Source organism: Onychostruthus taczanowskii, unplaced genomic scaffold (assembly GCF_017590055.1).
Source record: "Onychostruthus taczanowskii isolate IOZ18803 unplaced genomic scaffold, ASM1759005v1 scaffold38, whole genome shotgun sequence".
Lineage (NCBI taxonomy): Eukaryota > Metazoa > Chordata > Aves > Passeriformes > Passeridae > Onychostruthus > Onychostruthus taczanowskii.
In genome coordinates this window covers 7,882,723-8,005,317 of record NW_024501237.1, presented here as the reverse complement: position 1 = coordinate 8,005,317, position 122,595 = coordinate 7,882,723, and the positions used below count along the sequence as shown (strand labels likewise).

The following is a 122,595-nucleotide window of genomic DNA, read 5'->3' as shown; positions in this document are numbered from 1 at the left end:
CGCGCTGCCGGGACCGCGAGCGGGCGCCGGGGCACGCAGGCGGGGGCCCGGCGAGCGGGCGGCCGTAGCCCGCGCCCGAGCGGCGTGTGCCGCCTTTCCCTTCGGTGTCAACTGTTGCATAATGAATGGGAGCGGAGCGCGGAGCTCTGCGCCTCCCCGGCACGGCGCTGAACTTTCTATTTTAAACAACAGAAGAAACATAATACGTCGGGCAGTAACATTTGTCCGAGCGAACGGTGGCTGCCTCCATATAGAGCGCGGGTGATTAATGGATCAAGAATAACATCCCGGGAATCTAGTTTTAAACCGTTCTGCAGACGAAGCTATTGCACCCACAATTGTGTTATTTTCAATCTAGCCCTGTGAGAAATGCACTTCCAATTTTTTTTAATACATCTATATAGAACAGAATTATCTCAGAGAGACACCCATGTTCTCTAACATGCAGCTGATATAACAAAAATTGGGAACTCATGCATTAGTAATGTAATCTGATTTAAACCATCTTCATTTTTGCCACTGCAGATTAGCATAGAATACTATTTCTAAGATACAGTGACAAAGAGCAGTCTTTGTCTTATTTAAGTCCTCAGCAGTATGAAATTTGGGGTTGATTTCATGCCTATTGCCACAGTTCTTAACTATGTTGAGATTGAACATAATAGTGTTCATAGTGAACATAAAAATAACAATTAGTACCTTCCCTACGTTGGGATTAACAAACACATCTTCCCCCCAGAAAAGAAAACTTTTCTGTAGTATCAGTTTGAGAACCACAGTGAATTTACTTGAAGTTTTTCATGATCATTGATTAGTACATTATCACAGAACCAGCACGGGGAAATTAAAGCTCTGCTCAGAAGCAGCGTAAGAACGCGGGGAAACTGCAATCCTGAGTCAATTACAGAGATTTGTGCCTCTCTTAATTTGGAGACAGGGGATGTGTTGTAATTTCTCTAGTAACTACTGAATTGAATAGTTGAAATTCAATGTAAGAATAGAAAGAGGAGGAAAAAAGAAGGGGGGAAGCAATTCCAGGAGGAATAATAATAATAATAACAATAATAATAATAATAGTAGTAGTAGTAGAAACTTTAATCAGGCCAAGGAGGGAGAGGTCTGTGAAGTACGTTTAACTTAGAGCGAGTACTTTTTGGATTCCTCAGCAGTGCCCCCTGCAGCCCGCAGCTCGTGTGCTGCAGCCTGGCTCCACAGAGTGCTGGGTAGCACTCGAGTCCAAATTTATTATTCCCACAGGGTCAGAAATACATGTAAAAGCAGTGGTCTTCTTACAGATTGCTTTTTCGGTGCATTTTACAGAAGTTGTCTTCTTTTCCCACAACTGCAATTAATAGCATTTTTCAATCTCTATGAAGTCACAAAAACACATCTTAACCTCCACTGTATTACTTTGGCTGTTGTCAACATGGTAATTTTTTAAGTGTAAGTTGTATTGCTTAGAATTTAATTTCAGCCTATTAAAAATGTAGGAATTTTTTATCTCCCAGCTAGGTACCTTGGTTCTGCCAGGCTGCACAGCCCAAGGGTGATGATTTGAGTAAAGGAAGTTTTGGAGTAACCAGTGTTTGGTGTTAGAAGTTTTGCAAAAAAATCACCAGTTTTGTGGAAATAAAATTCCAACCAACCAAAGAAAGGAAGAAAGAAACAAAACACAAAACTCCCCCAACAAAACCCCTCCATCTGAATATATTCAAAACCCATTTGATTGTGACTAGAATATATTTTTTTATTGGCTGAGGTTAGAGCAAAGCTGAGGAAATATATATTTATTTCCCAATCATTTTAACAGCACAGTGGTGATTCTTGTATTATTCTACAGAACAACCTTTTATAAGGCACTCCCTCCTATATCTAAAGACAATCAGTAGAATCAGAATTTTTTTTTTCATTAAAAAATGGCAGTTGACCTCTGTTATTTTACAGCTGTCATCCAGCACCTAAGAGCTAACTAAAAATTTTCTTCTGACTGAAGGTTTTTCTTTTAAGGCCAAGTATTGAGTGGCAATTGTAAAATATCATAATAGAGATAAGATATCACAGTTCATTTTTGCATCATTTATTTTAAGGACACTTACATAAACAATTACCAGCTTCTAAAAAGATAAAGTAAAATGAGCTATTTAGTGAACTATTTAAATCCAATTTTTGAGAAGGACAACACTTCTGCTAAGCCTCTGAGTCTGAAAAAATAATACCAGGAAACAAATTCCTTGTAGTATAGCCTGAGCAATACAAGAAATAGATCTCGATTTTGTTCTAGCTAGTGATTATTGTAATTAAAGCAGATGTTCTTCACAGCCTTGACCAAACAACTCTGTTCTGTAGTCAGACACAATCACAGACTCACTCATGATTGTGTGTGCTCTTACTTTTATGACCATGGACTTACAAACACCTCTTCTGTAGAAATTCACTTTGCATGCACAAATGTGTTTATTTGCTCTATAACCTTTTTTTCCCTGTTTGCACATCAGCTTTGGAATACCATCTTCATAACTGGAATTTGAAAAAAATCAAATCTATCAAAATTTTCTAAGATGAACTTGCTGATGGCAGCAGATGAACAATAATGTCTACCGATACCAGCTGACAGGACACTAATTACCAGCTACAGGAGAGGATTGCTTGGTGAGAGATCTATTCAGTGAGTTATGATTTTGAAAAATTATAAAACAGGCCTGATCTGTGAAAAGATACGCAGCATGAAAATACGGCATACGTTCTCAAGATGATTATCATGACAGAGATCTGTCTAATTAGGAAGGAACTATTTTAATGCTAAGATATGAAAGAGCCCAGCTGGGAGAGGAATTTAGAGGAAGACACAGAAACATGACTGTTAAGCTGACAGCAAGTGCAGTCTGAGCATGTTCCAATGACAGCTTCTAAAAAAAAATTCATCTCAGCATTTAATCAATAGTGGTTTCAGAACAAGCACAGCCTTACAGATAATCTAGATAGCCATATTAGTGGGAGGGGCTCCATAAAAATACATAAAATATGCCTTTGCAGAGCAACTACAGTTGGTCAACTGAGCTGGACGGTTATTCAGTCAATGGGCAACATGAAAAATACCACTGTGAGGACAAATGGAAGTCCCATACTATTAGAAACCACACTTTACTTCCTGGCACTGCCAGTCAGGTTGGAAACTCCAGTCATTGTGACAGCAAGTTTCAAACCATCCTGGGCAAGAAATTAACCTTTGAAGTTGCCACCTGGGCAGAAACCTTTCTGAAAGCTCCTACTATAATGAAATGGTTTATGTCTAAATCAGTGGATGACATGGTAAAATAGGCATCTGCTGGAAGGCAAACCTAGAGACAACCACACAATGTGTTCACTGGGTAACTTTGAACTTCTTGGGTCTGCAAGGATCAGCTTTCTTTCATATTGAAAAAGGTTTCATGGGGATTTCTGCTGAAGGTTCTCTTGGACACAGTGCTACCTAACAGCAAATCAAATGTGCTTCCATCACTACCACAAGCTATTGAAGTGCATGTATAATAATTCATCCCTGGCCAAAAAAATAATAATAATAATAATAATGCCATTTGGAGAATAGTTAACGCAAAGCTGTATATTGAGAGTCCACTGAAAACTAAAAACCTCACAACCTCCATGAAAGAATGTATCTGTGAAATCCAATGACAGCATGTCAAAAATTCTCATGACAGTTGGGGTGGGCACAAGCTATGGCTGTTAGAACATCCAGAATTGTAGAGATTCATCAAGGGATGAAGTGAGTCTGGAGCAAAAAAAAAGTTGCTCTAAATAGTTAAGGAAAAAGTCATCAAAGCTTCACAGGAACATAAGGACAAGACAATAAAGGGAGGAAGGGGAAGCAACAAACAAAGCAAGTTCAAATTGCAAAAGGCAGATTCAGAGGAATTGGAGTGATCACTTTGTGTAAATACAAACAAAACCAAAACACCCTCAAAACACATTTTCCAGCTTGTACATGTCAAGTGGTAGAACATGGGGAATCCAAATCAAAATTTTTACAAAATCATTCCAGTTATGACCAACACTGAAATCCCAATTCAGCATTTGTTATAACAGGCAAATGGATTGAGATATACACACACCTAAGTACTCTGCTGAATGAGGGCTGGAAAAATATGGGGAAGGAATGCAAAATGTGGACTTGTTCCCTCCTGTTCTGATTACAGATATGCCATAATAAGAACACAAAGAAGAAAAGTAAATGCCATGAATGATCATTGTTGTCCACACACTATCCTGTCAGATTACTGTTATTACCATACATCTTAGTTTAGGAAGAATTCAGAGAATTAATTCTGATATGCCACAGTTATGGCCTTCTGTTAATTTGAAGGTCTAGTTTTGATGCTAACAGCTGTAGGAGATACCCATGGAGACAGCTAGCAGAGAGCTTGAAGGGGAAAGGAAAGTCATCACTCAGGCATAGGCCCCATCTCAGCCTTTGATCTGTCACACTGATCTCGGGAGAGTAACTGAGGGAGGCAGGGGAGTGGAGAGGATACAATTAGAAGAAAAGACACTAGGAAAAATTTCAGAGAGACGATTCTGGAGAATCCTTGAAGCTTTCACTAGAAATATACATTAAGGAACTTAAATTTCTTTAGTCATTCTTAAACTGAGTAGCCCACTGCTTCTCAGTAATGACTGTCTCATTTCAAATGAATAGCCTGAATTCACGGGGCGACAAGCAAAAATTCCCCTACCATTGAAATCAAATGCCTAGCTTTGGTAATGAGGAAGCAGTCAGGGGATTTTTTTTTTTTTTCCCTCCAAGGCAATTCCTATATAGATATCAGCCATTTATAAGAATTCCATTGTGAACATGATCACTTTGAATTTTTTGAGCCAGAAGACAGACTGAAGCTACTGAAAACTATCATTCATCCTCGTCCATATGGGAAACTGAAAATGGTTCTGCAATCCTTGGCATAACCAGTCAAGTTCAACATTCAAATAGGAACACTTTTACAAATTCTTAAATTACAGGGAGCTAGAAATAAAGGGTAGTTTTCCATAGTGGTAATTTTTTGTAAGCTCCGTCTTCAAGAAAAAGAAATACAATATTTTCTTCCTTGGGCCAATGTGCTGACTGACAACAGCATTGTTTCATTGAAACTGCTAGACTTTACAATGTACAAATAAACCTTTATATCACATACATTTGCAAACCTGTATTGAAAGTACATCACTGAGGCTGTAGCCCTGCACTGAGTTTAAAACCACCAAAATGAAAGCACTTGTGTAATCTTTGCACAATCCACAGCATGATGAAGTTTTCAAATACATCGTGACACACTCTTTCTACAGGATGTTTGTTTCATTCTGTACAAAGAATCAGTGTTCACCAGTGAGGAGCATATTTAATACTTTTTTTTCCCCCTTTTAGATCCGCATATCACTTCATGGGTTTTTATTAACTTAAACCCTGTTCACAGACATTCATCTCCTAAGAATGGCTACCACTCCTGCTCCAGTGTTTCACTTGTGCCAACAAAGCAATTTTCACAATTCATGGCAAATGAGAAGACAGTGCTCTTAGATTGGAGAGTGGAGACTGAGAACAAGGAAATTAAGCTTAAGAGGTTTTGCTAAAATGACCCAGTTGAGCTGATTTTTTTATAAAGGCTTACACAACTCAGAGCACACTATGTTTTATAAGAGCAGCCCACATCAACTTCAGTTGACTCTGTAGGTGCTTAGCATTTCTGCCAGGCAGAACCCTGTTGTCAAATCAGGTACCTGGAGAATGGGGAATGCAATTAATGATCATTTGCATGAAGCAGAGTTTGCTTGAACTGAGTAGCATCATGTAAGAAAACTCAAACATTTAGTCTCAAACACATGCAGTTCCATGAATTACAGGCAAAACCAGAATTAGACCTTCCAGGAAAGAAAATACTACATGCTGGTTTTCAGTAATATTTTAAAATAAATCTTTTTGTTCCACTTTTTCTGTAGACACACCTTTCAAATAGGTTTTGCTGCAGCTAAGTCAAAACTTGCTGTTTAGAAAGTACTGCTCAGGGAAAGTTTACCTGAAGACAGAAGATGCTAAAGAGATGAGACATTAGAATAACAAGAAAAACTGTAAAAGGATACAGAAATAATCCCTGAACACGCTCAGTCATGTTAACCAAACTAAAAAACAAGTAACTATGAGCTGCATTAAAAACCAAGCCTGTGTTCAGGCTATTTCCAGAATTATGGAAGTTACTGGACAACGTTCTTCAGAAGTCTAGGACGCCTCCAATCTTAGCACAGACTTGCAGCTAAGGGTTTGCAGCAAACAACAGCTGATTAGATTCCAGTTAGACAGGGAAAAAGTCCTTCTCATAGTATGAATAGTGAGCCTTACATAGATTACTTATGAGGCCATTTTTTTTAATTAATACTGCTAAGTGATATTTTGATGGAACTGTCTATCATAATGCAAAGGTCTTGTTCCTGAAGACCTTTGGATCAGCTTAGAAATTACCTGAGAGGTGAAGATAGGATTATTCTTCCCCAAATGTACCACTCTACAATTATCTATACTGAATTGCACCTTGCTTTGCCTACAGTTAATCTTTCTGTAGGCTATACAGTCTTTCTCATCCTAACTGCTTGCATAACCTCCTATAGCCAGCAAAGCCTTGTCACCTTGCTGATAACCTCCCTTCTTCAGGACATTTGAGAATATACGGAATAGTATGGAAGTCTGCCTGTGCTCTCCCTCCTGTGCAGAACTGATCATTTTCTTCCATCCAGTGATGGTCTTATGTTCTTAAATGGGAACATAAGATTCCCATTTAAAAGATGGGACTCCTGTGCAGAACTGATCATTTTCTTCTATCCAATGATGGTCTATCTTATGTTCCCATCTTTTAAATCATATTCTCATCCATTTCAGCATCTTCCTTCTTATGCCAGTGACAGTTTTGTGTTGCTTGATTTTCCTAAAACACCTTAATTAAAAAGTCCTGTCAGATGTCTTTTAAAAACCTGAATTGACTGTATCAGTCAGATGATCCTCATTTATGTATCTCTGACCCCTTTAGAAGAACTCTGAGAGCTTTATTAACTCTCACTGATAAGATAATATTTATTCAGGTAAACACTAATTCTCTTTCTTACAATATCTAGTCATTCACGTGGAACAGATGTCAGTTTTAAGTTGCTGGATGCCCTTGAACCTTTCTTAATGATGGACATCACATTTGACACATGATTTTCATGTAGTGAGGAACAGTAAAGAGACATGTTACATGCTGCTTTTAGTAGATATTTCATCCCTGAGTTTTCTTAGAATTCATGGGTAAATCCTTCAGATCCTGGAAATGCATCTGCATTCACCTGCCTTTTGTACCATTACCCCTTCCAAATATTTGAGTTTTAGAGACAGTCCCTGAATACCAAGTTCCCTGAATACCCCAAAAGAACTCTGGGAGGATAATTTCCCTGAATTCTTTGTGTTGGGTTTGTGTGGCCAGGTTTTGTAGAAGGGGAGGGCTACAGGGCCAGTTGCCAGAAGCTTCTCCTATGCCTGATGGAGTCAGTGCCAAGCAGCTTCAAGATGGACCCACCACTGGCCAAGGCTGAGCTCATCAGGGATGGTGGTAATGCCTACAGGCTTCATGTATTTAGGAAAGGGAAACCACAAACCCTGCAAAATTGCAGCCACAGAGGGGAGTGAAAATATATGAGAGAAACAACTCCGCAGACTCCAAGGTCAGTGCAGAAGGACAGGGAGGAGTTTTTGCCCATGGTAGTAATGGGTGAGTGATCTCTCCCTAGCCTTAAATTATAAGCCTTTTGTTATATTTTCTCTTCCCTGGCCAGATGAGGAGGGCTGTGATAGAGCAGCCTTGGTGGGCACCTGGCATCCTGTCAGGGTCATCAAACCCATCTTCCACAGTGAACAAAGGATATAAATTGTTCAGCTTCTTTCCAGTGACTTTGCCCTCCCTGAGAGTTCAGTTTATACTCTTGTCATTTTCATACTCACTGACAATTTCTTCCTTCCTAATGAATTGAAAAAAGAATATTGACCATTTTTTGATTCTCAGTAGTTAGGTCTCAGACTCATAATAGTTATATCTGTCAGTGTTTATGATACTTTGGTTTGGTTTTGGTTTTTGGTGGTTTTGTTGTTGTTGTTGTTGTTGTTGTTGTTGTTGTTTTCATTTGCATTTGTCTTTAGCTTTTGGAAGAACACCTTCTGTATTTTTCTTTGCTGTTTGGCCATGATTGCGTATTTGTACTTCAGGTGTGTTCAGTAAATAGTGTGCATTGTCTCTCTGGTGCCTATTGGGTCTCCTTCTGTAGTTTTCATCTTGCCTTTATGGATTTAATTGTCTTGTGTGGAATTCTTTGTCTGTTCTTGGTTAACTTTCTCATTTTCACATAGTTCCCCATGCTGAAATTAACACAACAGTAGTGGGCATTTTGACCTTTGTTGCTCCCCAAAGAAATGGAATCCAAGGGTGTTAGGTCATTCTTAAAGAGCAATCTTAATGTTCAGCAAGATATAGATGTATATGTGCATATATATGTTTATGTATGTGTGTATGTATTCGTTATATGTAATTGTGCAAATTTATATATATATATATATATATGTATGTGTGTGTATATATATATATATATGTATGTATGTATATTATAGGGCAGTAGTGGCTGGTAAACAAACAACTGCAAAAAGACTTTTGGTTTTCCTGGATGTAACCAGACATAATTGAGGGCTCATTCGTATCTGCTCTGATTCCTGAGTTTGCCTGAAATATACACTGATAATAATTAGCATTTATTAGCATGTGGTTCTTAGACCTTTCTGTGTGTCATCATTCCTCTTTGCAGAGCATTTATGAGCCACAGAATAGAGGAGTGGCAAAAGACATTACCTGTGATTCTTCATTTCATTCTGCTACCTATATTGGTAGCTCCTTTATTTATTAGGATCCCAAACTTTGCAAACTAATGGGGGCATTGCTTTCTAATTGCTATTATAATTACAGTTGATCTTATCTAGTAAGCATGCTCAGATGAGGTGTTTACACCCTTATTTCTAGTCCCTCTTTCACCTGCTTGTAACAAATATTTGTGTTGTGTCAATGTAACATAGAATGATTTTTATGCAACAGATATTTCAAGGTGACTTGCTTTTTAAGCATGTTTAGTATTTGATAGATCATCAAGGCATTCTGTATCACTATGTTCAAGGTGATACAGACACAACACTCACCTTGTTGAGCCTTTGAGCTCATCGATGTTCCCATGACTCACGTGGGACATGTTCTAGAGAAATCCAGCACTACCTACCAGAACCACTAAAGCACTATCTTTGCAGAAGTACATAGTCCATAAACAATACCCAATACCCCATAAAACAGGAAATAAATAATAGCATATTTAACTTTTCCAGGGTATAGCATCAATACCTATATGTATAGATTTGGTTTTTGTTTAATTCTTGTCCTTGAGATGTACAGTCATTAATTTTCCACTTCACCTGTCTGACTTCCATTTCTGCTATTAATCTAAGTTACTCATCCAGTTTTTTAGCAATATTTTGATACCAAGGCAAGTTCTGTGTCACAAGTCATCTCAAGCTGGAATATTCAACAGCTACTCCCTTAACCCCATTTTACCAATTTTGTCCCAAGGGCAGCTATGCACATGGTCAGCTGAGAAAAAAGAAAATGTTTCTTTGGTGGGGTTTCCTTGGTGTTTAATGGCATACTACTTCAATTTCTATGTCAGTGTCACACCATTGGGTGGATGTACAAATTAGGGAGCTTTATGTGCACAAGGACACTTCATGATCCAACAAAACTAACCAAATTCCATATTGTATTTATGAAAGCATCTAACTTTGTGCAGATAGGGAAAACACAAAACAAAACAAAACAAAAAAAAAAACACAAAAAAACCCCCCAAAAAATAAAAAAAAACCCCAAAAAACAAGAAGAGACCTCAAGATTATAGAGTATCATTCCATAAAGTGCAAAGAGACTGAATTGGCAGAGTTAATTATTATTCAGCTGTCGATGTCATTTTGTTAATAAATGAAGGGACCAGTAAAATGCACACTAGCTCTACAGGCCGATATTTTGTACATCATAATTTTATAGCAGTGACACTAACAAGCAAAAAACTGGATACAAGGTTTCTCCATTTTTCTCTCTTATGACTCAGAGAACTGTCACCTCTCCCACATTGCCTGCTACAGTAATTACATTGGAATTTCACCTCCAAGACATAGTAACAGTAGAAGATTGGTACTCTACCAATATTTAAAATTCCCTCAAAGTCCTTGCTAATGTACTGATTCTTTGCTGTGCTGAATCAGCACAGAACTGAAAACCAATCTCTTCTCTTAATCACTGACAGAAAGCAGTGCCTTCACAAGGGCAGAGTCGACGAAAAACAGGATTAGAGTAGATTGAGAATAGCTGTATGAAGTCCTATAGCATTATTTTAAAATCATCTAAAATCAATAACCTTTCACTTCTGGAGCTTGAGGTTCAATTCTGCATTTAGCCATGCATGAAAATGAGTTCAGCAATCCTGGGTCAGGCTCCACAGACTCATTCATGTGATTCCCATGACTGGCAGATTTTACTGGAGAGAAAGAACAAAAATGAATCAGAAAATAAAAATGAGGTTTTGTCAGGTTGAAAAATCACACATCACTAAATCAGAATGTCAGAATCACAAACCAGCAAATTCAGATCTGAATGTTTGTACCATCATTCAACCCTTGAATGGAGAGAATGAAGAGTGGAATAGAAGGTAGGATCTACTGTAAGCACAATGTAGCAGCCACCATGGCATCAATGGAGCACTCATGGAAATGGCTGTGACTGGGAAGTTTGCACACCCATGTACTGCTACTGAACTCTACTCCTGCACCAGAAGAGCTCTCAGGACTGCCACTGAATACAGCAGGCAGTTCTGGATCTCAAACAAGCCCTGCATGTTTGACCATCAGCATTGCCCCACTTGTTGCAATGAATTCCAGGAATCAAAAAGTGATCAAAAAGTAATCAGTCTGTTCCCACGACAGTGAAGAAGAGTGCAAGTCCTTCTTTTTCATGAGGGAGCTCAACCTGACCAATAAAAAATACAAATGAAAACCTAAAAATACACATAAAAAAAAAAGAAAAAATTAGAAAAGGATGAAAATAAGAGTGAGAGAAAAGTGAAGAATGGCAACCCCTCATCTGTCAATCCTGTTCTCAGTTGCTTTGGGTGACTAACAGGAACCTCCCAGACAAAATTAACCCAGGTGATACTCATTGAACTACCTCAGTAAGGCCAGTGGAGAGTCTTTTGACTCTGCACACACAAATACTTTGTGATTAGTTTTTCTCCTTATGTATAATTCTTATTTTCTTTGACAAATACTAAACTTTGTATAGCTAGAATTCTTTGAAAGCAACCACACAACAATGCACTGTCATTTCAAGGTTTAAATGGGACTGACAAAAGGTGGTATCTTTCATCTGGTGACACAATTCAAGACACATGCCTGATGCAGATGGTTTTCATATGCACCTTCAAGAAGGAACTGCATCCTTACATTTGTTTAAATAAAATCTGCCTTAAAAAGGATATGGATTCTAACGTGGAGCCCGTGGTGGAAATACTGTAAAACTCACCTATACTTTTCCGTCACTGCTTCGTCTAAAAATTAAGAGCCAAAGTGAAAAAAAATAGAGAAACACAAGAGATTGATTAGCATAATAGAAATATAAGCTGCAACTATTTCTGTATTATTTAACTGGTTTACTTTACTAAAAAAAGATACTCAGAAAGTGATGTCCAAAGCACCCATCACCTTTGCAGCTCTTCAGATCATATTTAACACTCCTCAGTCATCCTGTTATGTGGGGAATCCTCCAAATAAAACTCTAGAAAATCTAGATCAAGGAAACTGCTGCTGTTTTCATCCAAATACTTGGATAGAACTGAAAAAAATCCAAATGTGAAAACCTGTCAGTTTCACAGCATAATTCTACCTGTTGTTTACCAAATTTACAGTACAACCACCTTCCTCCTTGCACAATCTCTTATAATTTTTCAGTTGTAGAAAAATTTTACTTATTGTTTTCCGTTCTCTTGGGTGTGTCCAAGACATTAGAGACAGGCTGGTGTTAGTGTATTTTTTCCCCCATGGATTCTTGGACAATGTGGTTTTCTCTTGGGAAGAGACAGTGTCACTACCACCAGGAAGGAAATGCCCTATCACACTCTTAGGTTGTAAAATAAGGACAGTCTTTCGGTTCACCTCTCACTTTCTCAATATCACTTCAGGAAATATAATTTTACAAAAAAAAAGAAAAATTAAACAAAAAGTTTAATTTTTTAATTAAAAACCTATTTTAACCTTAGCAAACCTATTTTAACCATCCTTTGACTAAATACACAAGGCACATTAGAACCTAACCTACAACAGGTTTTACATTACAAACATTATTTAAAAATGGGTGGCTGAAAGGTGTTGCAGAATTTATAAGAAGAAAACAGATTGTCTTGGAGGCTAATGCCAAATAACTCATTGCCTGAGTTATCACTCTTCAGTCAAAATGTACATGAAGAACCTATGTATGTAATTTAGACAGCAACCACCATGGAATTAGGCTGGCCTCTCATGTCAGTGATGAAACAGCCAAATTCTCTGACAGTGGTGAGTTATTCCTTTTATCAATGGCAGAACTGCCTAAAGAATCATCCAGGCTACAGGTGTGGAAAACATGAGGCCTTTCCAAATTTAAGTGATAAAAATACCAAGTGTTTTATTACTTTAATCTTTATCATTTATGTTTGAAAAAAAAAGAACAACTCCACAATGTCATCTATAGTTAGGCAACAATGGGATTAATTTAAGCTCAGTATTTAATTCTTGTAAGGAAGCTTTCTTCCAGACCACAATCTTTGCCATTCCCACCTTTGTCTGCCCTCAGTCTCTCTCATAACTAAAGACATATCTTTCAGCCCTGACAAAGCCAGTATAAATACAGGGTGTTTTATTACAACTTGCAATTCAGTCACTTTGGAGGTGATTTTCTTTCTCTAGTAATGAATTAGTGGAGGAAGCTGGTAATTTTTTTATTGCACTTTAACATTGCTAGAGAGGTAACATACTGTAAGTGAGAGAATAGGTGGTTAGAAATATTTCTCTACCTGACCTGATTGCCTTTAAAAATCCTAAGGAAAGTGAACGTATATTCATTATCTTGTGTAATTTTAAATATTTGTGTTAAAAACCTAGCATGATCTCAAGAAAAGCAAGTTTTGTGGGCCTGATTTCAATTTGAGCAGAGCTTCAGTTATTAATGTAGCACACATAAACCCTCTTTTAAAAGTTCATAATATTACACTGAAGACAGAATTGCTAAAGAACTTTGTTCATTTTTCTCCCTATTAAATCAGTGTTACAGACTTCCAGCAGATGTCTTTAACAGACTTTGTTAATAAAAGAAGTATTGTATAAAATAAGTTCTGACCATTTCATCAGTATTACCTTCTCCCACCATTAAGAGCAGAACTTCTCCTGTATCTCCAAATTATTTCATTAATGCCTAATGCAAAGAAACAGTAACTCACCTCGAAACCCTATAAACCTCTGTCAGCATCCATACTGTTGCCGTATTTAAAAAACTGTGACTGCTTCAGTTTACTTCCTATTTGTATAGATTTAAAAGCTGCTCTTAAGAATGTGTTCTACTAGAAATTTTAGTCCATGAGCATCTTAATTTTAAGCTGGGAAGAAAATCCATCTGCTTTTTAAACTCTTGGGTGCTAAAGAGGTTTTATAGTGTCAGGTGTTTTTCTGAACAATGTATCAGCTAATAAATGTACCTTTGAATGTTTAACTGTCTGGGAAATGTTATTAAATATAACAAGTTTTTCAAGGCAAAAGTCCCACCAAAGGTGATGTCTCTTGGTCAAACAGTCTATAATACTACATGCCTGAGATAAGTATCTAAGTCCTGCCATAAAATAAGCTGTGTTGCTCTGATGTGAAGGTGCAGTTCTCGGTCTCCAACAATTAGGCTATTTATTCACCTAAGTAAACACAGGTTTATGAGCTACAGATCCTTATTTCCCTCCCATCTGTGCAGGTAATCCGATGATATATAAAGGGCAAGAGTTTTCCCAGGTCTTGACCAAATCTTGTCTTTATGCTGGTATCAGCTTTTTCCTTCTACAGCCTGATTTCCACAGAAACCTAATGCCTAATAAGATGGGAACGGCAACCAGTTCTTGGTTTGGGTAAGCAGGAGCCAGAATGTAGGAAAACCTTCAGAAACATCTGGAAACACAATGGGCTTTGGAGTTGGGACTCTCTGGAGTAATGCTACTGAAAGCTGTGAGGTTAGTCTTTTAACATATGTAAAAAATATGTTTATTTAGACTGGGTAAATTAAAGTAGACTTTGGTCCATTAGAGGTACATAATACCCTTTCTTACAGACTTGTGTTTAATGAGAGAAAGAAAGAAGCAATGGCATAAGTTTGGTTAAACCAACCTCCCCATCACAGAGCTCTAAATGCTCAATTCACCACTACACGTTTCTCAATAAGAAACCTTTAAGGCTTTCAAACAGGAAAGTTCACCTGAGAAGTCTGTCCAAAGCACCCCAGTTTTAATATCCTCTACTATATTCTGGTAGTAAATCAGCCATAAAACCTTGAGTTATCCCCCAGACTCAAGCTTAGCTGTACTTGCCTAAAAATATGTGGGAACCACACTCAGCACAGACATTGCTTGAAAGAACTGCTGATGTGATTAGGCAATCCATAATTAATCAACACTTAGTGATGTAAGATAACTTACCTGGACGGCCTCAAGAAGTTTTTCACATCTGAGAAAGAGTAAAAGACAAAATCTCAGATATGCAAGTGACAGTTCTGCTGTACCCCTAAATATAATCTCACACAGCAGGTAGCCTTGCCCACCTTTTCTCTATGCACTTTGGCTGCTTCATCTGTTAAAAACATAAATCACAGTTGCCTGGAGAGCCCAAAATTTAGAAGGATGCCACCACAGACCGGGGAGTTGGTGAATGACTCTAACATCTGAGAACAGCTCCAAGTAAGGTGATGCTTTTCTATCCTGAGTGGGATAATATTTTCCCCCTCTAGGTACACACATTTCATAGCAATATATTCTTTTGCTATTTAGGATTCACTGGCCATTTCCATTACAAATGCTCTGACCCTTATAACCAGAGCTTTTGCTACAATGTCTACTGCCAGACAAAATTTGCCTTATTCTGGGTTTCATTACAAAACCAGCACTATGAGCCACCTTCACTGAAACATTTGCAATTCTTTTGGCAAACTTGAGGTGATGAAAAAACAACAGACAGCTTAAGGTTTCGTGTCAGCAAAAAAAAAAAATCACAAATACAAATTGATTTGGCTGTTTAAAAATCAAAATATGATGAATCCTCTGTATTTAAAGAAGAAACAGCATTGAGTGGAGGGTTGAATCCAATGATAGAAAGCAAAGCAAATGATTGTGTGAACCCCAGTGAGAACCAAAATAGCAGTATTTTGCACTGCTCTATTTATAACTCCATAATTTTAAATGGTAAGACCAAAAATAGCAATATGCTATTGCAATATCATTGCAATATGTTAGCTCAATGTAATTTTTCTTTCCTAGAGAGATAAATTACCCTAATTTTTTTTTTTTTTTTTTTTGGTAGAGAGTAGCAAAATAAATAAATATTTTTCCAGAGAGCTTCAGAGGGGTTTTTTTTGTTTCTGAAGTTTTAATCTTTTGTGGCAAAAATTCCTGGCGTCTGAATGTGGTCTTTCCTTCATCTGATTTCATTTAGGATCTACACCTATCAAGGGACTTTCAGAAATACGTAATGATTTAACAAGGCAGCTAGTTTAAGTGGGGGATAATTAGGCTTTCCCCTTAATTCTGTGTCACCGTTTTTTACTCTCTCCATCTCCATTTTACCCTTAAAAGCAGCGGATCTGCATCCAAGCCTTGTGCACTCGCCGCAGCCAACTTCCTCTGAAGCTGCAGTGTGTAATTACACCCAGCTGCTAAGGGCTGCTGAGAGCAGGGCAAGAAGCAGCTCCCTGCTCAGAACTAAGCGCAGCTTTGGGAGCCGCCAGGATTTGCTGCACGGACACCCACAAAGACCTTCCTACTCTATGGGAGAAGTTAGAGCGCAACATTCCAAGTAGCATTCCGAGATACTACAAGGACTGGGTATTTAGCCTCCCTCTCCCTTTTCTCCTTCCCCTAAATCTATCTGTTTAAAGGGAAGAAAGCCTCCTTGCCTAGATCCGGCTGCTGCTCCCTCCCTGGCTGCCCGTCGGGAGCAGCATCCCACAGCGCTGTGCAGGGGGTTGTGCACCCCACAGGGGCACAAACTGGAGATTAGGGCCCCGTTTGAATGGCAGGTGCTGGCTCCTGTGAACTTCACCGGGACTACAGGATTTTTATTTTCTAAACAGCAAAAGCCCAGCTGCCAGTCATCAAAGTTCATGATACACCTAAATGGTGTCCTGAGGTGTGTGAGCCTCGGGGACAAAAGCAAAGTGTTGAAATAGCAGGGGAGGTTGTGTAGACACAGATACACACCTGGACTGGCTACTTTTTTGTTCTGCCTTTTCAATACAATTTCTGATAACCTCTGAAACTTAAATCCATATTAGTGTTCCTGAAGATGAATGCAAATTTCCATTTGTCCACCTTCAAGGATGAACCTCAAAATTCTAATCTTGACGTGTAGGAAGGAGCAAGCTCATCTGACTTCTGCATTTTAGCAATTTGTGATTCCCAGTGACTTAGCTATAGGATTTTCTAAAGGAAATTTCTTAGGCTTCCAACTATAAACAGACTTAAATGAAAAAATGTTTAGGGTCTCATACACCTTATGATGTTAGTTACAAAGCAGTAACAATAGATTGTGTGAACTCAGAGGATGCTGTCATGTAATTACTACTGCTAGTGCCAGATATGTCCTTTCCCAACTGAATCACAGAACAGCTGAGGTTAGGAGTTACTTCTAGAGATTGTCTGCTCCAAGTCCCCTGCTCCAAGCCACCAGCTCAGAAGTGTGACAACTTTTGTGATAGTTTTTTGTGATAATTTTTGACTATCACCAAAGATGGAGACTCCACAACCTTTCTGGGCAACCTGTGCCACTGCTTGGTAATTAGAGACAATCTTTTATTTCTATCTGTATATCTTTGAAAAATAATAACTATAATGACAGCATTTTTACAATTTTCCTTCAGAAAAAAACAACTGCAATTTCAGGCATGTTAACAATGAAAAAGTCAGTCTTATAAAAGTTACTCTCAACAAAACGAACTTAAGGCGGAAGTGCAATAAATAGTGCAAAAATCCTTATTAGCCTATAGACCAAAGCAGAAGTGGTATAAGACTGTAAAGACACAGCTAGTCATGGATAGCTGTTCTGATTAAAGGACAAAGCATTAGGAAAGAGCAAGCATGTTAGAGACATCAATACTAAAAAGTGACTGGAATTACTTAGAATGCTTCAAGGTAATAAAGCTTCAGCAGAAGGAATGTACTTAAGAAAGGAGAAATTTAGGTCAAATTTCAGGAAAAGATCCTAATGGTAAAGTACAGAAAGTTGTGGAGTATTTGCCTGAAGAAAGAGGCATGGCATATCCCTGGGGACTTTTAAAACGACCCTGGAAAAAGCACTGAAGTGGTTGGTACACAATAATCCTACACCAGGAAGGAAAGGCTGGATTATATAACTGGGCTTTTCCATCTCTACTTTCTGGATTCAGTGGTAGTTCCACTGGCCAGTTCCAGTTTCAAATACAAAAACCCAACATCAACTGTAAGCACCTCGTTAAAAGCAAATGTTATAGAAGAACTTATCCTTTCACGCCAGCACAGAATGCAGTGCTCTTCAGAAATCAAAACAGATCCCACGTTTTAACTTAGTTTTATTCAACTATGCCTACATTATGAAGAAAATATTAAAACTGTGAACACTCGTGTTTGTACTTACAGCAGGGTTCAGATGTATTCAACCTGGGTACTCACACTGACATTTCCAAATTTTGAATGGAAATTATACAGATACTGTTTAATTGAGGAGGATTCTGTAGGTAGCTACAATGTTGCTCAGCATGAGGAAGAGGGATATATCTGAAATTCTGTGAACTTTCAAAAGCAGGCTTGCACCTTTCTTACTTTCTGCCTTCTTTTTTTTTTTTTTTTTTTAAGCTGCTGCTGGAGGAATAAAGGGGGGAAAAAAGGCAGTATATTTTACACAGAGTTGCCTAAAAATCTTACTCTTTTCACTTAAAATAACCACTATGTGCTCTTGGTCTCAGGTCTGGAAAGAGATGCAGCTACCTGCATCCCAAAATCCACAAAGGCCCATGCTGTTCTGGAAAAGCCCTTGTTCTATCCCAGCTGATAACAGGTGATTAGCAAGGATTGGGGCAGCAGTCCTGCTAAACTTCATGGAATAGATGAATGATATCCACAGTACTAAAAGCGAGTAAGCATTGTAGGTCTGGATGATAAAAAATATGCACAGAGTTCCTTGGCACTACTATTTCATTTTGTATGAGAAGTGTGCTTTCAAAGAGATTTGTCCTGATGGTTTCATCCTGGCTTGCTCAATCCATGGAGCTGTTTGAAGCTCGATTAATTTCAAATGAAGCTAAACTGGAAGATGTGTCCCAGCCATTACTGGACATTCAGTGCACTGCTCCAGACCAGAGCCAGCACAAAGTGAGGTATCCTGAAAAGCACATAGCATGGTCATGCAGCACCAGCAAGATTCACTGCAGAGATCCACTCCCACTGCATCCCACTGCTGCCTAACACAGATACAGCCCTACTGCCTCTGACAACCCTCTTCCCCAAACTGATGGCATGACTAACAACACTGTCAGGAAATTAATGGAGAACCTGAAGCAACACCGCGGACAAGTCTGGCTCATCAGCGACTCCTTAATTTGGATCTCCTTCCTGAATCCAGCCTTTTTGATTATTTGAGAGCTTGCACTAAGTGAAGTGCAAATCCTGCGGGACGGGCGTGCCCTTCGCACACCACCCAAAGCACGGAGCAGGAGCACTGAGGTTCCAGCCTTTCCACCCTCCGATCACCAGCAGGCCTTTTCCAGATCCGCTCCACCGCGGCACCATCGCTCGCTCCGCTTCCGCGCTGCCGCTGCAAAAGGCGCTGGCTGCGCCCGGAGGGAGCGCACGGCGGGGCGGGACGAGCCCTGGAAAGGCAGTCCTTGGCTGGCCCTGGCCGGCCGGGCAGCGGGCAGGCCGTGTGCCGACAGCGGGCAGGCCCGCCCGGCGCTGCGCAGCCCGGCATGCCCTTTAACCAGCCCCGGGCTCCACGGAAACGAGCCCTGAAGAGCACAGGCCGGGAGCCGCAGCTAAGCTACGGAGTGGATCTTCTGGAGCGGAGCGCGCTCCTCCGGCGCCACAAGCCGCGCGCAGTCCCCGAGGGGCGGTCCCCGAGAAGGAGGAGCCGCCACCGCCCCAGCCGCTCTCCGAGCGCCGCGCCCGGCGGGCCCCGCTGCAGGGGCGCCACCTGGGGGCCAGTGGCGGCACCGCGCCCGGCCCGGGGCAGCCGCTGAGGGGAGGCTTCCCAAAGGGAATGCCTGGCACCAACGGGCAGGTCCAGCGTGAGCGGCTGTAGCAACGTCCCTGAAACGGATGCAGGAAAGGATTCAGGAATTCAGCAACGTAATACACCACATATTAATGAGAGCATTAGCTTGCATTTGAGTACAACGTCATGTAGAATGTTTTGATGAGAACAAGTGAAAACTATGAAGATAAATGGAAAATAAAGTAAAATACAACACCTGTTTATCACCTGCCAGATAATTATTTTCTCATTTTTTGCAGTCACCCCAGCCCAGGAAAATAGCAGTCAAACACACAGTGCTGCTAAAGGCGATCCTGTCACTGACAGCACTCAAGACACAGAAGGAGACCAAAATGCCTTGGCTTCTAGGGCCTTGTGAACGTAACAAGGGACAGGGCTGCTCTTTGCACAGGTATCTACACCACGGAGAATGTTCTGCTATGAGAACAAGTGAATTTAGTCCAACTAGATCAAATATTTCACCACCCTTGGATGGTGACAAACTTCCCAGAATGATCAACACGGTGTAGGCAAGAAAAACCTCACATTTGAAGAATGTATAGAAGTAGATATTTCATGGTGATGGCTGCAGTAATGATGGCTTGGGTGGGCTCTGTGCTTTATGTTCCTTTTAGCTCTATCTATCCAGTCTAGAAAGGATGAAGACAGCTGGATTCTAAAACTCCAAATGTCTTGTGACAACTGCAAGGTGGGCACACAGAGGCCAGGCTGGGACCAGAGCGGTAAGAGAGCCTTTCCACAGGAAATCAGGTCTCCAACTCAGGACAAGCAATGTGAATCAGGAAAGTCACTCTTGGGGGGGAAAGGCAAACCCATTGCAGCAGGAAATTGCTCTGTGAGACAAGTGAAGTAATCCTTCTGCTGTATTCATCACTAATAAGGCATCAGGCTTGAGTGCAGCACCTTGGTTTGGGCACGTGTCAAGAATGTTATTAACTGGAAAGAACAGCAGGGAGCAAAGAGGGTTAGAAAATACAGCCTATAATGAAAGATAAAATAACTGCAACTGTTTTTTCTCCAGATGGGAAGAATGAGGAGGAGTTGGGCCACCGTTTTCAAAGCAAAGGAGTAATTTGCTCTGCCTGTCCATTGTGAACAAGGATTAATAGATTTAAATTGAAGCAAACTTTTCTAGTGATAAGCACAGGGAGACATTGAAACATATTGCCTGGAGAGGTTGTGATGTATTTGTCACTAGAGAGCAAATGAAATAAACATATTTTGAGACTGATATTTAAAAAAAAATCAGAAGTCTTACTGGAGATTACAAAAACAATATATTTTAATTATATTATTTTATGAAAGGAAAAGACCTTTTTGACTTGAAGCACAATAAGAATTTTAAAAAGGGGAACAATATTTCCATTTTTAAACTAGCTCACAGAATGAATTGAAAAACCATGAGTATTTCTGTATCTCAGCCTCCTGTCAATGAAATGGAGGTAGCAATACACAATTTATGATACTGTGAGTCTGTAATACATTATTGGAACTTTGTGGATGCTGGGAAAGGACATGATATACAAATGCAAAATGTCTCCAGACACCCTCAGTTTTTTCATGCTTTCACTGCTTTAAATGCTGAAGTTTACTTTCCTTTCTTCTCTAAGAGTTCACAGTACACTGGGATCTCTCCTAGTAATTGAGGTACACCCCTTTCCAAACAGGAATAAACCAGAGCTCTTGTAGTTTAATAGAACACAGTGTTTGAGAAATACCTCTAGATTAAAAACCCACAAACCCTAACCATTAAATTTCATACTACTACAAGTTTATTTTATTGTGTAAATTGCATCAGAAGAAATTTCTAATTCAGGAACAGTGATCCTTTCCTCTCACTTAGTCAAGTTAGATCATCCACTCAACAAAATCTACTTCCTGAAACAAGTAGTGAAGATGTACAGCCAACACTGACAGTGACTTTTAAAAGGCATATCAAACCAAAGCAGAGCTGAAGCACCTCATTACTACTTCCCCTCCAAAATGCAACAATGGGACTAGATTCACTAGAACTTTAAAATATTCTTTGTTGTTAATAAAGTTTATATTTAAAGAAAAACAATTCAGGTGAATATGGCATACTGTATAATCTAAACAGATAACTGCAGATCCACTAAAAACATTGATCCCAAGCTAAAAGCATTTTTTAGCAGCCTTGTTCAGAAAATTCTTTCTAATCATCTTATCACAAATGCTTTCTTTTTGCTAATTTCTGCCATGATGTCCCAAATAAACCCTGTCTCTTCTTGCCACACTAGTATTCTGCTCTCCTTTCAGCTTGGCAGCCATTTCTCCAAGAAACCACTACAGACTTCCAGAACCCAATTTCAGAACCAGCGCTGTGGCTATGACAGTGTAGTGGCAGTGTTCAGGATGGAAACTCTGCATGAGGAAAGCAATAGTGACAGTGCTGGAGATGGAAATACAGCTGTGGCACACATCAATGCAAGGCCTGTCAATAAACATTGGGAATTTCTTCTTGATCCTCAGAAGAAACTTAATTGTCACTCCTGTTGTTTGCTCCATAGAACAGCATTTTCATGTCCAGGTCTGACACTCATTTTTCCTGAGCATCTGTATAAATTTATCACATACTTAAGTGACTGAGATTATTTATATACACCATGTTCCTCATGTGTGCACCTATATTTAAATATTTAAGAACACAATCCTGGAAAAGTAATTGGAAAAGTAATTTCCTTTTTGCATACCAGCTGCTGAGATGATTAAGTCACTACTTATACAGTACTTTTTAAATTCTCCAGCTCTCCAGAGATCTCTTACATTTGGCATTATTTGTAGAAGTGCAAAATACCTAATTCTCTTCTAAATTTACTTAAAAGTTGCAATCAACTTATCTTAAAAAATATATTCTTCTTACAAAGAAAACATCAAAACTTCTGCTATGTTCCACTGCTACTTTTTTTTTTTTTTTTTCTGCGCTGCTTTTAAACTGATTACTTGTCCTTTATTACAACTCTAGATCCTTAGGAACATGGCTTAGTGGTGAACTTGGCAGTGCTAGGTTAATGGTTGGACTTGATGATCTTAGAGGTATTTTCCAACCAAAATGATTCTATGGAGACAAGTATAACAAAGTACATTTAAAAGCATATTTAAAATATTTTAATAACTATAGTTCAACATAGGAGTTGTTTTACTTTGCTTTATATCAATATATTTAAAGATGCAGGGAAAATTTTGGCAAAGATGTGACCAGCAATTAATGCTTGTAGCACACAGGATGTCAAGGAAAGTCAGACAAGTTTACCCTCACTTGTGCTTATCAAAAGCCTTCTCTGCAAGATGTATCATGTGGTATTGCTATTAAAAAAAATCACAATGATAAGCAGAAATTGAGAGAGATTATCAAATATATCATTAGTGGAGCTGCTCAGTAGTTAGTACTATACATTATTTTTAATCTTTGCTTTCTGCAACTCTCTAAGATTTTAAGTGGAAGCAGTGTCACTGCCATCTGTACTTGGGGAAATGTTTCAACCTTCTTCAAGACCTTTCAGTGGGAAAATTTGTGAGAGTCAAGAGTCAGTTCTCAGTCAGGTAATACAGTTTATTGAATCAGCTACAGAAGGGTCAAGAGTAAGGCACGAACCCTGCAGTTCTGAAAAAAAGACCTCATTTGGGGATAGAGTCAATCTAAAAACTGAAATAGGGAAGGAAGCAGACGAATTCTCCTGACAAGTAGTGTAGGGATGTGAATCAAGGAGGGAAGCTAAAGATGAAGAAGGAGCTGATTCATTGAGGTACCACAGTAAGTGAAGTTGACCTGCAAACCAGGGGGCAGTTGAGTTTAGGTATGATGAGATACCTGAATATCTAGGAGAGCTAATCTGATGTACGAGGACCAAGAAGTGACAGAAGAAAAGGGAAGAACCAAAATTTTGCAAAATGTCTAAATAAAGGAGATGGAATTAAAAACAGGGCAAAGTCCTCTTTTTCAAAAAACCCTTACACCATGTCCCTGTAACCCTCACACCATTGTTCTGTAACCTGTAGTTTCCAGGTTACAGACTTCTGTTTTGTTACACAGGCTTGTTTCCATTTAACATCAGCCTTGCTAGACACTGAGACAGATCATTAGGGAAAAGAAAACCCAAACAGAATAGAATGATATTCAAATTGTGCATCACAAAGCAAAATACAAAAAGGATAAAACTAATAGGTTAAATATAAGGTGTTAATTACGACAACCCACAATTTTAAATACTTGACTTTGCAGTCACAATAATGTTATCACAAATTAGTTGTGTGTGCACAGAGTACAGACAGAAACATAAATTATTCTCATAAATGAGTCTATAGAAACACTATGAGCAATATATGATTTTAAAATATTTAAACAGTAAATTAAGTAGTCTCAGATATTTATATTTTATTATGGAAAAAATGCTTTTATTTTGGAGAATGGAATGTTGGATTTATTAATGCTAACTATTTAATAAATACTCACTATTCTCAAAGCTGAAAATTATTCCAAAGCAATGGATTGTTTTATTTGTCAGCTACACATATTAGAGCAAGAAGAGCCTAATTGAAATAGGTTCTTAATCTGCATTAAATTGAAAAGCTGTCAATCAAGTAAACATCATGCAAAAGACAGGGCTATTGATATCAGAGTATGAAACAGAGGTTCAAATCCTGTTGTCCCAAACTTGTTCACAAGAGAAGGTATTTGGTCCAATTAGTGAAAGATGAAGATGACTAGAAGCACAAGAATGTAATGACACAAGCACACTTAAAAGCATTTTAAGTGCGACTGTGGGTTTTCAGTCAAGATACACAAATATCAACATTGATTCAACTGAATCCCTCCTCTAAAAACATTCTCTATGCTTATGATGCTACAAACATTCAGATCTGTCGGGGTCCGCTGTTATTTCGAAATCCAACCACCAAACCCTTTTGGCAGCATTCCAGGGTTTCCGAGCCCCCCAGGGGCTCCCCTGGTGTCTCTGCACATCCACAGTGATGTGCTGAGATCCCACACAGATCCAGTGAAGTTAAACAGAACTGATGGAAACTGCAGGACACCCAATGAACTGACAGAAGCCATCGTTCCAATAGACCAATATGTCGTAATTCAGGACTAACACCGTCTACTTGCTATAACTTCATTGACGGTACAAGAGACACTATTTATAGCACAATATGAATAGTTTCTATTAAAATTTGAGTACAGTTTTTTGATGGAATGTGCTTGAACAGCTACAGAAGAGCTACTGGACAGTCCATCCAGCCTGAACTGTTTGTAGGTCAGGAACTTCCTTGAGCTAAAGGTAGAGATTAAATAGGTCTCAGTCTTTTGTGCTTTGAAAATGCATCCACTAGCCTTGCTGTCAGACTTTTTGAAGAATACAGCATGATAATGCAAAATAAATTGTGCATAGTTTCATGCCAAGTTTCAGGATTAGCTGTGATGCAGAACAGATGAATTTTTGAAGCAGGATTAGATAAATTATTTAATTAAGCAGTTCAGATTCTTTAGGAAAGACACTGGGGTTAAAACAGAGTGACTAATTCTGCAATAGCAGAAATATACATGCACAGTGTCAAGTCAGTACTAGAATTAGCAGAAAAGGTGAAAAAGCAGGGTTTTTTCTCTCCCAGAAAAACCCATCCAGATTTAGGAAATTATGATTAATTTTAGCAAATGACAAAAATGGCAATCACTTTGGACAAAAAGCAGATGAAAAAAGTTGCAAAATCCACTCTTTCCCTTCTGAGAAGCTAAAGGCATCCAATGTAAATAAAACTGTCATAATGCCTGCCACTCACCCCATAGCATATTAGATATTTTAGATGAGACAAGAAAGTTTTTAGGATGCACAGTTCTGTAATGTCTGTGCAAAACCAGATGAGAACTATAGTTCATTTTCAGTATATCAAGGCAGTATGATTTGGCACTTGTGATGGCTACCTTGTATTTCAGAGCACTTTTACTTAAGAGATGCTCTGTTGGGAGCCTTGCAAGTGGGGGTTATCACTGCATTCAGAATCTGCCCAACACACATGTAAATGCACTTCCAATTTAAGCTTAGCCAGCAGACTATCTGTTTCATGCACAAGTACTGTGGACTAAGTTTGGAGGAAGAAATTGAACATAGAATAGGGAATGGATTAAAGAAAGGGAAAAGGGCCTAATTTTGGAAGACAGTTAAAGATTAGGTTAGGTAGCTCATAAGAGAACACTGGAAGGAAGTAAATGTGTGATAAATAAGAACTAGAAAGTCATTTTCTTGAAGAACACCGGTTGTTTTGTATAGGAAATGTATTACAAAAACTGCAAGACAAATTCTATTTTAACTTACAGCAACATATAATCATGCATATGTGCAGCTTCCCTTGAAACCTATCTGCAGGTGGTTTTCTCCAGAGAAATTAGCTCACAAAATTTCTGCTGCTTTTAGCTGCTGAAAATTTGGAGCACAGAATATTATTCTCTTAATGATGAAATAATTCTATAGGAATCCCATTGTTACTGAATCTACATTTCAGTTTGTGTTTTAGCTCAAGTTAAAGACACTACTTTATTCTAAGTTAAAGAACAGCACTGCTCCAGACATTTCAAGCCCTACTACTGTGTGGTTTGGTCCCTGAGGCAGATGCCACTGGATACAAAGAGTGGATGCTTTTGAGCTGGGAGACATGTACTAGTTTTATTATTCAATTAACAGAGCTCCATGAATACACTTGGCTCTCTATAAATACCAATGTGCTGTCACAGCTCAGAGCTCCAAACTGTTGACATTAAAAAGAGGGGATATAATTTATTTCATTCTCATAACCAGGAATGCAAGTAATTTAGAGAATAGACCATATGAGGAAGTTCAGCATCTGCCTATAGTTTCGTATTTTCCAAACAGGAATCACTTTTAATTATAGAGTTATTTCTAGTAAATCTCCAAAGTTATGCTCCTGGTGTGCCCAGAAGGACTGCCTCCTCAGAAAGGAAGTGTGGCCACAGCAGCTCTGGGGGCAGGAAGGACAGAGAAGGAGATACTAACAGTGAGATATTTCAGACCAAAGAAAAGTACCTTTTGTGGAAAGAGCCATATTAAGCAGCTGTAACCCATTATGTAAGACAAGGAAAATGAAGGGGAAAAAGATGGATACCTCAAACAAGATGAAGCTTAGTTTGGCTAAATGAATTTATGGGTATGTAGTGAAGCAGAACAGTAACAAAAGCAACAGGATGCACTAGGTTGTTAAGGTATTTCTGCAAAAATACTTTTGTGATTTAATTTGATAAATAAGAAATGAGAAGGAAGGGAATGAATTACACATGAAGGAAATTTAAAATGCCTGAAATATGGGAGCAGGTAGTGTGCTTGTTAATAAAATAGAAAAAAAAAAAATCAGTAAAACAAATTTCTCTAATTCACAACCTGAATGTTTTCTTCCTTAAAAATATTCATAGTCTTGAAGAACTAGAAAAAAACTACAAATAAGAGAAAAGTTAAATAATCACCAATCAGAGTAGTTTTCATATTCACTGCATTGCTTTACTCACTCAAGAGTAATCAAATAGTAAAACAGAATTTTTTTTTAGCTCCAAAAACTCTGTAAAGATGATGTAAGGAGAATTGATGAGTATATTTTTGAAGAAAAATGTCTCATCTGGTTTTGAATTTCTGTGTTGATCAAGGAGTTAAATGACTGGAAAATGGACAGTGCACAAGAAATTCTTCATTATAAAATAAATTGTTTACATGGATTTCACTTATTTGTGAAGAGTGAAATGTCTGGGGAGACCTCCTTTTTACCCAAGAATTTTACAGACCATCTCTAATATAAACTGATGTGTAGACAAGAAAGAATTTAGAAGGAAGAGCCAGACTTTATTGACTTTATTGACTGAAGGCCTGGGATAAATCCTGACAATATTCACTCTCCAAACTTACACAAGGCTGCAGTTGTGAAGTGATGGCATTAGTAAAACAAATTCAAAATACTGCAAATCCAGAAAAATAAACCAATGGAAGCTGCATAATTAAATCCACTGTTGCTCCTTCACCCTTGACCAAAACACCACAGTATGTTGACTCCTTCAAAGGGCCACTGCAAAACCAACACTGAGTATTTCTTTGGCAAGATAAGATTTCTCTTCTAAAAAATATATATATAAAATTGTGGTTCTCTGGATGTACTAGGGACAAAGAGCTGTCATTCAAAAATCCCAGTCTGCCTTTTAATCAATCCTGTGCTTTAACAAGCTGTCTCTTTAGCCTCTCAAATAATCTATACTTAGAAACACCTTAGACTTTACATCAGGCAGCAGCAACAGCAGGGGAATCTCTCATCTCCTGAGCTGGCTTTTCCACAGTTCTTCTCCATGAAGACTGTGCTACTGCAGGCAATAGCTTTTAGTGTTTCACTTTTCTTACTGCTAAAAGGACCTAATTCCATTAAGCCCAAAGAAAACCTGGTTTTGCATGCCAAATGATTTCATCATTAACTGATACATTTCCAATCTGGGTTCCAAATGTCAGTTCTAAGTCCAGCAAGAATCAGGCAACTCAACAACTGACTTAAAGAATAATTGTGTTATCATTTTTATCTCAGCATTTTCATAACAAAAACCCAAAATTATTTCCCTCTTGTCCATGTTACTCTACAGCTTTTTTCCCCTTCTCTCCCAAATTTCTTCTAGCAAATCAGGAAAGGGTATTTCTAGTTTGGAACAGCAGGAATAGAACATGAACATTTTGTTCTAATCCATTACTAGAAACTAAAATTGCTAGTCATACATTATTCTAGTATCATGGAAGCTTTAACTGCAGTAGAGGCTAATTCTGGTCTCCATGTTCCTTCTTCCAGAGGACAGAGATATTTCTACTTCTGACAAGCAAGGAGGAAAAATGACAACTGTGCTTTCTTTGCAGTAGTCGCATTTTTTACTGAACAGTTACTTCCCTGCTCCCCAGCATGGAAAGACAACAAACCACCTGCAACACTGTCTACAGACACCAGCAGCATAATTTTGTTGATGCCTGGACTTAAAAGCAGCAGCAACACCAAAATATTAATTTTTCTATTATCAAGAAGAACATCTGAATCCAAAGTCCTCATAAGAGTAATGCACTTCATCTCCTGCCTATAACCTTTCTTTCTTACAGATACCAACGGGAAAGTTGTGTATGTTTAATCACTGCTGTAAATTTCAGATAGTGCAACTCATTTCTACATGGAGAGTTTAGATCTCTCCTGTAGCAAGCCAGCAACATCATTTGTGTTCTGCGTCAGACAGTAAGTTCTAATAGCGATGCCCAGCATCAGAGGGACTTTGAGAGCTGAAAAGTTGCACAAACTGAGTTGAAAAGTGCACAAACTCCCTTTTCAGTGCTGAAAAATGTTAAATCATGCAATTGACTCCTGAAATGTTGTCCTTTTTTCGCCCAGCCTATGCAGGGATTGTGAAATATGGTTATGCATACCGATAAACCTTCTGTCATGGGAATGGAGCCCTTTAAAAATATGCAGGCCAGTGAGTTTTGCACGGAGTTAGATAGTTCTGCAGAGTTTCCAGCCTCCCTACTCCCTCTTCCTCCAAGAAAATTCTTGTCTCATTGGTTATGCTGGAAGTGGTTTCTCTCTTTACAGAACAACTTCCATTTTTTTGCTTTAATTAGGATTGGTAGCCTTCAGGTAATTCTTAACAATGTGTGAGAATATTGATTCCTTTTCAGAGTTGTGGTAAGCACCAAGACATCTTCTAGGTCTTACAAGTCTCTGTGAAGCTCTGAAGCATGTCCCAAACAAAAAAACCCCAAACCCATTCATATCACCACAGGACATATCCTGCAATGAAAGAATCTATTTCCTCATCTTTTAAAATTATTTGATTTTCAAATTGTCCACTGAGATCTAATGCTGGTAATTTTCCCCAACTATGTGCAAGATCCAAGAAATGGCCAACAGTGCAGTTAGATTATTCTGACAGATTTCCCCACGGATCTGGGAAGCTTCTGCCCTCTTTGAAATTGCTTGATAAGCTAGTCCATAATCCACACATGCATTTTGTACAGGACCAATTTAATAGAACTTGACAGTCAAAATCCTAATAAAAAATTCTCAGATCACTCTGCTCCACCCAATTTGAACATAAAGCACAGTGCTGAAATATTGTAAACAGAATCTGGACTATGGTCTGGTGAGCATTTTTGTGTCAGCTGGTTCTGGCTCTGCTGGCTCACATTTGGTGAAGTCAAACATTATGATTATTTTGTGCAGAGAAGGAATATTCAGCAATTGAATGTGGTCATGTTGTCCTTCAAACTCAGAAGAACTTCAGCAGGTACAATCTCTTCAGGAATTTTCTCTTAAAATAACTCTTTCTCTGGCTATGAGATTAGTGTGATTTCTGAGCTTTGAGCTCAAGTTCTACCTGTCTTGTCAGGTGGAAGCACCACACCATAACAATCAAAACATCAACCCAGTGTATTTAACAATTCTCCTTCTCCCCATATAGTCTCCATTCTCCAGTTATCAACAGTTTTTTTTCTGCTTCACTTAATTCCAAACATTTTCATACAGAAACACATGCTGTACTCCTCAGTCCTTTCAGAGATTGCTCTCAATTGTGTTTTATTTCTTGTGCTTTTATATAGTTTTATTTAATTTCAGTATAAAGATTTTGAGAATCCTTCTGGTTTTAGAAAGGGTATGAGAAACTTTTTTTTTCAAGTTTTAAGAACTACACTATTCAATAAATTTAGCTCTTCATATTCCAAAATGACAAGAGTAAGTGAAGTTACATCATGTGAATTATGAAGGCATAATGTCTTTAGTTCTGCCCCAATCAGTAGTGTAACTGTTTAAAGCTTGTAATAATCATGTTCAAGCATATTCAGATTATAATTACTTTTCTTCTGATAATGATACCCCGTCTGATTGGATGATTACCTGTTTGACTTTGATAAGTCTCAAGGTCAAAGAAGATAATTACAGACATCTGTTTTCTAAGAAAAATAAACTCTTGAAAAATACTGCTTAAAGTGACATTTGCAAATAAGCATTTTAGAACCATTCTGTTAATGTGAAAGTCATAGGCAAGCAAATAAAACAACAAAAGCAAACTTTGAAGCTACCAAGTGATCACACTTCATTTGTAAATGTGCATATTTTCTTTTGTTACTTATATAAGCATAAATAACTTCACTCTGATCAGAACATTTTAAAGTAAATGTTAAACATAAAAATAAATGAAACTCAAGTAATGCATATTCCGTACATTTTAAAACATTCCTGTAGGCAACATCTATTTGAAAAAGAAAACTGTTTGTTTAACCACTAAGTGGGCAGCAGATTATGTACCCTACCTGTCGCTATTTCCAAGGAAAGAGAGGGAATTGTATTTTGCAAAACTAAGCCAAAGTATTTCAGTTCCTAGCATTCAGTGATCAGAATGGACTCCTATTTTTAGCTGTCATGCTCCCCAGTGTCCTGATCCACAGTTAGAACCAAGGAATACTGGCAGCATTAATTACCGGCAAACAAACAAACCTGGAGCAAAAGGCACACATATTTGTTTCTGGAGGAGGAAGAGGCAGGGGAAGAGCTACAAGACTTAATTTTCTATAAAACAAATGTAGTTCACTTGGATGCTTTGCCTTTGCCTTGTACAATCTATAGCAGTTTTCTCTTCAGGCAAGTGAACACAAAAATGCTGTCAAATCAAGATACTCTGCTCAAATTAAGGATAACTTCTCTAACCCCCGTCTTAACCCATTTCTCCTTTTTCTTCTGCATCAACAAAATTCTGTAGTTTCAATAGCTCTTTTTCCCAGCAGAAACTCAAATAGAGACATTAAAAGAAACCTCTGCACTCCTATCTCATCTACAAGAATGTAAATTTAAATTTGTATTTTTTTAAAGGTCAACAATTATACTTGAGAAGTTTCTGGATGCTCCCCAGTGATGCAGATCTAATTTATGTAGTTCAACAAAAAAAACAGAAGTCACCACAACCTACTAAAGCAATCTTCTGACAAAACAAACATTCTCCTCCTGTTCTTTGTAATACCAAGCCATAATAGCATCAGCTTCAATATAATTACTTGAAATATTCTGTTAGATCTGTACACACAACCATCTATTTATGCTGATCTGTAACCTTTCCAGTTTTTTGCAACATCACCTTGCAGTAAATTCCTAAATTCTTATGCCTAGAATATGACTAGTGAAAAGAAATCAAGATACAGTAACTTATCTTAGGATTCAGGATGCAGTCATGTAGATGCAGTCATTAGATTCAGGATGCTAGCTCATGTACCTGGAAAAGCAGCTAGATGGATTTATATTTTGTGCACTGAAATATTAAATCAAAAGATATGGGGCCTGAAAACTTAGAATCTATTCCCCAAAAGAATAACCACACAGCTCAATTTAAAGTACCAAAAAAGGTCCTGATCTAAAGTTATGCAAATGGAAAATATGGAGAGGTAGATGGGTTTTTCTACATTCCTTGAAAATCTAAAAATCCTGACAGTCACAGAGTAGTGGCAAATCCTTTTGAGGTAAAGTCTTATTTACAGGATTGTGCTATAGCCCTAATTATTATAGTAGACACCTCTCTTTTGAACAAAGTCTGCTTTCAATTGCCAAGGAAATAAGATGCTGAAGACAATTGCATTCAAACTTTGCTAGTCACAAATTTAAATCTTCACTAGAAAACGGAAAGTTTTTTTAAACAAGTGCAAGTAAGTATTTGCCAAGTACTGGAACAGGAAGAGCAACCGAACACCAAATGAGAGCAGAGATGACTAATGTGATAAATTAACCCCAACTAAAATTAGTATTGTTCAAATATGAAATAACAAAGAGTTCTCCAGAGTAGGGCAAACAGTCTAAACAGATGAGCCAGAGAGATCATAGAAGAGATATTCCCAAATGAGAAAAAGGAAGAAGAGCGGCAGACCTTGCCCAAACTTATCCTAGACATTTTTATCAGTGATACAGTTTGAACTTCTGTCTTCTGATTTTCTAGTGTCTCAGTCTCTAAGAAGCATTCCTCTTTCTCTGCTTCCACAGTGGCACAGATGAAAAGAAAATGCCCCCCTGAATGCAGGGCCACTTACAAACTTAGGAACCATTTCAACAAACAAGCACACTGATGTTTTAGTTTCTTATATGTAGTAGTTCTTAAGGACTTGAACAAGCACTTTGCAGTACATGTAAAACATGTCATCTTTCCAGCCACAACACCCAAAAAAGCGGGGTACAACAAATGCAGAGATCCAGGTTGTGTGTAACTGGGCTGTAAGTATTTTAACTGGTAATAAACCAACACAAAAAATAACAAAATAACAAAATATAGTTAGGAAAGTTTTGAATTTTAAGTAAAAAAATAACAAACTTGTGGCAATGAACAACAAATGTTAAATGCTTGTTTCTGATGTAGCTGCATGTTGCCATAATTTCACAAAATGGAAGCTGTAATTCAAGTACACCTAATTGTAATTGTGATTCCTAATGATATTTTTATTGAAATAGGAGACCCAGGTATAAAATGACCCCAAGATAACGTAAGAGTTAAATGTTATTCAAGTCTCTCAAGTGGCGTTGAACCTACAGGTGAAGGTGCCAATCAAAAAGCAAGGATTATATTAGCCAACCAAACATTATTTCACCTCATGAATATTAGATTTTTTTTTCTTCCATAAGCAACCTAAGCAAAGATTTCTGGGATCCTCAAAGATAATTCAGGAGAACACATTCTTCTGCTGCAACACAATTGACAGGAAAAGAATTTTCATTTGTCTAATTATTGCAGAAGATCTTGTTTGCCTCCTTGGATTATGAAATCTTAAGTTAGTGTTAGCAGAAAAGAGGTATCATGTCATCTACAACTTTGCATGACAAATTACATGATTTTTGAGCTCTCTTTGTCTTCCTTCCTCTTCTTACATTACCTATTGCTCTTCAGGAACAGAAGGAGCTACACAATTATTCAGAAATGTAAATCTTGCTTCCCCTTGTAATATATGTGTTGCAGTTTTGGGGCTTTTTTCCTTAAGTAGCAAAGTCACTCTACCTAATGGGTTCCCAGGTCTCAGCACTCTTCTCCTGTATTTCTAAAATCTCACAATACGCAACTGCAGCTTTTGTGAATTCAGGAGTTCTTTTCATCACCTAACCAAGAAAAAAGGAGTAGCTATCAAAACGTTTGCTTGTTTGGAGCAATCTTTCCCTCACATTCTCAACAAGATTTCACAGGGAAATATTCCAAGGAAGTTCTCTGAGCTACGAGCTGTCTTTCACATGAACTCATAATTATTACATAGAAAAGATTGTTTGGGGACCATACAAGAAAGATGCCTGGTAACAGAATATAGTAATGACTCACTAGGACTCAATGCTTTATATCTGTGAAGTGTAATACTGAGACAGAATTATGTATCTTTTTAACAACATAAATCAATTGACATTAAAGCTTTATTCCATAGATTGCATGTCAGAAGAAGAAAAGACTCGATTACCATCCTTAGTTATTCCAGAGAGCAGCAAATTCTGTGATCACTTCTTTGCCAGATTCTGTCTGCTGTCTTAACAAACAAATAAACTGGTTTGCTTGTACATGAACTGGGAGAAAATTATGTACTTGTTACCTCAGCCAATAGCATTTTCAGTTAACACTGAAAAGAACCCAAATGTTGTTATGAAGTAAAGAAGGAGAATCAAATCAAACTTCATTAGGAAAGTGATTACTGTCAGCAAAACACAGGGCTGGTGAAAACCCATAAATCAGGGCTTGGTTAATAATTTAAGCCCAGCCAGTTGCTCTGCTGGAGCTTGAGGCAGAGGTGTATCTATCAAGTCCTGCAGGCTTGATGGTTCAGTTTAGCTCATGAGAATCACCACCTCTAAGGGTGGATGCACAACACTCCTTCAATGTTATAGCATCAAGGCTGCTGATTTGAGAAACAATGAAATAATGAAGAAAAAGACCAACTTTCACCTTGTGATCAGATATATGCCATCAGCCTCTGGCTGCGGTATGGTGACATATGAAAGCAGTGCTAAAAACCTTCCTACAGTTTACTCTTTACCATCTGTCTTTTCACCTTTCCTCCCACTTCCTCTGAAATAAACAGTTTGACAACTGTTTTAATAAACACCTGCTTGAGGCAGATGACCTGTACTTTCCATTAGAAGTATCTTGTATGTTCTTACTGGATAACAAATCTAAGCCATGACTTTTTTTACCCATCCACATAGCTGAAACTCTGATTCTCATCTTGATTACCACAACATCCTTATCCTTGGCCTTGGCAGATGCAGTCTTGTCTGTCTTATTTCATTCAAAGTACCACTGCAAAGATAATATCTCTTGGCTCTTGTTTTTTCTTCTTTCTTTTTTTTTGACTGGGCCATCTCTGTCTCCTTATAGTTTTTAAACAGTAGCTGCTTCTCTCCTACAAACTCAACTCATTTTTATTGCTTAGACTTCTCAGTTCTCTTCTTCCCTCACCTTCTTGTGCCTTACTGAGATGCTCCATGCTGATCACACTGCCATGCAAGCTTGGATGCTTAATTGTTATATTCCCAAACTAGCAGTTCCCTAAAGATAGTTGCAACATATCAACAATACTGCCTGATTACCTTTCTCCACAGTTTTTCTTTGATGCTCTAAAGAAAACTTTGACAACAGTCAGATTGTGGGTGTGCTGAAAATACTGCCTGGCATAAAGCCAACATTATCCCACTGGCTCTTCATGTTTCCACCTCTTTGTAATTTTTCTTAATTGCAACCTCTTTGGAACAGTGATCCTTTTGTTCTGCAGTTGTACAGCATCAAACACAGTGAACTCTCCATCTACGGCTAAGTATCAGGTACACAGCATAAATATAAACACTAATGAAATTAAAGAGGTTCATAGTTTCTTTGAGAAAATACTGCAGGGCAGAGCCTGAGGAGCCAGTAAAGCTCAAGTCATATTTTTTATGGAGGACTACACTTAGGTAAATTTTCCTGGCACATTCTTTCATTTCTATAGGGAATTGTTATATTTCTAGGTGGCATTTCTGTCAAAATGCTGTTTAAAAATATATTTTTTTAGAAATACTTCAGAGCTAAAAAAATTAAGAAAAAGCATTTTTGCAGGAGTGTTGGCACAGCTGTAAGCAAGATTTACACAAATTACTGCACTCTACATTAAATCCTGAGCTAAGTTTTGCTGTGAAGGCAACTATGGGACAGGGAAACTCAGCATTACAAATATTGCTGTGCTTATTGAGCCACTAAAAGACCTTGAATTCCTAATATTTATTTATATATCCAAAGAACACACTTTTAAAATCTGTATGCATAGATGTCCTGGTTTAGGGCAAATTTGTGAAAAAGCCTCTGAAGGGGTTTCTTATAGAAAGCAGATTCAAGTAGCCCCTCCCCCAACTGGTTCAGGAAAAATATTTCCTTGGAGAATGGTGGGGAAAAAAAAACCTGTTTATTTAACAGGCAAAGCTTTCACCAGCACAGAAAATGAACAATATTAAACAATAAAACCTCTTGCTGCTCTGAAGAGATGACAAACTCAGAAAGTCCCCTTGGTGGGCTGTAGCTCAGCTCACTCAGTCTCTGATCAGTCCCTCTGGGCTGGAAACGCCGTGGCCCAGGCCCGGCCCGGTGGCCACGGGTGGAGCTGCCAGCGCTCTTCTGGGTGTTCAGTCCAGAGCAGGTTTAAACAGGTCCAAGAAAATGAAAACCCACAGTCTAGGGCACTTCTCCATCTCAGCTAGCTAAAAACTAAATAAAAAGCAAAGGAAAGCTCTGTCCCACCATCTGTTTGTCCATCCACAGACAGTCCAGGAGCAGGAATGTAGAGGAGTGAATGCAGTTTCTCATAACAAACTATGCTCTTCTTCTCTCCCTTCCTTCACTCTCAGAACCAGTCTTAAAAATGCAAAACTTATTTCTGGGCTAAAGAGATGAATGGGGATACAAGCATCATATAGTCACACCAGGACAACAGATAACAACTGCATCACTTAAGTGAGCCTCATCACACAAAATTGACTTAATTTAGGGATATGTGTGGATATTAGATTCACAGCATAAAAGTGCTAAAATTAGGGGTGAACAACAACAAAAAGCAGAACTAGAAATGCTGAGGTTTGATTTCCTTGCCGTATGTGTGTAAGAATTTGCTGCTGAGTTTTGTTACTTTGTCACTTCAAGAATAAAGCAAACATTCCCACCAAAACAGGAGCCTTTATAGATTTGTTTAGTTCCACTTTCTAGTCTGCTCAGAAATACATTCTGTAAAAAAACCCAAACAAACTAAAAAGAACTAAAAACTTACAAGAACTGCATATAAATGTTAGGTATATTTAGCAGAATGAAATGCAAATTAACTATCCTTGGACTTCCCAAGTTAGTCTGCAGTAAGTGATGACAGATGCATTCCTATTATACTACAAGCACTTAGTCTAGCTATGTTAGTCTAGCTCACCTTGGTGAACTGCTTTGTGAGCATATGAGAATACTCATTATGTCATCCATAATTTAAAATCAATGATACTATATCAAGGCAATGATTTAGTAAAATGCATTTCTGCATTAGTTACTGGTAGTTGGAAGCTGACCTTGCACTCTGCTGACCCAAGTAACAACTGTCACAACAACTTCAATTTAAAAAAAAAAAGTCTCTCAGTCAGACTTTTTCAAACAAATGGAAACACTTCCTTTCAAAAAAAAAAAAAAAAGAAGAAAGCATTGCCCTCCTTTAGATCAGATATCAATGCTCTCCTGTTCAGAATACAGCAAGAAAATCCCTCTTTGACTCTGGAGGAGTCAAGTCTGGTATTGCATCCTTTAACTGATTCCCATGGATCCATCTTTGGAATTCAACCAAAAGAATCAGGATTTAAAATCTTAACTGAAAAATACCACCCTGAAACTCCACACATCTTATGCCATGCTTGCTATGGACCTGGAGAGGGAATATTTATTAAATTTAACATTATATGCAGCAGTCCTTCAAATTAGCTTCAATCTAAATGAAAGGGGCCCACTTCCAGACACTTATTTAGGGATGTTACAAAATGGCTTGGAAATATCTTCCCTACTTTCATTAGAGAAGATAATTTGCATACAAAGCAATGGATTTTAGAAAACTCTCAGCTAATCAAACAAAATAGCTGTACAGATGTGAGGTCCATACACATGCAGAGGATACAATACACAGAGCATGAATAATTAGCATTAATGAATGTCAAACTCATCACTGAAGCCTGCCAGTTGATTCACAACACTGCTGGAGTGTGGAACTACTACTCCACTGGGAACTAATTCAAGGAAAGGGACTGAGGTCTATTGGGAAAGTCAAAGATGAAAGGGACCTTCTATGGAAAAGATTATCAAGAAAAAGATGACTCCTTTTCCCTTTGTATGGCAAATATATCTTCTTACATTTTGGAATGACTAATGAGAAAAGTACTGTAAAGAGTCATATCCTGAGAGAATGCTTAGGTGGGTTTGTTTGTTTGCTTCTTAACCACAATTTCCCTCAGAGTTTGTTAAAGGAAAAACCATGTGTGTATCTTAGGATCTGGCTCTTCATACACTAGATGAGGAGAACTAATAAGTCTTTTTTTTTTTTTTATTTTTGCAGAGAATCCATGGAACTTAGGAAAGCTCTTCACCCATTAATTTCTTGTATGTGCAGACATTTCACTTTCTGCCTGAAACTGTTCCAATAGAACACCCCTACAGTTACTGCATTTCATTCCCAAAAGACAAATCTCATGATAATTATAAAGCAATTTTAACTTTGCCCTATAAAGGTATAATTTCACGTTAAGTTGTTCAGTGTAGTCTTCTTAAAAATAAGGCCAGATTTCCCACCCATCCCTCTCCCCAGGTACTAGACCTTGCCTTATATATATGATCAAAGCTTAGGAAGCTGTGAACCACAGCACAGAGGTGAGTGAAGAGCTTTCAGTTCCTCCCTATATTTACAGAAATTCCAACTGAGGCACAGACACAGGAAAGCTTCTTGCTGCTCCTTCACCTGCTCCATTTTTTGGCCCATGCCAGGTAATTCCATTGTTAGACTTGCAACTTCTGAGAGCAAATTTTCTGTTTGCGGGCTTTTGATGAGTGTTTTTTTGGCAGCAAACATTCACATAGAATGTGCACTGTTGTGTTGCACAGGTCTTGCAGCTGGTTCTCACTATGTGAGGCATCATTACAACTCTTAAAATTTTATCCTGGACTGTGTCCAAATAATGGTGTATTTTCTCCTGTATCTTGAACAGACACACTTTCATAACATCTTAGCTTTGATGCCCTATACAAAAACAAAATATGTTTGGGCCCAAAGAGGTGTTAGAAGTATTAATGTCCATGGCTAAAGAGCACAATGATTAAAACAATCCAAATATTTATTCTTTCAGGTTGAAAAACTTGCAGAGTAGCATTTTTGAATCTTGAAGTTTGGCATTTCAATCACAGCTTCATTCTCTCCTTTTTCAATAGTTTACTTGGTTGGAAATTGAGCTTCATTTTGTTCTTACTGTTTTCTCTTTCCCCTTATCTTAGGTTACAATACAAGATTTAACCAAAAGTATGTATTTTATCCCCATCTACATAACTGTTAAAAACAGGTGGGACAGTGTTCTTTATCTCTTCCATGACTCATCCCTGATAACTCCAGATATCTTCTGTTAATGGGCCATTGAGCGTCACTGCATGACTGATAAATTTACATCATCCCATTGTGAGATGCTCCGCCCAGGGGGAGGAGCCAAGCATTCATATCTGAAGATACTCAGCGATTTAGAATACCACAAGCAGCCTTATGGATTCCCAGAGGACAAGAGCTACAAAACCACCACTGGACATTCAGAAGACCAGACCTTTCTACAGGATCACTGCTTCAACAGAACCTTATCTCTCACTCCAGGAGGACTGCAGCCACCACTTAATCAGAGTGCTACCAACACCCTGACCAACAGGGTGTCAGGTTGTACTCTGACTGTCAGGTTAAGCCAGTGTTTCTGTATTATTGCCTTTATCCTAATTTTCCTATTAAGTTATAATTGTGACTTGGGGTTTCCCACTGGTTTGCTTTCAAACTAGTACATCCATCTACTTTCAGCTTTTCCAAACCAAAACTGAAAACCTTTTCTTCAAGATGACGTAATTCCCACCCAGGGAATTTGGTAAGCAAAGCTACTCAAACACGAGTACAAGAGATAACACCTTGTAACCACTTCCACAGTCTCAAAAAAAGAAAAAAACGTAAACTTCTAAAAAAAACACCCTTGCCTTGCTAAAACGTTTTTAGAGTGAAACATGGGAACAAAATGAGTACTCCACCATTTAAATGCTGTGACTCATGGACTTAGATTTAAAGTACTAGAATTTCTCCTTCATACATTCAGATACTTCACATTTGTGTTCAGTTTCTGTCACAGTTCACAAGTATCCTTTTAACTTTCATTCCTTATCACAAGACATGCATTTTAAAAATAAAACCCATGAAGATTCTCACATAATTTCAGTTTGTTTTTTTTTTTTTTTTAAGGAAACAACATTTTAAGATTCATGATTAAACTAAGATCTACACACAATTCTACTAAAGTCACTGGGAAATAGCCCATTTTGTAGGGGAAAGAATATGTCCAAAGACCATTTCCTTCTCCAGAAATTGCTTTTATCATATCTGAAAACATCTTTCACTCTCAACTGAGATTTCCCTACTATTGTATTGTTATATGCACTATTGATCATCAAGTCCATTAAATGCATTAGTCACATTAAATAATTCATCTCTCCAGACCAGCTTTGGCCACAGATGCCATCAGCAATAACCCTCCAGGAGACTTGTACTAAAGGAAAGCCAGCATAGCTGCAGCTCAAATAGACAACATCCAAAAATAAGCAAGAAACAAATGACTGAGCAAATGTGTTAGATGATTTCATTCCACTGCAGATTCCTCTAGAAACCAGATGTCTGACAACAGGAAACTTGAGATCTTTAAAGAGGCCATCTGCATGCAAGTGACAATAGTATTTATTAAAGTATGGGGCTTTGAAAAAATAGATATACGTGCATGGACTTTGTCATTCTTTGACACACACCTTATTCTGCAGAGTGCTCCAAGTGAGAAGCAGCAGCCTGCTTACGTGCTTTGGTCACTTTGGTCAGAGAAAATGACAAATGCCATATTTGTTTCAGCTAATAAGTCATCAAGGTCTTGGAATTCTGCCTGGTATTCTGGACCCAGTCCTCTTCACCAGTTGCACATTACAGAGCTATGAACAAGCCAAAGTCCTCCCTTGGTACACACACAAAGTACCCAAGACCAGCATATGCAGCTCCCACACGACCTCTCCTTCAAAGTCTGCAACAGCAGGCAGCCTGCTAAGAGAATCCAATTAAATTCATCAAGCCCCATGTAGGAAGGATTCAGGCCATGAAGAGATGGCATCTGAGTTCGCAAAAAGGTTTGAAATGGTAAAATGCTTTGTGTATCTGCCCTATTTTTCCCCCTGGTAAGTGGTAAGGTTCTGAGAAAAGATGCAGAAGAGCTGGTAGGCTGACACCTTGTTGGACCTAGTACCAAAGTCTGCCTTGCTGCTGCAGCACAAGGCACTTACTCTTCTCCTGAAACCAGCTCTGAGGCCAGCACTGAAATCAGTGCTTAAATTACATTGCTTAAGTACTCAGACTAGAGATCTCAGCAAATAAACTGTTGTGCAGAAAGTTTCTATGGCTGCATTGAGATCCATCCATTTCTGCAATCATCTTACAAAGTAAAATCTATTAGTATTATATGCATTTAATTGTTGGTTAATCAACAAGCTTTCTTTGGATTAAGCCTTCCCCATCCATTTGACAATGACAATTTTAATGGCTACACATTTTAAATCTGAAATGTTTTCCATTTATCTGCACTATGGAACAGAAGCAGCAAACAGGTCAGCTGGTTACACACCTTGAGGGGGCTAGGGATGCCCAAGAAGAAGGAAGAGCTCCTCTGTTCTGGTCACACTCACTTCAGAAGGATGCTAGTGGTCAGATACATTGTCAAAAGCAAAAGGAACACACACCGTGGGACAGGGTCAAATGCTCTGTACATCTCTGTATTCCAAAGACATGGAGGAAATAATTAGGATGACTATAGAGTAATGAAAGAAAAAAATCATTTTTTACACTGGCACCCTCTGGTGAGCTAACCAACAATTTCCTAAGTGTCTTTAGTGAACATGGTGAAATATTATCAGAGGTGCAGAAATTACTTGAGGCCTGTTCCTAAATTACTGCCACCTCTGGAATCATAGATCAATGAACTGAAGCAGAAAGGGCTTTCATTCAAAGAGAAGAGCAGATTGATCATTCCAAAGTCCTGGGAAGAGTCCTGTTCTGCTGCACACTGCACATATGCCGAAGCACCTAGTTAAGAATGATGATGTATCAGATGAAAGAAAAAGGAATGGGAAATGGAAAAGCACACACTAGTGAAATATAGATAGGCTCATCCATTGCCCAATCACTGTCTGGTTTACACAGGAATCATAACAGAATTAAACTTTAAGGAGTATGCAAAGCAGTCTGAAGCAGTAGATTTTAATTTTTTTTTTTTTTTAAATTTAGAAGACAGATGTTCTTCAAGTCTAGAAAGACACAGGACAGGAAATCTGAGAGGTTAGAATGTACAAGGGTGAACGAAAGTGGGTCTATTTTAAGACATACCTACCAGATGTTATGAACAAGTCACCCATTTTGAGACAGCAGATCTAAATTTAAAAAAATTACTCATGCAGAAAAAAACAATATGTACACATTCATAAAAATCAAATGTAGTAAATCTGAGGATATGAGTACAAGTAGGCAGTTGTGGATGGTTCCTAGGCGGTAATTTTAGATGCAGCTTCAGAAGCAGCATTTGCAAATAATGATGGGCATCTGCATAGCATGAGCAGCTTGAAATCTTCCAAATCAAAATTTGGAAGACAATTTCCACCACAACATGGCTTGTAAGTACGTTAAAAGGTAAGGGGGTAAGTAAGTAAGGAAGCAGAGGAAGAAAATAAACACCTAAGACACTTACTAACAAGTACAAACTAGCTCAGTTTACAGATTAAATCTGTGAATAACACATTTAATACAATGGTGGTAATTCTGTTATCACCTTAGGAAACTGTTCTGCAAGTAGGTTATTGTCCCACAGTGTCGGCCAAGCATTGAACATCCAGGGAATTCATTGGTATGATTAATGCTTTATTAGCATGCACTGAACACATGCCACAGCTCATTCTGTCAAAGTTCATTAAAAGAGAAATGGACTGGCAGCTGCCATTTCCTAACAAGGCATGTAGTTTTAAACTGATGTGGTTTATATAAAGTGGGAAACTGATATGTTGGATGCATTTTAGAATGTTTTGTGTAAGAAAAATAATTCCAAATACTGCTCTTTTCACAGAGCTTGCTGTCTTGGAAAAAAAGTAAAAAGAAAAAAAGTGACTGAGAATTTGAGAGTCCAGACTCATCTTTTGAAACCGTGGCCACCCAGAACCACCTTTCCCTGTGTCGGGGCAGAGACACATAACAGCGGACCCCGACAGTTTTTAAATGTGCTGAATAAAAGCAGAAGAATGTACTTCCTAAGAATCTAAAACATAGTTTCCTTACTTCAGAGTTTTTAGTGGCTTACTTACTACACTCTATTGCTTACATCACACTCATCCACATTTGCAAAACTTGTGTTAGACTCTTGATCAAACCACTGTATAACAAAAGCAGAACACGTTAGGACTGCACAGAGCAACCTGATGGAAGATCAGCCACTACAACTGCATTGCAACAAGGATCTTACCTACCAACAGTGCTCTGAGTCTGTCCCAATGTTCTCTGAAAGCAACAATAATGTTCTCTTACTTGTTTTTCTGACTTTAAAAATCCCCAAACTTTTATATTATTCATACACAGAAAGTACCAGAGCAACAGCAGGCACATCTAGAGGATTACACCCTTGGGACAAGGAGTCAGTGAGGTTTTGCCAAGTGGTGCAGACAGCAAAAATGTCTCTCAACTGGCTAAACTCTTCCCTTTTTGAAAGAGTCACTGAAAATTGTTTCCAAAAAGCATCACATCTGTGGACTCACAGAGCTAAGAAATTAGCACTGTAATAGGAAACAAATTAAGCATCCAAAAAGCATCACATCTGTGGACTCACAGAGCTAAGAAATTAGCACTGTAATAGGAAACAAATTAAAAAACACGTGAAGAGAGCTGTTGAATGTTTTGATGTTGTAGCTCAGTTTGAAAATGCAAGGCTGAACCCTAAATAAAGGAGTGGTATTGAAGTCTGCCTCAGCCATGCTGCTATAAGCGCTGTTACAGTGTTGGTATATACAGGAGCCATAGCACATGCTGCGGTTTCGCTAAAATACTCCACAAACCCATACTTAACTCAGAGCCAGCTTCCTCTTCAGGTCACTGTAAAAACACTTTTATTAGAAAACAGTTACACAGTGCTTACAGTAATGAAAATGCAAACGTACTACCAGGGAGGTTTATCTATGGTGTTTTAAATCTAAGGATCTACACCCTTTTGCATTTGTGTCCTTGACACAGATCAATCTCAAAATCTTGGGCTTCATTTCAGTACCAAGCCTGAAGACATTCTTGGGCGTTTATCTATTGCTTTCATGGCAATCATCACAGTCCAGACAGTGATCTGCTGATGTGCTTGTTATCAACACTCATCAAAACCAGGCCAACACATGGCTACATGAACTGATGTTACTGCTATGAAGTCAAACAAAAGCCTCAGGAGCAGCTGTAGAAGATGCTGTCCCCATACTTCTCCAACCCTCAACCTCCTCTGCCAGTTCCTGACACCTACTTTAAAAGGCAGCCAGACAGCTGCTCAGCATTCTACAACCTCTGCTCAACTTGGTAATGAAGTCCTCAGAAAGATGAACTGATAGTTTATAACCAAATTAACTTTTACATTAATGTCCATTACTCCAGTGAAAATAATTCACTTGTGGAAATAACTAAACTTCTTTTGCTCTGACAGTTAATTCCATTACATAGCTTTCTTTTAAGCTTTTTTTCTACCTCTGTCTGCTGCTGTTCCTTTGTGTTCCTCCTATTAAATGACACATGGTGACAGCAAGAAATGGGTACTTGTACTTTAACATGGCATCTCCTGTCCAAAGTTGTTTTTTCACCAGTAAAATATCAGGACATCTTGAGATAAAAGGGAAAGGGTTTTTTTTTAACATTGAAATGGACTGCCCAGGAAAGTGATGGAGTCACCATTCCTGAAGGTGTTCAAGAAACAACTGGATGTGGTACTCAATGCCATGGTCTGGTTGACACGGTGGTCATCAGTCAAAGGTTGGACTTGATGATCTCAGAGGTCTTTTCCAGCCTAATTAATTTTGTGATTCTGTGTCTTCCGTCCTTTGTCCTCCAAAGTTATATGCATTTCCTTTGTACATAGAAGCTGTCTCGCAAGTCCAAGATTACATCCAAAAGTGTGAAAGGCAAACTGTAAATTCAGAGAATTATCATTCGATAGTTGGTCATTGTTTCACAAAACTTGGGATTTGATTTTTAGGGAGACTTTAGAAAGGCTCTGACTTACAATTAAGAAAAAAAGGATTTGTCAACACCCTTAATTAACAGTCTTTTTCTGAATACAAAATTAAAAAAAAAAGGACAGATTCTGATACAACACCCTGAAAACAGTGATTCCACTATTCACTATTCTGTTTTCAATCAAGGCCATTTTATATTTTCTAATTAATTGCAAGAAAAAATAATGTGTGCCAGGAGTACAAACAAAATAAACTCTTAAGATATTCTTAAAGTAAGTAGTTTGAGGTGAATTTTTAATTTGTATGTTCAAACTATATCCAGCATTAAGAAGCAAAACAAGATGACTAAAGTGGGGTTTTCTTTGAACTTGATTTCTCTTCCTTACTCCTGTCTTCTACCACAGAACATCTGACACTCACATACCTTCACTTTTTCACATTACCTAATGGTTTTGATGCAGCTGTTTCATGTAAATATAATCACACACATTCCTAAGTATTTGAAGATTGTTTTTTAAAATTGCTGCTCTCAAGTCTGTCCATTGCATTTTCATGGACTGTAAGCAACATTTCTTGAACACTAAGTTACTTTTGCTCTTTTCTCTATCAAAAATCCCTCCAAGAAAATCCCCTGTATAGCCCTAGAGAAAATAAAGGACAATGATAACAAAAAGCCAGCCAGGATGCATACAATTCTGTTATAGAAAGAACTTATAATAGCAATGTTTTTTCAGTATTTGTTTGACAAAGCAGTGAGAAGTCAGAAACTTTCCAGCTGAATGATTTCCGCAAAAGAGCTCAAGGTTCACAAGAGACGGCACACAGAGCAAGACGTGTGCAGCTGCCAATAACACCTGTGCTGGGCTCATTAAAGATTTAACCAGAGAAGTCACGTGTGCACTTAAAAATGGCTGACAACTGCCATGCTTAACACACATCTCAAAAACTTTGGGAAAAGGCAGAAAAATGGAGTTACCTTTGGACGAGGAGGATGGCACATTCACCAACATTTCTTTGGCAGATGATTCAGGTAAGAGACTGCAGTACCCTACTGATACAATGCAAATCCACAGGCTGAATAACAGCACTGTTAGAGCAGACAAGATTGTCCTGATTACTAGGTACAAGGTATTTTCAGCAAATACCCTCAAGCAAACTTTTTTAGTTGAGTGGTTTGAATAAGCCTTGTGATGAGAAAAGGATTGAGGGTTTGGGGGTATGAAGGCTACGAGGCTACCAGTTTTCATATATTATCACTTGGCAATATACACTCATCATCTGAGCACATAGAGCCTTTTACTGGTTAGAGAGAGACACTGTTACAGAAATATTTACTCAGCAGTTACTACGATCAAATAAAATACAGATAATGCTGTATACAGAATAATAAACCTCTGACATACTCCAGCGAAAACTCACAAGAAGTGATGCAATTTAATTGGTAATGGAAATAAGGTGATATTTTAAATCCCCACTGTTAAGCATTTAATTGTTTTAAAAGAAACTACAAAAGCAAGGACTGCCTACCCTCCACCCTCCTCCTCTCCACTTATGGAATAAAAATTACTTGGAAGGGGAAGTAGGAGAGTCCTACATAGTGGAAAAATGAAGTGAGTTAATATGAATTAATAATAAATTATTTAGAAACGTCTGGCCAGAGTATCAACTTGATTATTTCAGCATTGCTGCCAAAGAGCTGTGCTAATTCACACTGCTAGGGATCTGGAGGGCTTATTTTTTTGAAAAATACAAGCTACATTTCCTTCCCCCCTTTTTTTTTTTTTTTAAGAATCTTATTGTGCGTGCTGTATTTACCTCCTATATTAAAAAAAAAAAACAAACCAAATTCTACTAAGTTAATCTTATTTTTAGAACATAATTTTCTATTAGCAATTCCATATTAGTGTGCCGGGGCTGAGCTGGATGTTTGAACGCACTTTGTTTGTACATCATATAGGGCTACTGACACCAAGATATGTTTGGTGCAAACTATTCTCATGAAGACAATTTGTCAGAGCTTGGTCCAAGCTGTAGAACAATGAAGGGTTCTCTTGACAATGAATCTCACTCTTTTCCTGTAGCAGGGTGTAGAGAAAAGGTATTGTATAGGACACAGTTTTGTGACCTGCTGCACAGCTGGTAACATATGGGGGGGCCACATTCAGTGGCACGTTCATCTTGTCTTTGCACAGCATCCAGAAGAAGCTGAGTTAGGGATGACTCCATAATACTGGATGGTTTTCAACCTGCTCTGTCTCTCAGGGGGGTGTTTTTCCCATATGACTATCTTAGTCTTTCATGAGATGCCAAGTCTCTTTCTTCAGAAAGCAAACACCCACCAGCCTCTTCTCCTGCTCTAACCTCAGCACCCTGCAGTTTGGAAAATGGTAATACCCATGAGAAAACAGAGCAAGGTTAAAAACCCTCTTATCCAAGCACCAACTGCCAGTGGGTTTCCAAGTCAATCTTGGTATTTGGGGCTTGATAGTCAAAGCTAAGCCCTGACAGATGTCACTGCTATAAAAGAGATCTCCTCAGCAACGCAGCAAATAGGACTGTACTGCACCTCAGAAACTGAGCACTTCAAATCTGCTGGATTCTTGACTGAAGCAGAACACCCAGGGTCAGAGAAAGCTCATGTTCAAAACACAGAAGCTTCTTTATTAAAGATTGGCTACCAGAATTACAGTGTTTCCCTGGTGTGAAGAGATGGAGAGTGCCAGTCCAAAAGTAGAAGTAAAATCAGAATAACTGAAAATAAGTGACATTTTCAGGCAAGCTTATAGCTTGAAGGCACAGAGGGTAAATATAATATGCTTCATGGAGAACATGTTAACCCTGATCCATTTCTTCTGACAACACTTGGAAGTTAGAAAGTATAAGAAAATTCCTAACCTATAACAGGAAGAGACTAGGCTATACTTTGTAGGAAATGGTCTTCTTTAACTCTCCCAGCAGAAAACTAATTATAGTAACTCTGGGGCATTGAATCTAACAAAGACAGTGAGCCTTATGGCTCTAAAAGTAAGACTGGAGAATAACATCAATTCCAGTAGAGCAGGGAACCTAAAAGTCTACACAGTGAGAGAGAGAAAAAGATTCCTCAGGACAGACAAGAGCAAGTTTGTGCAAGGAGTAAGGAAACTAGACTTGCAATATGTAGATCCTAAGTGGACTTTGTCTGAGAACAATGACGTTTTACATGCAAGTGTTCCTTAATTATTGTCTTGGTTTGAAAAGACAGGTGTTTGCTAAGGAAGGCAGGAGCCTCCCTTGAAATGGAAAATGTCAGGTTCTGTGGCAGCATTCCTAGTTTTTGGGGCCATGTCAGGTTCTGGGGCAGCACCCCTGTTCTCTGGGGTAGGTGTCAGTGTGGTTATCCAAGTCAATCTTCCCTTGCCTCTGAATGCTAAATAGGACAGGCATATCAGCAACACCAGCCACTGTATGATATAATCAGTATTCAGAGAAGGTTTGAACCCTTTGAAAACTGGGGGGGCAGACCCAAAGAGCTGGGTGAAGGGTTGTGAGAAATTTTCCCCTGGTGTCATTTCCTCACAGTAGGTACCATTATTAAAATAACCCCAAACACATACAGTTAGTGTGTGATAGCTCTGAATCCATGTGCTCACCTTGCAGAGGAAGATAAAAATCCATTAATTCCTCCCCTTTTTAACCCATAAAGCAAACTGGATAACAGCCACAGTAGCCCTTAGAAAAAGGTTTGCAAATGGGAGAAATTTAGTCACAATCACATGCCACCCAAACCAGGCTAAGCTGGACGACATGGTGACACCTAATGAGGTTTCTAGATCTAGCACACAAAAAAATTAGGTTACTCAAGAGCAGTTATTCCTTTTTTCACCCTTTTCTTTCTATGCCCTTGGGCGCCAAAATCTGTCTTGGTTTGAAAAGACAGGTGTCTGCTAAGGAAGGCAGGAGCCTCCCTTGAAATGGAAAATGTAAACCCCCTCCTTCTCAATTGTTATAATTTTGAAATTAAGGGGCTCTCAGGCAAATATATGGGAATAGGAATAACAGTTCTTTACTAGGAAAATTAAAATACAAATGCAATAGTACGAGAAAGCCACTGACAGAGCCAGAACATAACCTGACACCCTGTGGGTCAGGGTGTTGTAGCAGTCCCGTTAAATGGTGGCTGCAGCCCTCCTGCAGTGACAGATGTGGTTCTGTTGAAGCAGTGATCCTGTAGAAGGGTGTAGTTTTCCCCTGAAGATCCAGTGGTGGTATAGATGGGCCTGGTCTTCCTCTGGGAATCCAGTGGGAAAAGGCTGCTGTGGTGTTCCAAAGCTCCAGTTGTCTCCAGGTAGGAATGTTTGGCTCCTCCCCGCTTTGGGTGGAGCATCTCACAATGGGATGATATAATTTTATCAGTCATGCAGTAACACTCAATGGCTCATTAACAGAATATATTCCACAGAGGGAGGATGGGTTTTAGAAGAAATAAAGCAAACTGCCCCACCTGCTTTTAACAGATGGCAATAGAATACACACCTCCCGCCACATCTTGCATTTGCAACCTAAGACAAAATTTAAATACTAAAATATTAAAAAGACAAAATTAAAATACTAAAATATTGGAAAGGTTCACAAAGATGCACTGGTGTTAGTGAACTTAAGCACCTCTGTTATTGCTAAGGTTTTCCCCCCATTTTTTAAAACATACCGGGAAGATACTAAACAGGCTAAAGTAGAACAACATGCTATATATGTACAATCTGAACAATAACCAAAATACAGCCTTCATATCAAAGTTTCCATGGTACAGTAAAATGCCATTGTGTCAAAGCAACAAGGGTTACTGAGCCTCCTTAACCAAGCACAAGCTATGAATATTTAATAGCTATTGCTCTTTCAAAACAGCAGTGTCTATTTGTTGCGCATGCAGGTATTAAAAATAAAACATGTAAATTAACACAAACACAAAATGGTAGAAAGATAGAAACTTTCTGGATAGTATTTTAATAGCAATATTAACAGCACATGAAATCAAGCAAAACATGTGAAAATATTTTCACCTGCAGTGAAGTATCTTTCCATTTAGAAACTCAAAGCATTAGATAAAGTTCCCTCAAAAAATGACCAACCCAAACAAAAGCACAGAGCAAATCAAACCAAAAGTAAAACAAAACAGTGAAATGTTGTCTAACATCTGCAAAAATTTCTTTACTTGTACAATGTTGAATAAGCAGATCAAGGCCCCCTTTACTCATTGAAGAGTACCTAGAAATTATCTTAATCTTTTTTCAAATATGCTTTACAGAAAGCCAACATTAGTGACTACGTTTCTCTTCCAACCCTCCTTTTAAAAGCAGATACAAGCCCTTAACTTAAAGAAAGACAAAACAGTTTTTCATCTAATTAAGTTACCAGTAAAGTTTTATGGAACCTTGCTAAATATCCTTCCACAAAACCTGGTGGCAAACCATAGGTGATGATTACAAGGAGGATCAAACAGTTAAGAGGATAATGTTATATAATAGATGTTGGTATTCACAGCCCAAAGCTGCAAAGTGTTCAATTTCTCAGTCTATTTAAAAATGAATTTTTGTGGAGTCAGTAGAAATGAGTACTTTTGCTCTCATGCTCAGTCTTGCAAAGGACAGGATGCAGCTCTATGCTGGCTATATAGCTGTATGTAGCTATATGAAGGCAGGCCTCTTCAGGGATAAAAAGAAATTATTACTTCCTGAGGCTTGCTTTTTGTAGACTTTCTAAAGGGACAGCATTTTTTCATTCCAACTGTATGCTCACAGGTTACATCATCTGATGAGGTCCCATTCTCACTTAGACCTAAGGCAAAACCAAGACATACACAATAAGAAGGGACACAGATGAGTTAGAACAATGTAATGTTTGCTCATTTTGTATAAATTGATTTAGTTGGAAAAAGCAAAATCCAAGAAGTACTCAAATTCTGCATTTAACAGAAGAGCCCCACTGTAAATTTACTCAAGAATATGCACTAGGCTAGAAAAGCTTTTTGAGGTTACTCTGGAAGAGCAACAAGAATTGCAGAGAATTTGGTGTAAAGCAACATTACATAAAAAAAACCCCAAATCCTCCTCAGAGTCTGTTATTTCTGCAAAGAAACAAAAGAATGAAGATTTGATGTAAAAGGTCTTGAGAGTTAGCAATGCAAGGAAAAACACTTAAGCCGCTTGTGCTCCTTTTTGTCTTTTTCTTTGTGGCAATAATTAGTCAAAGGTGCAAACAGTACAGTTCAAATAGCAAAGTCATCTCAGCAATGGTACAATGCCTTCCTCTGTTAGTGAAGAAAAGGATACATTTCTATTGTAGTGGTGAACAGTGAAGCCTCTGTCATCAGTCGGCTTATGCAGGTCCTCTGCTGCCTGGTCGCCAGAAGGGAAGTCAGAGGCTTGTTGGTTTGCACTGTGTGCCATGGGGAAAACATGATGTAAACCAGAGTTTTAGAAATAAAGTGTCTGAAAATGTTTGTCATTAGCAGCAATGACTGAGTCTGAGTGCAGAGCAATAAAATCCTCTCCTCTCAGTTTGTAACTTTACATGAATTCAGGTAAACTATTAATGATACATTTTATCCTAGAGAGGTTGTTTTATTTCAAGGAAAAATTGCTCTTTCAGTGAAACTGATAAATTGATTCCTTTTGCCAGTGACATCAGCTACTTTTAAAAACTCTAACTAGAACTTAGGATACAAGTAAGTATAGATAGCCACATTTGTAAACTGAAACTTGTTGCTATACATTTAATATAATAACAATATCATGAATGCCTCCTCTGAATTAAGCAAATGCCTTAGAAAATAGTCTGTAGCACTGCCTGAGGTTGTTGTGACCCAAGTGCAGGACCTGTTAGATCAACACTCCCACCCAGTTTGGTGTCATAATATGCATAGGTGCCTTTCCTGGGATGCATTCTGTGTTATAAAAGGAATTTGATTGTTGGGGATACTTCATAAGTCCCTAAAGCTTTACATTTAAAGTGCACAAAAATTTTAATTTATAATATTACACAATGCAAGACAGGTGAGGTGAGGAATTTAAAAAGGCAGCAGGTAAACCATGTGATACGTTAAGTTTCTGGTTTCTTGGTTGATTTCTCATACAAGAATACTTTGGGCTGTGGACCTTTGTTCTGTGATATATTTGGTTTGGGCATTTTTGCATTTGTGTTTTGGGATTTTTGAGCGTGTGCATGTTTTTTGGTGCATGTTTAAAAGTAGTGATGCACAGGATATTTAGAATTCGTGAGTTGCCTTCTTTGCACTGGAAAACAGAGGAAGGGTTAGGAATGCAAGCCTTTTTAAGTGAACACAGGATGATCTGGCTTTCTCTCTTTGGAATTTGCACCCAGCAATCCAAACCTTTTGGTCCCTGGACCGTTCAAAGCTAACCTCATAACACACAGCACTCTGCAGACTAGAAATGTCATCTGCTCTCTGCTGATAACCCCTCTGCAATGCCAACAGTGGAAGCTCAGAACAACAGCTTTCTCTATAGGAAAACCAAAAAAACCTCTCACAGAGGCTGATTTCTGAAAAGGTGTTCATCCTGGTTTTCATGCTCCGAGTTCAGAATCAAAAGAAAGTACTACAGTGGGAAACCACAACCAGGCAAAGTAGGATGAACCCCAACGGTACACATACCAAAAAGGAAACAGGAGGTAAACCAGCAGCTCTTGAAATTACTACTACTGTTTTAGCTACAACAGCACAGGAGCCAATATGTCTGGTTTCCATTTTGTTCTGTAATTTAACATCAAGGATTTCCCTCTTTTGCTCATTTTGGAACAGTTTTGGAAATAATGTCCAACTGTAATACACCAAGAAAAGTGGAATTTGTGCAGCAAAGGGGTGCATTTCCTCAAGATCAGCCCACTATAATTTTTCCCCCTCTTACAGTATAAAAACACAGCATGTCCTTCACCAGGTAAGCAAGGTCTCCATGCATTTGTACACACCTGGAGAATCTAGCCATAATTTTTTCCCCTGTTAATGCAAGTGCTGGAGATTGTCTCATTAGAAAGAATTAGGAGAACCTGCTGATTGCCAGGTTTGCCAGTGCAGCAAGCAAGATTGAAACAGTGCAAGGATCTGGCATTTAATAAACAGCAATCAAGGAAACTTTCCAACAAGCTCCTAAAGCCCAGCTACCACCTGAGACGACTGCTTGCAAGAAATAAGGAGGATTGCTGTGTTGAAAATTCCCTTTGTAGAGATGTTTAAATAAACTAGCTAATGGAACTGGAAACAGGTTCCTTTTCCAGTACAGATGGATAGCAAGACTCTAATTGCAGTACATTTTCAGACCTTGAATAGCATTCCGTCTAATCTGAATTTACCTGATTGTAAGGTTAAAAAAAGTCTTTGACACAATAATAGCGTGGAGGCAGCCAGAAGATGATGTTAGAAATATACACTTTCTGAAGTGTATTTAAAAATACAGTAGAGGGCTCACTTCCCAAATGCCTTTATCTTCCTGAGTGTCTGCACAGCACTGAATTATTTATTTACAACTAGATATATTACTGTAATTTACAGATACAATGTGAATGTATTTCACTGCAACATGCGGTTCAAACTACATAGTACTAAGAGTATTGCAGTGCAGTCACTTCAGTGAAGCCACCAAAATTAGCTCAGGTCACGAATGTTTTCCATTCCTTTGCTGTGGCTCATAGACTGTGCTATGACATTAAAGTGAGAACCCTGTGCAGCGTGTTCTGCAAGGGTTATTCCCTCCAGGGAGCCAGGGAAAGAACAATGACACAGGAGCGTTGTTTTGGAGCTACGGAGCCATTAGATGAGAGCAGCTCCGTGAAGTTAATGAGGTTTTTATGCGATGTGATCTCAGCGCTGTGAGACCCAGAGGCACGGAGGTAAACCCAAGTTTCTTACTCTGGACACTGGAAGCAGCTGGGCCAGGTGTACACGGCACTGAACTGCGGCAGGGAAAACTCGCCGGACGCCGTCTGGGAGGCTCCTTTCTCCCAGAGCCCACATAAAAGCACCTGGGCGTTAACAGCAGCCACACACACGCTGTTTTCTCGGACCTTCCTCAGGCTTTGCCAACCTACCTAAATCTGAACGGGTTCCACACCAGGGAACAAATACCTTTTCTTAATCTCTTCTGAACGCTACGCAGAGCGACCAACCATTGAGCACCGCTGCCTTGAACACTGGCGGCACATGAGCACAGAACGAACTGATCAGAAACATTATCTTACTTTCCACTCAGCGGGCTGTCACGGGAGGGGGGCGGGCACGGCCGCAGAAGTCCATGAGGGGCACAGCCGAGACGCACGCTCCCGCACCGCCCCGTGCCGGGGGAAGGGGCGATGGCGCTCCCGCCTCTCGGGTGCCCGCCCCGCGGCGCGCGGCGCAGGCGCGTTGGCAGCATAGAGCGGGCCGGGCCGGGCCGGGCCGGGGCAGAGCCCGCGGGAGGCGGCGGCAGCGGGGCAGGTGCGGGGCGGCCGCGGCAGGCGGGAGGGAGGGGGCGCGGGCCGACCCAGGCTGGGAGTGCATGGTAGGATGTGCGGGCAGGGCAGGGCCGGGCCGGGCGGCTGCCGGTCGGGTCCTGCGGGGACGCCCCTCTGCAGTGCCGCCAACCCCCGGCCGGCGCTTCTCGGCCCGCGGGTGCTGCTGGTACCGCATCTGCCCCGTTCCGCAGTTCGAGGCGGGGATGGGAACGGGCGGGGTGCGGGGATGCGAGGCCCCGAGGCGAACACCTCCGTCTGCCAGGCCCGTGCACTGGCCTGGGGCGGCGGGGGGACAATGCAGAACCATTCCGCTTCGGCCTTCAGGAATATCTAGTTCTAAAATAACCCATTCCAGAATGATCCCAGCTGAGAAGGCGGGGATTACATCATTGAAACGGTGGTATTTAATGCTTTGCAGTAATCTAGATCAGTTATTTTTGTAAACAAAGGCATAGTTACTCAACGAACCATGGGCATGTACAGCATTAGGCCTAGGAAAAATAATTAAAGAATGGTGAAGAATGTTGCTCCACCAGCAACTGACCCTTCAGAATTACAAAAATACATCTAAAATTCAAATATAATGGAAGTTCCAATAATTGCTGCCTCCATTTTTTTTTCCTTTAAGCAGAGTATCGCTCAAGAAAACTCTCTTCGAAAGTGGAAAGAGCCCCTACCACAATGATGAACGCTGATATGGATGGTATAAATTCTTAATGTTCTTGTTCTTCATTTTTATTCTATTTAGTATAATTTTTAATTGTTAACAGAGGTTGCACTAAAACTCTTGTGCTTTATTGCAGCTGTTGAGGCTGAGAATCAGGTGGAATTAGAAGAGAAAACACGGCTTATTAATCAAGTTTTGGAACTGCAGCACACACTTGAAGGTTAGCAGCTTGACATATCAGATTTTTTTACAAGTACACAGTAATAAGCAGAAGAGAACCTGACTGCTCTGCCCTTAGTCACAGTGTCCAGAAGTATGTCACTTAATGCAGCTGAAGGTACAAAACCAAGGTCTTGGAAATAGTTTTTTTCTTCCTCTTTATGCAACATTACGTTTGCTCAACCTTGGTAGTACACAGCAAGTAGAATGGGTGATACAGCTAATATGTCTGTGCTTATCAGAAGACACATATCTGAGGCTGCTCATCACTGAACTCTTGTTTCCAAGTAATTTAGTTTGCAATAGCTTAATTCAAAAATTCAAGAAAGCAATAAACTTAGAGACTAGCAAGTCAGTTTAACAAGTTGGTCAAAGTACTGTACTACAAAATAATAGAGGAAAAATGGCCTTTAGGTAAAACATTAGTAGGAGAATATTTTATAATACCCTATGATAATGTTTTCTGGATTAAAGGTGTGACTAGTCTGATGTAGGCCCATAGAACATATTTATTATTGTATGTAATAGTGTATAATATTTTTCTTATAATATCACCTTCACAGATCTCTCAGCACGAGTAGATGCTGTTAAGGAAGAAAACTTGAAACTGAAATCAGAAAACCAAGTTCTTGGACAGTATATAGAAAATCTGATGTCAGCATCTAGTGTTTTCCAAACAACTGACACAAAAAGCAAAAGGAAGTAAGGGTTGACTCACAGATTATGTCATTGTATTGCTGCTGGTTTTTTTTTGTTTTGTTTTAACTGGCATAGGCTACATAAGCTAAAATACTTTAGTTTGTGGCTTACTGGATTCTCAAAGATTATAGACTTTGATAATAAACAGAATTAAGAGCATTATCATGAACACAAGACAGAAGATTGTGTATTAAGATTGAGCAATGTGCAAATGTAGAGTAGATAATTACAAAATTTTTGTATGTTTTAAAAATTACCATATCTTGTTAAAAAGAAGATTAGTTTGTTACGTTAAACAAAGGTCTGTTGGTATTCTGAGGTCTTAGGGTAGATTTCTTGACTATGTTGTGTTACAATATTGTGTTGAAACCCCATTTGATAAAAATATTCAGAGTTTATTGCATCACTTTTTTGCACCTGAGATGTGTTTACTGCATAGTGCTGTTCACAGTTCTGAAAAACAAAACAAAAACCTATAAACTAGTTAAGCATTTCTGTGAAGTAGGAACAGTATGACATTACTTGCAGGGCTTACTTACAGAAAAACACCTCAGATGGTTTTGGGAAGGGGGAAGGTAAGAGGAGCAACAGGGGTAAGCAACTTATCAGGGAAATACCAAACTGGTGAAGTATCAGATGCAATATGTACACTTGAAACCATTGCTACTTTCCCATTTCCCTGAAGAATGCCCAGGCACATCATCACAACGTATGATCTTCCTGAAGTTCTTCTGTTGTGTGATGAAAAGTAAAGTAAAAACCTGAGTGATAAACTTTGCAAGAAGAGATCAGCAATGCTCCTCATGCTTGTGAACAGTGAGGAACAGAGAACAAGTCTTTTCCTTCCCACCTTTCACTTTCCTCCTGCAGTGCCAAACTTGTCTTTGCTTCTGGCCTCAGAGCAGGTGTTTTCCTGCCTCACAGCCTACAATTGCAAAGTGCTTCTTGAGGCATTGCATAGAAACATCTAAAGCAGACGGATGCAGTGGAACAAAGGTGGATTTTGCCTCTCAAAACTGTGCTGCTCTGAGCAATGCCTGGTGTCAAGGTGCTGGTTTTTCCTGTCTTGGATGTTAGGTTTTGTAGGGGAGCTCAGCCCAGATGGGTCTAAAGCACTCCCCACAGAAGCAGCATGTCCAGCATAATCAGTATTAAGGGAGAGCAGAAGCTGAAATACAAACAAGTGTGTAAATTTTAGCAGTACTTAGTTGCATCTGTTTCATCTTGCCCTACAGCAGCACTGCAGACTTACTTATGGATGTTGGCTAGGACTGAGTTGTTGCTTCAGTAATGAAGCCATTTCACTTGACCTTTTAAAAGGAAACCACTAGTTCAAGGATCTCTCTGAAGCATGGTGTGAACGAGTCAGTGTAATAGAACAATAAATCCCTCTCAAATCCCAAGTTTCTTAGCTAGGTGCTGCTGTGTCTCAAGTGTAAGTTGGCATTGTGAGGTTTCCCCCTCCCAAAGGTTGCCCATTTCTCCCCATTTAAAATGGTTGTACAATGCTCACCGGAGTCCAAAGACTCTAAACAAAGTCAGAAGACTGAAAACAAAGCACTAATTGTACAGTCTTGAGGGCTGCTTACAAGTCTGGGTCCAGAAACCCAATGATGAAAAATGGATGATACCATTTGTGTCACGGGGTCCTTGTCAACACCTAGAATTAATTCTCATCTTCTATGGACTACTTTCTCACATTGCTGGAACTCTAAATTAGCAGGTAGAGTAGATCACATGGCTAGTCCAGAGCTTGAGCATTAAAGGAAGGAAAATCACAGGAAGCACTTGACTTCTGAAGATTGCATTGCATTACAGCCATTGTAGCTTCAAAACCATGTCACTGCCACCTCCATCTGTGCTGTAGATCACCTGGTAACACAGCATGCGCTTGTTAGACTTCAGCAATTCCTAATATAAAGTAATTCTAAAATCATGGTTTTGTATTGTACATTGGATAGTGGTATTTTATCCATCAGTGTGTATACAGCAGTTATTTAATCTCCATGCCATTTTACATCCCACTACTGTGGCCTTCATTTAACTTATGAACATTTTGAAGATGTTGTATTTCTGACTTTACACCAAATAAAAACTTCACTTGTCTCAATTAGTTTGGTTTAACATTTGTAAACCCTAAACCTTCTCATTACTATCTGTAGTCAAAAGGTGAAAAAGCAGTAGGGTTAGTAATCATCTTAATGGTTTTGACATAGCTGAACTGTCTGAAAAACTAGATGGAATTGAGATTAAACCTGAGTTAATGAATCTAGCTTTAACAAAGCTTCTGTTAGAAGCTCACTTGCTATTTTCAGCCATCAGTCTTAAATTTCTGTCTACTTTTCTGTTCTTGCTAAAGTAAAAGGATTGGTAGACTGCATCTACTGTTGTAAAAGAGCTAAAACTTGCAGTTCTCCATGTGAGAGACCACTAAGCCAAGTTAGAAATGTTGCTTTTTCCTATACTTTAGTGAGCTGTAACATTAGACAGAAACCAGAATTATTACTTCATCATGCCTTCATGAATGTAAATTCCAAATGAAGTGTAGCTTAAACTGTAACTAAGTAAAAGGGCCTCAGTACTACTTGGCCTTCCCTGCATATAAAGTGTTTAGTCTGGGATCTGGTATCCTCAGTAAGAGCTCTTTGACCAAGCTACAACATAGTCAGAGGGAGTGCAGGCTGTAGAGGTCTTGTTACTTACAGAGTTCCAAAGATGACTGACAGTTTTAATAGCAAGACATGCTGGAACTGAAAATCATTATTTTGTTAATTTTAAAGATCTTTCAGGCAACCATGATAGCAAGATGAAGCATGTTTCCTGAAATACCTGTTCAGATAAAAATGGACAGTGCACAGAAAGTGTGGGTGAAATCTCACTGTTGCATTGTATCAATGAACAGAGTTGCCCTTTTGCCTGGCTCTCTACCTCTAGTGCCTTAAATCCTCAACATCTCTGGTATTTCTCCTCTAATTACCAGCATAAATCTAGATCCAAGTAAGTTGATGTACAGAAGGATGTGTGCTATCTCTAGATTCTAGGTGATCAAAGCTGATGGGGCATCAATCAATGCTTTAGGGGAAACTAAATTCAAAACCCTAAGGGAAGATGAGCATTCCCCATGGGGTGACCAATCCCTGGAGTAACTAAATCACATCAAAGAAACAATAGTAACTAGAGTAAGTATCACACGTCAGAGAAGCAAAACCCTCCAAAACCCCTAAGCAAATGAATAAACCTGACCCCCAGGACATGCAAATGCTCTAACAATTCCAAAGGACTTCTATCAGACTCAGACATAATTCATTTCAAAGGTGAGCTGAAATAATATAATTCATTTAAAAGATGAGCTCCAACAGCTCACAGTAACTATTGTCAGCAGGACACTAAACTGGTAAAAGCTTCTATCTATTGCTGAGGAGTAATCTGGAGTCTTCTTACCTTTTGCATGGAGGCCCTAAATAAAGAGATGGGAACTTGCAAGTAATTTTTAAAAAGACACAAAAGTCCCAAATTAAACAAAAAACAAGAGACATTTCCATGTAAGTCACGCCAAATAGAAGTCAAATATAATTAACTTTTGAACACTTCAAAACAAGCACTTGAGGACATTGGCTTCTTCATTAGGGTTAAGCATTCATTTCTTAGAGACTTCCATGGAATCTGCTGTGAAAATGCTTCTTTTTAAAGCAGACAAGTTTTATGACAGGCACAAGAAAATCTGTTAGATTCTTTATGAATTAATTTATGAATTAATGAATTAATGTATTTCTACTTAGTTTGTAATGTATAACTAGTTTCACTAGCATTTACACATTCTACTACTACTACAGGCAGCTGCCAAAAGGTTTCTGGTGAGTGAAATTTTATTGTTTAATATACAGCTGAACTTCAATGAAACAATGTTTCTTTACAATAAGCAGTTTATTTAAACTATGAGTATACCCAAATTACTCACATCGTAAAAATCTTAATCCATCAAAAATTCTTATCTATATTAATAAATTTCATATTAAGCAAGAATTAATACATATTTTTAGGTGACAATATACACTTAGCAAGTATTCTATAAATAGGTTATACCACTCTGGTTTGGAACATAAGAACTATAAAAGTTTGAAAAAATCATCTGTATATGACCTGCAGATTTGATATCTGCCTTCAAGAGTAAAACAAATCACAATTACCACTTGTATTCTATTTTAAAATATATCTTGAAAATAAATTACTGCAACCAATGCCTAAAGTGAACAGATCGCCTCCCATGTAACAAGATCAACTAAAATAAATAATTTACAATAAAAATTGTTGCTAGCACGAAATCATCATACAAAAACAATTATTGCATTTAGCTCTGCACAGAAAATAATACCTTTTCTCACAGCAATGTGAACTGCTATAGATGCTACATCTGTACTACCATCTTCTTTAAGCTGAAAACTGTAAACAGCTTATTTTGTGCTAGAGCTACAAAAGTATTATAATGCATTTATTTAAAAATATTTAGAGTAAGTTTATCTCCAACTAAATACTAATTTCTAAGAAACTGCAAATCTTAAGAATCTTCACATAAAAATCAGTCAGCTTGTAATTTCCTTTTTATTTTGAATTTTAAATACCAGCTAACTCTTCACAGATAGCATTTCTCCTTAGAAAAAGGGAATTGAGGAAGTTTGGGATTGTTAAAGAGGCCAGAGAATTAAAATAGGAGGTTAAACAGCAATGAGCCCCTCCTTTTCCTATCAAAGCTCAGGAATTTGCCAGGCCCGCTAAAATGGCACACCAAAAGTTACCATCACTGTCTCTAGACCTGCAAACACCAGCTGGAAATAACTCAGTCCTTTCGTACTCTTCTTTTGCGCACTGATTTCAGTGGACGATCTCCCATTCCTTCATCAGCTTCTTTCTCCTGGAGAAAAAATAAATTCAGCATTAACATTTTAAACTTATTTTGATTATTGAAACTGGCATGCTACGTTATTCCTCTTCCTGAATTCCCCAGTCATTTTATCACTAAATGCATCACTTAAGTGATGAGACATTTTTTCCACACTACTAATTGTCCTAGGGTGACGTTATGATGTTTGTATCCCCAATCGTGTGTTCTGTTTATGCTGGATATTATGTTCTGTGCCTTCAAGACTGGCTCTGAAGAGCAAATGTTTTGTTTTGGTTTTTGTTATCAGCCTGCTCCCCCACAGCTGGCAGGACACAGAGACATGGCAGTACATAGTGCGGCTCTTGCTTTTTCCTTTGCTCTTGCTTCTGCTTTGCTCTTGCTGTTTGCTTCTGCTCATTAGTTAGTTTAGCTAAACAGTCCAAATTTTTCCCTGGACTGTTTTTCCTTTCCCTTTCTGGAACCACTGGAACCACTGAAACCTGCTTTGGACTGGGAAACACCACGAGTTTGTGGTTTGTGGCCCGGAGCAGCTATCCCCAGCGCCGGAGGGAGCAACAACAGAGCGACCACTCCCAGGAAAGACTTTCTGAATTTGTCATCCTTTTCAGAGAGGTGAAGGAGTGTTGTCATCCGGTATTGTTCATTTTGTGTGCTGGGGGTGTTTTGCCTGTTAAATAAACAGGTTCTTTCCACTTCTCTCTGAGGAATCCTTCCCGAACCAGCATGGGTGGGTTTGCTTTCTGAGGGGGGCCCTTTTGGAGGTTTTCTCCCATATTTGCCCTAATCCATGGCAATGATTAATAAAGTGGGTAGAAGACTTTTCATTTCTATATTCAGAAAGAAGAGAGCTGTACGTTTAAACTGACATCAGAAATTTGTTTTTGCCCATGTCTTTGCTGGTTTAAAAGCAGTGATTTTTAAATTAATTTACCAATTTCCTTAAAGAGCACTTTTGCTAATTTTATTTTCGCTTCTGAAGTAAAATGCATTTGAAACATTTTAACTGTTGCCTTTGGAGAGCTACAAATAGAGCAAACTGTCCTTAAATCAGGTGTGGTGTTCCCAGTTTAAAAGCAAAGGGCTTACGCTGGCACAGGAAAAGCCTTTCCGATGTGAAATCCATTCTCGTATCATGCATTGCTTCCTCACTTTGCTGCATCACCTAATGGCAGGCACCTCCTTTAGAAGGAACAGCTGACAGAGTGTGGCCTAGCCTGAGTGAGGACATGGGGTACATGATGTGTTCCAGACAACTCACAACAGAACCACCTACACGTTGAAAACACTCAGAGAAAAGCAAGCCATGGCCTCACTGTGACACTGTGTGATGCCACAGACACATTGAGAGCTTGCTATTACTTTCATAAGGAGTCATGTGAATCTTAGTAGGTTCTGTATTGCTAGGTAAATGTACAAGGAAAAGAAAACTTCTTACAGGAATGAGAGAAAGTACAGATTAAGGGGTAATTAACAAAGACTTTTAGTGCTGAAACAACACAACCTCATGCAAGGTACAGTTTCCTAGAAGAGTTTTACATGAAAAGGGTTAACATTACATTAAACAACTCCCTTAACCTGGAAAGTGACTCATTTAGGGAGTGACAAGCACAAGATGATCAATGGGTGGATCTAAAGTGTTTCAGACACTTAGCAGTGTCTAAATGAAGAAATAATGAGTAGCTGACAAACAAGAAAAGCACGAATTCCATTATACAATGATATTTTATGAAAATAATTTAGCAGAATATCTGGCTGACTGGACTAATCTGCACAAGAAAAACGAAACTGCAGATGCTGTGTTCAAAAACAGTATTGTCATTTTGCTTAACACCTTATTTTGGAATAAAAAACCCCAAAACGTAACTGAAAAACTTAAGGCTTTTCTAGGTCTTGAGAAAAGGCTACTCAGTTGGAAGCATGTTCTATCAGTTGAAAAGCACAATGAAAACTGACCAATCTGCTGCAGCATCCAAATTTTCAAGACCTGCAATTCATTTAATAATCTATTAAAAACTATACTCCTGTAAAAATATGTCATGTTTAGAGAGCTGCCCAACCACTTCTATACTATACCTGTATTTATGCAGAGCATTTGACGTGTCTAACTGAAAGGAAAGCATATTTCTACCTCACAAATTGTTTTATGGCTCCACAGAAGAAAAACACTTGTAGGTAACTGAGCTTAGTCAGAAGTATGTCAGACAACGGCAAGGAGAAAGTAGGGAAAAATGCAAACTTACCTCATCTTCTGAATCAGATTTATTTGACCTATCACCTTCTTGACTTCCATCTGGAACTTCATTTTCTTCTTCACCTGGAACTTCATTTTCTTCTTCATCATCATAAATATCTTCACCACCTTCACCTTCAACTTCTGCAGAAGAAGTTAATTTTCCTTTGTAAACAGAACTATATTACAAATACACCATATCCAGACACACCAGTAAATGAAAATAAGCCAATTTCAGTCCTAGAATGAACTGCTTTTTCAGAATAACCCATAAAAACATCTCTATGATAACAGAGTAGAATTCTCATGAATTAGTAGAAAGTGGTAACTGCCAGACTTAATAGCCAATTTTAACACCTCCAACTTTGCCTCTTTTCATAACAGTCTGTCTTCAGACTTGTTACTGACTTAAAGGACTTGATTTACTTTACTTTAAAACTATCTATTGTATTGGACAGTTTTGAGAGCAGAGTCCAAAATAGGACAACTGAAAAAATTCTGAGTTAGACGGGGAAGTAAAATATTGCAGATATCAGTCATCCATCATGGGAGACACCTACCTCCTAAGGGCACATCCCCTTTTCAGCAGGGAATTCTTCTGACATACTGTTTTGTTTGATGGAGAAGCAGCTTTTTATTTCCACCCTTCTTGTGCATTTTTGCAACGCAGAAACTAGTCAAAAAAGCACTGTACTCCCTTAGTTCACTCAAAGCTTGTCCAGCTTGCACTACTACTGCAATACCAGTACCCTTTATAATACTTTCTATCAAGAGTAAACAAATCTTAAATCTCACAGAAAGGATATTCATCAGCATTTTGCAATTTAACAGTCTGCCAGTGGCTTTTTTAAAAACAGCAGTGAAGTAGTGCTCAATTCTGTCCTTGTCAGGTCACACCTACTTCTCATAAGCACTGCTTAGGTGTGAAAAAAATTGGAAAAAACCAAAAACAAATAACAAAAATCTGTACTCACATCAAATTCTTACTGTTGCATTTGAGTTAAACTGAAACAAAAGTATCCATACAAATTAAGAATGTAGTCACATATCAGACCAGACTTTCCTGATTCTTGGTGATGAAAATCTAGAAATACCTAATTTGTTAAAATATTCAAATTGAGGAAGTCAAATCTTTGTACTTAAAAGTTCCAAGAACTCTGGCTGCAATATAGCTATAAATTGAGCCAAACAGAGCTTCACTAGTTGTTATGAACTAAGAAGTTTGTTTTGCCATGCCAGTATACCTGGTTCATGTCCACTATGTCTCTATTTCTATTATCAAAAGGAGAAATATGACCAAATAATGAAGATTAGGTTTAGAAAAGACGCAGACAAAGATCTCAGTCCTAAAAACAAGCCCTTAATAGAAGTACTTGGCAGAAATTCACTAAGCCTTTGGTCATATTCTAATAAAGAGATTGGAAATTATAAATTATGCAAATCCAGCTCCTCCCATAAGTATGAATTTCAATAGAGGGGAAAAAGCCCCAAAGAAAAAATACTGCAGATATCATAAGCTGTAGAACACAGAACTGGAAAACTATACTATTTAAAATTATTATTTTAAGTTGAACCATTTAGTAATTTAAGCATTATTTCATATAAATAAATGTAGAACTTGACAAATAAGGTTCAGACTGTGCCCCTGAAACTCCATTTTGTGGCAACATTCTTTTACTTCCTGCAATATCTTTCTACAGGTCAAGCAGACAAATAGACAATGCCACAAAAATTAACATAGAACAAAATAAAACAGTAAATCCCATGGACAATGCCCTTCAAGAAATACTCTGCCAGCAACTCATTGTCACTGGTATTAAAGAAATCACCAGGTGTTTCTAAAATTTGCTGTTGTGCCACACTTCCTTTTTCTTTATTTTTAAATGGTCCCATGATACAATGTGGATTTCAAGTCACTCAGTATTCCACAGCTCAAAACCCCATTGCCTTCAACTCCAGAAAAAACAGAGGAGGTAATGATTACGAAGGAACCGTAAAAATCATAAGGAGACAACGATACTAGTAGAAAATATTTATGACTATGGATACCATAGAGAGAAATCTCAGAGGAAACTTGCATCTGCACCTGATGGAAGCTGGCATCCACCAGCTGGAAGTTCTACCATCAACAAGGAAGAAGAGGGAAGGAAACAGATAGGAGACATGACTTGCAAGTCCTGGCCCATTGCTTCCCTTTCCCAGTACCTGAAAGAGGAGCCTCCCTTCCCATCTTCTTTGTATTATCCTTTTTAAGTTCTTTTTTTGTCTCCAACATTTCTCTTCTCTCTGTAGCAAAAAGAATCAGGAAAAGGAGGCAGAAGACAAATTCTCTAATGCTTTCCAACATAGAGGCAAAAGAGCAATAAATTAACTGAATATTGGAACTGAGGAATGTCAGCCTTGCAACAGCAGCATATTAGGTACAACTACGATTTGCATCAAGACTGGGTCGAATAAAACAGAGTCTGTAATTCAGGAGCAAAGAACAGGTCGAGTGGAGTAAGATCAAAAGGAAAATGTAGGACGACACAACACTGAAATCATGTACCTACAATTTAAACTAAAGTAAAGAATGTATATAGCATAACCAGAATAATTAAATACCTTGGTAAGGCTCTCCAATAGCAAGGCAAATGGACTAAGTTTGGTGTGGCAAGCACTGTGCAAAATATGTACTCAATTCTGTCAGTAATGGCATGGGAACTGCTGATGATGAGTGAGCTTTTAAGTAGTGCAGACAGAAGCCATCTACACTCATGGAACATGGTGCAAAGTCAGACAAAACCCACCATGTTTCAGTCAGTAATACAAAGTGATGTCAGTACCAAGACAAAAACCCCAAAACATGAATGTCTGCTATGTCTGTAATTAGCCACACCAGTCCCCTGTTACTTGTTTTTGTTCTCACAAGGAAGAGTGAAATAAGAGGCAGAATCTTGCAGAGTTCTGAAGCTAAAAATTTTCTCATCAAAGTCACAATAATGCATTGGAAGTCAGGTGCTTTGGTTTTTATTCATTATGTAGACACAAGGAAATGCTAACAGCACCTCAAAGCTATAGCTGAGTAGTAGCCAGTAATCTTTGATACAGTAACATGGGATGATTTTATCCTTGGATTCTGGATATGGAGTCCAAATTAATTTCTCCCCTGGGCAGTAGGACATACCTCTGCAGGCATGCAATATGTTGCTAAAAAGCAACATAAAGGAAGCTGCAGACGTTAGTAGTTCAAGCCTACTGTATTTTCAAGTTTCAACAAGAGTAACTCAAATCAGTGACCAACAGAGTAGTATAATCCTCCCAGAGAGGTGTAAGCAGATTTATGTTAGAGACTTAAAGCTATTCCAGACACATTTTAAAGAATAAAGTGACTTTAACTGCTTCAGGTACTTATATGTGAATAATTAAAATGCGTTTAATATATGGAATATTTAGAAGGGACAACATATGTATCACTGTCTACAAACATTAAAAAATAGTGTTGGAAGCATGTTCATTTCTTGAAAGTGAAGAAATGCTGAGTAGAGCCTTACTTTCTGCTTATATTTCTCAGACCTATTAGCCACGGGATGCCACTCACTGGAAGTTACCAAAGACAAAAAAAGGCTCAGAGCAAGGCACATTTCACATAGTCTAAGAAAACAGGTTGTAATTACTGGCAATGTAATCCATGAACTAGTTATATTCATGTCTTTAACCAACACACTCTTACTCATCTTACCATCTTCATCAGTATCTTCATTTTCTTTTTCCTCTTCCAGTTCATCATCCTCAAACTCCTCTATCTCTTCTTTTAGTTCTCCCTTTGTAATTTGCTTAGATACATCAGGCTTTTTGAAGTCAATATATTCATCTGATTTCTACAACAAATTAAAAATCTATTTATATTTCAACTCCAATTAAGAATTAAACAGGCACTGTAAGCTAAGTAATACCAATGGCATATTAAAAGGGCACATTGTTGCACTGATGCTCGAGAGTTTCCAAAAAAAGTATTAAGAATAAAACCAAATAAAAATATAGTAAATTTCACTAACCTTTCCTGGCCAGCAGAACAACACACTTAGACCAACAGGGAGAGCTAAAGTTAAGATGTAAAGAACCCAGAGCCATGGGTGTTCTTCTGCAGCAGTCACCAACTGACTAAACATACCAGGCTGTATTTAAAAAAAAAAATAAATTAAAAGAATTGCATTTATATCCCTCTCTACACTTAAATAAGTTTATGAAGCATACTGTATACATTTATATTGTCCAAACCCCTTCTTTACCGTTGCTTTTTAATGACTAAAGCAATATTGCATTTCAATACCAGTAAAGTAACAACTCTACAAACTGCAAATAAGTGGCAGGTGTTGAGTAAGGAGGAACAGATGTAGAACTCCAAACACACCAGACCAGCCACAACTCAACTTTGTAAAGTAGTATTTGGAGTCTTGGCAACCTCACACTTTACACCCTTCCCAGCTACCATTTTTCCTGCACACTGTACTATCTCAGCTGAAAGCTTCGAAAGCATCAAGAGGCTGAGGAGCAATGCTGGCTCCACCTGTATTACCACCTTCTCTCCTTCGACAGCCAATTATTCACGGAGTAAATTGTCCTCCCAGTACAGCTCTGACTTACAGAGTAGAGACACTTAGGCAAGTGCCTGGTGCATCTCTGTAAGAGGGACATCAGGAACTAAAGGAAGTTTGAGAGGCACAGTGGAACAAGGGGACTCAAAGCAATTTTTGTGTCATTGGGCGTACAGGTATGGATACAGGTTCAGAAATAAACCCAGACGTATTGGAAAAGGGCAAGGTTGTGTGAAGAGATAGTCTTCCTGCTTGCATGGACAGATATGCTGCTGCTACTTGCTGACTCTGTGACAACAGCTGCTGTAAGGAATTGGCCACATTTGCCACCAAGCCATCGTGTCTCCCCCAGAAGAGTAGCCTGCTGTTGCCATTTAATCAAAGGGAACAGAAACAGGAGTGAAGGTGGAGCCCATGATCCCCTATGGCAAGGCAGATCCATCCCACAGCACAGGGAAGGAGGGAGGAAGGCTGTCAAAGTGCAGTACACAAACAAAATGTGGATGCACACCTAAACAGCCAAAGGCCTAAAATTATTAAACAGAAACAAACACTAGACTATTCATTCCTCATGGGAGGGAAGCATCAAAAGAATATATATCATGGATATAACCATAAGGGAAAATAGGGGGCGAGGGGCAGGAGGGGAAGTCTTTGAATATAATTCAGCCTTCATGCTTTCACTTGCTGTCAGGTACTGAATATCCAATATTACTGTGAACAGCAGAAGGCTTCACAGGAAGTCAATTTCTTACTAAGCTTTGAAGTAAAATGCAGTACCCTTTTAATGTCAAGAAAATATTCAGCTGGGAAAGGTGAAAAGCCGAACTACAAGACAGAAAACCTATCAGAGTTACTCAGCAAAATTATTAATTGCAGACAAATTAATACTCTGCCAGGTTGGATAGAAAATTCTTCCAACAGCACAGCTTATTTACTACTTTCTACTATCAAGAACATAGTACAGTTTATACCTCATTAGCACTTGCTACTAATTTCTTCAAGCCCCAGCTATCTGCTGCCCAGCGATCTGCTACTTCTTTTTCTGAACATATGATGAAGTTATCAAAGTAGATATCAGATGTCATAGACCACAGTTCTAAACCAATAGCACTGACAGCAGTCATCTTGAATGGGTGAAGATCTTCAAAATAGTCTGGGTTTGGTATTTTCCGAGGGCTCCAGATTCCCTGTTAATGGAAACAAATGTAATCACATTACCTATAGCTCACCAAAAGAACTATTTCTGAAAGAGATCTCAAAATAATAAGAACTTTTATTTTAGAAGACAAGCTGTAAGAGTGTAACCTATCTAAAACAGAACTGGAAATAGCCTGTAGGATTTTGGCAGATGAGTCTCAATTTTATGGTTTAGGGCAGACCTCCTAAGTAATTATTTTCCTTTTTACTGTAGAGGTTACAGTGATAACTGACTCTTACCAAAAGTGTTAGAGAAAATTTTAGGGAAGGAAAATTTAGCCTTATGATACCTGCGCAAATTAGAGCCCAATTTTGTTTACAAACCAGCTTAGGATCTTACCCTCCAAGACATCAGACTGAAGCACTCCCATAAATAATACAAAGTAACTCTCTTTAATATCCAGCTGATTACCTCTTATATTTGGAGGGGAATTAAATTCCCCAAAATTGATGCTTCCTGTAAAATTGAACTAGTCAGGCATTCTCCTTACTGAAAGGCTTCTTTTGTTAATATTAAAAAAAGACTAATTCAAAAGACTCATATTTAAAATCCTAATGTAATTCAGAATACAATCCTGAAGACCATACTAAATAAATGGTACCAATGAAAATTGTACAAAAGGCAACTTTAAACAAGTAAGCTGTTTTAATACCAGAAGCATTATTGTTTCCCAGTATACTTCAAGGGAAAAAAAGGTAAATTAAAAGCAAAAAGATCTTCAATTAGGGAGGGTATTCAGACTCATTCTAAAATATAAGTATACTGCAAAAAAGCCTAAGTAAATATCCTAATTTGACTTGCTTGCTCTGTATCTTTTAGCCATGACCAACAATTTGGCTATTACCTGATAATTAGGATTATCTATCATAGGTGCTCTCCATTTTCCTTTATACTTTGGATTATTCTTCATGGGACGCACCCACTCTCCACAACCTGGTGCAGCCTCACATTTTGCATTACGGATCTGAGGGGCTTCCCACTCCCCATCCATTTCTTCATCCCTAGGGAGAAAAAAAAAATACAAACAACTGCTTCAAGATCAGCAAAATGTCAAACACTGGCAGTCTGAAGTTAGGGTGTATTGTTGTAACAACCTCAGAACCCTGACCAGCTCACAGAACTTTACCAACAGTATAAACACTTCTTTGAAGGAGTGCTACACCTTTTTACTTAAAGGTCACATGTTCGTAACTACCACAGTATGACTGACTTCAATTACATTCCTGCCTCTGCAGACAGCTTGAAAGACTTCTACCCAGGATGCTTAGAGATCCCTTTTAGACTTACATTATGATTTCAAGTTATCAACTTAAACTGTAGCAAATTATTTCAAAGGGGACCTTCATATTCTGTTTTTACTTATGTATCTTCAGAAAACAAAAGGCAAGGACAAGTTCACGTTTTTATAAAAGCAGTTCCCCACACCAACAAATATTTGGCCATACCTTACACATTCCAACTTACTACCTCAAAAGACAATGAGATATGGACTGACTTCCCCAACTAGTAATCTGCCACACGGAACAGTCTTATCTGCAAAACACATTACCAATCTGCACTTACCAGTCCTTTGGCTTTTTTGCATTAGGGTCTGGAACATACTGTGGTTCACCATCAAGCCACCCCTCAGGCTTAACAGCATCAGGATCTTCTATTTTGGCAGGTTCGTCTTCATCCCTTTAATTACAGACTTATATTAGAAAATACAGTAGCCTGACTTTGGACCAATGTTTGGACCAATGTTCATTTCAGACGACTACAACTGGCATGAAAGAGATGATTTTCAAAACCACAACAGAATAAGACTCACTGATCATGAGCATGACACATATAATTATCTGCTTATAAATAACTGGATTATATTTACATTGTTTTATAGTGCTATTTAGTCCACAAATTGCTGGTATCAAATGGCAGGTGTCAGTCAGGTGTTCCCACTGAGGTTTCCATACTCTTCCTGAGTTGCCATAAGAACAGTAGTTGACACAGAAGTAGAAATTCATTGTGCATTAGGACTATATGGTAGAAAAAACTTATTCATGCGTAGCAACCTTAGTTACTACTTGCAACCATGCAAGGCACAAAATCAGCAAGTAACAATTTTATTTGTCTCCTTATGCCCACCTCAGATATATTGTCAAACTTCAGTGCTTTTAGTGAAACGTATTTCAATTGTCATTAGTAAACCCCAAAATAAAACCAGTCAAATCTTTCAAGTAAAGAACATGTATGTAAAACACATGGTAAAAATGAAAATGTTCTCCTTACCAGTCATCTGGTTTGACAGCATTTGGATCAGGTATTTTTGGTCTCTCATCCCAATCATCAGGCTTCTTATCAGTAGGATCCTCTATTTCTTTGGAAGGATTTACTGGAGGAATCATATTCTCAAGAAGACTTCCTTTACTAACAACTGTTTGGTCGATTAATATTTCAAACGTGTCATCTGGTTTCAGCACTAAATTGAAGAAATTTATATTGAAGAACTAAGGGAGCCATTCAATTTTACAGATATATTTAACCAAAACTATAGAATAAGCACAGACTTAATCAAATAACAGCAAACAGGATCCTCACTAGCAGAGGAGACAAACTCCTCACTCAGGCACTGGATCTGGACACAAAACATTGCTCTTGAGGGAATGTATGACCAGCATCAGATCCCCAAAGATTAAACTTGAAGAAAATTCAATTGCTGAAACACATCCCAAGAAATCTTTCAAAAACCTACCAACACGGCCAAAATTCTTTATGTTTTTACTTCAAAATGTTTTTCATGTAATTCAATGTTTTTACTTCAAAAGCACAGACAGTGCAAAAAGAATCTCTATCCCAAAAGGCATCTCTGCTACTAAATTACAATCTCACACTTGAAAGCACGGGAACACAAGAACTGTACCAGTAACATAGCAGAAGGATCAAAGCAGCATTTTCTATCAGGTTCTAACCTCTAACAGCCACACTGCAAATGCTTAAACATTTGAAGAGAATTTCCTGGATCTTAGCAAGTGTGAGTAACTGAGAAGCCAAGGTCACAGAACTGAACCGTGTTAGACTCAGTATCCAGATGCATCCAGATCTATTTCTAATTAGCACTTATAAATGTGCTCACTGGTTAAATAGCAGGTTCAACTGTCCATTTAACATAATGAAGATTACTAAGTAAAAGTAATTACTATTACACTTTTATGCCAGTTTTCTAAAAACAGGTTAAAAAAACCACAGTAACAGTCTTGTAATAGTTTGATAATATCTAATGATGGCTTTCCAGCCTGAAATTTTCAACAGCATTAAAATATCCATAAATGCAAAAATGAAACCCCCATTTCACCTTTAGATAAAACACAACTAATTTTTAAACTCCTGTTACCAGTCACATAAATACATTGGAATCACATAGCTCTATGGAGTCTGTTTGAATAACTGTAACAGAATAAATGCAATTCAAGTTTAAGTACCTTGATTAATAATTTCTAACAAACAATCCAAATACAGAAATGCATGCATTCCTTTATGATGAGATTCCTAAAATTATTAGGAATTAGGACTTATTATCTAAAAGTGTAAGTTTGCTGTGGCATACTACAGCAATCTATTTTAGAAAGCACTAAATTTTCCCATGGCACAGCACTTGAACATGCCTTCTGTTATCACTATTCAGTGAAGTTCATAAGTACAGTCAATTTGGCTGGATTTGCAGCATGCCACAGATTAGCCCATTCTCTGACTGCTATTCTTTCTCAGAAGTTAGAAAAAGGGGATAAAAATTAACTTTTATTTCTCTGTACAGTTCACTGGTACAAGAAGAGTTGTCATATGAATTAAAATCAGCCCATACTCATTCACTTCAGAGTCTGTGCTGACCTGCTTCAGATGCAGGTGTTGGTGAGAACTCTTAACATGTGGAAAAGAGTGGTGTGTGGCATGTGACAGATTTAACTGAATTTGTATGAACCCTGACACCTTCCCAGAATATTGGGCAGTTGTACATTTTAACATCTTTCCCAGTAAAAATAGTTTCATTATAATACTTACTGAAGGCATTTTTTATAAGGGCTAGTCAGGGCTGATAAGTTTTTTCTGTAACTGAATATTAAGCTGTAGCATCTGAAAGCTACTTTATGTCCTGCAGTTAAGCCCTGTCATTAAGCCATTTAACTCAAATCGTTAAGCAACCACCACTCAGAATTAACAAGCCATTACAAACAAAGACTCAATTACAAAGCTTCTGCAGAAAAAAACCACATTTTTCATCTCTCCTTTCCAATATAAGACCTGGAATTCCATTTTTAAGAATTTAACAATACCAAGAGTATACAGATGTGTCTTCTTGTCCAAATAGAATTTTTTTAGGTCTACATCAGGACGTTCAGCATGTTTTTCATCATATTCTCCAGTTTTAGGATTCTTATGTCTGAAGATAAAGTGTAGTTTGTAATCTTCTCCACATTTATCTGGTCCAAACATAATAGTGTAAGGTGTTTTGTCAAAAAAGTATTCCTGTAGAAGCAAGAAAGCTGAGCATGTGTTATACTGGACATTTTATTATGTCACTTTTGGTATTCCTTTTTCTTGGCATAAAGCATAGTTACCTATTTCTAAAAGGTAAATGAAAAGTGGTAGGGTAAATTATTAAAGGAATTCAACAGTCCTCTGGAGTAGCTGGGTGCTCTCTGTTTTCAGGGAATGGACTTACTCTCAGTCTCTTTGAGAAAGATGAATACCTTTATATATTTAGACTTTATCCTTATGTTAAGTAAGAATGCCTGTTACAAACCAAAGCACCCAAGTATTTCTCTCCCTCTAAAAACATTACACTAAAAGGTGGAAGGGAACTGGTTACTGCTCTTCATAACAATTTTATTTTCCAATAAAGATAAACCCCAGGATATTAATATCCAGTATTTTATAAGTATCTTTTTCTCTCCGCCTTAAGTAACAGCAACAAACAACCCTGAAAATATCAGATAGAGTTATTCTCCTTCAGAGTATGCTGCATTACACAGTTATGTCAGTATCTTTTAACTATTTAATGTTTTCTGTATTTGGAATACACAGTAATATGCATGTGCTGATCAGTAAAATTGTTTAACAAGTTATGAGTTAAGATGCTATGCTTTCTATTAAAACAGAAAGTCATACTAAATGTACACAAAAGTCATCTATCCTGGATATAAACACCACCCATGGAGAACCAAGCTGTTCCTCAAATGAACAACTGATAGCAAATATTAAGCAAAAGGACATACCAGATTCAAGTCATTGCTACTGGAGAGAAGTTTAATATATGCACCACCACAGTCAATGCCTTTTTGAAAATTCACTTCGTATCTGGACAAAGAGAAAGTGACAAAAACGTTCTATCAGAAAAGTATCAGAAAAATATGAATAAACTGGTAATCTGCACTTCTAATTATGAATATATTAAGACTGCATATTAGTACCTACTGTCAAAACACTTCTATGTAAGCAAAATGTTTTAACTTACTAATAAACATCAAGTAAAAAATCTGAAGGATTACTTACTGAACAATCAAAGGTTTATCATCAAAAACAAATGCTTTTGCTAGCATTGCTGATATTGCATGATACTTTGCCACTGATTTTAACACTAATCCTCTGTCTCCAGGCATTGCGTTTTCCTTCAGCTCTTCTACTTCCCATCTTCCTAAAACACACACACACAGTCTTTGAAAAAATGCAGTCTGAATAAAGAAATCACAGCCTTGTTGAAAGCAAAGAGTTGGCAACAAATAAAGCCTAGCTGCCAAAGTAAGGCAGAAAGTTGGCATCTGATGTCAATGATGTTATTTCTTGTTCTCAAATTTAAAAAAATCTATCAGTAAACTTTATTACTGTAGACCTGTAGCTTTAGGTTGTGGTATCCTACAATGGCTAGAGGAACAAAATATTTCTCCAGATTTTACATTTACTTCTACCATCAGTTACATAAAAAACATTAGTCACAAAGCACTGTGTAAAGCTAAAGACCTGCATAATTACTTTTTTTCTGCTTACATAAAATTAAAATCTCTTGATTCAAATCTAATCACAGGGTAGATCAAGTTCCCTCCTCCTCCCCAAAGTCTTTCCAAGAATTATCAGATTTGGTACAAAACAAGCCTAGAGCTTTGAAAACAGAAGATTCTATATTTATACATTCTCCAAGTTTGGGATAAATACAAACGTGCCCAATATCCAAAGAACAAGATCTCTTCTAAAAGGGCAGTTACATTTTCTCAGAGACTAACAGGACAAGATTCACTGGGGTTTATTTTTCCAGGAAAGAACAACACAAAACACCCTACTTTTACAATCCGCTGTAATTCTGAAGAATGCCTGTGTCAATGTAAAAAAGAAGAAAACAGCAGGAATTCCTCAGCATGTAATTTAGAGAAGATTCCTAAATTGTGATGTGCAAATGAAACAGTGATTTACTTTTATTCATCTGAAGTGTGTATTAGTAGAAGTTGTTAAGGAAGGGCAGATATGCAAGTCAATAACAAATTCCTACTTTCTTCTAGCCTCATAGACAGGAAGGAGGAGAATTCTATCCTCTTCAATAGGAAGAAACTAAGGCCAAACAATAATGCAAGGCAAAACAATAAGACTGGAAAAAAGAATCAGAAAGTAGTTCAAAAATGTATCTTTACCACAGACTTTATTAAATGTTGAATTTTCTGACCTCAAGTAAATAAGACTGTTATGACATTAAAGACAATTTTTTATTTAATATGAAGCCAAGCAATCAGAGAGACCTCATTTCTCATAAGCATCTCACCTGTGCAGGTATCTCCTCAGCAACTTCTTAATTTTACCAATTATTTTTGGTAACCACTAAATTTAGAATCATCAGTTCTACTCTGTTCTGCAAGTTATGCTTGCTTACCACTTTCTATTAATATAATAGATTTCAACTGACATAAGAACAGTAGCAAATACTTCTCTGTTGCAGTAGAAACTTGTTCTCTTCTCCCCACTCCTCTTGAGTGAAATAAAACTCAGGTTGCAAAATTATTGGTGCAGATCACACATCTGCCAAAATTTTAAGCAGCCAATTCTTGGCTAGGAAATCACAAGTGCAAACTGCAATGATTAGACCATCAGTACAAGTTTCATTATTACTTTCCAAATTTGTTTTTGGCTACTCTAAGACTAAACTGTACAAGAACCACTGAAGAGCCCTACATTCAAGCACAAGCAATCTGAAAAAGTATTAAAAAAATGCAGTTTTAACTTTCTTGTTTCAGAGGATATACCAAGAGACCAAGCCATGAATCGGCAGAAGGTCAGATGGAGCAAAATGGAACACAATGCTTTAGAAAACTGTTTAACAACTGAAATTGAAGTAGTAAATCTCTCTCTGAAATCACAGGATTTCAGAGAAGACAGTTCTAAAGAAACAATACTCATAAACAAACAGTATTAAATATTCAGTTTCCAAAGGGTATTCTGGTATCATCCATGGCAATACATTGTTGGAATGACAAAAAAAGTAATCTTCACACTAAATAACCCAATGAGCAACATTTCACATTTTAGTTTCAGGATAACAGTCATTATACAAACTAATATTTTTGACCTATGCCATCTAGATATTCAAAGACAAGTTCTGTGTTATTTCTCAAGGAAATGGTAGTTATTTCTCAAAAAGCAACAGAACATCACAAACTAAACAGTGGAGGTAAACATTAAAGCTACTTACCATCATATTTAGCAATGTTATCATCCATGTCGTCTTTCAGAGTTACAGACAACACCCACCTAAAAAAAAAATTGTACTGGTCATTGATTTATCTAGGCAAACCTGTATTATTTAACAAACAAAGGAAAAAAAAAGCTTTTGCTTCTAGGCTGTGAACCTGTAATACTCGATTTATCTAGGCAAACCTGTATTATTTAACAAACAAAGGAAAAAAAGATTTTGCTTCTAGGCTGTGAACCTGTAACACTGATTTTGAGTCAGCATCATGGAATTGCATGTAGCTCTAAGAACATGCAAAGAAAAATTAAAGGAGAGTAATCTAATACAGCATTTCCTAAAAATGTAAATGAATAGACAATTAAAAGTCTAAAGTAATTAAATTTCTGAATTATTTAATTCTGAATAAACTTCAGTTTTATATACAAATTCAGTTTGGCACTTAATTTTATGCATTTAATATAAAAAATGCACAGAAAATAGCAAGTTTCAAGTATAATACCTTCAATAGAGGAAATAATACCTTTCAATAAAAAAGAAAAAGAAATCAGCCAAAAGAGTCTTAACTTTATCTGACAGTAAGAGTACATATGCATAGCAAAGGACAAAAGGGAATGTAAGTGACAAATGCAAGATTCCAACTGTACTGCACACAGGAGATCCAACAGGGCAAACACACTCCTGATCTCCTCGATTCTATGAGGAACGCAAACTTGGCTATCTCATTAAGGGTATCACAAGATATGCACAGTCTCCACACAAAGTGTTCCTCTGGAAAGGAAAAACAAGGGCAGTCCACCCTCATCTGGACATACAGCAGCTCTATCTGGAGCCATGCACAGGAATGTCTTAAACCAACAGCGCTGCTGAACTCTTTATTGTGTCAACCACAAGAATACGTTCTAATGATTTATTCTGGAAAGAACTGTTTTCATTCAGTCTGAACTATCCTCTGCATGGAGTGATTCAGGGATGAATACCTTCTCTTTTCTGCTTGAACTGCAGTCACATTTGTTCACTGTTAACAGAGATGCTGGAAAAGTTTCACAGTATAAATAGCAACCTAGATCCTCGGCCTACCAGGAGAGAGACCAGTGAGGACACAAAACATCTCTACAAGTCATGTGAAAAATTTTCAAGGCCCATTCTCAAAAAAGCTACTCTATTCTTACCTATCAATTTATACCTACTCTTTTCCACACTTCAGGGAAGAAAGTAAGCAGCATGCTGCCTCTCTCATAAAACTTTCTTCCATACTCCTTAGCCTTATGTAAATTATGCAAAGATGGACCAAAAAATACCAAGCATTGTAGCTAAAACTCTGAACATTAGATTTAATACGAAGACAAACTAATCTTCGAACAGTTCTCAAAAAAGCTAGAAGCTTGGATGAATTACCTCATTCAAGTACCCCAGTTAAATCTTTGCATGTGTTAATCAAGGTTTTCAGTGGTTTGTTTGTTTTTTTTAACAACCATTATCATCTCTTCTATCTAATATTTTTTTCTGTCATCACAGGTGTTGCTTTTGCACTTAACATTTAGAAGTGACACACACCTAAGATCACATGAAAAGAAAGAGTTTGCTACTGAAATGTAATGGCACTTCACCTCTCAGCTAGTGAAACCCAACTGGCTAAATCTTTGTATTGTTTTTCTTAATGTCCACAAATCCAGAGTTTATTAAAAGCTTCCTTAAAACACATGCAGAAAAGTAATATATCTGAAATGTCAAGTGTCCAACTTAACATTATGATGTATTTGGAGCAAGCATTAATAGTCTTCCAAATTCTAATCCCCATAAAAATTATTTTTATAAAGATAGTAGCAGAAAAATGAATACAAAATAAGTCCTGCCACTGTAAGTTAAACTGCTGAAAGTAAAAATTTATTTTTAAGATGTAAGCTTACCCTGATAATCCTTCATCAAAGGTTTCTGTAAAATACACTTCCCCAGTTGGCTTTGGAGTCTGGTACACAACCTAAGAAATATGTACAGATAACATATCATAATAAACATAAATTACAATTGAAATACACTCTCCTATTTCCAGAAGTAATCCACCCAGGCAGACCAACAGATATTGTTCATTAGAAATACCTAGCAGCATAAAACCACTTCTCCTCCACCCACATTTCAACAGTTTGTGTGCATCCCTCCAACAGTGAGCAGTTTCATATCTCTGAATTTTAAAAGTTGCTTCCTCTATTCAAAGCTCATAACTAAAGCTTTGTTACATCTTCTGTGAAACAAAACCCCAAAAATTTTTATGAACCTGCACCAAATCTGCTTCCTCCCTGTTTCTTTCTTTATATGTTTTCCATTCTTCTGTTTTCCCATCTATTGCCTGCATCTATTTTGAAGAATAGCATACAGATTTTCTGGTAATAAAGACAGTGTCAAGAGGCAGCTGTGACTGATGAAATCAAGAAGCTGGTCGAAAGTCAAAGCCTCAGTGAGACCAAGGTGCTTTCTATTTACTTCTTTAGAAGCGGCATGTTAGGATTTGCAACAAAAGGTTTTGTATCTAGATTGAAGAAAAACCTTTTTCATGACTATTGACCAGAGGCAGGAGATTTTACATTTGGGCATAAGAGATTCATTCATTAAGTTTGCCCTGTATGTCACATATAGCAAGCAAAAAACTCAGACTGCCATACTTGAGACCCACTCAGCTGTCAAATGCAGATTAACTTGCTCTAGTTATAACTATGTGTCTTGTATTTAACCAGCTTGAACTAAAGACTTCTGTAATCTTACCTCTAGAGAAGATTTATCTCTGTCAACATCAGCTTCTTGGGACTTCTTGTCAAAATTCTCCAGTTCAACATCTGCATCCAGATTTTCTTCGTTTTCCATTCCTGAAGTCACTGAGCTAATTATCAGGACACCCAACCACAGCCAGTCCCACTGGAAGTGCATCTTAGTTATCTAAGAAGAATTGAAAGTTTAGAATTTAAATATAATTTCAACGATATTAACAATATTATTTCAATTTTACCCCAGACTTTATCTAAAAGAGGAAAAAATCCTATTAAAATAATGAGAAATAACTATCAAAAAGTGTTGTCACTATAATATTACCTTAATTTGCTTTTTTAAATTTTTTTTTTTTTTCTCAGACTCTCTTTTCCCTCCTGTTTTCCCTATGGAAGTGCCTGTAGCATGTTGTTCCTTTACCTTGCCAAATCTAGCAAGAATCTGACTGCAATATGTATGCTTTTTAAGAACTAAGCAAGACTGCTTTTATTTTCTCATTCGTAAACAATCTGAACAAGTAATTAAATTGAATCAGTCTTTACAATGCAGCAATAAGTAACATCCCTTTCATTAGGAAAAATTACATTATAGATTTAGAATGTATTATTATCCACTGCCAGAACTGCATTTGTATTTGCCCCTACTACCAATGACTACGTTTAGATAAGTGCAGAGTGTATACTGCCTCCAGCTCTAAGTGCCAAAAGAAAGTGTAAAATAGTTTCAGAAGAGATTTTCTGATTAAAATTATTATCCAGTAATTTTCAAGCTTAAGTTAGATAGAGCAAGAGTTTAAATGCACATACCTTTCTTATTTTAGGGAAACCTGAAAATCTTTAATCTGTGTAAGTATGAATATGTCAATAGCAGAAAATTGCCCCAGCCCTCAATCTAATCTGCTGTGAAATGATTATTGCCCAGTATTTTTTGCTTCACATCTGGAAGACATACAAATCCAATTTTATGTTAGAGCATCCAGTGGTTTGAGGAAGCGCAGTATCGAAAATGCCTATGCAAGCTTCCTCAAAGGTCTTGCAAAAAATGTGGTTTTTTAAATTATTTTGTCTGAATTTGTAAACAGAATGAAGACAGATTCTAGACACCTCTGCACAGGTATTTATAACTTGTTTCTTACTAATTTATATTCACAGTAAGCTTAAGTAAATGCTGGTATTTATTTTTCTATTTTAAGACATTTTCAAGCCTTGCATTACTTGTAGCCAGTACCAGTTAAAAGCTCTGGTCCTGAGATACCTTTTGCACCTGAGAGAGAGTAGCCATGCTCTCAGTTACATCATCACTCCTTAGAGATTAAATTGTTTACCACTACAACTCTAAATATCCCAGCAATTATAGATACTATCTTATATTGAAAGCATGAGTCTCTTTCTTTCTTCCTTCCTGGCTTTATCAAATTTGGTAAGCAATTCAAACATTGTAACTGCACCAATTATTTCTGTAATTATTTCATCATTCATTTTTTAACACCTGCAAGTTTTATCAAGCAACAAAAATATAGATGAAACTGTATCAGGGCTTTATTTCTTTTAAGATCTGTTAATTTAATATAAACTGCACTGATTATATTTAGAGCCAAAATATAAATAAAACACAGGATTATCATAAAGAAGTGTTTCACACACTATTATTTTGTCAATACTAGGAAATAATCAAAAACCTCTTTTTTTGGGACTAATACCTATTTTCCACAAAACTACATTAATCATATTACAAATCTTTTTTTCTCCCCCACTCCTATCCACAATTCCTGCCATTCTTTGCGGGACCTTACAACCTTGCTCTAAGATGGTGAGTCTGGTTCCTTCTTTTCTTCAGGTAATACATTTCAGTAGTTATCTACAAATTTTACTAGTGTTTTGTATTAAGACTTTTTTTTTAATTTAAAACTAGAAATACTGTTAATTCTTTGACCTCCTTAGCAGTTCTAGAACTTAAAATAATCTTGCCCTGAAGATTTAAAGTGACTGAGTTTATCACAGGTGATTATTTAATCTTACGGTGTATGTTTGAACACCTTTGTCTGAGCACTGTCAGTTTTACCAATCCCATTTTCTTGTTCCTTAACCATCACATTAGGACAAGTTCTCAAAGAATTCCACATCAATACCTTTGGGACTCCTTAGCTCCTAGCTGAAGTGTCAAATATTAACCAAGTATCAGACTTGCATTTTTAGCATATAGCTTGCCTACCTTACCTTTGCTAGTTTGTCATGCACATGGTCTCTGCTTCCCGTAAAGCAGAATGAGAGGTACAACTTTCTCCTCCAGTACATTTCAGGTGTTTGTGTATGATCCAAAATGCTTTTCACTTACATAGCCAAAATTTTACTGTAATTAGCCCCATTCACTTTTCACTTCTGTTCCATATACAGACTAACACAGGCATCCAAGACACACTAGTACTCACCTTTCCAAACAGCTCCCTTACAAAATTTCTGATGCTTTCACTTTGTTCCCACTGAATCTTACCACTACTCCCTCAGGACTGCCCTAGTTGTGAACAGCAGGTGAGGAGAGACCTCCTGGCGTCCCTTCCCACCTGAATGATTTGATTTGGGTTGCATGGTGCAAATGCGTCCACCTCTGTACCGTGGTCTTTTGTGTACTGTGTACATGCCGTTAAGTTAGCAGCATCATTATTCCATCTGCTGCAGAACTAAGTAAGAGGCCAGGATCTTTTAGATTACTAACTTTTTTCTGGACTTTGAAAACGGTTATGCCTTTTCCATGTAACTCTCAGAGTTCTGGATTCTCAAGCAGAAAGGGAATGAGACAGGCATTCTCATTCTGAAATCCAAAGCTTCTGCATCCAGTATCAACACATGGGCTTTTCATAGGGCCAAATATCAATTACATCCAGGGCCATGAAAAGTGGAGGATTTTTTCACACACCCCTTCTTCCAACCATAACCATGAGCTGCTTTATTCCTCCCCCTTTCTGCTACATTGGCATCAACCTGACATAAGACAACATTCAGCTGTAACTGCTTCATGAAATGCATGCAGGAATTCCTACACAACTTGGATTTTTTCCTTCATTGGGTGTGAAAACTGTACCTCCCTTCCTTTACCTGAGATGTTAAGCACCCTGCGCTGGAATGGATGCCGAATGTGAAGTTCAGCAGGTACTCCAGCCGCAATGCTGCACTCCCGCAGGTGCCTCCAGATATTTTGCTGCTACAGCGAGCTCGACTAAAACCTTCAACAGGACCTTATTTCCCGATTTTAAAAGCCAGACCTCTGGGTCAAACGGCCGTCCGGTGTTCTGTCAGCACCCAACACAAACCTGCTTTTTGGGATACCTCGAGGGGAGAAGGAAGGCCGCCACGCCGCTCTTCTCCTGCCCGCCTCGGGTGCTGAGCGCCCGAGCCCTCCCCTGCGGCACCTTCACGCAGCTCCCCACGGCACCCTCGAGACCCGCCGCAAGACAAGGGCGAGCCGGGGGCGACACCGCCCACCGGGGACTGAGGAGAGCGAGGCGGAGCAGGGCAGCCACCACCCCCTCCCCTCCGCTCGCCTCGCCACACGGGATCCACACGCACCTCCCGGCGGTGCGGCGGGGCTGCGCGGCTACCGCTTCTCCCGGCCTGGTTACCAAGCACCGCGACGCCACTCCTCCCACGGCGGGCGTTTGCCGGCGGCGGTCCCGACGCTGCCCGGCCCGCGGCGGGCGGTTACCGGTGGTTACGGCGGCGGTCCCGGCGCTGCCCGGCCCGCGGCGGGCGGTTACCGGTGGTTACGGCGGCGGTGCCGACGCTGCCCGGCCCGCGGCGGGCGGTTACCGGTGGTTACGGCGGCGGTCCCGACGCTGCCCGGCCCGCGGCGGGCGGTTACCGGTGGCGGGAGCCGGAGCCGGAGCCGGGCCCGGCCGCTCGTCCCGGCGCATCCCCGGCCGCGCACGCGCACGGCACCCCCGCCGCTCCTGGGGATGCGGGAGCTCGTGCCGCACCTCGTGCCGAGCCGCGCCGCGCCGGCCAATCACAGCGGTGCGCGCGCGCCCCGTCGCAGCCGAGCGGAGCCGCCGCGGAGCGCGTGGGGGCGCGGGAGATGGGCAGCCAGCTGCGCCAATCGGAGGTGGCCGAGCTTAGGCGAGAACCAATGCGCGGTGATTGCGGCTGCCGGCCTCAGCCAATCGCCCGCCGCCCCTGTCCGGCCCCGCCCCTCGCCATTCGGCGCCGTTGAGGGAGGCCGTGCTGGTATGGCCGCGGTCTGCGGGACGGGACGGTGCCCATCGGCCATCGCCCTGCCCCACACGCCTGCAGCCAGGGAGCCGCCAGGATAAAGAATTTTCCAACCTGTAACCTCGAATTAACGAAACCCTTAGTTACAGGTGGACACTCACCCTTACGCTTCAACATACGTGCCGCGATGCCGAGCGAAATAAAAACATTTTAAATTAGTTACTAAAGCCAAGTTCATATCTGCCTCTTGTACTGAAGACAAGTGTTGGCATGTGCCTTGCAAAAGTCCCTAAAAAGATTTAAGACGAGAATGGAGACACATCATTCAGAGAATTTCATAACTGTGCTTCAGTGAAAATCAAAATGGTTTGAATAAAACATTATTAATATTGAACTGTTGAAAGTCGTATGTTTCTTAATTCTAATTAGTTGTTTTCATTAACTGTAAGCAATGCCTGCTTTTAGCCAGCACTAGTTTTCTTCACAGGCTCTTACTGTGATCCTTAAATCAGTGAAACCTTAAGTTTGCTACAACTAACCTGACAAGCTTCAATACAGAGAGCCAAAGGGAACGAAACATTGGACAACTGGGATCTTAAGTTTGTGGCCCTTCAAGGATATTGAAGTAACCAGAAATTTTCATGCCTGAAAATTTGGGAACTTATCATCTGAGAAAAAGATGATAAAAGGACTAAAAAAATATGGAACAAATTAGCATGAAGAGCATGAAACCAATAGAGGACAGAATACTAATTAATGAAGAGAATTATGTAACTTGGAACCAATGAGCATTAATTCCTTTCTTTGCTAAAAATATATAAATAAGTAAGGAAGTTTTGTATCTGTCCCAGCAGGGAAGCTAGAACTGTCAGCTGCACACATCTCTTGGCCAAGAATAAAGTAATGCCTTACTCCCTAACAATAAAAAGGTGAGTGTTGAGTGAGTCTTATTTTTCCCGATGTTTTCAGAGGATTTTGGTAACAGAACTAGCTTGAAAATTGTGGTTTCTTACCACGCAGACATTTAACATGATTTAGTAAAATGAGCCTGAGGTAGACCTCATTTTTGAGACTTATGTTTTAAACCACATGAAATTACTGAAGTAAAATTCCCCACTCAGTGAGCCTGGTGATCTGGTTTGTAATGCGAAAACTCTTTTTGGAGTTATTTTTTTCACTTATGGTTTACCGCCTTTGGTTTTGTAAGTGACAATCACAATGCCTAGACTTCAAAATCAGTTACTAATAAAGTTAGAGGAGGTTCCTTGTTCCCTGGACCTGAAATGATGCCTTCCTGTGGGAAGGCTTCTATTCAGCCTTTGATATGGGCTCTCAGCCATGGCGTGTGAAGGTTCAGTGCACAGATTACTACATGGAAGACCACAGGTAAGACCTTGCTTGCAAGGCGGAAAGGAAGCTGCAGGTGCTCCGTAACCACTCCTTGTGAACAAACCCCCTCATTCACTCGCTGGTGATGGCTGTTGCCAATAGCACACAGTTGTTGCTGAAGTGTTCTTCCACTGCACTCCCTTGTCATAAACTTCCTGGGGCTGGAATACTTGCTTTTCCTCTATTGCTTCTTCAGTGAAAATCCAGAATTCCTCTTAGGAGGTTCCTTTGATTTTATAGTGGAGCTGTGGTTCTGTAGACTGTGCAAGAAACCTCTGCTCTCGTGAAAGCACGGGGAAGAATTAATGGTTCTTGTGAAGCATTAATTATTTGCAACATCAGATAAAACCTCATTTACAGAGTGATTTACAGTTATGTAAAATATGTCAAAACAGAAACAAGGAATGAAGCACCAAGCTGGAATCACAGAATGGAAAATTTCATTTAATTCTTTTTTTTTTAAGTCCAGTCATTTCCTAATACAATTTCAAGTACTCTGATGAGCTTAAAAGTACGCTTCAACAACTAGAGAGAAATCTCATTTCACTGTGAAAATGAGACGTTTTTGTTTAAAAAATCTATTATTTTAGTATATTCTACGTTTTCACTGATTTAAATAATTGCTATGGAATTTCTTCCTTAGTGACACTGCTTTGTAACAAGTGAATGTAAGGCACCCTGGGCGCAGACACTACTCCCAACAGTGAATCTGTTACAGAGAAAGCAATGGCAAAATAAGGTTTTATGTTTTCACTGTAAGTGCTGAGGAACAAAGGTGTCCCCCAGTATACCTCTAAGCATGTTGGATTACTGCACTAATTCTTAACTGGCATTAAATTCCTAACCTAATGAAGGCTGCAATATTTGTTCCAATATATGTATGTACATACTTGTACGTGCACATATATGTATAGCACCACAGTATATAAACTTTTATGTACATAAAAGTCTAAATAAATAAAGTAAAAAAAAAAACAAAAAAAACTTCTAAGCAATATTATCAAAATATTAATAGAGGTTGTCATTGAAAAAAACACTCTTCTGAATTGTTTTGATGTAAAAAATTAATTCCATCTCATTCTAAAGGAAAAACACTGTGGCGTTAGGAATACAACTCTACATTAATGTAACCCATTCAATACAAATCCACAGTTTATTTCCTACTGTCAGGATACAATGCCTGTGCAGGGGAATGAGGGTGCAGTCGTGCTTCATGTGCTAAGGAAGTGATTCCGGAATTCTGACCATTAACAGGTAGATGTCCAAGGTAGATTGTCATTTCCCAAAAACTTTTCAAATGAGACTACTGTGGTTTACTCTTTATTTTCAAATTTATGTTGAATTTGAACTTCTGACAAGGAATGAAATATCAGTGCACGCTGATTGTCTAATTCCAGGATCCAAAATTTTATTTAAATAGATTTTCTTTTTACAAAAATATAGTAACACATAATACTCTTCTTTCCTGTAATTAATTCAATGCACAATTCACTGAGAAGTTTTACAATCCTCCAAAAAAAAAACCTATTTAAGTTTCCAGTTACTCAAATGATAATTTTTAGGCAATTTTCATTTTAAAAAATATTTAACATAACTTATGCTACATTAAGGCTGAAACACATTTATATTAAGTTTGAGATCAATTTTCATAACATTAAGTTGTTCCTTTGAACTACTTTAAATACTTGCAATGAATATTGACAACTTTTCCTTCAGTTCTAATTTCCCTGCAAAATTGACCAGAGTTTTTAATGGAGTTGAACGCCGTGTCCTTAATATTTTTCAAAAATGTCTGTTATTTTTAATTCTGGTGAAACTTCTTCTTTATGCTTTAGTCCCTGAGGCAGGCTGTAATGCCTTATCAATTGTTTGTAATAATATCTATTTAATCTTGCCAGACTAAGGTGAGATTTTTATATATGACATATTATGCAAGAACATTTTCTAGAAATTACTAACATTCTTTTCATATACCTTGTCATATAAAGATCTAAGATGTATCTCAACTCTTTCCTAATACATAGTATTAATAACTAAATGGGTATGGAATTGATCTTTTGACCCAGTATTTTTGTTTTGTTTTGTTTTTTGATTTGTTTTGTTTTAGTCACCCTTGTTTTCAAGAAATACAAAACAAGTGACACATCAAAAAGGTATATTTTTCAGTTTTCAGATGTCTTGATAAATACCTGGAAAAAAACAAAATGTATTATTTTCTAAAATCTGCAGGAGCTTTGCCTACGACATTAATTTTTTCCCTTCTTCCAGCTATGGCTAGGGTTTTGTTGAGGTGAACTCTCTGTGTTTGGAGACACAAGACTTGACTCCATTTCAGAAGGCTGATTTATTATGCTATATATTATACTAATATACTACATTAAAACTATACTAAAAGAACAGAGAGAAAAGAAAGATCAGAAGGCTACAAAGAATGGGAATAGAATAGACTGCATAACAGAAATCCTGTGACTGCTCACAGCCTTGGCACAGGTGGCTGTGATTTGTCATCAATTGAACACAATCCACATGCACCAATGGAAGATGCACCTGTTGCATTCCACAGCAGCAGATAGTTATTGTTTACATTTCTCTCCTGAGGCTCCCAGCTCCTCAGGAGGGAACAAATCCTAGGAAAGGATTTTTAATAAAATATCATAGCTACAGGTTTAAGGCCGTAGTAATGCTCTTCAGTGACTTCTGCTGAGAATTTCTATTTTGACTTACTGACATTTAAACACTTGGGAAAAACTTGGAAGAACTAAAAAATCAGAGGCTCATCTGAAAATGTTGATATAATGTAATTAATATCGAAGATGGTGACTGAAAAGAGCTTTGTTTGTCAAAACCCAAGTCCTAGCAACTACAGTTACAGCACTGCAAAAGTAGAGAATCATCCCATTTGAGCATTTCCAGCACTTTCAATGAAGTATGTTTAATTTCTCTCCTGAAAATAATTAACATAATTCTTCACTTGTGTTTTTTCACTCAAAATTCTATTCAAAATTAAATAAGACAAATGATTACCAACAGTATACAATTGGAAGAAGCAAAATTTGTTTAATAATGAATAATAAATATGCTTCTATTGACATGCTTACCTCACTCAGTATTGCCCAGACCGGAGAATCAGAGCTGACTGATAAACGAATAGCCTTTATTCTTCCTATTGCCTGATTGATGCTGCCTTCTGCAGTGCCATTTTCAAAAGCCCCTTAAGAAATCCACAAGACCCATGTGAACATTTATTAGAATGAAAGAACTTCCAAGCAAACTTTGTGAAAAAGCTCTTAATTACAAACTATAAATTAAATCCAAGAATACGTTAGGGAAAAAAAATGTTTTGGAAAAGACTTGTGGGTTGAAATAAGGACAAGGAGAGATCAGTCAGTCACAAACTACTGTCATGGGCAAGCCAGACTTGACTTGGGAAAAAAAAAATTATTCATATCAGAGTAGGGTAATGAGAAATAAAACCAAATCTTAAGAACACCTTCCCCCAGCCCTTTTTTCTTCTTGGGCTAAACTTTACTCTTGATTTTCTCTACCTCCTTACCCCCAGGTATGCAGGGGGACAGGGAATGGGAATCATGGTCAGTTCATCGCATGTTTCTCTGTTGCTCCTTCCTCCTTAGGGGAATCAGAATGGCATCCTCCCCTCCTTCATCACTGACGTTGGTGTCTGCAGAGTTTTTTCTCTTATGTGTTCTCCCTCCTCTCTCCAGCTGCAATTGTTGATACACAGAGCTTTTCTGCCCCCTTTTTAAAATGTGTTATCCCACAATGGATAACACCTCCCATCACTGATGGATTCAGCCTTGGGCAGTTTTAGGTTTGTCCTGGAGCTGGCTGCCGCTGGCTCCACTGGACAAAAGGGAAGCTTCTGGCAGCTTTTCACTGAAGCTACCCCTGTAGATTCCCCCCAGCCCCCCGGCCCAGCTACCAAAACCTTGCCATGCAAACCCTTTAGGGACTGTAATTGGTTCTCCTTCTAATTAGATGTCTTGGCTTTTGCCATTGGTGATAGAAAAGTCAAAATAGGAGAGTCATTGGTCAAACACCATACACTACAATATGCAGTAATGCAATGGGTTTCTTTTCCTTACTAGTTCACCTTGGAAAGTTGAATTTATCAAAGAGTTAATAAAATCATTAAGAGCAGAAACATTTGATATGTAGGAACAAAATTACTGGTTTTTAAGTAACCATAAATAATTTACCTATTTTTAAATATCCATCTTTGGTTGCTGGGTAGTTAAATTTACTTCCATTATCAACCAATTCTTTTCTTAGCGTTTCCTATAAAAAATAAAACAATAACATTTCAAGAAGTATTTTCTAGGGTATGACATTTTATGCTGAATATAATTCTGATAATGAAATATGGTTCTAAATGAGAGACTTACATCAGCTGGCAATACTTCCACAGTAGTGTTAAACAGTTTATCACCAGGGTGCTCCATGTTTCCACTTCTGAACAAGTACCTGATGATAAAGGTGTATTATTTCCAGGTATTTTATACTTCAGAAGAGTTCTAGGGAAGTAATTCTTTCCAGTTTTGAAGGAACATTTCAGATACCTTTTCTTTATGTATTTTGGGCTATAGAAAACAGAACTGGGCCTTGAAACTATAAACCAAACCATAACATAGTATTTTTATTTTAAACAGAACAAATACTTAAACCACCTTTCTCTGGGACCACAAAGGCAAGTGTTCCCCCTTTTTAGTGCTCAAGTTCCACATAAATTAACTACTAATGTTTAAATGGCTAAGGAAGATCTGCCCTCTGCTCTGTTCCTTTATTTGTAAGACTGAAGTGGAATGGGCTTCTGGAAGGTGAGTGGCAGCAAAAATTTCTGTTTCTACTAGGCCATATACTACTTGCCAGGAGAATTCCCCTTTTTTATCAATACTGGTCAACTCAGGTGCTTCTAAAGAATTTCCTTTAGAGCCAATAAGCAAGAACATTGACCAAACAACAATCCAAGCAAAAACATCTAAGAATAAAAATCCCTGTTTAGTTGTAAATTTCTGCCATTAAGAGTTCTTAGGGTTTTAGATTCAAAAAGAACTAGGAGAATTTAAATCATCAAACTCTCTCCTGTGATATCAAATATTCAAAGCTTAAACCCACCAAATATTATAGGACTTACCATATATTTTCACAGACTAGCAACGTAATGGGGCTGGGACTGATGCCTTAAGTTTTAACCTTCATATTTTCCAGATTTTGTACTGCATTAGTATACTTCATAGAAAGTGTTAGCAAGTTCTCCTCACAGTTTAGTTAGACAAAACAATCCTTTTCCAGCCTGAGAACCAAGTTGCAGTTTCAGGCCCAAAAAGTATAAACAACAGTGAATTGAGGCGAGCAATCTGGGAGGATGGGACTTCAGAACCTGAAGCTGTAATGGAACAATTAACCCCAATATGAAAATGGACCAAAACTTATAAAAATGTGAAAACTCATGATCCATCGTCCATCTTGGGTGTAGTTTTGGCCAGGCTCTTGTACTGCCCAAGGCATGTCCTTTGAAGGCCTTTTAATAAATACCTACTTTATTCCTTTAACCCTGTCTAGCCTCTGTTCCAGGTAGCCTCTCAAGATGTCAGGACCAGCCATTAGACAATACCATATGTAAGTGAGCTTCATCCAAGGCAGCTTCACAATAACAGGAACATGCAAAACTACAATGTACCCAGGTTTCATAAAGCATGACCCAGTTAATTAACACAGGACACCAGTGTTAATTGTAACAACTGTCATTCACTGCAGCTCACTAGGTGGAGATACAGACTTGACATCGTGCAAGCATCCTTTTTGTTGGCAACTACACAAATAAAGCTTTCACTGACACCAATGATGAAAGTCATCAGTTAAAAACAAATTCCTTTGAAAATTATCATATAAAATATTTACCTGAAGAAATAAAAGAAAAAAAAAAAAGAAGCTGTCTAACTACTGATGAAGACGTGTATTTCAGGAGGGGAGCTCAAGAGCAGATAAACAGCAAATAATGCATTTTTTTAGTAACAAGGTTTATGCAAACAGTTGAGCACCAATAACTTCAAATGGACTCAAGCATTTCCAAACTGGGTATACGTAGGCTTCCATGTTCCATATCATGTAATACTTACTTTTCAACTTCTAGTGGATTTAAAAATGTGAACCTGATGAAGTCACCTGCCACTGGAGTTAAAGCCCAAAAACAGTCTTGTCCTTTATAAACTTTTTCCAAGGTATATTGCTGGTATATTCTTAGGCTCGTGTCCACTTTTGCAGGTGGATTATTATGTGCTTTATGTAGCAGATTTTTTCCGAAATCTTTATCCTGTTGATATAAAGAAATGTAATTTCACTCATACAATGGAAAAAAGTGCATTGATATCTGTAATTAGTATAGGAAGCTATTCCAGAAAATAATCACCTCAGTGTCAAAAAATACACCAACTATTTTTAATACATATAGAATATTAATTTCAGTGTAATCACTGGGACTCAATGTCACAATTTGTATACAGAGCTGTACTGATTGTTTCTTAGCTGCCAAGATTTAAAAATAAAAATCTTCACAGGAGGCCGTTTCATAATTGTCTAGGATGCCTTCTGCCAGAACATGTGATTGCTGGGCTCTGCTAAAGGCAATGTGAATCTCTGGTCTGATCCAATTGAGAAATCTTGTCACTAGTCTAGATGGCACCATCAGGAGATTCCTCAAGTCTGGTTCATCATTGCTCATGTGCTTATTAGATGTGTGGTTTGCCCTCCAAACTCTCCCTAAAAATCTGTGGCCATCAAGTTCGGCACACCTTTGTCCTGCTTTCTTAATTGTCCCTCATATTGGGAATGTGAACTGCTCAGACAAAACAAATTGTCATGGCTTTGTTAGCATGGAGCAGAGCATCTGAAACCTTGTGTTGTGAAGGGGGTTCCTACATGCCATGAAATGCCGTTCAGATGAGAGATTCAGAGGTGTTTGTGCAGGAGCAGTACTCCACCTGTAGCTTAGATGCCAGATCAAAATTCTCTGTCAAATCTGTAGAACAACATAATTAGATATTGATATGCCATATAATGCCAAAGATGTGGTCCTTGAAATTCATTTGAGAAATAAGTCAGAACACAAGCATATAATGAAAAAATATTGCATTAATTTCTTATTCTTACTTTCAAATTCTGTATCTTCCCAGCCAGTGATGAAAAAATTCCCATATGCTGAAAGAGAGATGGTTTAGCACGGATACGTAACTTTGACTTTTCCTTTTCACAGTGTGTCTAGAAAGAAAGTAAAAGGGAGTGAAAGATTATTTAACCAAGGAGAGACAAACTGTGTTCCATAGGGCAATTTCATTATGTAGGTCAGGGTATGGGTTCAGATTTTCTATCCATATTTAAATGAGTAATCCTTAAATTAACAGTCACCTTCTGTCACATACACTGTTTCTAGACCAAATCTCATAATTCCACTCATGCTGTTACTTAGATTTGAAGGCTCAATCACCAGTAATTCAGGGATTTCTGCACAGTATGTGATTAATCATTCTCAGGGTGACAAAAATGGACTCAAATCTGAAACTGACTGATTTCTTAGCTGTTTCTGGCAAACTTTATTTCAACTCTTAGTCTTCCCATATCATTCTAATTAAACTATTTTGACCAAAACTGACCTTCTTAAGATGGATTCTGGTTACATTTCAATATTCATAATTTTGCCTCTTTCTGTTGTGTTTGGGAGGCTTTAATGTATAATAAGTTATGGATCTTTTATCACATAATTAGATATTAAATACTTGATACTGTTAAATACTGTTTCAACCACTATTTTCTGGTTTACTACACCTGGGACATGACATATATCAAGGAATTTAATAACTATAATTGGTACTAATTTTGTATTTTCTTGGTCTTTGAATGATAGCAAACTACTTCTTTAAATGTAATTTTTTTTCTTTGTATATATAGAGCATTGTAGTTTGATACAATCACACAATCATGCCACTGTAATTAATATGACAGTAAAGCATAGTGGGAAGGAACAAAGCAAAGAGCTAATATGAGACTCTCTGGGTTGTACTCTTGGTGCTGCCACAGAATTATTATATGATTTTGGAAGATCATTTAACTTTTCTGTATTCCAGGTCTCAGACCTTAAAATTTGAGAGGATAATGTGCTTACCTCTTCCATCAAGTGCTTTCAGTTCTATAAAAGAAAAATGTTACATTAAATATATCAATGCCTTCTAAAGCCAAAAGTGATTAAGTCTTCACTCAACTGGCTTAAAACCATCAAAACTCATGAGGGATTTATGATTTCCACAGGAATACTAATTAAAAGTTCAAAATGCCCTGGAAAGCGATTAAAAAACTAAGGTTTTTTTTTGGTTTTTTTTGTTTGTTTTTTTGGGGTTTTTTTGTCCACAGCAGATGTTCAGCAAAACAATGTAAAACCACAATACATTGTGTGTAAATTGTTTTACTGGCAACTGTTGCTCTGAAAGGCATACTAGACTTGAATAAAGAAGAAATATTTTTAAGAAAATAAATTTGTGATCTTTCTACTGACAGGGTTTGAAATTCATCCCCTGCAACAACGCAGGCTCTAGAAGTCTTGTTTTATTCAATGGCAGCATACCAAAAGAGCTGCTTCTGGCAGCAGCTGAGAATAATCAATGGCATGAGGCTGGTGTGGTCATTTCTGCAGAAGCTGAGATAAGGCTGCTTGTTGAGTCAGGGCTCCCACCCTTTCAGCCTGCAGTTCCCACTGACTGTGATAGGCACAGGCCACTGAACAAAAACACAGAATGGTTGGGTTCAAAGCAACCTGTAAGGATCATCTTGTTCTGACTCCCCATGGACAGGCTTCCACTAAACCAGGTTGCTCAGAGCCCCATCCAGCCTGGTCAGAAACACTGGATGTGGCATCAATACCTTTCCTGGGCAACCCGTTCCAGTGACTCACCACCCTGACCATAAAAAATGTTTTTCTTATATCCAATCTAAATATACTTTTTTCAGTTTAGGATTCTTGCCCCTTGCCTTGTCATAACACACTCTTTCCTATAAGGTCCCTTTAGATACTGGAAGGTGCTGTATGGTCTCCCCTGAAACTTTCTCGTCTTCAAGCTGAAGAGCTCTGACTCTTTCAGCCTGTCTCCAGCCCTCTGATCATTTCTGTGGCCTCTCTGCCTGCTCTAACAGGTCCATAGCTTTTTTTTTTTTTTTTTTTTTTTTTTTTTGTACTGGGGCCCCCAGCAGTGAATGATGGTTCACAGGACGCAAGCATGAAAAAGTTTCTAACCATGCAGAGATCTGATGGCTCTGATCATCACAAACTGTCTCGGTGAGCAAATGTAGCTGAACCTTGATATGTTAATAGTCAGTCCAGGCTGAAAATTTTAACAAGGTTGAGAAGTGGACCCATGGGAATATCACAAGGTCTAACAAGACCAAATGCAAGGTGCTACACTGAGTCAGAGCAACCTCCAGTATCAGTCCAGGCTGGGGATGAACAGATTGAGGGCAGCCCTGCCCAGGACTTGGGGGTGCTGGTGGAGGAGAGGCTGGCGACCCAGCAACCTGCACTTAGTCCAGAGAGCCAAACATGTCCTGGGCTCATGCAGAGCACTGTGGGCAGTAGGGGAGGGAGGGGATTTTGTCCCTCTGCTCTGCTCTGGTGAGAGCCCGCCTGTAGTGCTGCATCCAGCTTGGGGTTTCCATCACAGGAAGGACATGGACCTGTCTTGTTGAATCCAGAGGAGTCCATCAAGGTGATCAGATGGCTGGAGCACCCCTCCTATGAGGAAAGGCTGAGATAATTGAGATTGTTCAGCTTGGAGAAAGGAAGCCTTTAGGAACTGCAGCCTTTCAGTACCTGAAGGGATCCTGAAAGGAACACAGAGAGAGGCTTTTCACAAGAGCCTGGGGTGACAGGACAGGGAGGAATGGATTCCAGCTAAAAGAGAGTAGGTTGGGATTAGCTGTTAGGAGAAAGTTCTTTCCTGTGAGGATGGTGAGGCACAGAAACAGGTTGTCCAGGGAAGCTGTGGATACCCCACCCCTGGAGATGTTCAAGGCCAGGTTGGATGGGGCTCTGAGCAATCTAGTGGTATATGTCCCTGCCCATAGCAGGGGGTTGGAATGGAATGATCTTCAAGGTCTTTTCCAACCCAAACAATTCTGTGATTCTACATAAACACATGCCAAACATCCTTCACCACAGGATGTCACATAGAAAACACAAACAAGTGCTCTGCTGACCCTCCTGTGTAGCACAGTGTGTGATTACTTTGTGACACTCTTGGTTGGAAAGGAGAAAGAGTGAGGAGCTCTCAGCTCACCTTCTCTGATGCCTATAGGAAAAGTTCAGTGCTGTAACCTATCAAACAGAGAAGGTACCACAGCTGGGATCCCCAGCCTTCTGCCAGTCTCCATTTTCTGCATTCTCATAAATAGTCTCAGCAGGTCATGCCACTGGTCATTCCCACCCAAGAGCCATGTGAGACTGATTTGTCTCAGTAGGTTTTCTCTACTCACAGCAATTGAAATTGCAAATGCAGAAGTGAAACTCAGTAGAAAGTTGGGGGCACCACTCTGCTTTTGCTTGATCAGAGCAGACTTCCACAAGCTACCTGCCTGCCTTTTGGGAACACAGCTTCATTTTAGGTAGGAATCAGGTCTTAGAAGATGGAACAGCCGTAAATAAAGTATTTAATCTATTGGATGGAAGTTGGCACATGTTAGATCTTGAATAGGTGATGTCAACATAATAGCATTCTGGTTTTTAATCTGTTTTCACAGGCAGGCAAGAACTGAAATTAGTTTCTTGAGGCACACTCTTAACTCCTATGAACTGGCCTAACCCACAGGGCAGGACTTAAAAAGCTTGCTTCTATCTGTACAGAGTGGTTCTCCAGTGCACTACTAAGTCTGAAACCAGGAACCTTCTGCTATCCCCAGAAGTCACTTATGGTACAGGGTAAAACTTGAAGCTTGCTTGTTCCATTCCCCTTAATCTCCTGCTCTGCACAACTCCTGTCTGTTTCTTCTTGGTCCTTTATCAACACAAAAGTAAAACATGCAAATCCTGGAGCAGAAATTGGCTGCACCAGTTAAAACTCCTGAATCCTAAAACTCAAGAAGAAGCAGAAACTCTGGTCAGTCCAAAGTAAGTCCAGTTTGAGAGATTTATATTCCACTTTTTGAAAATGAATTTTGTCACTGAGAGTGTTTGAATGTTATTTATCTTCGTAAACTCACAGTTATACTTACTGCATCATTTTCTGGATTGCACACTTTAACCCAGAGCAGGTGGTCTATAAGCCAGTCTATAGGCTTATCCTTATAGAACATGAGGAAAAAATCCACTATGAGTGGTAAGTCTTCTGATTTAAACAATTTTCCTGAAAGCAAGACAAGAAGTTATATTTTTATTGCTATGCAGGAATCACCAGCTTTATGTTCAAATGTAATTTATTTAAATAAACATTTAAGTATCACACCAGCCTTGCACACATTAATGGAATTATGATGTTTAATGAAAAACTTCACATAGAGTCTGGCTTTGAAGAGTTGCTCATCATCCACCCCTATGATATGGGATGCATATTCTCCTCCACAAAGAAAAGGAAGTTTTGGGGTTTTTTTATAGATTGTTCAAATTCTGTTCTTGAAAAGAGAACTACACATTACAGGGGCACATAGTTCCCTGAGAGTGAAAAATTCGTCCTTATGGGAACTCAATTATAGATTCTGTGCTGAAGAGACTCTGTATTAACCAGACAGTTTTAAAGAGCAAAGAACAAAAAGCAAACTACTTTCAGTGAGCTATTTCCTGAAGAACCAAGGAAGTTTTGATATGCAAGTTCTTCCATGCTTTGTGATGTGATTCTGACTGAGACCTTTTTGATCTACATAGCTCCAATGCAGTGGATCTTGCTGAGGTCTTAATACTTACCAATAAATCCAAGTTGTGAGAACTCGAGAACCATCCAATCTTGGGACTGTTGAGCAGCAAAGCTTTTTATACTTTCAATAAAATCAGGTTTGGCTATAATATCATCTTCCAGCTGGGGTGGGGTGGGGGGGAATGCAACAGAAAAAGAGAAGGCAAGCAGTGATTTTATTGTTCACAGAGTGGGTGGTGACATTGCCACAAGCAAGTGAAAACTATGTTGTGTTTATGCTGTACCACATGTAATGAAGCTGTGCCAAACAATCCGCAAGTGGATTGGTATTTAGTTTCTACATATATCTCTGGTTTTGTACCACTCATTAAGTAATTACCTACAGGAGTGACCATAACACCATGGGTGCTTCTCTCTTTTTTGATGAAGGAGGACTCCCTGCCTTAGAGATCTCACTTAGAAGAAAACATTAAGCAAAAAGACAAGAGGTTAAGGAAGACAACAATAAGCAGTTTGTTCTTAGGTTGTATAAGCATTGCTAAGCTAGAGGAGCAAACTGTCTGAGAGGAAAGGTGTCTAAAAGCTCCAGTAGCCTGGGCAGACTTTGTCATTCAAACAAGGTGACTGAGAAGGAATGTGGATGATTACTGAGATGCCTGTAGAAACCAGGCTGTCCCAGGGGATACTGGAAATGATGGGGTGTTCTCTGTGAATCACACTGAAGGACAGGGATACATAGAGTTTTCAAGATGTTGTAAAGTCCAGCACAGAGTACAGCAGTAGAGTCACCTAAAGGGTACTTGGAAGAGGAGACTGACACCCGTCAAGGAAATGAGAAAGGTATTGGCTTCATTTTTTGCCTGGCTTTCTGACAAGAACTGGGCATCTGAAAAGCCAGAAGCTGTTTGTGCTACTAAAACTGAGGATTATGAATCCAGACAAGGAGGTTGGAGGCAATAACACAAAGGAAATAAATGTATTCCAGAAATAATTTAGGAGCGAGTAATTAATGGTTTGAATTCAGTATGGGTGTGAAAATACAGGAAGAGGAGGCTAAGACTTCAGGAAAATATTGCTGGGGTGTAGTGTAATCACATAGTAATTTATTCTAACTGCTGTACTTCACTGGCCCTGCTGCATGTCTGATTGTGCTGGAACTGGCTTCAGAAAGCTAAACAGCTAGAAAATTAATCCTTTGATGAAAAAAACCCAGCCAAACAAAACATGATTTCCTGCTGGTTTTGGGTCTTCAACTGATGCAGCAGGGTCATCATCAAGAGCTTGAAAGATCAGGCCCAGATATTTTAGCTGAATTTCTGCACTGCTACAAGTGTAGGGCTGGCTGACAAGAAATGTGTTGGCAATAGTGAACCCAGGAATAAGTAGAATTAAGTTAGAAAAATGAGATTAAGAGATCTGTTTTGACCCTGTCAGCTTTTGCTGATGGTAAGATAAAAAATGCACAGATAGAGACAAACTGATCAAGATTAATGTTTCTTAACAGATTCTGAGATCTGGGGATTGAGCTGAGTTGATAGTTAAGCAGAAGAGAACAACAAAAAACCCAAACCAAAACATCAATTTACAAGAAATCTGGCATAAAATTAAATGAGCTCAAAGCATTAGCCTGGAGCAAGATGTAAAGGGACAAGAGCAAAGAATCAAAGAAGGTTTTAGAGAATCCTTAAAGAGAAATTGAGGGGCACCAAAAAAGGATGAAAAGCAGACTGGACTATCTCAAAAACCTAGGGAGGCCACCATATTGAGAAACACCATATGCAAAACCAGTGAAGATTGAAAACACAGAGGTTGTGATGCAAAGTGACTGTGAATGTGGTTATGAACAGAAAGTAATTTTGAAGTCTGAGATGGTCTTTCCTGAAGCTGACTGGGATTATTAGAGGATGTAGTTTGACATCCCATGTAGCACAAGCCATTGAAGTTATTTATTTAACCCTGTAATTTGTGTTCAGTTTAAGCACATCTTGGAGAAACTCTCTCATTGCTTAGAGATTCCAGTATCCGTTTTTTTCAGTATGTTATACAACATTTTATTATCCTGAATATTTAGTACTTTGTACCCAAATTCTAATTTGATTTTTTTTTCCTGCCTTCAGCTTACAGCCACTTGTTTTCTCATATGCTCTTATCTACCAAAGGAGGTTGTGCAGCTGCACACAGCTAGATCAGGAAATTTAAGATATTAACTGCCTAGTCCACTTGACCCACTGCCATGGGAAGGCCAGCAAAACACATAATCACAGCTAACTTCCCTTCTCTCATCAGTGCTTTTGAATGAAAAAATACACATCCACTACAGCAAGACTATGAAAATTTCCTACATGATAGGTACCAAATGGGTTTCCTTTCATTTTTCTTCTGCAGGTTGTCTGTATAAGAGAAGTAAAAATGAAGTAGTAACAAAAAGTGGAAGAATATAATGAAAGTTCAGGCATCAGACAGGAAGGTTCTTCCTTCCTGAATTTTATTAGAGTATTTTTACATTTTGTCTCACTAACAATGAATTGTGAAAACTGTGGAGCTCCTTTTAGGAGCTCTACCAAATAGCAGGCACAACCTAGAGTCTAGTGAGAAGAAGAAAAAAATAAGTCCATATAAAGAGTACTAGTGATCTCACTGAGATATTGCTCAGGCTTTAAATCCATTAGAGACATGCTGCTGACAATATATATTACTAGTGTATATATATATATATATATATATAATATATAAATACAAAAAGCTTTCCCAGCCTCCATACAAGGTAATAAAAAATCGTAGCAGTAGTTCAGGAAACAACTACAAGTTAAGTTAGAACTTGATAAGAGATTTTATCTGAAGAACCTAAGATTTATTTAATGGTTTATTTTTTTTCATCTCTGTGCTAATAGAAAACACTTAAAAACTGCTGTATCTGTGTTTCTTTCAGATGTGAAATGTTTGATTCCTGCAGTGAACTAAGTTCACATGGACAAGAAATAACTAATGCATGTCCTCACCATTAGGCTGGGATTGGATTGCCTGCTTTTATGGCTATGTTATGATCCCATTACTGTAAGTGCTTCAAGGGTCTCTGGTGAATGCCAGGAGGTTTAGTGAAAGTGGAAACAAGGACCCCAAAGTTCTCTCGGGGTGGCGGGGTGGGGAAAAGATTTAAGTAGATAAGTTGATCAGTGGGTAATCAGTGGCTAAGGTTCATCCCCAGTGTATGCCTGTTAGCTTCAATGGACTTCACAAAAAGACTTACTTAAATCCTGGTTCAGCAGGATCCTAGAACAAGTGTTTATTCAGCAAAGATCTTGTCTGACTCATGACATCAACTGTTCTGTAGACGTCAAGACTAATTATGTGTGCGTATCTTCTTTCAAGGTTTGGGAGTTAGCGTCAGCCACTCAATCAATACTATTCATGACTAAACTAAATAAAAATCTAACCTAGCTCAAGTTTTGCTTAAGCTTACTGAAGTAAATATTGTACCAGTCTAAGGAAAAGTAGTTTTAAGTTGTTTGCTTTCCTTTAATACAAGACTTCTAAATAGAGGGAGGACATAACGAAGTTTATGGCAGCAAGTGTTCATTCTTTACACCTGCACTCTACAGAGTAGCTTTTGGGCAGACCAGCATCTGTGCTACAGGAACAGCTGCAGGCTGGTCATACAAATGAAGAATGGGATATAGTAGGAACGCTATGAGGAAGGGTATGAGGAAAGTATAGTTTCTTTTTAAGAAAATTCCAAAAGCAAACATAACTCCCACCAGACCACCACCATCCAGGCTTTGTTCTTAATAACACAGTTCAGTTGTTTTATAATGTCTCAGATAAGAAAACACATGTTCTCAAATTCCTTTAGAAATACAAATCCATAAGTCATTGTGGTACAAATATGAATCCTTGGAGAACTTGGTAATAGGAAGGGACATCAAGCATCTGGCAGCATCCTAACGTTTCACTTCACTGGGTTTCATACACCTTGATGCTCTAGTGCACTCAGTAAACTTGTAAATGTTCTTAAAAATATACAAAAGCCACAGGATAATACTTTATTTTCCATTAAATTGTTCAAAACATGGCATTTTTGTTTGTCCATCTGCATCCTGAGCACCTATGCCACATTTGAGAACAGAGCATGGGGACTCTTAAGTAGCCCAGCTCAAATGTGGTTTTGTTGAATCCTGAAAAAAACTGTAGGAGATGCCAGGTCCTGCAGTCTTCTGCTTCCAGGAAAACTGTGATGTCCTTATGGAATACCAACTCTGAGGCAAAATGCTCTTCTGAGCTTTTTTTAAAAACTGTTGACATTATTGAGCTACGTGAAATTGTATAGACCTGTTCCATGACTGAACAGCTCTCATAAATTTTGGAATCTCTGGTGGTGATTAAGATCTTTATGGAGTGCAAATTAGCACAAAGCTAGAATGATGGTTAAAGCTAAGCTTAAATGCATGGATCTTCTTAAACGCTAACACAAAATCTGGAGAATTAAGGATCTGTGCCATCTTGTAGTTGACCTTAACACAAGTATCACTCTACTCGTATTTCCCTGTCTGAAATATTTCACTTAATTGTCCTCTGGGCTATTACCTGAACCTATCACTATTTTTCCTGGCTGCAGTAAGTAAAAAGATACTAAACTCTGTCTTTCTTAACCTAATCAAATGAGTGTTTCATGCTCCAGTTACCCTGGTCTTCAACCTCACAAATGACAGGAAGGTAGAGATGGTTTTAATCAAATAGTACCTTGCTGCAAGATGTAGATAAATACAGAAACATCTGGATGCTTGTAAGGAGCATAGGCAAAATACACCGAAAATAACATAAGATTGCTGATTTTATTGAGGCCTTTGAAATAAAAATTGCCAAAACTAATCATCAGTACAGATGTATTGCTGCTACTTAATGATAATATGGACATACCTGTAAATAAAATGTTCCCTTAGGTTGAGCATATAGCATTAAAAAGCTATAATCCAAATTCTGTTTAGTTCTCCACCTAAACATAAGCAGCAAATTCTGATAAGCTTTTTGAGCGGGTTGCAAGAGTTATTTCTATAATAAGAGAACTTTTAATGCTCTGCATTTTTTGTCTCTACAATAAAATTGTAAGGTTGTATATTCTGTATATTCCATTGTTAAGTGCAAAAGGATTCATCTACAATCAATACAAACATTTGTAAATAATTTTAGTTTCCTGTAAAAGTTAACATTAAATACACAAAAATAAACATTAAATAAACAAAAAAAAATTATCTCTGTCAATGGAGCTTGAAACAAAATGTCTAACAAGTTATTAATGTCAAATGACTTAAAAGATTCTACTCATTATTTTATGAAGAGTAGAAGTAAAGACACATGGATTATTTAAAGATTAAAAAGTAAATGGTTTTACATATGAATAGCACAAGAGCAGGTTGATAACTGTAATTTTTGGGTTTAAATATAAACACAAATTATGTACAGTGTCTCATTTTACCAGAGGACGATGATGATGTTTGATAATCAACACTGAAAGACTACAGACTAATTTATCAATATTTAATTATCTTAAACATATAAATGATCCAAATCTAATAATATCTAAAACTAAATTATAAGTATGTAAACTTGTTTATGGTCTATGGTATGAACACATAGGTTTATCTATAAAGCCAATATACATACACACATATAGGTAAATATACTAGCTGATTTCATCCAGCCTGAACTCCTAGTACTGCAACTCTCTTGCTGCATTGTTGCAGTGGCTTCTGATAAATTAGTTATTGTTGATGAAGAAAATTACTTTCCTCCAATAAATATTTTTTTTAAGGTTATAATCTCTGTCTTACTGAATTTGGGGCATGGGAGTGAATGAAATCACCATTAAGCGTGTAGTAACTGTGATAAAAACACAATGATCACCAAAAGTTAGGTCATTAATTAAACCCACAGTAGTTGTCAGTGGTTAGCTAAAGGACCACATTGGCTGTGTGCTCACAGAGACTCTCCCTCATCAGTTACATTAAAAATTTTTCTATTTTTTCCTTTATGACAGATCATATAACCTATTACTTGTTGGCATTATCCATCTGGTTTAACACCTGTTGGATGCCTAGAGTCAAGACCTAAAGGAGAAGCCTTGGCTCTCCACCCTGAAGCTGATGTGCAGCATAGCATTTCTCAAGATCCCCTTTAAATTTTTTTTTTGCAAGTACAAATGAGGTCCTTTAGCTCTGAAACACAAAGATATTATCAGTTCAAACAATGCTGACTTTTTCTGAATTTTCCATTTTACACTCTTAGCAAAGGATCTTAGGTTTTATACAGCATTCTTACCTTACTCGGTCCTCAGAATCTCCAAGTGTTTTCTTCAGGTTGGAAAGATCTGGGTAATAGGAAGCAGGAGGAGAAATAACCTCTAGTACTCCAGACTGGACTTCTCTAGGGAAGCTGGGAAGAGAATTCTAGTGAGACCTTGTTCCTCAGAAAGACTTTTGAGGGCAACCAAAGAGAGCAGCTCCCCAAAGTTAGGTCTGCTCCTCCAGAAGTGGAATTCACCACTCCAGCGAAGAAACTGACTGCAAACTTGGAACCAAGAAGGGGCCTTTAACAACCATCAGAACAGACAGGTCAGGAACTCTTCCAAGTCTCAGAAAACACTGGAGAGAAGTGTGTCTCAGAAATCCTGCCCCTCCTGCAGCTGTAGATGTTTACTAACAATCCAGAGATAGTTGCCAAAATGCAGCAGTAATTAACAACCAAACACACTACCTAGAACAACACACAACTGTTGTTCTTGCATGAGAGGTCCAGTTTCCTTACCATTGCTCCAACTCTAATTCTACTTTCTAAGCAAAATTATACTGTCCCACAGCAGGAATTTAAAATGGGGAGTCTGGGTCTAGTCTCTGCTCCAATAATTAAATTTTCCATTTAAAAAGAGATTGAAAAAATGTGTAACATATTTTGGGAGCCAAACTTGGAAGCCAAATCTCCCTTTCCTCCAAAACCCACAAAACAACCAATCAAAAAATCTAAACAAAAAAACCACCAACCCAACAAAAACAAACAATCAGGCCTCAGGTCCATAAATTGCATAATTTTAAAACCCAAACACAAAACAGAGTAGTGGTAGAGTAGTGGTTCCAAAACTGAGTTTCCCATTTCCTATGATTAGTAAACAAAAGATAACACTAAAAATTAAACACATCAGAATACCAGCATTATGGGAAAAAAATATCAATCTGACTGTGTAGCCCTGAAAAAGCAAATACTCTGCAGTAATTTTTTTCAAAAACCATAAAGCAGTAATTAAAATTCACCAAGTGTTTAAATTGCTGTAGGTATTTTACCCTGGCAGTGCCTCTTCCCCTTGTCCCCTTGTCCTCCCAGCTGAGCTAAATCCTCTGAAGGCAGGAAATGATGAATATTACTTAGCTAACAGCCTCAGTATGAGTCTTCTGGGGGAAACCCACACACAAAACACAATGTGGGAAACCCTTGAGTGAAGGAGGATATGCAGAAACCCTCAAATGTGGAAGAAAAGGCCAATTCCTCCAGGGACCTTGTTCAAGGAAGATAAGATCAAGCAGAACTGCAGTGGGAACCAAGCTTCCATTTGACATCTCTAGGGTTACTTTGGCAAGGAAAAGACTACCTATCTCATGTTTCCCATCATGTAGTAGCATTTAAGATTATAAATGTAATCCCATCGCTGTCCCAAATCTATTGCCTTCCTGAAAAATAGTAAAAAAAATGGAAACAAAGACACCTGGGAAGACATGGCTGTGTTATGGCACATGGGGACATAGTTTAGTGGTGGCAGTGCTGGGCTAATGTTTGAACTCTATTGATCTTACAGGGCTTTTCCAACCTAAGGAATTCTGTGGTTCTATGACAGATGTCAGATTATACTACAGGGTTGTGTAGTCAGTGGGGACCTCATATATGCAACCTCAGGTGCATAAATTGCATCATTAATTTCGTCGGAAAAAGACTTAGGCTCAAGTAAATATTTATCAGAGATTTAAGGTGAGACCTTGACTGGTTAGTTAAAGCATATTTATCAAATAAGAAATGAAAAATTAATTGATATACATACTTCTGTTCTCAATTTCAGAGTGTGTTATGGCACATATAGAGAGTGCACCTTTGCCTCAGTTCCATTTCAGCGTTGAAATGTTCTAGTTCTTTCCATAAAAGCTTCAAATATGTTCACACTGGTGGTTGAGTGTAGGACTTACCTGGTTTTAACACTTTCTGCAACACTCTTAACATACTCTTCATCCACCTAAAGAAAAGAAGGGAGGGTTTCATTAAAAGTCTCTCATTTTTGTATTAAACAACACTTTGTAGGGATTATGTATACGCAAACAATTTGTTTTCCTTCCAAACAAATGTGGTATGTTACAGCAGCATTTCTAGTAAGGAACAGTATGGGCTTTTCAAGCCAACTAAACTTTCAATATTGTTCACTTTTGCTTCCAAGTATCTCCAGCTGCCATTTCTGGCACTTTGTTTTTCACTGCTTTTGCAGAAGACCAAGCTATTTTCTGGCTAAAATTCTGTTTTGCTATGCCAGTAAAGCACAGCCATATAACTATCAGTAATAAAAGCTGGTTTGGGTTAATAATTCAAAAATCACAAAAGAGGCCTAAGGCTGATGAGAAAAATCACCTAAGCAAAATATTCTAAAGCCAGCAATACTTAATTTTTTTTTTTTAATTTCTTCCTAATGTAACAAACTTACAGCTCTAAGTTTGGAAATTTTGAAGACCTTCATTACTGCTGTTTCATAAAAGTAACAATGTTATTATGCCAAACATATCTGTTAACTACATTTAGAGTGCAAAGTTTTATTTCTAAAACAACACAATAACTGTCTTAGAAGTTCAGATTTTTTCTTTAAATAAACAAATTGTTCAATATATGGTAAGTAAAATAAAACTGAAATACAGAACTGTGGTAAGAAAAAAAATACCCAGAACTTAAAACTCACTCTCAGTCAATAAGTTACTCAACCTTAACCCATGATGTAAACATTCACCTTGATCTTTTAAAACTTTGTGGGAAAAAGGAAGGCGTGGATTCATGACCAGTGAACACACCTGTCCTTCTCCCATAATAAAATTTCTTATCACCTCTCATCAGATCAGCATGGATATCTGCTCCAATTTATTGCATGGCTGAAAAAATGGAAGCTGTGAGAACATGACTTTTGAGTTGGGAGAAAAGGGAGAGTAGGTCTTACAATGGCAGTTTAATCCTAAATTGGCTGATATGGACTATTACTAAAACCACAGCTCCTGTTTGTTCAAAGCGTCACATAAGGACTCTCCACAGCAGGAAACTATTCAAAAGTCAACCCTTAAAAACTCACAGAATCCTCTGAAGCCCTGTAATAAGAAGTTTACCTCAATGGCAGCCAGGCAAAGATCTTCACTGCCAGGGCTCTTCACTGTGAAATACGAACTGCAAAGTAAGTTCAGCTCCTAAAAACTATGCTGAAGAGGAAGTACAGCCAATAAAATTGGTCCTCTGTACTCATCATTGTGATCCAAACAGAAAACTGGAAGTCATGGCCAAAATTAAAGTGAACTGTTTGACACTTTTACACCAGCAAAAGTGATGACTAAATAATAAAAAATAGCAAACTGTAACTGTTAATGAATACCTGCATTAATTTAATGCTGCCTATGGAAGAACATAGAAGAATAAATATGAATTCTGAATAATTGCACAGTCATTTTACCTGCTAGAAGCTATTACTAGCTAATTCCTTTCTGCAGCTTTTTTTTTTCTTTCTTTATTTTTTTTTTTTTTCTGATGTAATCAATGTATTTTTGAGTGAGGAAAAAAAAACATTTATCTTTAATATCTTACCTTGAGCACTGTTTACTTTCCCAAACAGGCTCAAGGCTCTGAACAGTTTTCTTTGGCATGGGAAATGCCAAAACACATGCGGAAGGCTCCAATATGTGAAGATACTTTGCAAGATACATGCTATCAAACCAGAAGATATATAATTTGAATATTTGTTACACTAAGTTTACTTTCTTCAGGTTCTAAGGCACTTTTCTGTGGAGGACTTACATTTCATTCTGGAAGCAGAAAACCTTACTTTCAAAGACGAATAATGAGTTCATATGGTTTTGATGGAAAATCTGATCCCTCAGATCAAGGACTGTGTTGGTAAATGTAATAAGAATTTTTACCCTTAGATCATCTGCATAGCAGGGTTTTTTTTCCACATATGAACACTGAGGCTCTTTTTCCACATATGAACACTAACTGCTCACCATCTCCTCCAGTCCTGAAGAAATCCCTCCCAAAGGCCAAGCTAGTATTTTGCTAGTACTATTGCAAATAGTGCAAATAGTATTTACAAATAGTATAGTGCAAATAGTATTTGCACTGTATTGCAACAGTATTTTGCACTATTACATTGAGACATAAATCTTCATGTTTTCTTATCAGCATCCTGCATCTTTCCATGCACACTTACCTCTGCTATAAAGATTATTATTATGCAGTCCTTCTTTTGTTCTTCAGATAGTTGGTACAGTAGGGAACGCAACGTATCAATCAGGTAATTTTGTTTTTCCCTTTTCACTGTAGGAATACCCATCACTAGGGAGACTGCAAAGAGAGAATGCCTCAAGCCATGTAACTTAAAGGGAAATTGAAATCACATTTTAATTTTGATTTGATGTGACCATGAAACTTGGAGACAGTTAGTATTTCCTTAGCACTGTGACAGCATTTGCACTACTGCCTGGGAGGGGAGATACCTCCAGCTATGTTTAGTTTAGAGACACCTAAAGTGTCTGTGTTACAAACACTTGAGAACTTGGAGATACCCCTGCCTCTGGCAAACACGTAGGTGTTTGCTACTGAGATTCAAAAGTGAATATTGCACTGCTCTAGTGAGCAGGTTCTCATAGGAAGTGAATGCTGTGTATTTCAGAAAGGAATCCAATTCAAAAATCCTTCTGAGCAGTTTAATTGATATGTATCAATGGTTTTCATAGCATCAATAAGAAAAAAAGAACTAAGATGTTATTGTTATTAAAAAGAAAGGAACTGAAAGTGTCTCTGGCAAGGACTCCACTAGTAGCAAACCTATGCTGTGTCACATCATCAGATCATAAGCAGGATGTCTCTTTTTCCATTAGTATGGGCATTACTTAAATCAGCAGCCAAACAGCTCAGTACACCTGTGCAATCTTAGTCCTTGCAGATGGTTTCTATTCACCAAAATCCCAGAAGGCTACTGAGGAAACAACAGTTTGAAATAAAACAGTAGGTGCAGTTAGTGACTTCCTTCTGACTTTAACTTCCATGCCAGTGTCAGCTCAAAAACCAAAGTGCCAATGTTCCTTTCCCAGCAATATCCCATTAAACCATTGGGGTTTGTTTCATTTTATACACTGAAGGTCAGCCTGTACTTATTAAACTGCAGTCTTGCTATTGTGATTTTTCTGTACAAATAAAAGCAGGTTAAACATAGAGTATTTTTTTATTAGTGACACTGATCTATGGGCACTCCAGTGAGAATTCCAACACTAGATCACATTACTACAACTACACCTACTAATAAGTAGTCTGTAGAAAGTTATCCATTGTCATGAGCATGGCCCAGGATTTGGGGTTTTTTTTAAGTTAAATCAAAAACACTGCCAATGTTTCTTCATATAAAATCACCCTAGAGAAAAGTAAAAATTTCAACAAAATACAAAACTCAGCAAAATGGTTGACTAGTTTCTTCTTTGTTTATTATTTCTGCATGTTCCTTTTACCTGTCACATGACAGTTAGGACAATGCATTTAAAATTTGTATTATAGTTCACTGGAATTCATTATGATTTCTACAGGTGCCAGCTGATTTGTCATGTGGATGAAAAAGCTACATTGAAGATATATTAATATTCTTTAAATTATCACATCACCTTTCCCTTTGCTTCTCACATTGGCAGACTGAATGCATTGCAAATTTGCCTTGGCTTCCTCATCCATACTAATTTTGTGGGGAAAAAATGTCAGCTACTGCATCTTAGCTATATGAACATATGCTTTAAAAAAACAAACTTGTTTTTCAATTAAGATTATTTTATTGCTGTTTCAAGGGGTTTTCAGAGTACTTTGAGATAAAGACTTGAAATAGGGGTGGGCATTTTAAAAGCACTTTTGCTATTGCTATTAAAATTCATTCAGCTTGGCAACATTAGAAAGTTAAGGGAGAAAATCTATTCCAAACTTTTGAGTATGCTTCATTGCTAGAAATCAATAAAAAATACAAACATATAGCAAAGAGAAGCCAAACTTGATTTCCTACCTCCAGTTCTCTGTTGCCCAAAAATAACATTTGGGAAAATTGCATCTTCATATTTTCGAAGGTGAGGGAGATAGTAGTAGATATTTGTAAGATGCATGGGGAGTTTTCTGGGGAGGTTTAACTCTTTCCACTTTAAATCACCTTAAAGACACAACAAACACACAGATCCACATAAATTAAAAAGCAAGAAGAGAAGCCTATTTCTTCACCTGTTTTGCTCAACTGAACACTGGCAGATTACCACACACAAGGTTATTCAATCAGAACTATCCATCAGAAATCATTAAAACATTCCTCAGAAATGTTTTATAATGCTGCTTCTCAGATTATGATTAATGTCATAATATATATGACATTATATTAAATTGAGAATTTCCCAGTACAACTCCTTCCTACTCAGATGGTGGTGCAGAGCTCCAAGCTTGAACATAGTGGGACACCATCCGTATTTCCCCATGCCTGCACACTTGCAATACTGAGTCATCTTAAAACACAGTAAGTAGTTATTTTAAAGGCAGCAGTAAAAAACTGTTTGGTTGGTTGTTTTTTTTTTTTTTTTTAACATGGTTGGCAAACAATTTGTAAATGAAAAGAAACACATTCTGATTTATAACTTTCTTAACTACTTAATAAACATAAATGCTTTCCCCAAAAACTAACATATGGTGCTTTTTACAGATCAAGCAAAATTTCTCAGTTTATCAAATGTCCTGTGGTAAAAAGAATGACCACATACAGGCCTTTAAAAACTATTCAAGAAACAAAAGGCTACAGCAGTTAAGAGAAAAGTAGGGATTTTATTTTTCTTTACTACTTTAAAATAAACATGAAACCAACAAAATGTTTATTGACTGGGATGGAAAGTTGCTTTTCCCAATAAATTAATCTAAAATAACTCCCAAAATTTACCACCCTTCAAAGTTACATACGTGTATCACAAAAACCATCATCAGCTTTATTCACTCAGCTTAGATTAAGAAAAGCACAGGCTTACTGAATGGGCAATATTTTAAGTTTTTCAACTCCCAAAAGGTACTCCCACTGAAAATTAGTTCTAAAAAGAGATTTCCTACCTTACACAAAATACTTTAAAAAACCCTGAAGCAACCACATTTATATCTGCCCAGACATTTGTGTATGAGAGAGAGAGACTCACAAGTCCTTCCACACTGTTAAGCCATTAGATATACTGGAATTTTGCTGCATAGAAACCATCTTCACAACTTTTCAAAGACTCTCCTTCTTAATTTGGAAGTAGTACCTATCAAATATTGGGCAAGGGAGTTTAGTTCCATTGACTACAATAAACCTTTCAATTTTGGTTATATAATAAAACATGGCTGGAATGGGAAGCAGAAGGGTAAGTAAAAATAAAAGGAAAATTATTCAGCAATTTTAAGAAATTTCTGCCTTAAATCCTGTGAACTGACAGATTTAATACTTTCTGAAATTTAGCTGGCTCTAATAAGAACCAAAAGCAGAGGCAAGGGGAACTTGCACTCCCCTTTACTGCAATTTTGTGCATTAGGCAGTAACTGTTTGCCCACAGTATGTGGGGTTACTGGGGGCTGACAGCTCCTAAGGCCACCACCCTGCCAATGCTCAGCCCTTTGTTTATAAAGTTCTGAACAGTCCCAATGAATTATTATCAGATAAACAGACAAAAAACTGGCAGGGGAGAACAGGAGAAGAAACAACTCTGACTATACAGAGAAAAAATGCACCTTGTTCTTTCCTCCCCTGTAACAGTCCTCGTTAATTCCCCATTTTAGTCTGATTATCAGCCTGTTGTACTGAATGAAAATAAGGATTGTTAAATGGTAGTTTTCAGTCACATCCAGACTCTTTTCTGAAGTTGGGGGATACTGTGAAATGCCTCTAGCACAGAGATGCCTCTTCTAGTTTCCCTTCTCTCTCCAGGAAAGAAGCTCTGCCAGTCTCAACAGAGAGGAAGACAGATCCTGCATAACTATAAAATTTATTTTAGGTTACAAATTCGAACTGTCAATCTATTGCATGTAACTAGAGCGTACAGACAGACAGAGATGTACAACAGTCTGTAAGGCAAGGTAACTAAAAAGTTCTATTAAACAATGGGAAGAAGCCAGAGCACTAAAATTTATATGTTGGTGTCCTAAGAAAAAAAAAAAAAAAACAAAACAATAAAACAACAAAACAAAAACTAGAGAAAACTCTTACACACCTGTGTGATTTTTTGTCATGTTCATTCTTGTTGCAACTATATGTTTAATTTCATCTAGGGCACTGCTCAGTTCGTGTGATCTTTTTTTATTTTCCTTGTCAGCATACAACAGTCTTTGCTGAAGTTCCAGCAAGTGGAGTTGGTACATATCTAAGTCATTTCCTGCAATAAGAACATAATTTATTTTCTAAAAGGTGATTTGTGATGGAATGAATCTCAAGAATAGTAGATAGTCCAGAAGATCACATCACCAAAGTGCATAAACAATAATAAAGTTCATTCTGGATAAGAAGTAGTCTGGAAGAGTATTAAGAAGGTAGAGTTTAGGGAGCACACCTGGGTAAAGGTAAATTGAAGACAAAACCAAGAATACAAAATCCATAATAAGGAAAAAGTCAGTGAAAGACTGTGAGTTGCAGGGGAAGTTGCTCCTTTCTTCACCAAATAACAAATCGCGATGACCCTTTTCACACTGAAAAGTACAATTATGTAATGGCTTGTCTTGTGTTTCAAACACTATTAAGAATAAAACAGAGGTTGTAAAAATATTCAGTTTTCATCTATGAGTTACAGTCTTCATCTATGAGTTTACAAAGCATTCAGTCTTCACCTATGAGTATGTTAAGAACTATTACTGAAGACAGTTAATATAAAGCAATACTTCAATAACATCACCCCGTTGCAAAAGAGAGTAAAAAATGTAAAAGTGGACTTCTGCCTCATTTTAAAATGTTTTATAATGCTGCTTCTTTTATTGCTTTTGTTGTGGTTTAGTTGGTTTGGTTTGGTTTTTTCCTAGTTAAATGCTGTTATTTAGATAACATATTATCCCATTCTATTTGTAGGCTGTGCTACATTTTATCTGTGGCAGCTCTCATTTTCTAGGACCCACCGTTGTCTCTCTGGAAAAGTAAATTCCCAGGGATTCTCACCTGTAAAATACACTACGAGCAAAATACAGAGGTAATGCAAATTTGTGAGGATTTGCAGAGGTGTTTCAAACTGGAATTAGTTGGTATTTTGGATAAACAGGGGGTTTTATCTGCATTAAACACAAGTCCTTAATTTAATCAATAAATGTGTGATTGAAAGACTGAAGTTTAAAACATCTAGGAACAAAGTTGTTAGAAAAAAAGAAGTAAACATGTGATGTGTATTCTAATTATTTACCTCATTAAAATTTTAAAGTATGTTTAATAAAATCTCATTAAATGAATGCTTCCGAAAATTTCTGACACTCTTAAAAATGTTTTGACTTACAAGAAAGGCATTTGTATACATGAGTATTTTACACTATGGAGCTATGAAAATAAATTTAGCATTGCTGAAGGAAGGGGAAATCTGGATTATTTCAGCTGCAAGACAGCATGCAACAAGACACTTCTACTTGATTGAAGTAGGCTTCCCTAAGAAAATCAGAGAATAAATTAAAAAAAATATGGTAGGTCAAAACAGATGAAGAGTCTATCTTTAAACAATATAAAATAGATAAAATAGATTTTAAAAGATTTCAAATTTAAAAATCTGTCACAAGGCATCAAGCCACAGAGCTAGAATCCCAAACAGGCTAAATTTTTTAGCATACCTAAGGAAGATCCCTTTCATCAGATACCATGTATGAATATACTTTTTTGTTTATGCTTTTCTTTTGTAGCTGTGTTTCCAATGGCACAATCCAATCTTTAGGGTTTTTTTCCTTTAGAATGTATATGAATAAAATGAAAACAACAGGTTTAAGCTGATTTAGATGACTAACAGATAATCATGGCACCATTTTCATAGCAAGAAAGTGATTCCAGATAGAACATCAAGAGACGTAAACATGGTGGAAATTTATCTTGCATTTCCTAGACAAATCTAGAACTATAAGCTAAATATACAATAATGGACATGAGTTTTTCTTTAAATTCCAATTTATGGAAGGAATTAGTAAAGAAATTGCAGACAAATTATAACATCATAGTCCCTCTCTTCATAGTTCTCTCAGCTGTGCATTGTCACTGTGACTCAAAATGACCAGTGTCACCTCTGGGCTGACATTTTGGCAAGCACCAAGTAATGGCAGTTGTATTTGCTTATTTACAGATGAGCCTACCAAAGTGTCACAGGTGCCTCTTGGAAATAAAATATCAACACTCAACTATCATTGAGTGCAGCCAAAGAAGCTGGTATTTGTAATCAGCCTTATCTATTTCTTCAGAAATAGAAGAGGGAAACTACATTTTTAAGTCTTTCAGAATTGAACCCTCTCTTGAGTCAGCAGAACATGATTCTTAGTAATCACTTATCTCATTTGTTTTTGATGGCTCAGGAAGCAAGGGTTTGACACAAGGAACATAATATTCACTCACCCTCGGTAAAGAATTAATTTATTATAAAAATATATAGTTTGAAATAGAACATGAAATGTTCTAAACTTTACTAGAGCACAGGTAAATAAGCAACATTGACTATTACTAAAACTTTTGTTAAAAATGTGTATTTAGAAAGCATTATTAAGCTAAACACCCAAAATATTTCAACAGTCATTGAGTTTAAAAGGACTTGTGTGAATGAGCCGTGTGTGTGTGTGGAAAATGTTCTTTCAGCATCTAATGATCCACAGAGAACTAAAACAGCTGCTTGCAATAGATTGCTTAGAAAGACACAGGGCATTTCAGCCTGAGAAGACTGAGGAGAGACCTCATTGTGGTTGACAGCTTCCTTGTGAGGGGGAGTGGAGGAGCAGTGGAGGGGCAGGCACTGATCTCTTCTCTGTGGTGACTGGTGACAGGACCCAAGGAAATTGCATGAAGTTGTGTCAGGGGAGGTTTAGGTTGGGTATCAGGAAAAGGTTCTTCACCCAAAGGGTGGTTGGGCACTGGAACAGGCTTCCCAGTCCAGTGGTCCCATCACCAAGCCTGACAGAGTTCAAGAAAATTTTGAACAACTCTCTCAGGAACATGGTGTGACTATGTGCAAGGCCAGGAGTTGGACTCAATTATCCTTGTGTGTCCCTTCCATCTAAGCATATTCTGGGATTCTATGTAAAGACTTCTCCCTTTGGTGAGTGGAGAATTAGTCTCTCTGATGGGCTTAGAGTGGTTCACTGAATTTCCCTTCTAAGAAAAGTCAATGGGACTACCCTAGCCACAAGCCATGGGAGCAAAAAAAGACCCAGCCACCTCCCAGACACAGTGATGGCACTCAAAAGCTTTTGCAGTGAATTTTCAGCTCTACTGTAGCTTTCCTCTGACTTTTAACTACACATTGGCATACATACCTATGGATACTGTAATTCTAAGGCAGCAACATATAAAATGGTTTTAAATGCTCTCTTCTGTTATCTCCTAATGGATACATTTTATATATATAAAACTTTCTGCACTGCATATTGAAACTGTTTAGAAACAATACCAATCTCTAAAGCAAATACTCATTCTCAAAGCCAACTGATTATTTCCCTTAGCTCCATACATACATACTTCCTGTACGATCATAAATGCTTCAGTCTCATTAACGACTTCTGGCAATATCTAAGAGCTGTGGAACAATTCATCACTATCTCCTCCTAGCACTCAAACAGAAAAGAAAATATAAGGAGAATTTGGAGTGGCAGAAGGGAGGGAAGAAAACACTTCAAAGTCTAGCAGTGAATCTTGTTCCTATTTCTTGATTACAAGCTAAACTGCTTATCATACCCAAAGACTTTTTTCTTTTAGAAACTGAAATTTGGTTAATGGCCTCCTTAAAAGAAAACTATATAAGCACACTAACTGCAAAAGATCTTGTCATACTCTGTGCCTGGAACCACTGCTCACTGTTCAGGTTAATGAGGCATAATAAACCACTGAGGCATGCATTGCACTAATAACTGGCAGTTTATTATCTCTCCATAATTGATCCAATATGAGATATCTTTCTGAATCTTGTTACATGCTTTGCATGCTCAGGTCTTGTGCTCTCTGAGTAAGGAAGGAAAAAAAAAATCCCCAAACAATGCCTCTGTCTCAGGTCAGAACAGCAAGTTCTTAGGCAAACACTTAAATTCAACAATGTGCATTACCTTTAACTATATTGTTTAGAGTCTTACAGCACAGTATTATTTGTGTCTTCCAAAATGTTAGAGACATCTACTTGGCATTGACAGTGTCCACATCAGGAGTTACAAGGCAGTAGAGGGACTTTGCATTAACCCAGGGACATCAAAGAAAAGCACTGTGCCAGCATCTTGGAGCAGGGGAGAGAGGGTTCCTCTATTCCCATACAGGCCATATTGGGAAGAGGATCAGAATACTTTCAATATTAAAACAAACACACACCTTACAGAGTTAAAGGCAGATCAAAGTTAATAAGTGGATTTTAAAAACTCACAATCTTGTCTAATGAACACGGGCTCAGTCTTGAGTATGGCACAGAATACTTTTACCCAACAATTTACATACTGTAACTGAAAATAGACAAGCAAACTTGTTTCAAAGAAAATACAACTCAAGCTCTAATAATATTTTCTTAAATGTTGGCAAACAATCCTCATTTTAGATTCAAGTCTTTTCCTATATTACAATGTAGTGAAAAGTGATCTTAAAAAATTCAGCCAGAACATCACCATATAGGAAAGCAATATTATTAAAATGAATGAAAAAGTATAGAAATGGAATGGATATTGTATAGTGTTTGGTCGTAATTGGTATACTTTTGTTTTAAGGTAGTACTCAATCACTTCAAGCAATTGCTATTGCTTTGTTCTGGTTGGTATTTTAAATATTTAAATATTTTACTTTTCTTCCTGAGGTAGCAACAACCACCAAATTATACACACATGTAGTTAAATGTCTAGCCACTGACTAAGGTATTTCTAGACAAAACTCTGTTACTCAAGACTCAGTGTACAACACTAGGAAAGCAGAAGGTCATATGGTTACACTTGTCTAAGGTTATGACGAGACACTGTACAGCAAAGAGAGGTCTGAAATGCTCCCTTATCTCTTTCTTTACAAAACCCAACAATAACTGGCCTCCTTTTGTGCCACAAGATTTATGGCTAAGTTTCTCTACTCTTTAGGCACAGTCATGCCTGAAGTATCAGTAAGAAGCAGCAGAATATTTATTCAATAAATTGCACGTGTTGAAGCCAGTAAAACTACACAGCTTTTCTAAGTTTTGGATATGAATTTTGATACAAAATTTTGGATCAGTAAATACTGAGCTTTAACTCGACCCTTTGAGGCTGTTATATGTTGGAGGGTTTTTAAAATGCCAAATGCAGAACTGCACAAAGAAACCGAGTAAGCAACTGATGGACTGAAAAACTCTTTCCTTATCGCACTGTGCATTTCAGCCACATCCCAAGTACATGTTGAGGCAAAACCTGAAAGTGCAATAACCTTTCTTTGCTTTCAGTGTCACTGGAAGGAAATGTACACGTGAAGGGAAGATGTAGCCTACCAGTCAGCTGGGACAGCTAGGAAAAGTGGTGGTTAAACACAGCCTAGCAGTCCTAGAGAAGACAGGAAGATGGGCTTCTGCATGTTCAGAAATCTGGATAAGCTGTATTGGGTGATCTGAAGTGAGAGCAGTGTAATTCAAGACTTCCTTATCAAATCTGTCAATTTGCCACTATTTTATTGAACCTTTGAGTCAGAGTATGCCAGTTGGGACTAGAGAGGAAACCTGCAAAGAACTCCATCACAAATGGCAGAATCTCCTGGGGACCTGCACTTGGCTGCACAGCTGAAACAAAGCATAACACCATAGGCAGAAGATTACTGGAAATACACTCCTCCCCCCCAAATTTGTGCAGCAAATTCAAAATGCAGATTTTTTAAAAAAATTATGATCATTACAGACACTTCTGTGAATGTAATAGTTGATCCCACCTCAAAGGAATAACTAAAGAACGTCAGGTTTCACAATGTTTGACACAATGTGTATATGCCTAGATCCTTGTGACATCATATTTCAGCATCAATTTCTCCTAACTTCCAGGCAAAGATTACTTTTAATTTTCTTGGACAAAGTATCCCACAAATTTAGGTAAAGAGGGCAGCAACATGTTACAAACCAATTCAAAGAGATTTAATCTTGCAACCCTTGAGAGCAACATGAAGAAGCACTGCCAAAACAGATGATCTGATTTACCTCATTGCTGTGACTTACAAAAATGTCACTGTTATCCAGCATAGACACCAAAATTTCTTTTTATTCAGGAATACTATTTCCTCTGAAGAAACTTTATGTAAGTTCATAATGGGTTATAATATGGTTTTGCCTTCTGTTTTTCAAGTGTCAAAAAAATTACTGCCTCCTTACATTTACTTTACTGTTTTTATATATGGGTGATTTTTTTAATGGATTAGTATTTACATGGAAAACAATAGCTAAAACTGTGTGAGAAAAGCACTATGTATACTGTAAGTTGTATGCTATTTCTCAGAACTCCAAACCCATATGAAGAGCATTTTTGTGAGAGCAGACAATTTTGGTCAGGTGAATTAACAAGTGAATTGTAACTCAGTTTCACAAGCAGAAACCTCTGCATCATCCTAACAACAGCCTTTCCTATGCTCAGATACAAATTGTTTGCTTCAGACAGGTTTGGCTTGGGGCCTGGGGAGGGACCAAGAAGTTCACAGCAAAGCCATGTAGGACATGGAAAAGGAATTGCTGCAGCAGCCCAGCTGACTGCTCACTAATAGCAGCCTGTATTCACAAGCACTCGTGTGAATGCTTAAGAAATCATCACACTACTTTAGACACAGCATTTGCTTTTGCTGAAGATATGGTCATTACCAGTTGTCTCCACAACTATTTTAATATCTTTATTTTTTTTTTTTCTGGCCACAAAAATATCAGCATATTTAGTATGAAACCTTTGCTTATTTTATAAAGCAATGGAAAAAGTGACGATAAAAACATCTTTCTAACCATAGTTAAAATATACACAGCATTATCCACAATAACTGAAGTCTAGTGAATGTGATAGATTCTGATCTTTTATTTTTAAGTGAATGAGCGAGTAGCATCTTCCCTGCTATGCCAGTGTGAGTTACGTGTACTTGATTTTAGTCTCACAACTCCAAGTCAATACTGAGCCTGCACATAATAATCAGCACCAAAGAGCCAATTATTACTGCTGTCTTGACAGTAAATACATTCCAACTCAAATACATTCCAACTCTCTCAAGAGAGTTTATTATAAGGTGTTTAAAGGTCACTTTAGCTTAAAGGTGACTTAAGGTACTGATTTTTATTTGCACAGAAAGTGGGACAGAGCCAATATCTGATTCAAACTTATAATATTCAAGGGCTGAAAAGCTCTGAGACTGCAGACAAACTGAAGAATATTTTACATATTTTTATATTATAAAAGTACTTAAAGCCACTAGTCTTGAGCTTGGTTTTACAAAGCTTATTTACTATCCCAAAATCACTGCTTTCCAAGAAACTATTAACTAGACAGAAACCTGAGGGAATACTGCAGACTACACAGCAATAGTAGTCTACACTGCTTAGTGTGATAGACTGTAGTCAAAAAATCAAGAGCAGCCTAAACATTTCAATGGGCAGAGCAGAGAGGTTAAAAAATTTAGGGGAGATTTAACAAATGTATGAAAGAAAATGAGCCAGAAAACATTTGACAAATGAGGGAAAGAGATGGGGGCTGACAAGCTGCAACAGTACTCACAGTAACTGGTGGGCTAAGTGAAAATGGCATCCTGCTTTGCAGAATAAATGACCTTGATAACAGAATCTCTGGCAATAAGAGTCATGATAAAGCAAAGCTTAGGTAAATTAAACATTTCCTCTGTCCTCCAAGTGTTATATAAGTGTTATATGCATTTATATATTGCATTTATACCACCCACATTGTGTAGAGTAAAGCAATTCTTTCTACATGTAGCTCTGGTATGAAGAACAACTAGTTAAAACAAAATGGGTACCTGATGGAGGGGATTCCGGTAACAGAAAAAAATTATCTGCAAAGCCTATAACCATAATATATACATAATTCTTGACTCGCTCCTATCTTGACTTGCCCCTATATAAGGGGAGGAAAAACCCCTACAGCTTTAATATAATAAAAACTGCAACTATGAGAATGTAGAGCTCATTAATCAATGTGCACTTAGAAAATACACATTGCAGTTTGAGAGGCACCAAAAGTGGAAATTCCTATAGTGCTCTAAGCATGACAATTGAGAGCAAATTCAGCAGAGCAGAAGGAAAAAAACAGAGGTTGAACAACATCTAAGCAGAGATATCTGCCTGTTTTCAGAGCAAAATATTAATTTTAAACCATTTTCTTAAACAAATACCCTGTGACAACAAAGAGCATTAGTGGGTTTGCTCCCAATAATTGTCTCTCTGCAGAAAAAGGTAACAACCTTTGTTATTGTTACCTATGGCTGGCTGTTCTTAAGGTTTTCTGGATGGGTAGATGGCTTGTCTTCTAACACCCCTTGGGAGCAAAGACTATATTTTTAGTAAAACAAATATAATACAAAGTCATTCACCACATACTGCTACTTTCTCCTTCAGTTACTAATATTAACTATTTTATTTACATATTTGTGAGATTTACCAAGCTTAAGAGAGTCTAAAGACTACGTATTCACATATGCAAAGATCTAAAGTTTGCTACAAAACAGGTGCAAATAGTAGTAATTAGGAAAATTATACCATCTGAGAGGAATTAGTTACTCAGTTTTCTGTGGAGGAGGAGCCAGCTGTGGAAAGAGAAGTTAAGACAACACATATACCATAACACGGTATCCCACTTGCCCAAAACAAACAAACAAAACACAAACAAAATCCCAAAGCAAAACAGCCCAGTATGGAATGTCATCAGAGAAACGTCAAAAAGAACGTGAAATGAAAATGTAATGTCAGTAATGAGGAGTCTGAAAACATGAACCACAAGACACCACAATGGTAACTGCAGATTGGATGAACTCTTTCATTCTGACCTCTCTTGGATCTCAGTCTCCTAAGATTTTTCCTCATTTTTCCTTCCCCACTCCTTGCAGGAGTGCCACTGAAGGAAACATAAAATGTTGTAAGGTAAACAACTACATAGTTGACCTAAAAGGCAGGAGGATCAGCACTGTCTTGACTCTATTCAATATGCCATTGTGGGGCCAAGATCTCTACCACCACTTTTATTTGTTACAGGAATAATTAATATAAACAAATCATCTGCTATCTGGAGTTGTGTTCACCCCAGAAATTACTTAGTGGTTTATTTTAATTCTTCTGCACCTATAAAACCAAACCTATTATAAAGGTCTGTAGGAAGCACTCAAAGATCCACTCTCTTTCCCTCACCCCAAACCAACCACCTCCTTCACCCATAACAAGCCATGTCGGCAACTTTCAGAGATACCATTTGGAAAGACCTTCTCATTTCTTTTTGGAAAATACCATGAGTTTTATCTTTCCTGCATTGGCTTAGAGAATCTTAGACATGGTTTTATGAGGATCTATTTGGCATGTGCCACCTACATAACCTACTAAAAAAGTAGTGCATTATTTTAAAGTTTAGAAATAAAATATAAAAATTCAGGGGTTTTTTTTTTTTTTTTCTCCTCTGCATTCCGGACCTGGAAATATGCACAGGAAAAAGTGACGATACATGAGGCACAAATACAATTACAGGATGGACAATGCCACTTTATCCTCCCCAACAATAAAATCAAAATCACTTTAAAAGTGACAGCCACAGCAATCACGTTTAGATTTTTCTTTCCATCTTAATGCAAGATACTTGTTAGAAAAAAGAGCTGAAAAAATAAAAGAGAAAAAAAAAAAAAAGAGCAAAAAAAGTTAAAACGAAACATGTATTGTTTCTTAAATTCAGGGTTGTATTTTTAATAGGGCAAGTATGGCCCAAGGATCCAATCCTGTAAGCTATTTCCCAAGGTTGTGCCTGGGTGCAGTTAAACCACGACCCCGGGGGAACAGGCGAGACCCGCACGCCCAAGGTTACACGCTGCCAAGCCCCGGCGCCACACAGGTTCCTTATTTGCCCAGCACGCCCGGAGAGCCGATCGGGTCCGGAGCTCCGGGAGGGGACGGGGCGACCCGCCGCGCTCCCCGCCGCAACCATCCCTGCCCGGGCTCGCCGCCGCACAGCGGGACGGAGCTGCACGACGGCCGGAGCGGCCCCACTACCCCTAGTACCGTCGGGCGCGGCTCCGGGCTGGAGCACCGAGGCGGGAGCCAGCGCCCCGCTGCCCCGACGGCCCGGCCAGAGGGGCACAGCAGGTGCCACCGCGCCCTTCGCGCCCCGGACAGACGAGACGGGACGGGACGGGACGGGGCACCCCCGCCGCCCACTCTCACCTCGGCTCCCCTGCCACACCGCATACCACAGCAGGGGGAAGGCGGCGCCGAGGCACAGCGCCGGCAGCACCTGCCCGAGCCGCAGCCGCATCTCCCGCGGGCGCTGCCCGCAGGACCCGCACCGCCACCGCCTCCGCCCGGGCAACGCGGGCCGGGCCTCTTCGTGCCGAGCTGCCCTACCCTGCCCCTACCCCCCTGCGCAAAGGGCAGGGCCACGTCCCGCCCCGCTAATCGCCGGGCGGGGCGGCCGAGCTCCCCCGCTGCACATCGGCGTTTCCCGAGGAGCGGGTGCCCGTCGGTAGGGACACGCAAAGTGCAGCGGGGACACCCGTTCCTCCTGCCTCGCGGCTTTCCCTCGGGAGACACCAGCCTCGTGCCCACGCCAATTCCCGCTGTGAAGCCCCTGGCAGAGCCCTTCCCTTCCCTCAGCTTTCCCGAAGCTCGGACCCACACCGAAAAAACTCTTGACTGCGACAAGTATAGACTGTTCACGACAAGAACGTCTCGGACCGGCACTCAGGCAGGTGCTGCTTAGCCGAAATCACAACACTGAAAGGAATAAGAGGAATGTGTCTTTACAAACAG

General features: G+C 38.3%; 3 protein-coding genes across 5 annotated transcripts; 1 reads left to right on the top strand and 2 right to left on the bottom strand.

The window, feature by feature from the left end:
- Window positions 1–54,592: 54,592 nt before the first annotated feature.
- SCOC (short coiled-coil protein) lies at window positions 54,593–58,420 on the top strand. Its single transcript, XM_041411913.1, has 4 exons — window positions 54,593–54,708; window positions 55,357–55,428; window positions 55,529–55,612; window positions 56,175–58,420. Exons 2-4 carry the CDS (start codon window positions 55,407–55,409, stop codon window positions 56,315–56,317), a joined length of 249 nt encoding a protein of 82 aa, XP_041267847.1. The 5' UTR covers window positions 54,593–54,708; window positions 55,357–55,406; the 3' UTR covers window positions 56,318–58,420.
- Window positions 58,421–59,110: 690 nt separating this feature from the next.
- Window positions 59,111–83,609, bottom strand: CLGN (calmegin). 3 transcript variants are annotated; one of them, XM_041411910.1, is made up of 16 exons: window positions 83,244–83,609; window positions 79,681–79,851; window positions 78,831–78,901; window positions 76,924–76,982; window positions 74,745–74,886; window positions 74,468–74,549; window positions 73,526–73,718; window positions 71,487–71,676; window positions 70,782–70,895; window positions 70,063–70,219; window positions 68,992–69,207; window positions 67,478–67,597; window positions 67,162–67,300; window positions 65,646–65,726; window positions 63,451–63,584; window positions 59,111–61,219 (listed from the first exon to the last, which is right to left on the bottom strand). In XM_041411910.1, exons 2-16 carry the CDS (start codon window positions 79,840–79,842, stop codon window positions 61,145–61,147), a joined length of 1,935 nt encoding a protein of 644 aa, XP_041267844.1. In that variant the 5' UTR covers window positions 79,843–79,851; window positions 83,244–83,609; the 3' UTR covers window positions 59,111–61,144. The 3 variants fall into 3 exon arrangements, with proteins under 3 accessions (XP_041267844.1, XP_041267845.1, XP_041267846.1); XM_041411911.1 differs by having other exon boundaries at window positions 83,297–83,609; XM_041411912.1 differs by lacking the exon at window positions 83,244–83,609 and adding an exon at window positions 82,773–82,785.
- Window positions 83,610–87,410: 3,801 nt separating this feature from the next.
- MGAT4D (MGAT4 family member D) lies at window positions 87,411–122,140 on the bottom strand. Its single transcript, XM_041412132.1, has 15 exons — window positions 122,011–122,140; window positions 111,688–111,849; window positions 109,485–109,625; window positions 107,655–107,788; window positions 105,394–105,440; window positions 103,487–103,600; window positions 102,089–102,164; window positions 97,225–97,336; window positions 96,540–96,670; window positions 92,439–92,546; window positions 91,409–91,602; window positions 89,675–89,753; window positions 89,489–89,567; window positions 88,370–88,482; window positions 87,411–87,460 (listed from the first exon to the last, which is right to left on the bottom strand). Exons 1-15 carry the CDS (start codon window positions 122,099–122,101, stop codon window positions 87,434–87,436), a joined length of 1,608 nt encoding a protein of 535 aa, XP_041268066.1. The 5' UTR covers window positions 122,102–122,140; the 3' UTR covers window positions 87,411–87,433.
- Between the last annotated feature and the right edge of the window lie 455 nt (window positions 122,141–122,595).

What these genes read in the sequence shown, in the direction of transcription:
- SCOC (XM_041411913.1), top strand. Translation starts at nt 55,407, where the DNA reads ATGATGAACGCTGATATGGATG. An exon ending in GATGAACGCTGATATGGATG is followed by an intron (nt 55,429 to 55,528) that starts GTATAAATTCTT and finishes GCTTTATTGCAG; the next exon opens with CTGTTGAGGCTGAGAATCAG. An exon ending in ACTGCAGCACACACTTGAAG is followed by an intron (nt 55,613 to 56,174) that starts GTTAGCAGCTTG and finishes TCACCTTCACAG; the next exon opens with ATCTCTCAGCACGAGTAGAT.
- CLGN (XM_041411910.1), bottom strand. Translation starts at nt 79,842, where the DNA reads ATGCACTTCCAGTGGGACTGGCTGTGGTTGGGTGTCCTGATAATTAGC. An exon ending in TAACATTGCTAAATATGATG is followed by an intron (nt 74,887 to 76,923) that starts GTAAGTAGCTTT and finishes TGTGTGTTTTAG; the next exon opens with GAAGATGGGAAGTAGAAGAG. An exon ending in GCAAAAAAGCCAAAGGACTG is followed by an intron (nt 70,220 to 70,781) that starts GTAAGTGCAGAT and finishes TTTTCTCCCTAG; the next exon opens with GGATGAAGAAATGGATGGGG.
- MGAT4D (XM_041412132.1), bottom strand. Translation starts at nt 122,101, where the DNA reads ATGCGGCTGCGGCTCGGGCAGGTGCTGCCGGCGCTGTGCCTCGGCGCC. An exon ending in GATTCTGAGGACCGAGTAAG is followed by an intron (nt 102,165 to 103,486) that starts GTAAGAATGCTG and finishes GCTTATGTTTAG; the next exon opens with GTGGAGAACTAAACAGAATT. An exon ending in AGATGGATATTTAAAAATAG is followed by an intron (nt 88,483 to 89,488) that starts GTAAATTATTTA and finishes GGATTTCTTAAG; the next exon opens with GGGCTTTTGAAAATGGCACT.